At 37.8% G+C, this 144,179-nt stretch overlaps 3 protein-coding genes across 9 annotated transcripts; 1 reads left to right on the top strand and 2 right to left on the bottom strand.

The window, feature by feature from the left end:
• Positions 1–2,039: 2,039 nt before the first annotated feature.
• Positions 2,040–2,537, bottom strand: LOC138894840 (uncharacterized). The gene has a single exon (XM_070179570.1). The coding sequence runs from the start codon at positions 2,535–2,537 to the stop codon at positions 2,040–2,042; it is 498 nt and encodes a 165-aa protein (XP_070035671.1).
• A 39,891-nt stretch (positions 2,538–42,428) lies between these two features.
• LOC104087346 (DExH-box ATP-dependent RNA helicase DExH14) lies at positions 42,429–92,680 on the bottom strand. 4 transcript variants are annotated; one of them, XM_070177890.1, is made up of 50 exons: positions 92,391–92,680; positions 92,241–92,302; positions 91,766–91,934; positions 91,027–91,477; positions 90,844–90,909; positions 90,302–90,406; positions 89,914–90,216; positions 87,298–87,414; positions 87,113–87,172; positions 86,958–87,029; positions 86,771–86,887; positions 86,442–86,603; positions 85,914–85,979; positions 85,613–85,765; positions 85,450–85,533; positions 81,290–81,364; positions 81,065–81,196; positions 80,912–80,977; positions 79,533–79,598; positions 79,305–79,427; positions 78,522–78,671; positions 77,429–77,641; positions 76,227–76,382; positions 75,920–76,144; positions 75,737–75,838; positions 75,580–75,660; positions 75,041–75,121; positions 68,150–68,353; positions 67,923–68,039; positions 67,710–67,832; positions 66,448–66,537; positions 66,241–66,366; positions 66,038–66,100; positions 64,566–64,654; positions 64,303–64,393; positions 64,034–64,183; positions 63,745–63,936; positions 63,585–63,650; positions 62,241–62,396; positions 61,965–62,108; positions 56,196–56,263; positions 55,951–56,116; positions 55,775–55,837; positions 55,379–55,474; positions 55,058–55,225; positions 48,210–48,380; positions 46,265–46,414; positions 46,067–46,198; positions 45,500–45,673; positions 42,429–42,768 (listed from the first exon to the last, which is right to left on the bottom strand). In XM_070177890.1, exons 1-49 carry the CDS (start codon positions 92,495–92,497, stop codon positions 45,599–45,601), a joined length of 6,264 nt encoding a protein of 2,087 aa, XP_070033991.1. In that variant the 5' UTR covers positions 92,498–92,680; the 3' UTR covers positions 42,429–42,768; positions 45,500–45,598. The 4 variants fall into 4 exon arrangements, with proteins under 4 accessions (XP_070033991.1, XP_070033990.1, XP_070033993.1 ...); XM_070177889.1 differs by lacking the exon at positions 42,429–42,768 and adding an exon at positions 44,817–45,025; XM_070177891.1 differs by lacking the exon at positions 42,429–42,768 and adding an exon at positions 45,163–45,385.
• Positions 92,681–115,764: 23,084 nt separating this feature from the next.
• LOC104088599 (phenylalanine--tRNA ligase beta subunit, cytoplasmic-like) lies at positions 115,765–137,672 on the top strand. 4 transcript variants are annotated; one of them, XM_009593302.4, is made up of 20 exons: positions 115,765–116,265; positions 118,731–118,795; positions 118,906–118,961; positions 119,869–119,969; positions 120,236–120,365; positions 120,487–120,602; positions 122,566–122,632; positions 122,800–122,841; positions 122,919–122,960; positions 123,096–123,172; positions 124,171–124,297; positions 124,382–124,549; positions 128,391–128,519; positions 128,616–128,717; positions 130,822–130,953; positions 134,739–134,813; positions 135,196–135,303; positions 136,393–136,488; positions 136,573–136,656; positions 137,384–137,672. In XM_009593302.4, the coding sequence occupies exons 2-20, from the start codon at positions 118,738–118,740 to the stop codon at positions 137,450–137,452; spliced, it is 1,779 nt and encodes a 592-aa protein (XP_009591597.1). In that variant the 5' UTR covers positions 115,765–116,265; positions 118,731–118,737; the 3' UTR covers positions 137,453–137,672. The 4 variants fall into 4 exon arrangements, with proteins under 4 accessions (XP_009591597.1, XP_070033989.1, XP_009591598.1 ...); XM_018768274.3 differs by lacking the exon at positions 115,765–116,265 and having other exon boundaries at positions 118,462–118,795; XM_070177888.1 differs by lacking the exons at positions 136,393–136,488; positions 136,573–136,656; positions 137,384–137,672 and adding an exon at positions 135,528–135,665.
• The last annotated feature ends 6,507 nt before the right edge of the window (positions 137,673–144,179 follow it).

Genomic DNA, 144,179 nt, shown 5'->3' with positions numbered 1-144,179 from the left:
TATTTTGTTTATGACTGATTATTTCTCTGAATGGGTTGAAGCACAGGCTTTCGAGAAAGTCAGAGAAAAGAAGGTGATAGACTTCATTTGGGACCACATCATATGTCGGTTTGGGATGCCGTCCGAGATTGTATGTGACAATGGAAAACAATTCAGCGGAAGCAAAGTAACCAAATTTCTCGAAGACCACAAAATCAAAAGGATCCTATCAACACCTTATCATCCCAGCGGGAATGGACAGGCCGAATCGACCAACAAAACCATCATCCAAAATCTTAAGAAAAGATTAACCAACACTAAAGGAATATGGAGAGAAATACTACCCGAAGTCCTATGGGCATACCGCACAACATCGAAATCGAGTACCGGAGCGACACCATTCTCGTTGGTTTATGGCGCCGAAGCTCTTATCCCGGTTGAGGTCGGAGAACCTAGCATCAGATGTCGATATGCATCAAATGAGTCGAACAACGAGATGATGAACATGAACCTAGAATTATTGGACGAAAAAAGAGAAGCAGCTCTCGTCCGATTAGCCGCTCAAAAACAGCGGATCGAAAGATATTATAATCGAAGAACCAATCTTTGATATTTTAAAATCGGGGATTTAGTGCTATGGAAAGTCACCCTCAACACCCGAAATCCAAATGAAGGGAACCTGAGTCCTAACTGGGAAGGACCGTATCAGGTTCTCGAAATCATTCGTAAAGGATCCTACAAGCTCAGTGAGATAAACGACAAACAACTGCCAAGCAATTGGAATGTGTCGCACCTAAAACGATACTACTGCTAAGATACGACCCTCCTATGTTCATCTATATTTCGAAACTAACCCTTGCAGGAGTTCGACTAGGAACACAAATAGATTATCCAACCCGAAGCCTTTTGGCCTGAAAGCACGCGTTGCACTCTTTTTTCCTTAGACCAGTTTTATCCCAAATGGGTTTTTCAGCAAGGTTTTTAATGAGGCAACCATTGATCGTGCTAACTTAGAACAATTCAACAGTATCCAAGGCCTCTTTACAATCAACCTCGAATACTAGGGGGCATTACCGTCGAATATATCAAGTTCGATCGTCAAGTTTAATGCAAGGAAGTTACTTCATGACAACATGGTTTCAATAGGAAAAATTGTAAGAGCCAAATGGTCAAAACGAACCATGCTCGTGTAGTTTGCTCGATCCCTGGCACAAAACATGAACACATGTATAATGACATAAAGAGAAATTTCTCCTTTACCGATATCTCATATCTCAGAATCCATCTTCTATTCGTGATCTATTATGCAAACAGGCTCAAGGGCCGACCATTACCCCATAAATCGGGGACTGCCAACCGAAAAGCCAACAAGATCAAGCCCCACATAAGCCTACGGGCTACATTACTTCGAGTCCGAGCAAACGCTCACTCGACTACTATGCCTACGGGCTATATTACTTCGAGTCCGAGCAAACGCTCACTTGACTATTAAGTCTACGGGCTACATCACTTCGAGTTCGAGCAATCACTCACTCGACTATTAAGCCTACGGGCTACATCACTTCAAGTTCGAGCAATCACTCACTCGACTACTAAGACTAAGGGCTAATCTTATTTGGAGATTGAATAATCACTCACTCAACCATAAAGCCTACGGGATACAACACTTCGAGTTCGAGCAATCACTCACTCGACTACTAAGCCTAAGGGCTAATCTTATTTCGAGTTCGAACAAACGCTCACTCGACTATTAAGCCTACGGCTACATCACTTTGAGTTCGATCAATCACTCACTCAACTACTAAGCCTAAGGGCTAATCTTATTTCGAGTTCGAGCAAACGCTCACTCGGTTATAAAGGCTACAGGGTCCAACTTCGATCAAATTGCCTAAGGCCTCGCACTTATGAAAACTTTCATAAGGCATGAATGAAACAAAATCTTCATATGGCAGAGAATAAAACAGAGACAAGTCGGGAAAGGAAAAGATTTTTATATATATATAAGAGTATTTACAACGTCCGATTAGGACCCTACACAAAATCTCAAAATGGAAAAAACCCTAAGTTTCCTGGTTTTCTCCGGGGGCAGTCTCTTCTCCATCGGGCTCCTCCCCGCTCTCCGACCCACTCTTGCTCCTATCATCATCATCATTGGAAGCCAAGGCTCCGGCATTGGCTTCAAGCTCTTTAGCCTTTTTTATCTCTTCGGTAAGATCGAAACCTCGAGCATGGATCTCCTCGAGGGTTTCCCTCCGAGATTGGCATTTGGCAAGTTCAGCAACCCAATATACTCGAGTTTGAGCGGTCTCAGCTGCCTTTTTTGCTTGTACTTGAGTGGCTTTAGCATCGGCCCGATAGACGGCCACGAATGCATCCGCCTCGGCCTTTGCTTTTTCGGCTTCCAATTTGGCCTTGGCAAGTTTGGAAGCTAACCAAGCCTCGAGCTCCTCTATTTTTCTTGCTTGAACTGAGATCTTCTCCTTCATTCCTTGAAGTTTACTTTCGGATGATGATAATTGGGCTCGAGCAGTCTCTTTTTCTGCAGCGAGGCGATCCATGCCTTCTTTCTACCCCAAGGTCTCCACCCTTATCGTATCGACCTCCTTACGAAGCAACCCGATTACCTCAAGCTTCTGCTGCAGCTGTGAGATCAAAATATTAGCCACCGTTCCCGAATCGAGCCCATGAGTTTTTAAGATTATCATTACCTGCTCGGTTAGGTCGGTCTGATCTTGGTATGCCTTGACCAACTCGGCTCGGAGATCTTTGATCTCTTCCTCTTTCTGCCCATTAAGAAGTTTGAGGGCATTTCCCTCTTTCGAAATCCCTCGGAAGTCGGCCTCACGTCGGCTCAGTTCCATTCGAGACTTGGAAAACTCCTCTTGATGAAGATCTAAAGCCTATACAAAAAAGAGAAAAAGTTAGGCAGAAAATGGAAAAATATGACATCAACAAAGGGAATCGAGACTTACCTGATTCAGGGTTCGTTGGACCTCGAAGAAAAGACCCAACGCATCACTCGGGTTGGCAGCATCTTCAATACCGGTAAACAAATCGCGAAAGGGGTCCTCTCCCTCATGGTCCCCATCTACTTCGAGGGTCCCCAAAGCTCGGGCTTCCCGAATCGACCCTTCGGAAAAAGCAGGGAGAGTAGGCGAGTCTCCGATTACTATTGCCCCAAGCGAGTCACTTGGGGCGTACTCCTCAGTTCGAAGAGCTTCAGGGCCGGCCCCTTCAAATATTCCCACTATTTGTTGACTTCGGTGGGAGGCATCCTCGATTTCCAACGACTCGGGGACTTTGCCCGAGTCCTTCTCCGACATCCCCTCAGTTCGAGATGGAGCCTCATCAAACGCCATCGACCCCGCTGCCTTTGGGGCATCAATAGTTTTCTTTACTCGGGCCACCAGTATGGACCCGTCATTTTCTTTTTCCTCTTCGTCTTCATCCCTTAGACGCCGAACTGATTCTTTGGTCAAAGGGATGGTGTTCTTCCTCTGCTTACGAGCCGTCTTTGTCTTAAGTGTTGGATCCTCGGAGGTAGAGGCCCTTTTTCTTTTGTTGTCCTTCGCCGGTTATGGAACCGGGGCCAGAGTCTTTTCCTCGCCAGACGGAGGCCTCATAACCGCATCTTTGCCCAGGCCTACACACGAAAAAATTGGTTAAGTATAAGAAAAATATTTTGTTCGAATCATCAAGGACATGGGAAAGAGGCTTACCATGATTTTTGGCCTCCCATCGGCCCTTTGACAAATCGCGCCACGAGCGCTCAACATATATACAGGTCGAATCCAGGTCCCGTACCCAGCTCTTAAGGTTAGGAACTACACCGGGCATCCAAGCAACCGCTGCATCGCAAAAAGGCTATCGGTGAGAAAAAAATGAAGGATCAAAACAATAGGAGCTAACAGTAAAATTATACTTACGCTTCATGTTCCATTCCTTGGGAAATGGCATCTTTTCGGCCGGGATTAGGTCCGAAGTCTTCACTCGAACGAACCTGCCCATCCAGCCTCGGTCCTTGTCCTCGTCTATGCTCGAGAACATCACTTTGGTAGCCCGGCGCTGGAGTTTTATTAACCCACCTCAATAGAGGCGGGGGCTGTACAATCTAATGAGGTGGTCGAGGGTGAAAGGCATCCCCTCGACTTTGTTCACGAAGAATCGGATCAGAATAACGATCCGCCAAAAAGAAGGGTGGATTTGGCCTAGAGTTACTTGGTATTGTCGGCAAAAATCGATGACAACAGGGTCGAGGGGGCCCAACAGGAAAGGGTAAGTGTACACACTTAAAAACCCTTTCACACGAGTAGTAATATCTTCTTCGGGAGCCGGGATTATCACTTCTTTGTCCTCCCATGTCACGACCCAACTGGAGGGTCATGACTAGCACCCGGGCCATACTTGCCGAGCACCAACGTACATTTTATCTAACCTTCCTTATTATCTTTAAGGGCCGACAAGATCAATATAAATGGTAGACATGGATCATGAACATCCAACAATGAAAGATAATGTCATGAACATACATAACATGGGACGACAAGACTGTCAAGAAACTATATATAAGGTACGAGCTACCATGAGTCGACACCTGTCTATGAGCCTCTAAAGGAACATAAGTTCTACAACATTGCCGGAACAGGGCCCCGACATACCCATAATGTCTATAACAAAAATGCATACCAAGACCACGGCAAGTCCGGAGAAGGGATCTCGCCAATAACCGATGAACTGGACAGCCTACTGTGGTGGGGGAACTGTGTCTACCTGTCTATTAGGACCTGCAGCACGACATGCAGCGTCCACAAATAAAAGGGACGTCAGTACGAATAAAGTACTGAGTATGTAAGACAGGAAAGCATAAGTAAGAACAGTAATGTAAACAGGGATAGGGAATATACAACCTATGACATCTGGGTACCTCTGAGGGCTACTGACATGAAACACATGATACATACATATATATACATAAACTTTTAAAACATACGCCTTTGTGGGCATCACCATCATCATATCGTACCCGGCCGTAATAGGCTCGGTAAAACATACCCGGCCATCATAGGGCTCGGTAGAATCGTACCCGGCCACGTGGAGCTCGGTAAAACCCAACTGATCAGTGGTTGCACAATAGGTACCATACCCGGCCGACTATAGCGCGGCTCGGTAGAGTAAAATAGATACATATATATGATGCATGCTGGACTCATTGGAATCACATTTTGAACCTTTCGGAGTGACGTAAGGTCGGTATCCTTCGTACACATTATTAGGATTAACTCTTCATCAAGAATCTTATAAGAATCAGGAACTACCAACAACATTGATAATATAAGAATAAGAGAAGTAACATCAATATCAATCGTTTCATAAGAAGGGAAGCAATGTAAGTACTGCTAGCTTCTAAGAGTAGAGTATCTTTGGGAGCTCGTTCATTACATTATGTACAATCGGAGTCGTGCAAAAGAATGAAGGGGATAGCCTCACATACCTTGTATATACTGCCCAACCTCAAGCTATGCAAATGTCACGACTCCTTAGTCTACAATAAGAGAAATGACACTATCATTATCGTTTAAGCGTCGTAACTATTATGTATCGACCGCAACCTATTTTACGATGAAACGGACAACACCTCCCCTATTTATATGACTTCACACAAGTCAATACAATCACCAAACAGCCCAAACAACATCATTAATAATCATATTGAGCCTCCCAAAACAGTCCACCAACCAACAACATTACTACCAAGCCTTTCGATATATATTTCACAAGTTCTAGCTTCAACGACTTAGCCGCAACTTGGATAATCTTAAATATATATATAGAGTAAGAGGTTCCTTACCTTTAAACAGAAATAACAACTCCAATTTGACCTTAATTTTCCACGAAATATCTCTCCAATTCTGCCACAAGAACAAGGAAGTGAAACTAGCAATCAATTCGGGTTTTTCGGCACTAGAATTACTTTAGAAGACTTGAAATCACCTAGGGTTGATATTAAAAACTTGAAGGAGTATTTACAGAACATAAAACACTTAAAACAACCTCCCACACGAGCTGGAACAACACAAAAATCAGCAACAACAAGAAGAACAAGAAACTTACTAGCGCCACGGGATTCCCGACACTTGATTTGTGTTGTTTGCCCTTTGTTTGGGTCTTGGATCATGAGAGAACCTTGAGAGAGTGTTTTTAGGGTTCTAAGGTCTGAATATACTGAAAAATAATGACTTAAAATGGGGTTGAGGTATCTTATATATATCCATATGTCTTAAACCGCCTATGTGGGCCCCATAGAGAGCTGCTTGGCGCACTCTCACGAAAACGCGAATATCTCTCTATTCCGAGATCGTATCGACGAACGGTTTAATGAGTTGGAAACTAGACTCATAGATCTTCAATTTGATAGGTAAATCACCCCATAATTCTAAGTATATTAGGAGAAAAATGTAGTAACATTTGACCTAAAGTTTTAAGTAAAATTATAAACGTAAGTTGCGACAACTTTTATCGACTTTGTTTCATAACTCGCTTGACTTCAAGACTTATGATATGGATATTATATGATTCAAATACATTAAAACATCACCTCTTGGGACAATTAATCACCTCCAGTGTTACCCGAAAATACGGGTTACAACATCCTTGATTCGTTTAACTTCTAATATTTGTTAACCACTCTTATACACCCTTGTATCGTTTAAGACCAATAGGATTAACTTCTTATCATCTCAAAGATAATATCTTCTTGGATTTACGTCGACTAACTTACGGCATGATCTATGGTATGCGAATTTGGGTTGTAACACCCTCTCCCCCTTAGGAACATTCGTCCTCGAATGTAAGGGTTTATGGGGTGTCTAACTCATCGTGGATTCCGACGGAGATTTCCGGCTGAGTTTTCCCCATAAAATGGACACTAGCCAAACTTGCAAGCAGTTAAACCCAACCTATGGCCTTACAAGACTATACAAAGCATTATGGATATGTACATTATCTGCATATCACCATTTTGTATTAAAAAAAGTGCATTCACAAGCTATTGCTTACCTCATAGAGCCGTTTCACCTTATAATTCGTCCTTCTTTCCCCCGGCATCCTCGTTATCTTCACTCTGGAATAGGTAAGGGTATTTAGACTTCATCTCCTCTTCTGCTTCCCATGTCATTTCTTCTATATTCTTGTTCCTCCATAATACTTTCACGGAAGCTACATCCTTTGTTCTCAGCTTGCGGACTTGTCGATCTAATATAGCCACTGGCACTTCATCATATGATAGATCCTTTGTAACTTGTACATCTTTGATAGGGACGACCCGAGAAGGGTCTCCAATACATTTCCTCAACATAGATACATGGAATACCGGGTGGACAAATTCCAATTCAGATGGCAATTCTAACTCGTAAGCAACCTGTCCAATTCGTTAAAGAATTTTGTACGGCCCAATATACCGCGGACTCAACTTACCCTTCTTCCCAAAACGCATAACACCCTTCATCGGCGAGATCTTTAGGAAAACCCAATCACCAACCTCAAATTCCAGATCACGACGCCAGACATCGGAATAAGACTTTTGCCTGCTTTGTGCCATCCTCAGTCGCTCTTGTATCACTTTCACCTTCTCAATGGCTTGGTGAATCAAATCTGGCCCATATAATTCTGTCTCACCGACTTCGAACCATCCAACTGGTGATCTACATCTCTCCCGTACAGTGCCTCATACGGGGCCATTTTAATACTGGAATAATAGCTATTATTGTAGGCGAATTCTATAAGTGCCAGATGGTCATCCCAATTCCCCTTGAAATCTAGAACATATGCTCGTAGCATATCTTCAAGCATCTGAATGGTACGTTCAGCCTGTCCGTCAGTCTACGGATGGAATGCAGTGCTGAGATTTACTTGTATGCCTAAACCCTTATGAAAAGACCTCCAAAAGTTAGCCGTAAATTGAGCTCCTCGGTCTGATATAATAGATACCGGCACACTATGAAGCCTAACAATCTCCTTGATATACAACTTCGCATAATCTTCAGCCGTGTAAGTTGTCTTAACTGGCAGAAAATGGGCAGATTTTGTAAGTCGATGAACTATCACCCAGATGGAGTCAAACTTATGATAAGAGCGAGGTAATCCAATAATGAAGTCCATATTAATCACCTCCCATTTCCAGGTCGGAATCTCTATATTCTGAATCAATCCACTGGGTTTCTGATGCTCGATCTTTACTTGTTGACAATTAGGACACTGGGCTACAAATTCTGCAATAGACTTCTTCATGTTATCCCACCAATACTGCTCCTTAACGTCATGATACATCTTTGTCGAGCCGGGATGGATAGAATATCGGGACTGATGAATCTCAATCATAATCTTCTCTCGCAACCCTGCCACACTAGGCACACATAATCAGCCCTGGTATCTCAGTGTCCCATCTCCTCCGATCTTGAAAGCTGTAATCTTACACTGCTGAATTCCCTCTCTCAATCTTACTAAGGTAGGATCTTCATATTGCCGTGCTTTTACCTCGGCTACCAAAGATGATTCTGCTGTATTCTGTACAGTAACACCTCCGTCATCAGAGTCCAACAATCTGATTCTCATATTGGCCAGCTGGTGAAGCTCTTTGGTCAACCCTTGTCTACCTGCCTCAATATGTATTAAGCTTCCCATTGACTTACGGCTGAGAGCGTCTGCCACAACATTAGCTTTACCGGGATGGTACAATATCTCGACATCGTAGTCTTTCAGTAATTCAAGCCACCTACGCTGCCTCAAATTCAACTCCTTCTGCTTGAAGATGTATTGTAAACTCTTGTGATCTGTGTAGATGTCAACATGGACGCCGTATAAGTAGTGCCGCCATATCTTCAAAGCATATATTACTGCAGCCAATTCCAAATCATGAGTCGGGTAATTCTTTTCATGCTTCTTCAATTGTCTTGATGCATAAGCAATCACCTTCCCACGTTGCATCAATACGCACCCCAAACCTATACCTGAGGCATCACAATATACCACATAACCTTCTGTTCCTTCTGGGAGAGTGAGCACTGGCGCGGATGTCAATCGATTGTTTAGCTCCTGAAAACTATGTTCACAAGCATCAGACCACTGGAACTTGGTGGTTTTCTGTGTTAACTTAGTCAATGGTGCTGATATAGAGGAAAACCCTTCTACAAACCGCCTATAATATCCTGCTAGCCCCAGGAAGCTGCGGACTTCTGACGGTGTTGTAGGTCTCGGCCAATTCTTTACTACATCGATCTTCTGAGTGTCGACACTAATAACCTCATCAGATATCACATGGCCAAGGAATGCTACTAAGTTCAGCAAGAATTCACATTTAGAGAGCTTAGCATATAACTTATGATCCTGAAGGGTCTGGGCATAAGCCTGAATACGGGAAATATCCATGTCCTCTACCAAGGAGGCTGTTGTGCACTCATTTATCAGATGTGGTCCCAACCCGTTCACGAACAGGTGCAACCTATCACTCATCTCGGCCACCATATGGGGAGTATACCTTGCTAAAGAATCAAACTGTATACTATACTCTCGTACACTCATATTACCCTGTCGAAGGTTCAAGAACTTATCAGCTCTAGCTCGTCGTATCTCAGCTGGCAAGTAGTGACGAAGAAAGGCCTCAGAAAATTCCTTCCACACGGCTGGAGGAGCGTTCAGACACTCATATTACCCCTAGTTGCAATCTTTCCTTAACTGTTCAAGATGGCCCTCGATTATCGAGCACATGTACCTCGATACTGGCTCGCATCGACCAGGAACCGGTGAAGCTTTGTCGATCCTAAAATCGGAGGTAAGAATACACCCCCCGGGAACACACTCCTCAGGTCGTGGCTCCAGCAGTGTTTTGTCGCCAACGGGCCACGAAGACGAAGCTTTTTCTTTCTGAAGAACGATTTTTGACATTTTCGCCATTGGGATTTGAAGATTGAAGATAGAGGAGGATGACAAGATTTGGTGTTCTGAAGAGAGATTTTGCAGTGAAAACCATAAATTTACAGATGAAGAACTCAGAAGATGCGAAAGGGAACTTAGAAGATTTGGAGATGTAAAAGTAAAAAGTGGTAAAAAGAGGGGCTATTTATAGGGTTGACAATGACGGTTCAATACCAACAATGGCCGACCATCGTCTGACACGCATTTAATGCCTTGGTAAACTGAACCGATGGGACATCTATCATGTACGTCATGGTCGGGCTCGATACAAACGTCAGTTTGAATTGAGTCATACCATTGGAAAGTCATGTCGTTTCTCGCCACATTCTTCCCGAGAAACGAGGGGACTATCTGTATACAGACAAAATCGGTTTCGACCTTCGTATGATTAGTCAATATTGGAACATAATGGACCGAAGGTCATCTTCGTAATATCGGGTATGAGATCCGAAGGCAAGTTACCTAGCTCATATTTCTAGGACCGATCAAATACCGAGCTCGAAGTCATTACCGAGCCCGAGTCCAAATCGAACTATGAAGTAAAGCGGCATCGTCGAGCTTAAGAGCTAGAGACCGACCAATATCGAGCCCGATTCGATACTGAGCCCCGAGCCAATATTGAGCTCGAGTCCATATCGAGCTCGAGTTAATATCGAGCTCTAAATCTGAAAATCGACCAATACCGAATCCGACCAAGATCGAGCCAAGAGCCAAGAGCCGTTACAGCCGCATTAAGGGAGAAAATCTCGGCGGAAATTAAGGAAAAACTAATCTAACATGGGATCCCCACTATATATTTTTAATTATATCTAAAGTAGGATTCCTCCACTATAAGAGGGATAACTACTATTTTTGTAAAGGATCCAACATTAAAGGCATTCTTATACTCTCATATTATTCACAGAGAAAACATACTGATATTGATATAGAGATTATCCTTTTTTGGGTTTAGTACATTGATTCATCTTACTTGTTCATAAAATATTTTCCACTCAGTTTGGTTTGTATTTCATTCTTTATACAGTCAATACTCAACATATTTCTAATTATTTTCCAATTTGTACTAAGTGATACCACGTACCCTTAGAACTACGTATAAATTCAACTCTATCCGTTTTTCGGGTAAACAATATGTTGTGTGTTCAAAGACTCTTCGTAAAGTTTAGGCTTTTTTGGAATTTAGCTAATTGCTTTCAACAGTATGCCTTATTGTGATGCAAAATTCAATGACTAAGTGCTTGTGGAAATCGACAACGATATGGTTTCTATTATAAGTTATTAGAAGCAAGGAAACTGCTCACATACTGGTGCTATGCTCGTGTAGTGATTTTGTCACAACCCAAAATCCACCACAGGCGTCGTGATGGCACTTAGTCTCTAAGACTAGGTAAGCCAATTACAATTACAATTCAAGCCATTTTTTAAAAAACATATAATTTAACACACATGTCGAAACCAACATCGGAAATAATTATAACACCTTCCCAAGACTGGTAATACTGAGTCACGAACTCTAACTGAATACATGCAATGAATCTCAAAGATCGAATATACAATACTGTTCGAATAAGAGTTGACAGTACAATAAAATGGAAAGACTCCAAGGGACTGCGACTACCAAGCATCTCTACCTTGAATCCTTGCGATCAACACACTAACTCTGCCCGAGTCCGATATCTCCAATACCTGGTTCTACACAAAAATATGTATAAGTGTAGTATGAGTACACCACAGTCGGTACCCAGTAAGTATCAAGACTAACCTCGGTGGAGTAGTGACGAGGTACAGTCAAGATACTCACTAGTCAAATAACCTGTGCAATATAGCAGTATACAATAGTACTAAAAAATAACTAGCAATGATAACAACAAAATCAACCAGTGATATAACATCAAGGCAACAAGAACATCATAATTATTGCTCAGACGAATAAAGAACCCAAGTACAACCAATTAAACATGTCCTTCAAATATAAATCTTTCACATATAATTCTTTCAAATAAATACCTTCCGAATATAATTCTTTGAAATAATATTTTGAATATAATTCTTTCAAATAAAAGTCACCCCGTGACACCTCATTTTAAAATCATAAACATACGGGTCTCAGCCCACTTCTATATTTTTACGGCACCTCGTGCCCATATTTCTATCACAACTGCACGGACAACTCACGTGCCAATAATATCAATGTAAATAAGATCCACATGATCAATTTATTTTCACTAAAGTGAGTTTACAATTTTTAAATCAAGTATGAAATCAACAAAGAATAGAATTTATTTTAGAAATCATTTAGGTGAAGAAAATTAACATTGCACTTAAATTAAAGCATCAGATAAACTACTGAATTGGATGTAAAACTATTTAATTTAAAACATAATAATAATTTCTTTTATTTAAATCAATTCAATCATCAAAAATCAGTAAGAAAAACCAGAAATATACTTCTTCAGAGTCTCGTGCTAAAAAGCCAAAGCCAACACAATACAACTAGGAGCACAAAACACAAAATAATAAAGTCAACTAGTACATGACGGAAGAAGACAAGAATTTACATATTAAATGAAACAAAATCACCAAAGACAAGAACATAAATAAAGAAATATCAACAGGGCACTCCCGAGGTACCGCATCGTAGTCCCAAATCATAAAAAAATTCACAATATCTCATTTTCTTATATCACCACAGGAGCCTTCACATTTCATTTTTTAAAGAAATCATTTTTTCCGAAATAGCATCCCGCGTTTTAGCCATTCTTATTACACCGCATGACTTCTAGTAGTTCCCCTACTGGCCACGCGTTTCAAGCCACCCTTATCTCACCGTATGCATTTCAACACCCTGACCTTATATCACCGCATGCTTATCAATATCACAATATTTCACAAATCCCACCTCAAGTGCCCAAATATCACAGCATAATACAACCTGCACCTCAAGTGCTCACATATCACAACATATCACAAATTGTACATCAAGTGCTCAAATATTACAAGATATCACAAATTGCACATCAAGTGCTCAAATATTACAATATTTCACAAATCGTACCTCAAGTGCTCAAATATTATAACATATCACAAATTGCACATCAAGTGCTCAAATATTACAACTTTCCACAGAAATCAACAATACATTATTTTTCCACAATAATGAGCCCACGACTCGATCATAATGTGTACAACATCTTAACAAAATGTTCGGGGGTGAACAACTCAACCGAATAATATTTTACAATTTGGCACCTTGCCTCAATATGATTCACGACCTTTACAATTCAATTCTAAATTTTCAACAACGTGAACTGAAAAGTAATTCATCAAGGAACAACACCTTTTTTAAATTACAACTTCAAGAAATAAATAGATTTATTCATCTTATTAACTACATTTTTCCATTTAAATTACCTGCAGGTAAAATCAATAATGAAAGTGTTTTTCATATAAATGGCAACTCAAACAAACACAGAGTTCACATAAAATGCAAGTGGCAATCACACCAAATTATCATATAAAAACAACCTCAGCAAACAAGGAATGAGGCCTAACAAATAAGAGATTTAATAAGTTACAATAATTTTCCAATTTAATACTTAAGGGCGTCTATGAATTTCAACCGATATAATATGCACATATAAACCAAGTACGTACTCGTCACCTCGCATACATGGTTTCAATTACACAAATTTCACATAAGACTCAATGCCTAAGGGGTAATTTCTCCACTCAAGGTTAGGCAAGATACTTATCTTTTTGAAATTAGGCCAATATTTCAAAATCGCCTTCTTGCTTGAATTGACCTCCGGACAGCTCAAATCTAACCAAATTAATTCAATTCAGTGAATACTAATTATAGGAATTAATTCCATAAGAAAATACTAATTTTCCAACAAAATTCAAAATTTAACTCAAAAATGCTCGTAGGGCCCACATCTCGGAATCCGACGAAACTCACAAAATCCAACAACCCATTCAATTATGAGTCCACCCATACCAATTTTATCAAATTCTTGAAAAGTCTTGCAAAAATCTTGATTTTTTCCATTTAAATCCGAAATAAATGATGAATATGACCATGGATTTATGAAATATAATCACTTTTGGATATAGGACACTTACCCAAGTTGAAGTCTTGAAGAAATTCACAAAATCGCCCAAGAACCGTGCTCCAAAAATCCAAAAACAAAATGAAGGAAATGACCATTTTTGGTCCTTAAGTTTCTGCCCAAAAAATTCTATTCTGGTCGCTAAAAGTCCAACCCCATCGCTAAAAGTGTCAAATCTGGTCGCTAAAGGTGCGCACCAGGACTGTTTACACCAGTAGTTTTATTTCACTAAAAAGGCTCTAACTCCATCATACAAACTCGGAATTCGACGATTCTTGTTCCTATGAGTCAAAAATAAAAATACGAACCTACTCATTCAATCGAAACTCAATTCGGAGCTTATTTGCTCAATGCGATACCAATTTCGCTTGTTAAACAATTAACTCATGTTTCGCGCTAAAAACTCAATCGCGACTTGATGAAATTAGACCAAACTTTTCAGATCACTCCTATAATTCATTATCAAAATCTTGAAAGCCTCGAAATCGAATTTCGATCTATAGAACTAAAAATGGACCTTTGGATCATTACATGCTTATGTTGAAAACATCAAACTCTTCCTCGACAGTCTGTAGTGTATCAACCATAACTTTTTGTACTCAACTCCAACTGCCAAACGGTTTAAAGTTCTGCAAACTAGATACAAAGGGATGCAATTTTCATGTTTTTCTCATCGCCCATCTCCTTATAGATTGCGAGATATAAGCTCCCAAAATCAGCCCTGTGCAACAGAAATTTCTGGCGATGCACACTGCTGTAGCCAAAATCTGCGGTACTAGCTTCAGTCAATCGATCATATCTTTTTGTACGAATGTCCGAACGATGAATGGTTTATCATTCTGGAAACTAGAATCAAAGAGATACAACTTTCATTTTTTGAAAATTTTCAGATTCTTTATAGATTTCGAGATATAAGCTTCCAAAGTCAGCTCTGTGATTGCACCAGTTGCTGTCCAAAAACAGCTTCTGTAGCAGAAAAATTCCAGCAGCTCCTTTTGTCCGAAATCCATTCCGTTAACCTTCCGAAATCCACCCGAGGCCCTCGTGACCTTAACCAAACATACCAATATGTCCCAAAATACAATACGAACTTAGTTGATGCTTCAAACCATGCCAAACAACGCCGAAATTACGAATCGCGCATCGAATCGAATTATGAGTTTTCAAATCTTCCAACTTCTATATTTTGCACCAAAACATATCAAAACATTTTCGATTGAACTCAAATTTTGCACACAAGTCATAAATGACATAACAGATCTATGAAAACTTTTAAAACTGGATTCCGACTCCGATATCAAAAAGTCAGCTCCCCGGTCAAACTTTCCAAAAATTCAACTTTCGCCATTTCAAGCAAATTTTTACTACGGACTTCCAAAAAATTTCCCGTACACGCTCCTAAGTCCAAAATCACCATATGGAGCCTTTGGAATCATCAAAACTCCATTTTGGGGTCGTTTACACATAATTCATCATCCGGTCAATTATTTCAACTTAAGCTTCCAAAATAAGAATTGTTCTTTCAATTAAATTCTGAATCATCCAAAAACCAAATTTGACCACCCTCGCAAGTTATAATACACATTTCAAAGCTGCTCGAGACCTTAAGCCACCGAACGAAACGTAAATTCTTAAAATGACAAGTCGGGTCATTACATCCTCCCCCTCTTAAAACATATGTTCGTCCTCGAACGTGCCAAGAATTATTCTGAGGACATTAAATTTCTGAGTGTATTATTACACGTGTACTCGCGGTTGATTCTACATCACCACAATTTAGCATGGGTCCGACAACACCATCTCAGTTGAGATTATTTCTTTTATCCTCATTTATAAACTTTAAAGTCAACTTCTTACACTCCAATTAATTTCAAAAGGCCTTATTATCACATCAACACATGATATTAGTTTCAACAAGCTATAGCAACTCGTGCCTACGCACACATCAATGTATTCCCATAACCACATCTCTAGTCATAATAGCTGTTTATAATTAATTCCAGCATCCTCAATTAATCTCATATTAACTAAAATCTCATTTCAAATTTTCTCAACACTGACAGCAACACGCGAGGCATGAAGACCTCATAATTATTTATCTTAATCAATGAGTCGCATTTAACACCACCTGAGCACTCACCTTATAGGCTAAAATGCAATATTTACAGCACGAATATGGATAAATATGCACAGAAACATATAAAAAAATTTATCAAATAGGCCTAACACGCATGACTCCCCATTAATACTATAGTTCAAATTTAATTTCACAAAGGGAGAATTTAAACTCATAAATTATTCACCACAAGGACCTCGTCCTTATATAACTTCCATCGCGGCTTGTAGCCCAATTTAAATATTTTATATCATATAAAAATGCAAGGATCTCGTCCTCAACTCCGAGTATTTTGCACATTGTGCCAATTGAAATTTTCAATTTCCTTTCTTTCTTCTTTTCAATAAATGTCGTAAATAATTTTCTCAATACATAATGAACCCCTCATTCTAATAGGGCATAAAATTCATAAAATTAAAATCAATTATTCCGAAATTACATCAAAACTCATTGTAGTGAGTAATAAAAATTACTTTTGGACTTATAACCCTCAATGGTGTACAAAAATAAAAATGAAAGACACGGGCTAACATCATCAAATCTCCCAACAGGGATAAACATATAAGTGGATCACAAAGTTACGAAGCTCGCCCATAAGTGGAGCATAATAGGAGGACTCGCCTCAATATTCAAAACCGAATCAAATTAAGGAAAAATATTCTTTTATAACAGATCAGGATCATACCTGTAACGACACCATCTGGTGTAGTGGCTTCAGCCACACCATAGCAAATATATCAACGGGCTGGGCCTCCCCCTCTAGGGCGCCCTTTACCCGCATGTCCTCCACCTCTAACTTGTTGTGCACGTGGAGTATTAACTGGAATAAAGCTTGTAGCTTGAGTGCTCTGATAAAATCCACCCCTCCCAAGTCTGGGACAATTTCTCTCGATGTGTCTAGTATCACCATATTCATAACAACCCCTCTGCGGGTTCGGCTGCTCACACTGAATCTGTGCCGGATAACTGGAATAACCATTATAGGAACCCCGTGTCAGTGGTGCATTAAAAGAACTTACTGGAATACCCTGAGTATTCTGAAATTATTTTTATGACCCCATTGATACTGTAATGTAGAATTATTAAGGACACGGGAATACCGCAAGTCCTAGTATCATCCCATACAAATCTCAGCTCTTAATCATATACAAGTTTCGGAGAACCTTTCAATACCATATAAATACATCTCAGGCCAAAACTCATATAGCACATGATCCCGCAATCTGATCGTTGATAATGGACTCCATTCACTTGGCGCGAAGCCATAGGACAGAGTCCGATGATCCACAATACTAACCTTCACCGCTCGTACGACACCAGTCATAAGACACCTCAAGTCATTTATTTGGTGCATGTCATCCTTGTGACAGTTAAACTCACTTCCTACAGTGCCTTGACTGCTAGTATGTACCCTTCATTAAATGGAAATCCCATACGAACCACATAGTCTCTAATACCACCAACTATCTTCAGAACTACATCCACCTCGTGACCCTACCATGCTTGTGATGATTAGGCAACTAATTAAACCTTCTTAAGATTACTTATCAACCAGATGTCAGAACCTGCTGCACCCCCAAGTACACAACTGAATGATCTCTCAATACTTCCGCATCCTCGATCTGGACGACACGTGGTAACAATGGTTGAGCAACCCTGGCTCCCTTATAACCCCTTTCTAGTATCACAAACCATTGATGCATAGTTGATACCGAGTGCGTAATTTCATGCACGAGTGGATGCAAAAGAACATAAGATATATGCTTCAAGCTGAATAAATACCGCACGATAAGGAATGAAAGAAGTGAAATTTTTTCCTACTAGCTTTGTAGCCTCTCGAAGATAAGTACAAACGTCTCCGTACCGATCCGCAAGACTCTACTAAACTCATTCATGACTTGTCAAACCTAAGAACCTAGAGCTCTGATACCAACTTGTCACGACCCAAAGTCCCACCACAGGCGTCATGATGACACTTAGTCTCTAAGACAAGGTAATCCAATTACAATTACAATTCAAGCCATTTTTTTAAAACATATAATTTAATACACGTACTGAAACCAACATCGAAAATAATTGTAACACCTTCCCAAGACTGGTAATATTGAGTCACGAACTCTAACTGAATACATACAATGAATCTCAAAGATCGAATATATAGTACTGTTCGAATAAGAGTTGACAATATAATAAAATGAAAAGACTCCAAAGGACTGCGACGACCAAACAACTCTACCTTGAATTCTTGCGATCAACACACTAACTCTGCCCGAGTCCGATATCTCCAATACCTGGCTCTGCACAAAAATATGCAGAAGTGTAGTATGAGTACACCACAGTCGGTACCCAGTAAGTATCAAGACTAACCTCGGTGGAGTAGTGATGAGGTACAGTCAAGACACTCACTAGTCAAATAACCTATGCAATATAGCAATATACAATAGTACAAGAAAATAACTAGCAATGATAACAACAAAATCAACCAGTGATATAACAGCAAGGCACAAGAACATCATAATTATTTCTCAGATGAATAAGGAACACAAGTACAACCAATTAAACATGTCCTTCAAATATAAATCTTTCACATATAATTCTTTAGAATAAATACCTTCCGAATATAATTCTTTGAAATAATATTTTGAATATAATTCTTTCAAATAAAAGTCACCTTGTGACACCTCATTTCAAAATCATAAACATACGGGTCTCAGCCCACTTCCATATTTCCATGGCACCTCGTGCCCATATTTCTATCACAACTGCACGGACAACTCACGTGCCAATAATATCAATATATATAAGATCCATATGATCAATTTATTTCCACTAAAGTGAGTTTATAATTTTTAAATCAAGTAAGAAATCAACAAAGAAATAAATTTATTTTAGAAATTATTTGGGTGAAGAAAATAACATTGCACTTAAATTAAAGCATCAGATAAACTACTGACTTGGATGTAAAACTATTTAATTTAAAACATATTAAATTTTTTTTTATTTAAATCAACTCAATCATCGAAAATCAGTAAGAAAAACCAGAAATATACTTCTTCAGAGTCTCGTGCTAAAAAGCCAAAGCCAACATAATACAACTAGGAGCACAAAACACAAAATAATAAAGTCAACTAGTATATCATGGAAGAAGACAAGAATTTACATATTAAATTAAATAAAATCACCCAAGACAAGAATATAAATAAAGAAATATCATCAGGGCACTCCCGAGGTACCGCCTCGTAGTCCCAAATAATAAATAAATTCACAATATCTCATTTTCTTATATCACCACGGGAGCCTTCACTTTTTATTTTTTAAAGAAATCATTTTTCCCGAAATAGCATCCCGCGTTTTAGCCACCCTTATTACACTGCATAACTTCTAGTAGTTTCCCTACTAGCCACGCGTTTCAAGCTACCCTTATCTCACCGCATGCGTTTCAACACCCTGACCTTAGATCACCGCATGCGTATCAATATCACAATATTTCATAAATCGCACCTCAAGTACCCAAATATCACAACATATCACAAATTGCACATCAAGTACTCAAATATTATAACATATCATAAACTGCACATCAAGTGATCAAATATTACAACATATCACAAATTGCACATCAAGTGCTCAAATATTATAACTTTCCACAGAAATCAACAATACATTATTTTTCCACAATAAGGAGCCCACGACTCGATCATAATGTGTACAACATCATATCAAAATGTTCGGGGGTGAACAACTCAACCGAATAATATTTCACAATTTGGCACTTTACTTCAATATGATTCAAGACCTTTATAATTCAATTCTAAATTTTCAACAACGTGAACTGAAAAGTAATTCATCAAGGAACAACACCTATTTTAAATCACAACTTCAAGAAATAAATAGATTTATTCATCTTATTAACTACATCTTTCCATTTAAATTATCTGTAGGTAAAATCAGTAATGAAAGTGTTTTCCATAAAAATGACAACTCAAACAAACACAGAGTTCACATAAAAGTCAAGTGGCAATCACACCAAATTATCATATAAAAACAACCTCAGCAAACAAGGAATGAGGCCTAACAAATAAGAGATTTAATAAGTTACTATAATTTTCCAATTTAATACTTAAGGGCGTCTATGAATTTCAACCGATATAATATGCACATATAAACCAAGTACGTACTCGTCACCTCGCGTACATGATTTCAATTACACAAATTTTACATAAGACTCAATTCCTAAGGGGTAATTCCTCCACTCAAGGTTAGGCAAGATACTTATCTTTTTGAGGTTAGGCCGATATTTCAAAATCGCCTTCTTGCTTGAATTGACCTCCGGACAGCTCAAATCTAACCAAATTAATTCAATTCAGTGAATACTAATTATAGGAATTAAATCCATATGAAAATACTAATTTTCCAACAAAATTCGAAAATTAACTCAAAAATTGCCCGTGGGGCCCACGTATCGGAATCCGACGAAACTCACAAAATCCGACAACCCATTCTATTACGAGTCCACCCATACCAATTTTATCAAATTCTTGAAAAGTCTTGCAAAAATCTTGATTTCTTCCATTTAAATCCAAAATAAATGATGAATATGACCATGGATTTATGAAATATAATCACTTTTGGATATAGGACACTTACCCAAGTTGAAGTCTTGAAGAAATTCACAAAATCTCCCAAGAACCGTGCTCCAAAAATCCAAAACGAAATGAAGGAAATGACCATTTTTGGTCCTTAAGTTTCTGCCCAAAACAATTCTATTCTGGTCGCTAAAAGTCCAATCCCATCGCTAAAAGTGTCAAATCTGGTCGCTAAAGGTGCACACCAGGACTGTTTACACCAGCAGTTTTATTTCACTAAAAAGGCTCTAACTCCATCATACGAACTCGGAATTCGACGATTCTTGTTCCTATGAGTCAAAAATAAAAATACGAACCTACTCGTTCAATCGAAACTCAATTCGGAGCTCATTTGCTCTATGCGATACCAATTTCGCTCGTTGAAAAATTAACTCATGTTTCACGCTAAAACCTGCATCGCGACTTGATGAATTTATACCAAACTTTTCAGATCACTCCTATAATTCATTATCAAAATCTCAAAAGTCTCAAAATCGAATTTCGATCTCTAAAACTAAAAATAGACCTTTGGATCATTACATGCTTATGTTGAAAACATCAAACTCTTCCTCGACAGCCTATAGTATATCAACCATAACTTCTTGTACTCAACTCCAACTGCCAAACGGTTTAAAGTTCTGCAAACTAGATACAAAGGGCTACAACTTTCATGTTTTTCTTATTGCCCAACTCCTTATAGATTGCGAGATATAAGCTCCCAAAGTCAGCCCTGTGCAGCAGAAATTTCTGGCGATGCACACTGCTATAGCCAAAATCTGCAGTACTAGCTTCAGTCAATCAATTATAACTTTTTGTATGAACGTCCGAACAATGAATGGTTTATCATTATGGAAGCTAGAATCAAAGGGCTACAACTTTTATGTTTTGAAAATTTTCAGATTCCTTATAGATTTTGAGATATAAGCTTCCAAATTCAGCTCTGCGATTGCACCAGTTGCTGTCCAAAAACAGCTTCTGCAGCAGAAAAATTCCAGCAGCTCCTTTTGTCCGAAATCCATTCTGTTAACCTTCCGAAATCCACGCGAGGCCCTCGTGACCTTAATCAAATATACCAACATGTCCCAAAATACAATACAAACTTAGTTGAGGCTTCAAACCATGCCAAACAATGCCGAAATTACGAATCGTGCATCAAATCGAATTATGAGTTTTCAAATCATCCAACTTCTATATTTTGTGCCGAAACATATCAAAACATTTCTGATTGACCTCAAACTTTGCACACAAGTTATAAATAACATAACAGATCTATGAAAATATTCAAAACTGGATTCCGACTCCGATATCAAAAAGTCAACTCCCCGGTCAAACTTTCCAAAAATTCAACTTTCGCCATTTCAAGCAAAATTTCACTACGGACTTCCAAAACATTTTTCGTACATGCTCCTAAGTCCAAAATAACCATATGGAGCTATTGGAATCATCAAAACTTCATTTCAGGATCATTTATACATAATTCACCATCCGGTCAATTATTTCAACTTATGCTTTCAAAACAAGAATTGTTCTTTCAATTAAATTCTGAATCATCCGAAAACCAAACTTGACCACCCTCGCTAGTCATAATACATATTTCAAAGATGCTTGAGACCTTAAGCAACCGAACGAAACGTAAATTCTTAAAATAACAAGTCGGGTCGTTACAGATTTCTATTACTGCTCACATTTTGTGGTTGCTATGCTCATTTATCACGTTATTAGAAATTTTTCAATGAATTAGAGTTCAGTAGTTCACCACTGTTTAGTTCACAAAGACTTGGTACGATACCAAAACCATACAGAAATCGTATTGAACCAAACAAGAAGATACCAAATCGTACCAAACTACTTTGGTACGGTATTTGATATGCACAATTAATACGTCAAATGCCGAAGTACAGAACCACAATTTTCAATACCGTACTGAAGTACTAAATGCTCACCCCTAGTCCACGACATCTGCATGTATTCGTGTGACCGCTCCGAATCTCTTAAAATTTTGCGGGCCCATAAAAACTGACCTAATGAACCATAGTCATCGCTTTGCCATGACCATTTCTTATGTTTTAGCATTTTAGGGCCATACAACAAGAATTCAGGACAATTCCTAGATTTTCGTGTGCCATAGTCCACGCCATCTATATGAATTCGGGTGACCGGCTCCAAATCTCCTAAAATTTTGGGGCCCCATATAAAACGACCTAATGAACAATAGCCATCGCTTTGCCATGACCGTTCCTCATTTTTGGCGTATTTGGACCGTAAAACAGGAATTGCGGACGATTATCATATTTTCGTATGCTGTAATCCACGCCATCTGCATAAATACGAGTGATCGACTCTGAATCTCTTAAAATTTTATGGTCCCATAAAAAATAATCTAATGAACAATAGTCATGGATTTCCCATGACTATTCCTTATTATTTGACGTTTTAGGGCCATAAAATAGGAATTCAGGACGATTTTCAGATTTTCGTGAGCTATAGTCCACGCTATCTGCATGAGTTTGGGCGACTGACTCCGAATCTCCTAAAATATTGCGAGCCCATAAAAATGATTTAATAAATAATAGCCATCGCTTCGCCATGACCGTTCATACTTTTTTGGTGTTTTAGGGCAAAAAAATAGGAATTCAAGATGATTGTCACATTTTTCTTATGCTATAGTCCACACCATCAATATGAATTCGGGCGACCGACTCTAAATCTCGTAAAATTTTGCGGACCTAATAAAAAATGACCTAATGAACTATAGTCATCGCTTCGCCATGACTTTTTCTCATTTTTTGGCGTTTTAGGGCCATACAACAGGAACTCAAGACGATTCTCAGATTTCCATGTGCTATAGTCCACGCCATCTTCGTAAATTCGGGTGACCTACTCCGATTCTTTTAAAATTTTGTGGGCCCATAAAAATGACCTACTAAGCAATAGTCATCACTTTGCCATGACCGTTCCTCAGTTTTTGACATTTTAGGGCTATAAAACAAGAATTCAGGAAGACTCATAGATTTTCGTGTGTTATAGTCCACGCCATCTGCATGAATTCATGCGACCAGCTTTGAATCTCTTAAAATTTTGTGAGGACCATAAATAATGACCTAGTGAACAATAGTCATCACTTCGCCACGTCTGTTTGTCATTTTTGGTATTTTAGGGCCATAAAATATGAATTCAGGATGATTCCTAGATTTTCGTGTGCAAAAGTCCACGCCAACTCCATGAATTCGGGCGACCAACTACGAATCTCCTAAAATTTTGCGGGCCTATAAAAAATGACCTAATGAAAAACAGTCATCACTTTGCCATGACCGTTTCTCATTTTTTGGCATTTTAAGACCATAAAATAGGAATTCAGGACAATTCTCAGATTTTTGTGTGCTATAATGCACACCATCTGCATGGATTCGGGCAACCGGCTCTCAATCTTTTAAAAATTTGCGGGCCCATAATAAATGACCTAATGAACAATAGTCATCACTTTGCCATGACCGTTCTTTATTTTTGGCATTTTAGGTCAATAAAATAGAAATTCAGGACAATTCTCAGATTTTCATCTGCTATAATCCACGCCATCTGCATAAATTCGAGAGAGTGGCCCCGAATTTCCTAAACTTTTCCAGGCTCTTAGAAATGACCTAATGAACAATAGTCATCGCTTCACCATGATCGTTCCTCATTTTTTGGCGTTTTAGGCCATAAAATAGGAATTCAGGACGATTTCGAGATTTTCGTGTGCTATAGTCCATGCCATCTCCATGAATTTGGGCGGCCAGAACTGAATCTCCTAAAGTTTTGTGGGCCCATAACAAATGACCTAATGAGAAATAGCCATCGCTTCTCCATAACCGTTCCTTCATTTTTCGTGTTTTAAGGCCATAAAACAGGAATTCAAGACGATCCCTAGATTTTCATGTGCTATAGTCCACTCCATCTACACAAATTCGGGAAACCGGCCCCAAATCCTAATTTTATTGGGCTAATAAAAAACAACCTAATGAATAATAGTCATCACTTCGCCATGGCCGTTCCTCGTTTTTTGGCGTTTTAGGGCCATAAAACAGGAATTCAGGGCGATTCCGAGATTTTTGTGTGCTATAGTCTACGCCATCTGCCTGAATTCGTGGGGCCGATCCCGAATCTCCTAAAATTTTGCAGGCATATAAAAAATGACCTAATGAACAATATTCATCGCTTCGCCATGACCGTTCCTTATTTTTTGGCATTTTAAGGCCATAAAATAAGAATGAAGGACAATCATCGGATATTCGTGTGTTATAGTCCATGCCATCTGCCTGAATTGGGGTGTCCGACCCGAATCTCCTAAACTTTTACGGCCCCATAAAAAATAATCTAATGGACAATAGGCATTGCTTTGTCATGACCATTCCTCGATTTTGGCATTTTAGGGCCTTAAAACAGAAATTCAAGACGATTTCCAGATTTTTATGTGCTATAATACACGCCATCTGCATGAATTTATGTGACAAACTCCGAATCTTCTAAAATTTTGCGAGCCCATAAAAAACTTCTTAATTATAATAATCTTCATTTTTCCATGACTGTTTCTCATTATTTGGCGTTTTAGGGCCATAAAACAGGAATTTATGACGATTCTTAGATTTTCGTGTGCTTTAGTCCACACCATATGCATGTATTCAGGTGATGGACCCCGAGTCTCCTAAAATTTTGCTGGCCCATCAAAAAATACCTAAAGAACAGTAGTCATCGCTTCGCCATGACCTTTCCTCGTTTTTGGTATTTTAGGGAAATAAAAGAGGAATTTAGTACAATTTCCAGATATTTGTGTGCTATAGATCATGCCATCTCCACGAATTCGAAAAATCAGTCCCGAATTTTCTAAAATTTTGCAGTCCATAAAACACGACCTCATGAAAAATATTCATCGCTTCTCCATGATCGTTCCTCATTTTTTTTGCATTATAGGGCCATAAAATAGGAATTGAGGACGATTCTCAGATTTTCGTGTGCGATAGTCCACGCCATCTACATAAATTCGGGCGAGCTGCCCCAAATTTCATAAAATTTCGTTGGCCCATAAAAAATGACCTAGTGAACACTAGTTATTGCTTCGCCATGGCCGTTCCTCATTTTTTGGCATTTTAGGGCCATAAAATAGAAATTCAGTATGATTCCCAGATTTTTGTGTGCTATAGTCCACGTCATCTCCATGAATTCGGGCGACCGTACCTGAATTTCCAATTTTTTTGCGAGCCCATAGAAATCTCCTAATGAACAATAGTCATCGCAAAGCAATGACCGTTCCTCATTTTTGGGCGTTTTAGGGCCATAAAACAGAAATTCAATACGATTCTCAAATTTTCGTGTGTTATAGTCCACGCCATCTGTTTGAATTCGGGCGAATGACCCCGAATCTCCTAAAATATTACGGTCCTATAAACAATGACATAATGAACAATAGTCATCGCTTCATCATGGATGTTTCTCATTTTTTGGCATTTTAGGGCCATAAAATAGGAATTTAAGGCGATTCTCAGATTTTCGTATGCTATGGTCCACGCCATCTGCCTCAATTCAGGGGACCTACCTCGAATCTCCTTATAATTTGCAAGCCCATAAAAATGACCTAATGAAAAATAGTAATCGCTTCGCCATGACAGTTCCTCGTTTTTTGGCATTTTAGGGCCATAAAACAGGAAACGCCATAAAAATGACCTAATGAACAATAGTAAACGCCATCTGCATGAATTCGTGCGATAGGCCCCGAATCTCCTAAAATTTTGCGGACCTATAAAAAATGACCTAATGAACAATAGTCATCACTTCGCCATGACCGTTTCTCATTTTTTGGACTTTTAAGGCGATAAAACAGAAATTTAGGATGATTCCCAGAATTTTATATGCTATAGTACACGCCATCTGCATGAATTCAGGCAACCGGTCCCAAATCGCCTAATATTTTACGAGCCCATCAAATACAACCTTATGACAATAGTCATCATTTCGCCATTTTCGTTCCTCATTTTTGGCGTTTGAGGGCCATAAAATAGGAATTTAGGACGATTCTCAGATTTTCTTGTACGATAGTCCACGCCATCTGCATAAATTCGGGCAAGCGGTCCCAAATTTTCTTTATTTTGCGGGCCCATAAAAAACCTTATAAACAATAGTTATTGCTTCGCCATGATCTTTCCTCATTTTTTGGTGTTTTAGGGCCATAAAATTGAAATTCAGAACGATTCCGTGATTTTTCGTGCACTATAATTCACGCCATCTCCATGAATTCGGCCGACCGGCCCCGAATACCCTAAAATTTTGCGGACCCATAAAAATGACCTAATGAACAATAGCCATCACTTCGCCATGCCCTTTCCTTATTTTTAGCATTTTTGGACAATAAAATAAGAATTCAAGATGATTTTCAGATTTTTGTGTGATATACTTCACTCCATCTCTATGAATAAGGGCGACCGGACTTGAATCTCCTAAAATTTTGCGCTCTCATAAAAAATGACCTAATAAACAATAGTCATTGGTTCGTTGTGACCGTTCCTCGTTTTTGGGCATTTTAGGGCCATAAAACAGGAATTCAAGATGATTCTCAAATTTTCGTGAGCTTTAGCCCACTCCATTTGCATGAATTCGGGTGACTAGTCCCGAATCTCCTAAAATATTTCGGACACATAAAAACCTAATGATTAATAGTCATCATTTCTCCATGAATGTTCCTCTTTTTTTGGAATTTTAGGGACATAAAACAGGAATTTAGGTCGATTCCCTGATTTTCGTGTGCTATAGTCCACGCCATCTGCCTGAATTTGTGGGACCAACCCAAAATCTCCTAACATTTTGCAGGCATATAAAAAATGATCTAATGAAAAATATTCATTACTTCACCATGGCCGTTCCTCGTCTTTTGACATTTTAGGTCTTTAAAATAGGAATGGAGGACGATTGTCAGATTTTCGTGTGTTATAGTCCACGCCATCTCCATAAATTCGGGCGATCGAACCTGAATTTTCTATAATTTTGTCGGCCCATAAAAAATGACCTAATGAACAATACACTTCGCTTCACCATGAACGTTTCTCATTTTTGGGCGTTTTAGCGCCATAAAAAAGGAATTCAAGACAATACCCTGATTTTTGTGTACTATAATCCATGACATCTGCATGAATTCGGGCGACCGGCCCTGAATCTCCTAAAATTTTGCAAGCCCAAAACAAATGACCTGATGAACAATATTCATTGCTTCCCCATGATCGTCCCTCATTGTTTTGGCGTTTTAGGGCCATACAATAGGAATTCAGGACGATTTTCAGATTTTTGTGTGATATAGTCCACACCATCTCTATGAATTCGGGCGGCCGTCGAATCTTCTAAAATTTTGCAAGCCCATAAAAAATGACCTTATGAATAATAGTCATCGCTTCACCATGACCGTTCCTCGTTTTTGGCATTTTAGGGTCATAAAATAGGAATTCGGGACGATTCTTAGATTTTCATGTGCGAAAGTCCACGCCATCTGCAAAAATTCAGGCGAACGGCCCCGAATTTCCTAAAATTTTGCAGGCCCATGAAAAATTGCCTAATGAACACTAGTTATCGTTTTGCCATGATCGTTCCTCATTTTTGGCATTTTAGGGTCATAAAACATGAATTTAGGACCATTCCTATATTTTCGTGTGCTGTAGACCACGAGTACTCCATGAATTCGGGCCACCGAACCTAAATTTTCTAAAATTTTGCGGGGCCGTAAATATTGACCTAATGAACTATAGTCATCGCTTCTCCATGAGCGTTCCTCGTTTTTGGACATTTTAGGGTCATAAAATAGAAATTAAGGCAATTTTCATATTTTTGTGTGCTATGTCCACGTCATATGCTTGAATTCTGGTGACCAACCCCGAGTCTCCTAAAATATTGCAGTCCCATAAAAAAAATATAATGAATAATAATCATCGCTTTGCCATGACCGTTCCTCATTTTTTGGCGTTTTAGGGCCTAAAACAAAAATTTAAGGCAATTTCTAGATTTCCGTGTGCAATAGTCCACGACATCTGCCTGAATTAGGGGGACCGGCCCCGAATCTCCTAAAATTTTGCAGGACCATAAAAATGACCTAATGAACAATAGTCATCGCTTCGCCATAACGGTTCCTCATTTTTTGGCAATTTAGGCCCATGAATAGGAATTCAAGACGATTCTCGAATTTTCATGTGGTATAGTCCATGCCATCTGCTTGAATTCGGGCGACCGGTCCCTAATCTCCTAAAATACTGCAGGCCCATAAAAACGACCTAATGAACAATAGTCATTGCTTCGCCGTAACCGTTCCTCATTTTTTGGCATTTTAGGGCCATAAAACAGGAATGTAGGATGATTCCCAGATTTTTGTGTGCTATAGTCCACGCCATCTGCATGAATTCAAGAGACCGACTTCGAATCTCCTAAAATTTTATGGGCACATAAAAATGTGCTAATGAATGGTTCCTAATTTTTGGCGTTTTAGGGCCATAAAACAGGAATGTAGGACGATTCCCAGATTTTCATATGCTATAGTCCACGCCATTCTGTATGAATTTGGGCGACCAAACCCGAATCTCCTAAAATTTTATGGGCCGATCGAAAAGAACTAATGAATAATAGTCATCGCTTCGCCATGACAGTTCCTCAGTTTTTGGCATTTTAGGGTCATAAATCAGGAATTTAGGACGATTACCAAATTTTCGTGTTCTATAGCCCATGCCATCTGCATGAATTCGGGCGACCAACCCCGAATCTCCTAATAAATTGCAGGCCCATAAACTTTTATGGTAGGCTAGGAACACGTGTTTTAGTCGCATTCTACACTCTAATTACTGCACTTTGAGCGTGTTTGAGCTTAAATAATAGTGATTTGCACTTATTACGTGTTTTATGCTTTGTAGGAGATGATTCCGAGTTAAAAAGATAAATTGAAGCTAAATAGAATTATCTGGAGCTTTGAAGTCTGAGTAAAAGCCAAGGAATTAAACCGGGATCGTGTCCAGGGTTCGTGAACTGGCATTGCATACGAAAGGTCGAAGAAAGCACAAGGGTTATGACATTTCTACTAGTGCTTCGCACCATGCGTAGCACAGTGCGACGCATCAATGCAAATGTGCGTTAGAAATTTGAGAAGTTCAGAGACTTGTTGTTTTTGGGTATGACAGAAAAATACACTAATGCTAGGCATAGTGCATGGCATAATGCGTAGCATCAGAACAAAATTTTGTCAGACAAGCTAAGTTGAGAGAGTTTGCAACCGAGCAAATTGCACTAATGCTACGCACCCTGCGTAGCACTGTGCGACGCATGAAGTGTAAAAAATTTGTAGGTTCTCCCACTTTGGCTCAAAGAGGGTAGCTTCGTCCGGGTTCGTTCCTACATGGTATAAATACACTGAAAACATATTTTTGAAGGGACTTTTGACCTTGGGACCTTTAGGAGAGCATTAGAGGCTACAAGACGCGGGATTCTATCATCTTTCTATCAGTTTAATACGAGAGTTTGGATTGTAAATTTAGATTGATGCTTTCTTATTATTTAATTATAATTGTGTTGACTTCCTCTATGATTATGGAGTAATTTTCCTTAGGGTTTGACGGATATGGTGGTTTGATAAATATTTATAGATTTTAACTCTAGTTCTTGCTTGAATTCGTTTAGGAGTTTTGAATTGTTGCAACTTTATTCATCAGTTTATTTAATCGAAGGAGTAATATGTTGATGATTATATTTGCACTATTTTGTTTGATTTAATTCATTAATTCTCTTAAGTAATCGGAAGAGCTTGTTGAATTGTGATTAAATCAAGTTAGGAGAATATTCGAGAGATATTTTCCTAAGAACCAATCCATCAACGCATGCTTGCATACTTCATAGTGTTTATATTAGTTCATCTCGTAGAGTTAAGATTTAATCGAGAGAGGAGTCTTGACTACACGTTTGAACTAATCATCGAGTGAATTCGTGAGAATCATTAGAACATTAGAGTGAATTAAACTAGAGCTAAATCCCAAATAGTTATCATGCACCTATTGTGTCAGCCTCTTATTCCTCACATTGATTAGAAACCAACTTTGCGATTCTTTAGTTCCTTGCTATCAAGTGTCAATTGCTATATTTTAGTAGTTAAACTTAGTTTATAATTTGTTAACTCAAGTGTTGATCCTCTTGAATAGTAATTAACCCAAAAATTACTCGAACATTGGTTAAAACCAATCCTCATTAAGACGATAATTATACTATACTATCACTGGCTAGCGAGCATCAATTTCGTATTGTGTTTTACGCTCATCAAATTTTGGCGCCGTTGCCGGAGATTGGCAATCAATAGTGTTCAAATTAGGTTTTGGAAGCTAATTGAGGAATTTTTATTTTATTTTATTTTAATTTATTTTATTCTTCACGGGTTTCCTCTTCCGTGTGCAGGCAACAGTTTGACTCCTTTAGTGTATGACTCTATCTTCCTCAAAGGAATTGATTTCATACAATCCAGAGGTGGAACAGAGTATGCGACAGTTGAGGAAAGAGAAAGAACTCACCAGAAACGTTTTTGGGGCAACCTTCAACCCTAGAACACATGGCTAAAAACGGTGAGGACAAAGTAAATTTAGCTGCAAGAGAGGCAGCACAACAGAGACAAGAAGCTACACGGATAGCAGCTGAGGCAGCCCATAGAGTTGTTGATGAGACCGTCGTCAATGATGGGGGTCAAAGATTCAATCTAAATCGATCCTAGGTTGAAGATCAATTTGAGAATGCGGTACCCAGGCCTGGTAGAGCATTGAGTGATTATGCCAGACTAGTCTACAATCAAGGACTGTCCAGTGTCAGACCTCCACCAGTAGAAGCGAATAGTTTCGAGTTGAAGCAAGGCTTGCTTCAAACCATTCATAACAAATGTGTCTTCAGAGGAAGGTGAATGAAGGTCCTAACAATCACTTGATGGATTATGAGGAAATCATGAACACCTTCCGGTATAACGAAGTGTCAAAAGATGCAGTATATTTAAGGGCATTCCCCTTTTCACTGAAGGATGACATGAAGCACTGGCTTCAAAGCTTACCAACGGGGTCGATCCATACATGAAAAGATATGACTAAAAAGTTTCTTGATAAATACTTCTCAGCTGCTAAGACAGTGAAATTCAGAAGGGAAATTCACAACTTCTACCAGACGGACACCGAAATAATTTTTTTGGCCAGGGAAAGATTCAAGGAGATAGTAAGGATGTGTCAGCATAATGGGATTGAATTGCGGATGCAACTCCAAGAGTTTTGGGATGGACTTACACCTTCCTCACGACGAACTTTGTACACTGCAATCGGAGGTCTATTAATGAAGAAGACTCCTGAGGAGATTGTGACAATTCTTGATGAGGTATCTAAAGATGCCAACCAGTGGCCAGCTAAGACTCATGATAGAAGAAGATCAGTTAGGATTCATCAAGTAGATTCTAACACAACAGTGCAAGCCCAACTAGAGGCCATGGTCAAAGAGATAAGAAAGTTGACCTTAGCCAAGGTCCAGAGCCAACCAACACCAGTTTGTGATTTCTGTGGAATGGGTCATCCAACGCACGAGCGTCAGGCCTTAGCTGCAGATGAAGTGGTAAATGCTGTGGGAAGTTTTGATAGAGGCACCCAGGATTTTCTTGGAATTCATCAAATGGTAGCCTGAACTCATGGCAGCAAAATAACTCTAGCCTCATGGACAAGGAGCTCCAGACATTCAAAATCAGCAGAGGCAGTAATATCAGCCTCCACAGTCTAATCAGTCTAGCATGAAAGATCTAATGAAGGTCTTCTCTATCAAGACAGATGAGAGGCTTGACACCTATGGTGCAGCTATAAAAGAACCGGACACATCTTTACAAATCCTGTAAAGACAGGTTGGGTAACTAGCTACTCTATTGTGTGAGAGGGTTCCGGGAACGCTCCCTGCTGATACATAAAGAAATCCAAAATAGACAATCAATGCAGTGTCTTTGAGGAGTGGGCACGAGTTGGAGGATCCCATAGCAAAGCAAAATGATAAGCCGATTAAAAGACATGTGGAGATTGTGGAAGAGCAGAAAAATGATAACATTCAAAAAGGTGTAGGGATGGTAGATGATGGTCTGAAGAAGAAGGGGAAGACTAGATCTCAGAAAAAGAAGAAGGATGATAATGCAACAAATAATGAGATTGAAGAGAGCAAATACATGCCTGCACTACCTTTCCCCTAGAAGCAACGACGGGAGAATTTAGACAAACAATTCGAGTGCTTTATAGAAGTGTTCAAGCAGGTGCATGTGAATATACCTTTCACAGAGGTACTTTCACAAATGCCAGCTTATGCTAAATTCATGAAGGAGATATTATCCAAGAAGCGAAAAGTGGAAGAGACATCAGTTGTCAAGCTGACAGAGCATTATAGTGGCGTCTTGCAAAATAAGCTCCCTAAAAATATGGAGATCCAGAGAGTTTTACTATACATTGCTCTTTAGGAAGTACTAAATTTAAAAAAATCTTTGTGTGATTCAGGTGCTTCCATTAATCTTATGCCTTTGTCTATTTTCAGGAAAATGGAGGGAGAAATTGGAGAGATCAGATTGATACATGTGTCCTTGCAGCTGGCGAATCAGACCACAATCATACCTGAAGGAATAGTGGAAGATGTGCTAGTTCGGGTAGACAAATTTGTTTTCCCGGTGGACTTCATTATGGTAAATATGGAGGAGAATAAGGAGGTCCCACTAATTTTAGGAAGACCTTTCTTGGCTACGGGCAGAGAAATTCTAGATATTTAGGAAAGACAGCTCATGCTTAGAGTGGGGGATGAAAAGCTGATCTTCAAAATGGAAGGAGAAATGGGGGGCCATAAAAGAGTAAATTGGAATGAGTGAAGCTGATAAGTATAAGGTGTACCCGAAGAAAGTGGAAAAGAAATGCTCAGCATGGATGTGTGCACTGGGTCGGGCGTGCAAAGGAGATTCCGACTTTGATTCTGACCCCGGTTAAATGAATCAGGGAAGTTTCCTTTACCCTTAGCTTTTTATTTGTGTTTCATGGGGACATGACATAATTTAAAGTGTGGGGCAGGGAATGTAAATATGTATATGTGTGTTTGTAATTATTTCCTTTGCTTGATTTTTTTTTTTTGAATTTTCCCGACGATGAATTTCCTCGGCTGTATTCTTGAGGGATAAAAATTGAAGAAAATTTTTTTAGCCGTTTATTTTGTTTTGTTTGCTTAGGTAGTGTAACAATTCTCCCTTGGCTTTTCTTCGGGCCGTTCTTTTCCAAGGGTTTTGCTTGAACCGGGTATAGTTAGTTTATTTTTTATTAGGAATAGTGAAGTCTTGTGCAATGTATTAAATGGAGATGACTATCCAAAACTCTGTTGTGCCTTGAGAGCAGTGAGTGCCTTAGTTGTGACACCTAGGCTCAGTCCTTGACTCAGGGGTATGTACCTTTAATTGTTTGATTGTAACTTTGCTTAAATACTTTGACTAGAGAGTCGGGATAGATCCGATCTTAAGTGAGTTATGTGCAAATGTGTGTGAGGTTTTATGATATTCTGTGCATGTCAGTTGATGTCTAGAACTTGTCCCGTGTGTTTGCAAAGTGAAATAGTAGTCTTGTTCACTCTAGGAAGTGATATATGCATTTCTTTGTTGAGCCAATTATATGCTTTTACCCATCTAATTAATGGATACCTTAGTTAGCCCGTTGAGCCTGTATTCCTATTTCTTTGGCAACCACAATACAAGCTTGATTCCTTTGTTTGAATTGTCTATCTATTTGAACCTTTTATCTCTCTTGAACACTTGATTTTGTAATGATCTTGTAAAAGCAAAGTGAGGTACGGTCGGGTTTTAAGTGAAACTATAGAAAAAGGAAAAAGGTGCACTGTTTGAAAAAATTTTGAAAGCCACTTGTAGAGAATTGAAAGAAAAAGTTTGATTGAAAAAAGAGAAAGAAAAAAATCAGAACTTAGAAAAGAAAAAAAATGGATTCCATACTAGTGGTAGTTCTCATCTTGTTTATGCTTTAAAATATTGGGAGCCTGAGACTAGTATGTATGAAGATTGAGGTTTAGTTTAAAATAAGTGTGGGGTTTAAAGTGTTAATGTATATGTATTAAAAAGCTCAGGGGGGTGTGGTCACTATTATCCAAATTGTATCATATATGTCCCGCAGCCTATATTATAACCTATTCAAGTCCTACTTGATCCTTGACTGAATGAGATATATTAGTAGAGTATTACACTACGGACAAGCATATGGTACGTCTTCTGTGTGCTATAAATAGGAATTCAGGACGATTCTTAGATTTTGTGTGCTATAATCCACTCCATCTCCATGAATCCAGGCGACCGTCCTTGAAACTCCTAAAATTTTATGGGCCCATAAAATATGACCTAATGAAATGTAGGCATAGCTTCACCATTACCGTTCCTCATTTTTTGCGTTTTAGGGCCATAAAATATGAATTACAGACGATTCTCAAATTTTCGTGTGCGATAGTCCACGCCATCTGCATAAATTTGGGCGAGCGGCCCTGAATTTCCTAAAAATTTGTAGGCTCATCAAAAACTACCTAATGAACACTAGTATCGCTTCGTCATGACCATTCCTCATTTTTTGATGTTTTAGGGCCTTAAAATAAGAATTCAGAACGATTCTCATATTTTCGTGTGCTATAGTCCATACCATATCCATGAATTCGGGCGACCGAACCTGAATTTCCTAAAATTTTGCGGGCCCATAAAAAATGACCTAATGAATGATGGTCATCGCTTTGCCATGACCGCTCCTCATTTTTAGGGCCGTAAATTAGAAATCCAGGACGATTCCCAAATTTTCATGTACTATAGTCTACGCCATCTGCTTGATTTCAAGCGACCAGCCCCGAATCTCCTACAATAGTGTGGTCCCGTAAAAATGACCTAATGAACAATAGTTACGCTTCGCCATGAATGTTCCTTATTTTTTGTATTTTAGAGCCATAAAACAGGAATTTAGGGCGATTCCTAGATTTTTGTGTGCTATAGTCTACGCCATCTGCCTGAATTTGGGGGACCGACCCGAATCTCCTAAAATTTTGCAGACCCATAAAAAATAACCTAATGAACAATAGTTATCGCTTCACCAGGACCGTTCCTTATTTTTGGGCGTTTAGGGCCATAAATCAGGAATTCAAGACCTAATGAACAATAGTCATCACTTCGCCATGACCATTCCTCATTTTTTGGTGATTTAGGGCCATAAAACAAGAATTTGGGACGATTCCTAAATTTTTATTTACTATAGTACACGCCATCTGCATGAATTCATTCGACTGGTCCCGAATCACCTAAAACTTTACAGGCCCATCAAATACAACCAAATGATCAATAGTCATAGTTTTGCCATAACCGTTCTTTATTTTTGGCATTTTAGGACCATAAAACAGGAATGCAAAGCGATTCCCAAATTTTCGTTTGCTATAGTACATGTCATCTACCTGAATTCGGGCGACCGACGCCGAATCTCCTAAAATTTTACGGGGCCATAAAACATGACCTAATGAACAATAGTAATCGCTTCGCCATGACCGTTCCTCAATTTTTGGCATTTTAGGGCCATAAAACGGGAATTTAAGACGATTCCCAGATTTTTGTGTTCTACAATCCATGCCACCTGCATGAATTCGGGCGACCAATACCAAATCTCCTAAAATTTTGTGGGCCCATAAAAATCGATCTAATGAATAATAGTCATCGCTTTACCATGACTGTTCAATATTTTTTGGCGTTTTAAGGCCATAAACCCATAATTCGGGACGATTCCCAAATTTTTGTGTGCTATAGTACACGCTATCTACATGAATTCGGGCGACCAGCTCCGAATCTCCTAAAATTTTGTGGGCCCATAAAGAAGACCTAATGAACAATAATCATGCGCTTCACCATGATCATTCCTCATTTTTGGAGTTTTAAGGCCATGAAACACAAATTTATGACGATTCCCAAATTTTCGTGTACTAGTCCACACCTTCTGCATGAATTCGAGTGACCGATCCCGAATCTTCTAAAATGTGTGTCCATAAAAAAGGACTTAATGAACAGTAGTCATCGATTTGCCATGGCAGTTCCTCATTTTTGGCGTTTTAGAGCCATAAATAGGAATTTAGGATGATTTTTAGATTTTCGCATGCGATAGTCCATGCCATCTGCATAAATTCGGACGAGCAACCTCGAATTTCCTAAGTGTTTACGGGCCCATAAAAAACGACCTAATGAACTCTAATTATTGCTTCGCAATAACCGTTCCTCGGTTTTTGGCATTTTAGGTCCATAAAATAGTAATTCAGGACGATTTTCATATTTTCGTGTGCTATAGTCCACACCGCGGTGTAGGATAATACTGGGTATGTTGTTGTTATTGTCGTATAGTTTACGCCATCTCCATGAATTCGGGCGATCGAAACTGAATTTCCTAAAATTTTGCAGGCCCATAAAAAATGACCTAATGAACAATACACTTCGCTTCACCATGAACGTTCCTCATTTTTGGGCGTTTTAGCGCCATAAAAAAGGAATTCAAGACGATTCCTAGATTTTCGTGTGCTATAGTCCGCGCCATTTGCATGAATTCGGGCAATCGATCCTAATTCTTCTAAAATTTTATGGGCCCATCAAAAAGGACCTAATGAACAATAGTCATCGCTTCGTCATGACCATTCCTCGTTTTTAATATTTTAGGGCCATAAAACAGAAATTTAGGACGATTCTCACATTTTTGTATGCCATAGTCCACACCATCTGTACGAATTCAGGCGACCGACCTGAATCTGCTAAAATTTTGCGGACCCATAAAAATGACCTAATGAACAATAGTCATCGCTTCTCCATGACCGTTCATTTTTTTTGGCGTTTTAGGGCCATAAAATAGGAATTTATGATGATTTCTATTTTTTGTATGCTATATTCCATGCCATCTCCATGAATTTGGGCAATTGAACAATACTCAGTGCTTCGCTATGACAATTCCATATTTTTAGGTGTTTTAGGGCCCAAAAAAAAAAAGGAATTCAAGACGATTTCTAAATTTTTGTGTGCTTTAGACCACACCATCTGCTTGAATTCGGGTGACCGACCTCGAATCTCGTAAAATATTGCGGTCCCATAAAAAATGACCTAATAAAAAATAGTCAGCATTTTTCCATGATTGTTCCTCATTTTTTGGCGTCTTAGGGCCATAAACCTGGAATTCAGGGTAATTTCAAGATTTTCGTGTGCAATATACAGTCCACGCCATCTGTCTGAATTCGTGGGACTGGCCTTGAATATCCTAAAATTTTGCAGGCCAATAAAAAATGATCTAATGAACAATAGTCATCGTTTTGCTATGACTGTTCCTCATTTTTGGCGTTTTAGGACCCTAAAACATGAATTCAAGACGATTCACATATTTGTGTGATATAGTCCACTACATGTGCCTGAATTCGGGGGACCGTCTCCGATTCTCCTAAAATTTTGTGGGCTTATATAAAATGACATATTGAACAATAGTCATCGCTTCGCCATGACCGTTCCTCGTTTTTTGGCGTTTTAGGGCCATAAAATAGGAATTTAAGACGATTCTCATATTTTTGTGTGCAATAGACAATGTCATCTGTATGAATTCTGTCGAGCGGCTCCGAATCTCCTAATATTTTGCAAGCCCATCAAAAACAACCTAATGGCCAATAGTTATCGCTTTGTCATGATCGTACATCAAATATTTGCGTTTTAGGGCCATAAAATAAGAATTAAAGACGATTCCCAGATTTTTGTGTGCTATGTCCACGTATCTGCATGAATTCAGTCGACAGGCTCCGAATCTTCAAAACTTTTGCTGGCCCTCCAAAAACGACCTGATGAAAAATAGTCATCGCTTTGCCATGATCGTTCCTCATTTTTTTAGCGTTTTAGGGCCATAAAATAGGAATTCAGGACGATTTCCAGATTTTCGTGTGCCATAGTCCCCACTATCGGCTTGAATTCGGGCGACTGATGCCGAATCTCCTAAATATTGCGGTCTCATAAAAAATGATTTAATGAATAATATTCATCGCTTCGCCCTGACCGTTACTCGTTTTTGGTGTTTTATAGCCATAAAACAGGAATGCAAGACGATTCCCGGATTTTCGTGTGCTATAGTCCACACTACCTGGCTGAATTCGGGCAACCGACCCCGAATCTCCTAAAATTATGCGGGCGCATAAAAACGGCCTAATGAACAATAGTCATCGCTTCGCAATGATCGTTCCTCGATTTTTGGCGTTTTAGGGCCATAAAAAAGGAATTCAAGACGATTCCCAGATTTTTGTGTGTTACAGTCCATGCCATCTCCATGAATTTGGATGACCGGCTCTCAATCTCCTTAAACTGTTCGGGTCCATAAAAACGACCTAATGAATAATAGTCATCGCTTCGCCATGACTGTTCCTCGTTTTTTAGCGTTTTAGGGCCATAAAATAGGAATTTAGGACGATTCTCAGATTTTCATGTGCTTAATCCATGCCATCCGCATGAATTTGGGCTACCGGTCCGAATTTGCTAAATTTTTGCGGTATTCAGGATGATTCCCAGATTTTTTTTATGCTATAGTCTACGCCATCTGCATGAATTCGCGCGACCGACTCCAAATCTCCTAAAATTTTGCGGGCACATTAAAATCGACCTAATGAACAGTAATCATCCCTTCGCCATGACTGTTCTACGGTTTTTGGTATTTTAGGGTCATAAAACAGGAATTCACGACGATTCCCAGATTTTCATGTGCTAAAGTCCACGCCATCTCCATGAATTCGGGCGACCGACCCCGAATCTCCTAAAATTTTGCAGGCCTATAGAAAAACGACCTTATTGACAATAGTCATCGTTTTTCCATGACTGTTACTCGTTTTTTGGTTTCTTAGGGCCATAAAACAGAAATTTAGGATAATTCTCAAATTTTCGTGTGCTATAAACCTTCTAGTTCCATTCATGTACTATACGCGCGATCACAGTATGTCATCTGTCCAAAATTCCAAAATCCATCATTAGTCAAGCTTGTTGGATGCCGTGAGAATGTTCTTGCATAATCATAGACATATTGGAATAGTCAATACAAAAGTTGTAACAGACATAAAAATGGCTCGGATGTTGCAAAATCGAAAATTCATTTCCTTATAAATGAAGATTCAAAAAGAAGCAATAATGCAGTGTGTATGTCACGCTTGCTAACCTTTAGGTCTTTTTCTAAGTTATAGTTGTATACTTGTATATGAGAAAAATAAAAGAGAGCTTCAATAAAAAACATTCAAGTGATTTTTCTTTTCTACTTTTATGTTTCATGTCGTGCACTTATTACTATTATTATTATTTCATCTCAAGGAAAAATTCGTAGCATATAAATCGTTTTCACTACTTGACCTTGATACTTGTTGTCAAGAACCTCACTGGTGGATATGAAGGGTTTGGTTGGCACAACGCATAACGAAGTTTTTCGTGATTTATGGAAGGAAAATTAGGTAGTTAAATAAAAAAAACAAATTGCGTTGTCATTTACTTAAATTGGATGATATTTTGTATTGTTATATTAACAAAATGATTATCACGACTTATTCAATTTCAAAAATTAAATAACTGCAAATAAATATTAATCAATTCTTGTATATCAACTCCATTAAAGTCGTGACTCAACCTTGTTTATGAAACGAACTTGGCTTTGTTTTATCTCCCTTATCTTTTGGGGAGGGAGGTGGAATAGTTCTTTCAAATTTATTTCTTTAATTCATAACACCTGCGTACCTTGGCTTCTAGTATATGCATTGGAATTTTACATTTCTTTCTTTTAAGTAAATATTGATAGTTTGATAAACTGTAAAGCTTTATCAGAAAGAATTAAAACTTCAAAATTTACAATCTGACGAAGTAAATTAATACCAAAATAAAGAGCTAGTCCCACACTATCACACAAAAAAGCGTGTGGAGTTTGACATATGTAGTACATGAAGATCAACAATGACTTTCGTGGGTGAGGAAACAACTACCGAGTCTCATTGTTTATATAGAATCCGAGAAAAACTTAACTTTTATAGTGAATGATTATTATATATAGATAATGTTATAGAGATGTCTGACTGTAATATGATATCCGCATGAAATAAAACAGCTTTTATCGAGTCCCGTTGTTTATACACCCCGCATCTCTCCCGTCATTTGTCGATGTAGTATTTGCCTAGTGTTTTATGTACACTCCCCCAAGGCTTCTGTGACCCACTATAGATCTGTTATACAGTAATTGAAACTCGCTCGTGTACTTTGTTGAATAGTAACTATTTATATTATATTAAAAGCACGAACACCCTTAGCGAAATGTTGTTCATATTTTTTACCCTTTAAAATAGAGTATACATTGAACAAATTAGTAATTTTATTATTTTTCCAATATTTAAGATTCTAAAATCCTATAATTTTAGTTATTAAATATTTCATTATTTGAATTAGGCAAAATACATAGTTTACCCATCCACCTTTCACCCAAATCCCTGTTACACACCTGTTGACTTCGAGTTTAATTTTACACACCAAACCTTTCAAATGTGTGTTAATTACACTACTTTTGACCAGCCTAGTTAATATTCAATGTTGTGTATACACGCATATCTCTAAATTAAGAAGCACCCTTTTAATCAACTGACAACCTTACAGAACCGACTCACTCAAATAAAAAAATACCCAACAATCAGTGTACCACCTTCCCCACCACTGCACCACCTTCTCCACCATTGCAACCCCTTCTTCTTTGTAAAGAAAACTCCACTACAATTACCACAAAACTATTAAGTTGCAACACCCAAATAGATGCACACAAACAACATACCCAAAAAATTTCACCGGTCGGAATTTCGCCTGAAACTCCATCTCCGACCCTCCCTTTTTTTTATCATTATTTTTTCCTTTCACAAAGCTCAATAATGATGAGCCAAAAGAAAATAACGGAAAAGGGAAATTTTAGATCTTTTGTTGGCAAAATTAAAAGAACTACAAAGGCCACTTTGTCAACAAAATTCCAAAATAAAAAATTGAAAACTTAAATTCAAACAAAATGGTTGAATTATTTCGGAGAAATTTCAAATCTTGGGCAACCAAAAGAAAAGGCAAAATGGGAGAAGGTTGTCGGGGAAGAAGACGATATAGGGGGAGGGGAGATGAAACCGGGTAGGGGAAGGGGGTTGGGGAAGAAGACGAGAGGGGAAGGGGCATCTAGACAATATAAAGCAGTGGGGGAAGAGTTTTTTGTGTGGAGTTGGGGGGGAGGAGAGGGGGGATGACATAGATTGGGGAAAGGGGTTGGGCCGGGGAAGAAGACAAGAGAGGGAGGGGTTATTTCCCTTTTTATTTATTTGTTAATTGGTGTAAAAAGGAAAAAACTTAAAAATTAGACACGTGGATTCTTTATAAAACTTGTGACATGAAAGTTTTATTATTCACGCGCTTGTTTTATGTGCGTAACACGCTGGTGACACACAGAGGCAGATCTAGAAATTCGGGACGATGGGTGCACCATTACTTTTAAGATTAACATTTAGTTTGATAATATAAAATTTTACAATCACAACAACTTAGCAAGCAAAAAATAATTAGTTTCATTATCACAAAAAAGTATTATCAATTTACAATTGTACTCGATGAGTTTTCATACTTTGAAAATGATCAATAATAGCATCATTACTTACAGTTGCAAATACCTTACGCTTTATTGCAAACTAAACAACCATTCAAAAACTCTTCACTAATACTATTACGTAGATCATTTTTTATGAGCTTCATTGAGGAGAATACCCTTTCCACGCTTGCAGTAGCAACATGTAAAATCAAAGTCAACTTCACAAGTAAATAAATATGACACCAAGTTTGATCCAATTTTGTCTTTACCATCACTATAGCAAGATCCTTCATTCCCTTCAAGTTGATAAATTTACTATCAGGCATTCGAGCATAGATAATAAAACTATCATAATATCATGTTTACCACAGAACGAGTAAACTTCATTCATCAAAAACTCGAATTCACTTTCTCTCATAGTTTGCAATCTTATCTTTGCAAGGTCAAGCAACCTCATAGCATTGACTATGTCTTGATCTTTTTTTTGTAAAGCTTTGTTCAATTCATTTGTTAGAAGCAACATCTTGAACATCAAGTGCAATAAAAACACAAATTTAAATTCTTGAATATTACCCAAAAGATTTTTTGCTGCAAATCTATCAAGAGAAAGAAGACTATCTTATTGCATATCTTTAAGCACATTAACAATAAAAAGGATTAGCTCAAGAAACGTTATCAGAATAAATCTAAATCAGAAAAAATCTCCTTCATTCAATAGTTACAGAAAAAAAACCCAAAATGTGAATAAACCTACAAGAAAACTTATTGACTAGTTTAGAAAAAGATACCTTGGAGGAAAATAGCATTGCACAAGCAGTCACGCAATCAATAGAGACAAGATTAGCATTTAGATTTTAGAACAAGAGACAAGAACAAGTCAAAATAGTAACTAGGGTTTTGCTTTTTTTTACTTTTGACCTCCCAAAATTGGGATTAGGAATTAGGGAATAATATTGATATTTGGAAATTGGGGATCTCCAAGCGTGTGGGTCTGTGTAAAAGTTGGGCACTGATCGATATAATAGAATAGAAGAAAAGCTTAAACATTGTGTTAGAAGAAATAGAAAGAGAAAAAAAAGATTTAAGAAAAAAAAATAAAATAAACAAAAGCCAAGCAGGGATTCGATCCCTTGTCCTTAGGCAGTTAGGCTCCTAGGAATAAGAGGGCAAAATCAGTGCACCACTTCACCTCTTTTGACCATGGGTGCCATCAGATATATATAACCATTTTTTTGCGAATTATGTACATCATATACATATTTTAGCCGAGGGACCATGGGTTTACGTGAACTATATTTTTCACAGTAGATCCGCCCCTGGTGACACATAGCTAAAGTAGTGTGTAATTGACACACATTTGAAAAGTTTGGTGTGTAAAGTTAAACCTGTGGTCAACAAGTGTGTAACAGAGATTTGGGTACAAGGTGGATGGGTAAACTATGTATTTTGCCTTCGAATTAAATAAGAAGTCCTAATATTTAGGACTTTAAAATTAAAAATTAAAAAAGCTATAAAAAAAAATGCTTTGAATTGGGTGTTAAAACTATTCTAAATTTTTGAGGAACTAATATTTAGGGCGTTGAGTTGTATTTTAGAAACGTTACTCATTATATTGTAGCATAAATATATGAGTAGTTCCTCATAACTAAGTACGAGCTTTCAAAGTATTGGAAAATCTTAACCCTTGATTTAAAAAAAGTAAAAAAGCAAGGAAAGAGCTAGCTTTGAAATTTTGAATTGGATATTCCAATAATTCTAAAAAATATTATTTTTTCTTGTACTCTAACATATAAGAGTAGTTCCTACTAACAAATAATGATAGCACCGAATTTACATTGAAATGGAAGATGTTAACGTTTGATCTTAATAAGTGTTAGGATAAAAAATTCACCATAAAAATAATTTGTTTGTTTCAGTAATTTTATTAATAGCAATCAAAAATATTAAAAATGTATTTAATAATTAAGAAAAGAAAAGAGTTAGAACTTTATAAATATATACTCAATACACATACTACAAAAAAATATTAAAAAATAAATTTAGATTTTATAGCAAATCTCTGAAAGATTTTTATTTCAATATGATTTATAAAATATTTTAATATGATTTAATATTATATAAGTTAATTATCTTAAGTAAAAAATTAGAGAAAGACTTTGTGAAAAGTTATATTTGATTCTTAGATTATATAATAGTATGTCCATTACTCTTTAATTAAACACTTCTATATACACAAAAATACAAATACATCAAATTATCTCAATATTCGTAATTATTATACACTTTAACTCAACATTAAATCTAGAAATACACGCGAAATGACACTTAATAATAACACGCCATGTTATGAATAGTTTAATAATATTTGAATAATTTATTGCAGTGTCAAATATTGATATAGTATACATGCGCAAAGCGCGTACGCTAAAGCTAGTTTTAGAAGGAAAAAAAAAGAGGATGTGCTGGAAAAGTTCTTGGAAGCCGGCGAAATATTATGTTGATAAAAATTCATGACTTCCAGCAGTACCCTGATGCATATATATTTAACTGCATCTACATGAAAAGCAAAAATGAAGTAACTGATTAGGAGAATGTTGGCTAGTAGCTGGAACTGGGACGTAGTCTAGTTCCAATCCTGCCTTTTTTCACTTCGACTTTTTGAGCTGTACATAGCTTTTACTTGTTAATGAAAATTTTGGTTACCAAATACAACAACCACCCAGTATAATCTCACTAGTGGGGTCTGGGGAGGGTAGTATGTACGCAGACCTTACCTCTACCCTGGGGTAGAGAAGTTTCCGATAGACCATCGGCTCCCTCCCTCCAAGAACTCCCCACCTTGCTCTTGGGATGACTCGAACTCACAACCTCTTGGTTGAAAGTGGAGGATGCTCACCACTACAGCAACCCACTCTTGTCAAAATAACAAAACAAAAAAAAAAAATGAAAGATGACTATCCACTGATCAAAAGGTATTACAAAGCAATACTCAACAATGTTTCATTTCTAAAGAAGACATTAGCGTACCTGGGAACATTGCATTTCAATCTGGAGTTTCTATACAACAACAGTAGCAACAACAACTATGCCTCGATCCCATATGGAATTGCTATAGTTTGTCCGAAATTATGCCAATCCTTCAATCGAGTATTCTTGCTCAAACCCAAGATAACAATCCGATACTAGAATGAGCTTTATTCCCTGAAATTGAAAATACCCAATATTATGTCTCAACAGACTAAGAATTATATCTATTATTAGCACAGACAGAAAAGGGACATGTTTATTTTTCCCTTTTCTAGGGGTAGGCAGGTGGGAGGATTGTATCTTGACTCCCAAAATAAAGAAGGCAAACAGGTCATCTCAAACTCCTAATAGCTAACCTGCTATCAACTTTTCTTTTTGGTTTGTGTGGGGGATATGGGGCAGGTGTTTAATTTCTCAAAGGCCATTATAACAAGGAAGTGACTGCTAAGCTACTGGGACATCGATTCTACTAGAAGAGGGGGAAGCAACAGCTCACAGGAGTACTGAAAGCTGGCAGGTTTAGTGAATATCAAAACAAGTACGTTTATTATATCAATGGATATGAACCTGGAAATTGGTCAGAACGGATGGCAAATCCATGTTTGTCTGCAAACGACCAGAGAAAGACACTCTCTTCAGAGCATACAGTTCACTTGCCGAAGTATTACAAAGGACTAACCACCAAGCTTCATCTTTTACCTGAAAAGACCAAAATGTTAAGTGTTTGGGAAGCTCCAGGATACAAAGCAAGCAGAAGCTCAATACCTTTGGATATCGTGGGGTAAAAGCTTTTGCTGTTCTTCGCCGAGTGTTCGCATCTTCCAATCTAATGTTCAAGGTAAAAATCTTGCCACCATTAGATTCCTTCTTCTGAATCTTTAGTCGAACTTGAATCCGAGGGAAATGCTGCATATCCTGTCCAAACAGTACAAGTATGTGAATCAGATCTGCAATTAGTATACATGTTACCACAATCATAGATTTTCCGATACTTACCATACACAGTACATGAGCAGTTTATGACAAATAAAACACGCACATTAGGACGCGCAACCATTAGAGTATCAGTACAAAGTCTACTTCATTAGCATAAATCAAGAGATCCTTTGATTTCCTGAGAGGAAACAACAGGAGGGCCCCAAAAAACATGGAAATTATACTCAGGGATTGAGTGAAAGGCAGTAAGGAAATTTTGGAACTCATAATAAGAGGGAAAAACAGAGTCTGTCTAAAGAAACACCCTAAACACGAAAGTGTGCTGTTCCGGCCCCTTCTCCGTGCTGAGTCTCGAGCTCGAGATTTGAATTTCTTCACAGTAGTATCCCCATTGACTTCTGCTTTACTAATGACTGAATTGGCTTCGTTCCAAAATTAAGTCTTTCAGCATCAAGTTGGGACAACAAGTGGAGAATACTACTTCAACAAGGTTCTGCTGAAGACAATCATTTCCATTGAAGACATAACTAAGTAAATAAAAGATTGCTCTCTCTAACCGCTAAAGCTTTAAGAAGAGATAGTCACACAATTCAACATGGTATCAGAGAAGGTAGATGTTCGGGTTCAAATCTCACCGCCATCCATTATCAATAAAGGATTTTCACGTGCTGGACCCATGAAAAAGAATTACACCCGCACATGAGGAGCGCGTTGAAGACATAATTATGTAAATAAAGGTGTACTTCCTCTAATAGTTTAAACTATTAGATGAGATGGTCACATATTCAACAATGTCCTTCCACATGCTTGACAGTGTTCCCCATATATCACTATACAGCTTCATTTACAGAGACGCATATTCACAATGTGATCTATAGCTAAGGACTGACAAAATAGGAAGCTACTGGTACACATTAAGCAATATTTTATAACAGAACTGCTTCATACTAAGCTAAGAAGTAAACCAAGAAGCCTGACAAAGGAAAACTGTAGTTACAAAGAATTAAATGGACATAGCCCCTCTTTCAACTTCGAAAAATTAGTTTACCAGTCAAAATAGATTAAGTGATTTATCAAAAAAAAACCTGGGGGAGGTTAAGGGGTTCAATCAGGATCAGAAATGTTCCCCGACATTTCTGATGATTAAGGATGTATCAGAGTTTGGATCATGATCATGAGATACTGAGTTCCAGTGTTTTTCCAGTTAACCAAATATGTTAATGTTTGCTATGATCAAAATGGATAGGTTAATGACGCTTGAAACCTTTTGCCAGTTTAAAAGTTCAAGCTTCATTATTTTAATTCCGGAAGAAATCACGCGTATGGACTGTCCTGGTACCTCATTTTGGACCAATTTCAGCATGTCTTTTCAACACATACCCCAAACTGTCCTGCTACCTCATTTTGGACCAACTTCAGCATGTCTTTTCAACACATACACAAAACGTAAATCCATAATGTTTAAAACACAAACAGTGAGATTAATTTTTTTTTAAAAAGATCTTTTTCTTTCTAGTTTTCCCCAAGGTTATGCCTATACCTATCAAGCAGCTATGTCTGCAGTCTAAGGCTGAAAAACCATATAAGTAGACGTGTTGAAATTAATTTCTGAAACATGCCTTCTATAACACTCTGCACTAAGTTCTACTCACAGATAATCGATGCATGTTCAAAACAAACATTCTTAGGATACAAGCAAATCAATAATTTTTCAGTGAGAGAGTAGAGATGATTTTTGCAAAACACCACGAACTACTAAAACAAATTAGAGCACCTGATAGAGTCTCGAGGCAGCTGAACTTCCAGTGATAGCTGGCAAAGATTTTGAAGGACAATCCAACAGCTGCTGGATACTAGCAATACCTTTTTTATGCAATAAGCTGACTAGATCATCAGTCATGCACGGTAACATCCAAAAAGGAGAGTCCCTATCAAACCACAATCCCTGCAGATTAAACAAAGACATCAAGGACACAGTACAGTTGCTAATGACCTAGTTTATAATGAAGGGAAAAATTACGCAAGAATACCAAGAACCTGTCTAAAACCACCATTCAGAAGATATTCTAGGCGACCAATCAATCAACTACCCCTTAATCCCAAACTAGTTGGACACTTGGACTGGTTATAAAATCATTTGCAGCTTTTTCATTTCTATTCTGCCCCATTTCGTTCAATACTAAAAGATTGTCTTCTAAAATGGAATAATGATTTTCTAAAATGTTAGTTATGTGTAGTCCCACATTGGAATAGGAGTAATATGTACTTTGTAGACTATAGCTATAAATAGGACCTCTTGTATTATAGTGTGTATCTAATATCAATAACATATTTTCTCCCGTGCCTTCTCACATGGTATCAGAGCTTCAGTGAGAAAAGATCGTTGTGCGTCATTCCAGCAACATCCGGGAAGAAAGAACTCGATCACCGTGCAATTTTCCGGTGATCTAAGAGACTGTTGCGTCAAAGTCACTATTTATAAGTGTTGTGAACAAACCAACACCACCACAAGGTCCGCCGTAGTCCCGCGACCAAACCCCAAAAAACTCCCACCGAAAAACTCAAACCACGCGCCCTCACGCGCCGGACTGAGTTCAAATTTTCCGGCGAGATCTGTGCACGCGTCGAGCGCGTGAGACTCCTTACAGCCAGATTCCGACGATCTTCCTTCCGGAAAGCTTACTCGCACAGAAATTCCGAGTCGACCAGTGCTATCCCCGACAAATTCCGACAACTTTGCAATTTTCCGGCGAGCTACAGTGTTTCCGACGCAGAACAATGTTCTGTTTTCCTGCTGTGAACAGTGTTTTCCCAACGATTTCTTCAGTTTTCCCACAGTAGTTACTGATTTTCACTATTTCAAGTTAACCCTACTTCTATTAATTGTAGCGATATGGGAACCGATACTTTGAATAGTCGGATGGTTTCTTTAGCGGATTATTTTGAGTTCCTTCAGTACAAAGCATGTAAGCAGACATCTTCTGAGATAGCTTCTGTTGTTCAAACACGTAATAGCGTGACTTGTTTCTCCCAATCTTCATCTTCCGAGTCTTGGGTCATTGATTCAGGTGCATCAGATCATATTTCTGGTAACAAATCTCTTTTCACTACTATTTCGTATTCTCAATCTCTTCCAAAAGTCACAATGGCCAATGGGTCTCAAACCATGGCAACTGCAATAGGTCAAGCAAGCCCACTTTCTTCCTTACCTTTAGATTCAGTCCTTTATGTTCCTAATAGTCCTTTTAATCTCATAGTTGTTAGTCGCCTAGCCAAATCACTTAAATGCGTCGTTTATTTCTTGATGATCATGTTTTTATACAGGAACGCAATACATGGCGGATCAAATAGACTTTATTACCTTATCCTAGCTAAATCACATGGACTCACATCTTGTCTTCCTTCAACAACTTGTCATGTTACTGATTCACCAGATTTATTACATAAACGGTTGGAACATCCCAGTTTGTCAAAACCTCAGAAAATGGTACCTGGTTTACCTCACTTGTCAGCTCTAGAGTGTGAGTCCTACCAGCTCGGTAAGCATACTCGCTCTCATTTCTCTCGGCGTATTGATAATCGAGCAGAGTCACATTTACTTTAGTCCATTCAGATGTTTGGGGCCTTAGTCGGGTTAGTTCTACCTTAGGATTCTGCTACTTTGTCAGTTTCATTGATGACTATTCCAGGTGCACTTGGATATTTTTGATTAAAAAATCGATCTGAATTGTTTTCTATTTTCCAGACCTTCCACGCTGAAATTCAAAATCAATTTGGGGTTTCTATTCGCACATTTCGTAGTGATAATGCCCGAGAGTATTTGTCTTCCCCGTTTCAGCAGTTTATGAAATCTCATGGGATTATTCATCAAACATCTTGTCCGTACACATCTCAACAAAATGGGATAGCTGAAAGAAAGAATATACATCTTATTGAAACTGCTCGTACCCTACTCATACAATCTCATGCTCTGTTGTGTATTTGGGGGGCTGAAGTTCTTACATCTTGCTATCTTATTAATCGTATGCCATCTTCAGCTATCCAGAACCAAGTTCCATTCTCAGTCATGTTTCCCCACTTACCTTTGTTCTCTCTTCCACCCCGTGTCTTTGGAAGCACTTGTTTTGTCCATAACCTAACTCCAGGAACAGATAAGTTAGCTCCTCGTGCTCTTAAGTGTGTATTTATGGGTTTCTCGAGAACACAAAAGGGGTATCAATGCTATTCTCCTGACCTCCAGTGGTACCTTATCTCCGTTGATGTACCGTACCTTCTTTGAACCCAATCATACTTCACATGTCCAGGTAATCCCTTAGATATTTCTGAGGTACTACCAGTTTCTTCTTTTGGAGATTCAGTCACTATCTCCCATTCATCTTCCTCTACATCTCCAGCACCACCACCTATAGCTCTGGTTCCACCACCTATAGCTCTGGTTCCACCACCTATAGCTCCAGTTCCTCCACATAATCCAGCGCAACCTTCTGCAGCTCCGCCACTCTTGACTTATCATCGTCGTCCACGTCCAGCATCAGATTCTGCACCTACTGCGGACTTGTTTCCTCTTAGTCAACCAATTGCACTCCGTAAAGGTGTACGATCCACACTTAATCCCAATCCCCACTATGTTGGTTTAAGTTATCATCGTCTGTCGCCACCTCATTATGCTTTTATATCTTCTTTGTCCACTGTTTCTATCCCTAAGTCTACAGGTGAGGCATTATCTCATCCAGGATGGCGACAGGCTATGATTGACGAGATGTCTGCTTTACATGCGAGTGGCACTTGGGAGCTTGTTCCTCTTCCTACAGGTAAGTCTACTGTTGGTTGTCGTTGGGTTTATTCAGTAAAAATCGGCCCAGATGGCCAAGTTGATCGGCTTAAGGCTCGTCTTGTTGCAAAAGGATATACTCAGATTTTTGGGGTAGATTATAGTGATACTTTCTCTCTCGTGGCTAAAGTAGCATATGTTCGTCTCTTTTTGTCCATGGTTGTTGTACGTCATTGGCCTCTTTATCAGTTAGACATTAAGAATGTTTTTCTCCATGGTGATCTTGAGGAGGAAGTTTATATGGAGCAACCACCTGGTTTTGTTGCTCAGGGGGAGTTTAGTGGTTGTGTATGCAGATTGTGCAGGTCACTATATGATTTGAAACAGTCCCCTCGAGCTTGGTTTGGTAAGTTCAGCACAATTATTCAGGAGTTCGGCATGACTCGCAGTGAGGCTAATCACTCTGTGTTTTATCGGCATTCTGCTCCTAATCTGTGTATTTATCTGATGGTTTATGTTGATGATATTGTTATTACTGGCAATGATCAGGATGGTATTACTAATCTGAAGCAGCATCTCTTTCAGCACTTCCAGACTAAGGATCTGGGCAGACTGAAGTATTTTCTAGGTATTGAGGTCGCTCAGTCTAGCTCAGGTATTGTTATTTCATAGCGGAAGTGTGCCTTAGACATTCTTGAGGAGACTGGAATGATGAGTTGCAGACCTATTGACTCTCATATGGATCTGAATGCTAAGCTTCTGCCTGGACAGGGGGAGCCTCTTAGAGACTCTACAAGATATAGGAGGTTGGTTGGAAAATTGAATTACCTCACAGTGACTAGACCTGACATTTCTTTTCCGGTGAGTGTTGTAAGTTAGTTTATGGATTCTCCCTGTGATAGTCACTGGGATGCAGTTGTTCGCATTCTTCAGTATATAAAGTCAGCTCCAGGCAAAGGATTACTATTCGAGGATCGAGGCCACGAGTAGATTGTTGGGCACACAGATGCTGATTGGGCAGGATCACTTTCTGATAGACATTATACGTCTGGATATTGTGTTCTAGTAGGAGATAATTTAGTCTCATGGAAAAGCAAGAAACAGAATGTAGTTGCTCGATCTAGCGCCGAAGCCGAATATCGGGCTATGGCTATGGCAACGTGTGAGTTAGTTTGGGTCAAGCAGTTGCTCAAGGAGTTAAAGTTCGGAGAAATCAGCAAGATGAAACTGGTGTGTGATAACCAAGCTGCTCTTCATATTGCGTCAAATTCGGTGTTCCATGAGAGGACTAAACATATTGAAATCGACTGTCACTTTGTTAGAGAAAAAATACTTTCAGGAGATATTGTTACAAAGTTTGTAAAGTCGAATGATCAATTAGCAGATATTTTCACTAAGTCTCTTACTAGTTCTCGTATTAGTTACATGTGTAACAAGCTCGGTACATATGATGTGTATGCACCGGCTTGAGGGGGAGTGTTAGTTATGTGTAGTCCCACATTGGAATAGGAGTAATATGTACTTTGTAGACTATAGCTATAAATAGGACCTCTTGTATTATAGTGTGTATCTAATATCAATAACATATTTTCTCCCGTGCCTTCTCACATAAAATAAAGATTCTCCAAATCTTGAACTTATTCCTATGTGCAAAAACAAGTCTTTACCCGAACAGAAGACTCCTAGCAAATGCTAGACCAGATCTAAGCGTAACAACAATGAACTTTTAATCCTAACAATTTGGCATCACCTATATGGATCATTTGCTTCCGTCCTATTCACATCTAAGTTTTCAATGGTTTCGAGAGAAAAAATTCTTTTGAGACAACTTTCTATTTATGTAATTTTGATTCTGCCTATCTCATATCCTTTTCACACCATCAATCATCATAATTATGCTATTCTAGAAATTAGTGCATATGGAGGTTTAGCATGACATAGTCAAATCATTTCAGTGTTACTTGGACCATCGGTTCGATTTTATCATTTTCTAATCTTTTCCAGTTTTGTATGACTACATATCCATCTTATTATCCTCATTTCTCTTTCTTTTTGGATGACGGAGTGCCCGAGTCAGCTTGCACGCACCTCTATTGTATCACCGGGTACCTGTTACTTCCTACCAGCATAGGTACTAGGTTACTCTACCCACCAAGGTTTAGGCAAACGCCAAGAAATCACCTAGTATTGTTTTTGCCTTCGATAGGATTTGAACTTGAGACCTCATGGTTTTCCTCCCACTTCATTGACAACTAAATAATATCCGCATCTATGACATTCATCTTTTTGATATTGGACCTAGAGGACTAACATTCACTCCCATGTATCATAATTAGTCTCACAACTGTTTTAGAAATTTACTTTCAAAATGGTTGGAAAGAAAAGAAATACTAGTAAGTTTGTGCACGACCAAATTTTGGTGTGTAATACTGATCACAAACAAATTTCCAATTCAGATACTTCAGTACTTTCACTTGATCTAGATATAAGAATTAGTGATAAGCTGGACATAAACATCTACATAGTGATAAACATATGTTCCGCGTTCAAATAATTTACAGAATGCAATAAAACAGAAACATGCTAGACATCCATAAAGACAACATCAGTAGATAGTAGGATGTTACTCTTATAAGAGTATTTCTTATCAGTAAAACTAAGGAGTCGTTTGGAAAGTCACCTAGAAATTGGATTTGGGTGTAATTGGATGTAATTACAAAGTTTGACATGTTTGTCTGACCAAGTAATTACTTGGGCTGCATGGAATTAGGTGTAATTGGAGAGGTGTAATTATACTCTCCAATTCTCAAGGGGAGGTGAGAATTAGCGGTAATTACTTTGTGTAGTTACAAGGTTACTTTTTAATTTCTTTTCCTTTTGTTTTTATTTTAATTTATTTCTTTATAACTTTTATTTCCATTATTTTAATTTTTTTAAATTTTTTTTACTTTTTAATTTCTGTTTTTAATTTTAAAAAATATTTTTCTTTGTACATTATTTATCTTCTATTTCTCTACATTTACTTCTATTTATCTTTATTTATGGGAATATACTGGGTATGTTGTTGTTGTTGTATTTATCTTCTATTTCTCTACATTTACTTCTTGTAATTCCATGTAATTGCTCGTATATTTTATTTCTTATTGATTTTATTTTCTTCATTTAGCGTAACTGCATTATTATTCTAGTTTTTGAAACTACACCTCCTAATATTAAAAATAATGAGTCATTAACAAACTTGGCATATAATGAATGATGCCATTAAAGTAGAATTTCGTTGTTGAACGAGGTTATAAACTTATTATGTTTCATAATCTTAAGTTGTATTGGAACTTATTTTTATTATGTTAGAATTTGACATATGTTAAACTATTTTATTTTAATTTTTTGGATTTTAAAATTGTGTTATATTTATGATTCCAATTTACTTGTTTTAGTAGTATTGACTTGTTATTTCACATTGCATTTAGTTCATTTTTTAGTTAGAATTGATAGATTAGTTTTGTCAAACATTTGAATAATGTTATGACATTATATTTATAAATATTAATTTATTTTATCAAACATGCATTTTATGATGTTCTTACAAAATGTATGTTTTTAGTTTTTATAATTAATTAAACTAAATATAATTAATTTCGTTTATATATTTCTGTCTCTCTCTATCTCTATCTCTATCTATCTACGATGAGTTTAGAGAGAAGAAGCACAGGAAAAGGGAACTCATAAGATAAAAAGGGAAAAATAGCAGGGAGGCCGATATATATATATATATATATACACACACACACACACACACTATATATATTACAGTTAATAGATAAAGAAAGCTTTGCAAGCAGTAGCAAGACCTGCATGACCATTTGCAACAGATGCATACAGGTAATGGTACTTGAGAGCCATCCACTGTTAGCACAAATATCTATCATGGCCTGAATAATACGTATACTTTGATCCAGCACAGACTTCAAGTCTGTGACATAATCGCTGATTGGTAGCTCTGATTGGGAAAAATGAGCCTGCAAAACAGTGACATGTTTAAGGAAAAAGAACAAGAAATATTACATCACATGGAAATAACACCCCCACCCCAGCGACAAGAGATAGAAGTGAACAGAAAATATCCTGTTGATGTTAAATAGAAACTAGCAGCCAAAAGCCAGAACCCCTACCTGAAAGAGCAAATTTGCTTTCACATGAGGGTCATCTAGGCGACTGTGGTCGACAGCATATGGAACTTTCTCTGATAATTTTTCATTGTAGTTTTCCTGGTATAGAGAAAAATGAGCAGACAATGAGTACAATAGACCAGTAAAGAAGCAGTTGATGCATAGTTTTGAAATTTCAAATCCACAGGCCATTTCTTAACAGAATGTACATATTACTTTTGGTTTGTAGATCAAATAATTTACAAATGTCAGCAACAAACAGGACAAGCAATGTTCTTAGCCTACTTGTCAAAACAAGCAAGTTATATACAAGGCAACAATAAAAGCAATTGAATGAGTTGAAAAGCAACAAATTGTTCAGAAACAACTTCCTTCAAATATACTTGTTCAGAAAATTACCTCATTATGCCTCACGGGGAGCTCATCGTATTCTGAAGCACCAGATAGTATTTGTAGGAAAACCTAAAGTAAAAGATAAACAGGAATACCAAGAAATATATTTAATCTACGTATGCGTAAAATCATTTAAGACAGAGAAATAAGGTTTGAACATCCACGTTAGGTGTTCTACAAACCTCGAGAGATGTATCAGGTCCTATTTTTGAGCCAAACATTGATACAGTGGTGTACTTGAGATAATATTGAGATGCTATTGAGCCCAACATCAGTGGTTCGACACTATCCTCAGTAATCTTGATGCATCCACTATCTTCTAGATCCTCAAATGTGCTTTGCACCAAGCTGCTTAAAAAATAAGGTGAGTACAAACAGAAATATCCTAGAAATTCTATTTCAAGAGTATGTAGTGCTTTCATTTTACCTAGACAAATAAGAATTTAGAATCCCAGGTTCTGCAACCTCTAAGCCATAATAAGCTGGGTTAACCATCTGCCAGAAAAAACTCTGTGATTGGCAAACATAATAACTTGCAGGGAAAGAGTAGTACATCATATTGTTTATAATTCTTCAAACATAGAAGATAGTCTTAAAAACATCAGCGTATTCAAAAAAAAAAAAAGTAACATCATTAATCACTAGTGATGCATTAGTAGATTGAAGTGAAAATGTAATTTCTTCTCATTCATTTTAAGTGTCGTGTCATCTCTCCTTTATCTTTTATTTTATTTTGTTTTGTTTTGTTTTCTGGTAACATCCTTTTTTTACCCCCATTCCCTTCCCAGGGGCCATCGTGCCCTCCTACTGTTCCCTCTTGGTGTCTCGAACCACAAATCTAATGGTGGGAGATAGAGGGGGCCTTCACTAGGGTAAGACTTTGAACCAAATTCCGATTATGCCCCACAGTGACTCCCCACAAATCAAGTAAATTTCTGTTCACTGCAAAGGGCATCTAAACAGGCAGTATACAGAAATGTAACTATTCTCTTGTCCTTTTGCATGAGATGGAACATACTACACATGCAAGATCCAACTGGAGAGGCAGAAGGATGCAATGAGTAGTACTCTAGACCCCACGGTGTGGGATAAGACTGGGTATGTTGTTGTTGTTGTTGTAAAAAACTAATAAAACTTGCCGCAGCCCAAAACACAAGGTCTATATAGTTAAATAATTAATAAACAGATTTGCGGATTAGCTATTACTGTCCCTTAGGAACTGATTAAATTTTGGCACAAGCTGTTTCAACTTGAGCTTTGACAAGACTTGGCTACCTGGAGTAGAACTCAGACGCTCCTTATTTTTAACTCTTCGATGGCACAAGTCTATCAGCAGTGTTAGTTTACAGATATGTATAGTGTAGTCTTGTCCCACATTGGAAGAGGAGTAATATCTCCTTGTAGTGTATAGCTATAAATAAGGACCTCTTGTATTGTATTTATCATCCAATATCAATAATATATTTTCTCCCGTGCTTTCTCACATGGTATCAGAGCATTAGTGAGAAACCCGTCGATGTGCATCATTCCAGCGACTTCCCGGAAGAAAGACCTAGTCGCCGTGCAATTTTCCGGCGACTTAGAAAGCTGTCCGTAAGCAAATCACTTTCTGTTGGTGTTGTGCAAAAACCAACACCACCACAAGACTTCTCAGGCTCCGGCGACCAAACCCCAGTCAACCCCAGCGGAAAACACACGTCCACGCGCCCTCACGCGCCTGGAAAAGAAACTTTTTCCAGCGAGATCTGACCCACGTGCCGGCGCGTGAGCACTGTTCCGGCCAGATTTTGAAAAAGTTTCAGTTGAACAGTAGGATCGCCTGATAATTCCGATCCTACCCTCACTGGTTTTGTTTCATTCCGACCACTTTGAGTTTTTCCGTCAGCTACAGTAGATTCCGACAAGCTACATTGTTTACGGCATGAACAGTGTTTCCAGCATAAACAGTGTTCTGTTTTCCTGCTGTAAACAGTGTTTTTCAAGCTATTTCTTCAGTTTTCTCACAGGATTACTTATTTCCACTATTTCAAGTTAACCCTGCTACTACAAATTGTAGCGACATGGGAACCGATGCTTTGAATAGTCGAATGGTTTCTTTAGCAGATTATATTGAGCTCCTTCAGTACAAAGCATGTAAGCAAACATCTTCTGAGATAGCTTCTGTTGTTCAAACACGTAATAGCGTGACTTGTTTCTCCCAATCTTCATCCTCCGAGTCTTGGGTCATTGATTCGGGTGCATCAGATCATATTTCTGGTAACAAATCTCTTTTCACTACTATTTCGTATTCTCAACCTCTTCCAAAAGTCACAATGGCCAATGGGTCTCAAACCATGGCAACTGCAATAGGTCAAGCAAGCCCACTTCCTTCCTTACCTTTAGATTCTCCTTTATGTTCCCAATAGTCCTTTTAATCTCATAGTTGTTAGTCGCTTAGCCAAATCACTTAAATGCGCTGTTTTATTTCTTGATGACCATGTTTTTATACAGGAACGCAGTACGGGGCGGATCATTGGTACCGGACATGAATCAAACGGACTTTATTACCTTATCCTTGCTAAATCACATGGACTCACATCTTGTCTTCCTTTTACAACTTGTCCTGCTACTGATTCACCAGATTTATTACATAAACGGTTGGGGCATCCCAGTTTGTCAAAACTTCTGAAAATGGTATCTGGTTTATCTCACTTGTCAGCTCTAGAGTGTGAGTCATGTCAGCTCGGTAAGCATACTCGCTCTCATTTCCCTCGGTGTCTTGATAATCGAGCAGAGTTATCTTTTACTTTAGTCTATTCAGATGTTAGGGGTCCTAGTCGGGTCAGTTCCACCTTGGAATTCCGCTACTTTGTCAGTTTCATTGATGATTATTCCAGGTGTACTTGGATATTTTTGATAAAAAATCGATCTGAGCTGTTTTCTATTTTCCAGACCTTCCACGCTGAAATTCAAAATCAATTTGGGGTTTCTATTCGCACATTTCGTAGTGATAATGCTCGAGAGTATTTTCCTTCCCTATTTCAGCTCATGGGATTATTCATCAAACATCTTGTCCGTACACATCTCAACAAAATAGGGTAGCTGAAAGAAAGAATAGACATCTTATTGAAACTACTCGTACCCTACTCATACAATCTCATGCTCCGTTGCGTTTTTGGGGGGATGCAGTTCTTACATCTTGCTATCTTATTAATCGTATGCCATCTTCAGCTATCCAGAACCAAGTTCCATTCTCTGTCATGTTTCCCCACTTACCTTTGTTCTCTCTTCCACCCCGTATCTTTGGAAGCACTTGTTTTGTCCATAACCTTACTCCATGAACAGATAAGTTAGCTCCTCGTGCTCTTAAGTGCGTATTTCTGGGTTTTTCGAGAACACAAAAAGGGTATCGATGCTACTTTCCAGACCTCCAGCGGTACCTTATGTCCGTTGATGTTATCTTCTTTGAAACTCAATCATACTTCACAGGTTCAGGTCATCACTTAGACATTTCTGAGGTACTACTAGTTTCATCTTTTGGAGATTCAGTCACTCCAACTCCACCACCTACAGCTCCAATTGTAGCTCCACCACCTATAGCTCTAGTTCCACCACCTACAGCTCCAGTTGTAGCTCCATCACCTATAGCTCCAGTTCCTCCACATAATCCAGTTCAACCTTCTGCAGCTCCACCACTCTTGACTTATCATCGTCGTCCACATCCAGCATCAGGCCCAGGTGATTCACGCCCCGCATCAAATTCTGCACCTACTGCGGACTTGTCTCCTCTTAGTCAACCAATTGCACTCCGCAAAGGTGTACGATCCACACTTAATCCCAATCCCCACTATGTCGGTTAAAGTTATCAACGTCTGTCGTCACCTCATTGTGCTTTTATATCTTCTTTGTCCACTGTTTCTATCCCTAAGTCTACGGATGAGGCATTATCTCATCCAGAATGGCGACAGGCTATGATTGACGAGATGTCTGCTTTACATGCGAGTGGCACTTGGGAGCTTCTTCCTCTTCCTACAGGTAAGTCTACTGTTGGTTGTCGTTGGGTTTATGCAGTAAAAATCGGCCCAGATGGCCAGGTTGATCGGCTTAAGGCTCGTCTTGTTGCAAAAGGATATACTCAGATTTTTGGGGTAGATTATAGTGATACTTTCTCTCTCGTGGCTAAAGTAGCATATGTTCGTCTCTTTTTGTCCATGGTTGTTGTACGTCATTGGCCTCTTTATCAGTTAGACATTAAGAATGCTTTTCTCCACGGTGATCTTGAGGAGGAAGTTTATATGGAGCAACCACCTGGTTTTGTTGCTCAGGGGAGTTTAGTGGTTGTGTATGCAGATTGCGCAGGTCACTATATGGTTTGAAACAGTCCCCTCGAGCTTGGTTTGGTAAGTTCAGCACAATTATTCAGGAGTTCGGCATGACTCGCAGTGAGGCTAATCAATCTGTGTTTTATCGGCATTCTGCTCCTAATCTGTGTATTTATCCGGTGGTTTATGTTGATGATATTGTTATTACTGGCAATGATCAGGATGGTATTACTAATCTGAAGCAGCATCTCTTTCAGCACTTCCAGACTAAGGATCTAGGCAGACCGAAGTATTTTTTAGGTATTGAGGTCGCTCAGTCTAGCTTAGGTATTGTTATTTCACAGCGGAAGTGTGCCTTAGACATTCTTGAGGAGACTGGAATGATGAGTTGCAGACCTATTGACTCTCATGTGGATCCGAATGCTAAGCTTCTGCCTGGACAGGGGGAGCCTCTTAGAGACTCTACGAGATATAGGAGGTTGGTTGGAAAATTGAATTACCTCACAGTGACTAGACCTGACATTTCTTTTCCGGTGAGTGTTGTAAGTTAGTTTATGGATTCTCCCTGTGATAGTCACTAGGATGCAGTTGTTCGCATTTTTCGGTATATAAAGTCAGCTCCAGGCAAAGGATTACTATTCGAGGATCGAGGCCACGAGCAGATTTTTGAGTACACAGATGCTGATTGGGCAGGATCACCTTCTGATAGATGTTATACGTCTGGATATTGTGTTTTAGTAGGAGGTAACTTGGTCTCGTGGAAGAGCAAGAAACAGAATGTAGTTGCTCGATCTAGTGCCGAAACTGAATATCGGGCCATGGATATGGCAACGTGTGAGTTAGTTTGGGTCAAGCAGTTGCTCAAGAAGTTAAAGTTCGGAGAAATCGGCAAGATGGAACTAGTTGGTGATAACCAAGCTGCTCTTCATATTGCGTCAAATCCGATGTTCCATGAGAGGACTAAACACATTGAGATCGACTGTCACTTTGTCAGAGAAAAAATACTTTCAGGAGATATTGTTACAAAGTTTGTAAAGTCGAATAATCAACTAGCAGATATTGTCTCTTACTGGTTCTCGTATTAGCTACATGTGTAACAAGCTCGGTACATATGATGTGTATGCACCGGCTTGAGGGGAGTGTTAGTTTACAGATATGTATAGTATAGCCTTGTCCCACATTGGAAGAGGAGTAATATCTCCTTGTAGTGTTTAGCTATAAATAGGGACCTCTTGTATTGTATTTATCATCCAATATCAATAATATATTTTCTCCCGTGCTTTCTCACAAGCAGTAAGCGGTAAAGCACATCAAACTGGCAAGTGTTTTTCTTGTGCAACTATAACTGCTGCTTGAATAAGTGTGTTCCCTTTGTCTGCTTGTTGATTACAATAATATAGATCTTAAAGGTCACAACAGTCCGAAATAAATCCTCTTACTAGATCAAATAACAATATGCTTGATACAATTGAAATAAACCCTTTACCCACCACACACTTTTTCCAATTCCAATTGTTACATGTTTGCAATGGTAAGTTAGCAATAACACTTACCTTCCGAAATAGACAACATAAACAACAGATAATGGCAACAGGGTCACTCTTAAAGCTCTTGTATTACTATTAAGTCTACCTCATTTGAAAAGACTCATTTCATTTACTGGACTTCCATTTATATGGCACTTAACTGATGGAGACACAACTTAGTTCATTACATATTTAGAAATTTCATATTAATATGTTACATTAATGAGTAACCCATATCAGATTTGCAATCAAACAACATACTTATGATTACTAGCAGAAAGAAAAACATGCATCAAGCAGATTGGTGCAAGATGGAAAATTTGGAGCAACAAAAGTTAAATTGCCTGCCCTAAGACCACCAAACCATACCAATCTACGGAATAAGTAGGTCCAAGTGAGATAATGCACTGCATCCTCTTTATGACAGATTGTTCCCGTAACGATCTCAGCATTGATGTGGTCATGCAATTGCTCTCTCAGGCTACTTTCAACTGGGAATGGTTCATACAGAAACTGCAAAAAGAGAGCACATTATCTACGTGTTGGGAAGAAAATGCAATATACTAGGCACTTGAATAATTGAAAGAAAGAAAAAGCAACATTATAGTCAAGATAAATTATTCAAAGAAAAGAAATATAGATAACCTTTTTATAGAAGCTCTTCTTGGGTTCATGAACAAGAATAACAGCTTTTCCATGTTGATCATATTGTGGACGACCAGCTCGACCCATCATTTGTAATATATCAGTGATTGGGAAATCAACATATCTTTTTGCCTTCCCATCATAGTACTCTGTTCCCTGCAGAAGGATCTATATATTTTAGACACCAAAGATGGTGTGCATCTTGAGGACGCATGAAAAACTTTGATTGTTTTAGAGGTAATATATTTGTATATTAACAAATAGGCTACACAAAAACTGTGGAGTCACCCATAATTACAATGTGGAATGCAGGAAAACACTCCTAAATCCTTTTCCTTCGCACAAGGATTCTAAAACATCAAACAAAGATTCATGATCTTCTAAATACTTTCCTTTACCCCAAAAATAGAAAAGAACTAAACACTTCATTTGAGAAGAACTAACTTTGACTGTCATTAAAAAACATAAAAACACAGTTATCTGTTAGGATGAGCAGATTATACTCATCGAAGGAAGGCAAGGAGAAGAAATATATGTATCTACTCCCTTTCTTTTAATTTAGATTAAGTAGTTTGACTCGGCACGGAGTTTAAGAAAGAAAAAGAAGACTTTTGAAACTTGTGGTCCTAAAAGCTTAAGGGGTAAAAGCTTTGTGGGGCCATGATATTTGTGTGGCCATAAAAACTTCTCATTAAGGGTAAAATGGATAAAATGAAAAGTTTAAAGTTAAATTGTTTCCAAATAGATAAATGTGTTATTCTTTTTGGAACGGACTTATAGGGAAAGTACCTCATCTAAATTGAAACGGAGGATGCATTTTTTTTAAGAGAGAGAAAGAAGAAAGACTTAAAAATTTGTCTATTGCAACAAGAGGATAAAAAGGAGATGTCCTATTACTTATGATCAAAGTTGAACTTTACAAAAGAAGACCCAAAATATTCCACAGAAAACAGAGTATAAACCACTTATGTTTTACTGAATTCACACTAATAGAGAAGTGCAATAGTGAAGAACATTTGGGGTCAAAATTGATTTTGGAGTATTTTCCCAACAGAAATAAAGGAGAAAAAGAATTCAGGGACTTCAAATAACCTTCAAAATTTTAGTTACATGAAAGGAACTCCATTTATTAGTAAGAAATGGATTAAAGCAAGTTTAAAACCAGTAAAGTGAAATGTGATCCAGTATACAGCATATCTGTAAGAATGCTATGTAACAAATAAAGCTGAAAAAAGATGACAATAAGCCCATGGTATGCGTGCATTGCAAAGGGAGACGATATTATAGCATTCCTGACTTTGACCAAATTATGGAAAGCGGATAAGACTACGTACAGACACGTACCTTAATAATAACCAAATGTGCAGGAAGGTTTACACCCCATGCTAACGTACTTGTACAGACCAACACCTAGAAATTTGCAGCCAAAATGACTCAAATATAAGCTTCAATTTCAGCATATTATTGCTCCTAGAGATCTAAAATTTTCAGATGATATAGTTGCCTGAATCTTGTTGTTTGCAAATAGTTCCTCGACCAATGATCTGTCTTTATCATTCAGTCCAGCATGGTGCAATCCAATTCCAAACTGTAAGGTGTGCTTCAAGTTCTGGTCTGTGATTTGAGAAAGAACCATCTGAAGTGCATCTTCTGGCATGTTTATGAACTGCCTCGGGTGCTCATCTGAAGCTGCAAACTTTGAATTCAGAAAGAAAATGTAACAGATTAGTTACCATTACTACGAGATAGAAATATTCAGATAGACACAGTTCAAACATGATTTGTTATCTCACCTGAATAAGGTCCAGTGCTGTAAGCCTTGTTTGGCGACGAGATGAGACAAAGATTAGAACTGGTTTTGTTGGTGAATGGGTACATATAGCAGCATATGCGGGCTTGTTCATACTATTCATCCTCGGGCAGTAGAACTTCCCAGGATATCCCTGTTAAAGGAAAGGATTCATAAATCACTATTAAAGCATGATAATAGTAGGTAAATATACTTAAGTCTACTTTGATGATGATGGTCCTTGGGCAGCTTATAATCAACAGCTCCACTTGCCTGAATATGAACTTCAAGAGGAACAGGCCTCACACTTGGCTTGAAATTGAAGAGACCATTTTCATCAACACCCAACCAATCAGCCAAATTACTGGGTTTGAAGAAGCATGAAAGAATGTCATTTAAGAGTTAACAAGATAAAAAGTAGTAACCTTGCAATCTATTGCTAAAACGGAACAATCAACAAAGCAAAAACTCCATGAAACCCATTAGCACGTTTGTACATAAAAGAAGAGTAAAAAATATAGCAATAAAGCCCATACTGTGCATTTGCTAATGCTGTCGACAGGCCAACAAACCGAACTGAGCGCTCTGTTTGAGAAGATATGTATCTCATCCTTGAGACAATAACCTAGAACCAGAAATCCAGCATTAGACATGATCAAGAGATTACAATATAGTCAATGAATCAAAGGACCACGCGAGGGCAACAGATCTGACACAACCAAGATCCTGATAAAAATATCCACTGATTTCCAAAAGGTTATTTTCCTTGTTGATAACAAATGGACTTTGAGCCTAACTCAACCCCAAAAGCTTGCTCATGGGGTGAGAATTTCCCAAAACCATATAAGGAGACAACCATTTCCTCCACCAATGTGGGATAATCTAACACCCCCCACGCCAAGGCCTAGTTAACTGGAACGTGGACAATATAACATGAGGGTCCAACATTAGGTAAACCAAGAATAGGAATGGGCCTGGCAGATATATACTATATGTAATAGACCATCCAATTAGTAATATTGTTCGTGTTGGGCCTGGGCATACCACGGCTTTAAAACGCGTCATTAGGGTCTAAGGCTTGCTTTTTTGATATACCTAGCATGCTGATGTAGTATTTGCCCAGTGTGTTATGTACACTCGCCCTTAGGAACTCAACATCCTTATTCCTTGCTAAGGTTTTCCCCCACCATCATCACAAAGATGTGGGATGTAAATTCAGTTGAACACTGAGGCTTGGCCGACCATCGCCCAAAGCTACATGCGAAGTGTCACTGTTACCATGATAAGAAATGGACCTTGGGCCTAACTCAACCCCAAAAGTTAGCTGATGAGGCGAGAATTGCCCAACATCATATAAGGAGATAACAACCATCTCTCCACCAATGTGGAACAAAACTAACATTACATCCTTCCAGCCAATTCACACCTCAATGGAGTTGCTTAATAGCACCCATTATTAACTCATTCAGGGTAAAACATGGTATCATGGATATTGATAGCAAAGGTTAAAAGTACACTTCAACGAGGTCTAGGGAGCCTCCTTATTCAAAACAATTCGAACAAATGGATGCGTGGGAGTGAATTGGTAAATGCTAATCATTTGTTCTTGCAAAAACAAGAGATGACGTGCATGTTTTTTAATCTTTTTTGGGTTATGGGTGATGCCTTTATGTAGATGGAAAGTCTGGGCTACATAGAGAGAGGGAATTTATGCTCTGAAGGAAGTAAAAGACCTAATATAGTTAGATTTAAATCTTGTGCATGATATAGATGACTTGATGGAGTTTGTTAGCTCCCTACCTATATAAAAAGGGAACCATCCTTTTCTATATTTTGAACACAGCACTCACTTAGTGCTCGAATATGAATAACTATAACTGGCTAATCACAGAAGAAGATAAAGATGAAGACGCAGAAGAAGAAAAAAGAAAAAGAAAAAAAAAGAATGACAAGTCAAAGCACTTGCAATACAAGTGTGAGAGACATTCAGTGATAATCAGCTGTGTACCTCAAGTATGGGTCCTCGATCAGCTCCAAGTAAATGAATCTCATCCAAAATCATAAGCCCGACCTATTGATGTAGGTTTGAACATTTGATTATGTTCAAGAGAGCATTCATGAAGAGAATGTTGATGTTATAATTTTGATATTACGTACAAATAGCTTAACAAACAAACAATCAAAGGTATAAAAACGAATGAGATATTGCACCTTAGTGACATAGCTTCGACTGTGCCAATTGCGACTAATACCATCCCACTTTTCAGGAGTGGAGATAATGATGTCTGCTGACAAGAGAGCCATTAGATCCGGGGTGTAGTCACCAGTCATTTCAACCTGCTTAAAATATTTGAGTTGCAGTGATAGTACATCTATGAGTCATAAAAATAATGCCCAAACAAAAGAAACTTCACGCACCATCTTCTTTCCAAGTTGGGAAACAAGACGCTTTCTCCAGTCCGTCATTCTCTCACGAACAATAGCCTTTAAAGGTGCTATATAGATAACCTGCAGGTAGAAAATCACTAAAAGACCATAGGCAATGATGAAGTTGAAGAGTTGAGATACACGTATAATGATGGGAAATCTTAATTAGACAAAATTAAATACGTAATTTTCCAACAACCTGAATCAGCATGTAATAGTGTCTTCTTTTTATTTTTTTAAGATTCAACAGAAAGATATAGCCATTAACTGATCAGAATCGGGAAACTTAATCCCAACTGCTCCCAAGGGGCTAATAATTACCTAGTCTCCTCTATGGGATCAATTTGGGATCTGTACATCCTAACCAAGGAGCATAAGGTTGTCCCACACTTTATGTTGCAATTACTGATGCAAGAGAGAGAAATCTCTCTGGAATTACTTAAGAAATTCAAGCAGTTAAACAAGCTCTAGCTGAACAGGTCACTTAATTATCATCAACCACTAACATCCACAAAAATTTGTAAAAGACCATAGCATCCACTAAAATAACAATTAGACATAGGTGGAGAAATATCCTTCTCTTTTCTGTATTTACAGCTCACTTAACCACTACAGTATGGGGCAGTATAGGCTCGCAACTCAAGTTCTTACGATTAATAAATGTAAGATTTTTCTTACTCTTAGACCCCTGAACGGGTTTTCCCAGAACTATCTCAACTCTGATTGCTTAATTAACAAGAAAAACTCATCTAAGAGCTGATGTGATTTAACACTTGGCATTAAAACATGCCAAGAGCCGATCTGCAAAGTAGATCACAGTAAAAGCATAGTGAAACGAGATAAGATACTGACATCAAATTTGCACAGACAAAGTACACCTAAAATCCAGCTCCGATGCCATGTTCAGGAGTCCAGCTCTCATCCACATCAAATTGAATTCACGAGCATATGCCATAGCACGTGGGGGATCATTTTGAAGGTCTGATAGTAAGTATTAAATCCCTCCCACCAATAAATTTAGCTTTAAAATGAGCTGGAGGAACTAAAACATCGTCACACAATTTGATAAGTGTCATTGCTTCTTACAAGTCCTTGTTGAAAATGACAAGGACTATTCAAGGTCGGTTGGAAAGTGAAATCTATATCACTGAGGAGAATTTCACACAGAAAAATGTATATTAACAAAAAGAAACTGATAAAACCACCGACTACTCACATGAAAGTATCTAGCAAAACAAGTTGCAAAAAAATACCTTCATATCAGGCTGTGTATTGAATAAATGGAGCATAGCAAGCTCAGCTGATATAGTCTTCCCACTTCCAGTCGGAGCTCCTAAGAGGATATTTTTGTCGGTGTGATACAGCACATGAAAAGCCTGCCAAGATTGTTTTAAGCTACTGCTGATATTGACTAATGAACCAGACATTTATTGCAATTTAAGGAAATGAAAAAACTAGATATCCACCTGTGTTTGTATAGGATTGAAGTGAGAAAATTTATACAAGGCCTCAAAAGTTCCATTGCCAAGTGCAGTCACAGGAAGGGGTTTTAAATCTAGAAGTTCAGTGTGGGATGTTTGGACCTGAAGAAACATAAATTCAAGTCAGACAAAACCAACATCCAACATTCAAAATTTGGGAAGTATTGCAGATATTCAACAATATAAAGATGAGTTTAAGTTGATAAAACAACCTCCGGAAGAGCAAGTTTGTGGAGATTTATGATGTACAAAGCGTCTGCATGTAGCCATGAGTCAGAAACAGCACGAATGTAGTACTGCGGAGGATGTGGCTCAAAGATTGGCACAGTAAAAGATAGTTTATGTGGTTCCGCTCTGGCCATCTTCTTTGTGAGGGTGAAGAGCTCGGAATGGTAAATGTGGTCATTCTCAGAATCCTAAGGCAGTTATAGACAAATATGTTATTAAGATAAACTAGCAAAATATCAACAATAAATTCCTAGCTAAGTCATAAGATGAAAATTGCTCAAATTGAAACTTCCTTCTTCCATGCAAAATGAATCTTAAGTTCCAATTGGAATATTTGACGTATATTCAAGAAAAAAACAAGACTTACACGGGCCAACTAGATGTGATGCAAACAGTAATCATGAAGGTTTGAAAAAATATTAGAAGTGGAGGGCAAAATTCAATGGCAGCCACTGTCATCCCTTGAAGTTTTTAGTTTATTTTTTAGATGAATCACTAGATGGGCGGTAAAATATAGTTGAATGGACAGCAAGCAATCTTGAAAGTCACCCACGATATCTTGAATACAGCCCCTAAAATTGTCAGTGAGATACTGTTTCCAACATGGCGTCATTTAAAATTTCCCCTATATCATATGTATCCTTTGTTTTTCCCCTTGTTGATCAATAGATCATAAGTATCCTTCTGCGACTTTAGAAACCATGTATCCTCCTGTGTTTAAGCAGACAACTATTATACATAATAAATTTTATATGATTCTTCACTCTTATGTTTCTTCTACGTTCCTCTTCTTCCTCCATTTCTTACCCTTTTTTATAAGGATACTTCCATGTCTTACTTTTTATCTCTGCACTCTGTCTAGCACCAGAATAGTCTTAAAAGTTAAAATATCATCATTTCCTTTATTCAGCCCCTTATCAACCCATTCACTAATCTCTTTCATGTGTTCCAATTTTTCCCGAGAAGAAGATATTCTGTAAGCTAATGTCCATTTTGTTAGAGGTTTTGGTCCTGAAGCGAATATCCGTCATCACAATGAACACAGAACTACTATTCATAGAACAATCTTCCCAAGTTCCTGACATATTAAATGTTTTACCCAATCACATATTGTAATGTAAAAAACTAAGCACCTTAATAAGCAACAACTAGGCAGTGGAACAAAGCGTAATTCCTCTGTTTCTACCGTTGTCTTCTCTTCCTTACACATAAGCTACTTTGCAAATAACTTCGACCACAATAATCTCCTCATGGCTCATGCCATGGCATCCATTTACCACCAGAAAGTTTATATTTACTTCACCGCTGAAACGATAAACTATTAAGACACTGGCCCTTGCCTCAGCATGGCTATTGACATCCTATTACCCTACCTCCGCCAAGCTTCTGACTTTCTTCTTATCCAACCTACTTTCAACACCTTACTGCCAAAGAGAAACATAGGTAACTCAAATGCAAATACAATATCATCTCGCCACAGCATAATCACTTATCATCTCCCTTCTGGACTACCCAAACAACAGCACCTTCGTGCTCTGCTTGAGGCTATATGTGTTAGTGTCAAACCGGTACGGAGAAACAATAGAACTAAGAAGAAAGCTCAACATACTAGACAAGTCAAACCAAAAGAACAAAAAAGGAAAACAAGAAAAGAAACCTCGTGAATGAGGATAGGCCCAATTCCACATACACAATATGATGCTTGATTTTTTTATAATGCAAGTGTTAATTTACAGCATGTATATAGTGTAGTATTGTCCCATATTGGTAGAGGAGTAGTATGTCCTTGTATAGTATAGCTATAAATAAGGACCTCTTGTGTAGTATTATTCATTCATCCAATATCAATAACATATTTTCTCCCGTGCCTTCTCACATGGTATTAGAGCAATTGTGAGAGACTTATCGCTGTGCATAAATTTCAGCGATTCCGAGAAAGAGAAATCAGTATTTTTTAAGGTTGTTTTCTATCTGCTTCATTTCTGTCAGTGTTGTGCAAAATCCAACACTACCACAAGAGTCGTCACTGTCCGGCGACCAAACCCCAGTGAACAACTCCGGCAGAAGCAGCCTCACGCGCCACCAGAAGCTCACGCGCGTGAGCTCACGCGCCGGCGCGTACGACCACTTTCCGGCCATTTTTTGAAAATCTTCCTTCAGAACAGTTGGGTCGCCTGGTAATTCCGATCCTACCCCTACTGTTTTCATTTCATTCCGACAACTTTGAGTTTTTTCCGGTAGCTACAGTACTATTCCGACAGCTACGGTAGATTCCGGCAGCTACAGTGTTCCAGTATTCTGTTTCTGTGTTTCCGTACACTGTTTCAGTGGATTAAAGTTGATTCTTTCTCCTATTTGGTAATAATTTGCAACAATGTCTTTGGGATTTGATGCTTTTGGGTCTAGAAACATGAGTTCTGGAAACTCTAGTGCTATTATTACCTCGGAACCTTTAATGGGAGGTTCAAACTACTTAGCTTGGGCTTCATCTGTCGAGTTATGGTGTAGAGGTCAAGGTGTTCAAGATCATCTAATCAAACAGTCTAGCGATGGAGATGAAAAGGCAATAGCACTTTGGGCAAAAATCGATGCTCAGTTATGTAGCATCTTGTGGCGATCTATTGATTCCAAGTTGATGCCCTTGTTTCGTCCATTCCAGACATGTTATTTGGTTTGGGCAAAGGCACGCACCTTATACACTAATGACATATCTCGCTTCTATGATGTGATATCACGGATGACAAACTTAAAGAAGCAGGAATTGGATATGTCTACTTACTTGGGTCAAGTACAGGCAGTCATGGAGGAATTTGAGAAGTTGATGCCAGTTTCGGCTAGTGTGAAAAAACAACAAGAGCAGCGACAGAAGATGTTTCTCGTTCTTACCCTCGCTGGACTTCCTAATGATCTTGATTCAGTACGCGACCAGATTTTGGCTAGTCCGTCTGTCCCGACAGTTGATGAATTATTCTCTCGATTACTCCGCCTTGCTGCAGCACCAAGTCCACCAGTGAGCTCATCACAGATACTTGATTCCTCTGTTCTTGCATCCCAGACAATGGATGTTCGGGCATCTCAAACTATGGAGCATAGACGAGGAGGAGGTCGTTTTGGAAGATCTAGACCCAAGTGTTCTTATTGTCACAAACTTGGACACACTCGTGAAATGTGTTATTCCTTACATGGTCGTCCACCCAAAAATACTTACATTGCTCAGACCCGAGACTCCAGGTAACCAAGGATTTTCTTTAGGTAAAGAAGAATATAATGAGCTCCTTCAGTATCGAGCAAGTAAGCAGACATCTCCACAAGTAGCCTCAGTTGCTCAGACTGATACTTCTGTTTCTGGTAATTCTTTTGCTTGTGTTTCCCAGTCTAGCACTCTTGGCCCATGGGTCATGGACTCCGGCGCTTCTGATCACATCTCTGGTAATATATCACTTTTGTCAAATATTGTATATTCACAGTCTCTTCCCACTGTTACTTTAGCCAATGGATGTCAAACTAAGGCAAAAGGAGTTGGACAAGCTAATCCCTTGTCTTCTATCACCCTAGATTCCGTTCTTTATGTCCCTGGCTGTCCTTTTAGTCTTGCCTCTGTTAGTCGTTTGACTCGTGCCCTCCATTGTGGTATATACTTTATTGACGATTCTTTTATTATGCAGGACCGCAGTACGGGACAGACAATTGGTACAGGACGTGAATCAGAAGGCCTTTACTACCTTAACTCACTCAGTCCTTCCACAACATGTCTAGTTACAGATCCTCCAGATCTAATCCACAGACGTTTAGGACATCCGAGTTTATCCAAACTTCAGAAGATGGTGCCTAGTTTATCTAGTTTGTCTACATTAGATTGTGAGTCGTGTCAACTTGGGAAACATACCCGAGCCTCCTTTTCGCGTAGTGTTGAGAGTCATGCAGAGTCTGTCTTCTCCTTAGTTCATTCTGATATATGGGGTCCTAGTAGAGTCAGTTCATCCTTGGGATTTCGTTACTTTGTCAGTTTCATTGATGATTATTCAAGATGTACTTGGCTTTTCTTAATGAAAGATCGTTCTGAGTTATTTTCTATATTCCAGAGTTTCTGTGCTGAAATCAAAAACCAATTTGGTGTTTCTATTCGCATTTTTCGCAGTGATAATGTCTTAGAATATTTATCTTCTCAATTTCAGCAATCTATGACTTCTCAGGGAATTATTCATCAGACATCTTGTCCTTATACCCCTCAGCAAAATGGGGTTGCTGAGAGAAAGAATAGGCACCTTATTGAGACTGCTCGCACACTTCTAATTGAATCTCGTGTTCCGTTGCGTTTTTGGGGCGATGCAGTTCTCACAGCTTGTTATTTGATTAATCGGATGCCTTCATCTCCCATCAAGAATCAGATTCCGCATTCAGTATTGTTTCCCCAGTCACCCTTATACTCTCTTCCACCTCGTGTTTTTGGGAGCACGTGTTTTGTTCATAACTTAGCCCCTGGGAAAGATAAGTTAGCTCCCCGTGCTCTCAAGTGTGTCTTCCTTGGTTATTCTCGTGTTCAGAAGGGATATCGTTGTTATTCTCCAGATCTTCGAAGGTACCTTATGTCAGCTGACGTCACATTTTTTGAGTCTAAACCTTTCTTTACCTCTGCTGACCACCATGATATATCTGAGGTCTTACCTATACCGACCTTTGAGGAGTTTACTATAGCTCTTCCTCCACCTTCGACCACAGAGTTTTCATCCATACCAACCGTTGAGGAGTCTAGTGTTGTTCCCCCTAGTTCCCCGGCCACAGGAACACCACTCTTGACTTATCATCGTCGTTTGCGTCCTCCATCAGGCCCAACTGGTTCTCGTCCTGCACTTGACCCTGCTCCTGCTGCGAACCCTGCTCCTAGTATACCGATTGCACTTCGGAAAGGTATAAGGACCACACTTAACCCTAATCCTCATTATGTCGGTTTGAGCTATCATCGTCTGTCATCTCCCCATTATGCTTTTATATCTTCTTTGTTCTCAGTTTCCATACCTAAGTCTACAGGTGAAGCGTTGTCTCATCCAGCATGGCGCCAGACTATGAGTGACGAGATGTCTGCTTTACATACAAGTGGTACTTGGGAGCTTGTTCCTCTTCCCTCAGGTAAATCTACTGTTGGTTGTCGTTGGGTTTATGCAGTCAAAGTTGGTCTCGATGGACAGATTGATCGACTTAAGGCCCGTCTTGTTGCCAAAGGATATACTCAGAAATTTGGGCTCGATTACAGTGATACCTTCTCTCCCGTGGCTAAAATGGCTTCAGTCCGCCTTTTTCTATCCATGGTTGCGGTTCGTCATTGGCCCCTCTATCAGCTGGACATTAAAAATGCCTTTCTTCACGGTGATCTTGAGGATGAGGTTTATATGGAGCAACCACCTGGTTTTGTTGCTCAGGGGGAGTCTCGTGGCCTTGTATGTCGCTTGCGTCGGTCACTTTATGGTCTAAAGCAGTCTCCTCGAGCCTGGTTTGGTAAGTTCAGCACGGTTATCCAGGAGTTTGGCATGATTCGTAGTGAAGCTGATCACTCTGTGTTTTATCGGCACTCTGCTTCAAGTCTCTGTATTTATCTGGTAGTCTATGTTGATGATATTGTTATTACTGGCAATGATCAGGATGGTATTACCAACCTGAAACAGCATCTCTTCCAGCACTTCCAAACTAAGGATCTAGGCAGATTGAAGTACTTTCTGGGTATTGAGGTTGCCCAGTCTAGCTCAGGTATTGTTATTTCTCAAAGAAAATATGCTTTAGACATTCTTGAGGAGACGGGGATGATAGGTTGCAGACCTGTTGACACTCCGATGGATCCGAATTCTAAACTTATGCCAGGACAGGGGGAGCCGCTTAGCGATCCTGCAAGCTATAGGCGGCTGGTTGGAAAATTAAATTATCTCACAGTGACTAGACCCGACATTTCCTATCCTGTGAGTGTGGTAAGTCAGTTTATGAATTCTCCCTGTGATAGTCATTGGGATGCAGTTGTCCGCATTATTCGATATATAAAATCGGCTCCAGGCAAAGGGTTACTCTTTGAGGATCGAGATCATGAGCAGATCATTGGATACTCAGATGCTGATTGGGCAGGATCACCTTCTGATAGACGTTCTACGTCTGGATATTGTGTTTTAGTAGGAGGAAATTTGGTGTCCTGGAAGAGCAAGAAACAGAATGTAGTTGCTCGGTCTAGTGCAGAAGCAGAATATCGAGCAATGGCTATGGCAACATGTGAGCTAGTCTGGACCAAACAATTGCTCAAGGAGTTGAAATTTGGTGAAATCAGTCGGATGGAACTTGTGTGCGATAATCAAGCTGCCCTTCATATTGCATCAAATCCGGTGTTCCATGAGAGAACTAAACACATTGAGATTGATTGTCACTTCGTCAGAGAAAAGATACTTTCAGGAGAGATTGCTACAAAGTTTGTGAGGTCAAATGATCAACTTGCAGATATCTTCACCAAGTCTCTCACTGGTCCTCGTATTAGTTATATATGTAACAAGCTCGGTACATATGATTTGTATGCACCGGCTTGAGGGGGAGTGTTAATTTACAGCATGTATATAGTGTAGTATTGTCCCACCTTTGTAGAGGAGTAGTATGTCCTTGTATAGTATAGCTATAAATAAGGACCTCTTGTGTAGTATTATTCATTCATCCAATATCAATAACATATTTTCTCCCGTGCCTTCTCACAGCAAGAAACAAGCATGTTCGAAACTACAGAATAAAAATCTACAATGTTAGGTTTTGATTACCACATAAATTCTAAGGCAAAATTCTTTACAGAATTCAGAAATCAATTGATAAAGACCTATATCCATCAAAACAAAGATAAATCAACAAGTGGGTACCTCAACCAAAATCCACCAGCGCAGTGCAGTGCCATGAAATCGATCCTTCCAAACAAACTGTGGAGCTACAACCAAATCCACCTAATAAAGGAGCTTCATGACAATCTTTCTCTTTGCATTTGATAAAAATAGAAGAAATAGATAAACGCTTCCTCCATCTCATTCTGAGTTTTTTCTTCTTTGACCAGCCGGTGGCCGGGCGTTAATTGTATAGTTGCATAAGAAGAAGTGACCCCACAGGTAAAGGCAGTTATTAAACAACAACAACAACAACAACAACAACAACAACAACAACCCAGTAAAGGCAGTTATTAACTAATGATTAATTTGCTTTTTAGATATGTAGGCTGATACCATGTTACCCTACTGCTCATATGCTATTGATAAGTACTAAAATGTGGCAGGAAAATGATTGTTTTAGTAAAGTGGACACATTTTTTTCGATTATCCGGGAAGGAAATTGGACAGTTAAATTGGGACAAAGGGAGTAAAATTCAGCAAGAACAATAGAACAAAAGCAAGTGCAGAAATGTAGTCACCTTCAGAACTGTTCTAGTGATTGGACTGACTGTAGCAGACAACTGGACTAATGGGAAATATCCCAGAAATTGCTTAACAACCTGGAATTGTGAAAACACTCTTTTAACTGAAGGTCATAGGGTATGCCTCAAACCAAACCTGTAAAAGATGATTTACCTTTCCTCCAGGTGCATAACGAATCAAAGCTCCAATATCTTTCTCTTGCATCTCTTGTAAACGATCCAAATCAGCTTCCCTTTCTTCAAGCTTCCTCAATATCTGACACACCAGTTCTTAATTAAAACATATCGAAACTAATTGAAATTTTATTTAGCAGAAAATTATTTAGAGATAACAAACTTCTGATGAAATATCTCTGTCAAACTGTCTAAGAGGATGTAGATGGGGCCATATTTGGCGATCCACAGCCTTGCAGTAGTCTAACATGAGAGCAGACATCTCACACCATCCTCTACGCAGACAAATCTCAAAAAGAGCCCGCATGATACGAGCCAAGCTTGCACTTATATAAGCCGCATCAGAGATTAGTGAAAACGTGTCAATTGATCCTCGAGAGATGTACAGCTGCAAAATACGATCGACATAATTAAAACACTATATGCTGAGAGGCGACACAGTTTTTAATGGACAAAGAGCAAACCAAGACCTGAATAAGAATTGAAACTTTTCCATATTTGTTAGATGGACCACCCTTGACTTCCAATTGACAATATGTGCGAGCCAACATCTCAAGCTCATTTTGTTCCTCATCTCGGACCACAATATTTTCAAATTCCGAAGAACGAGCTACCATACTTATCAACTAACAAGCCAGTGAGAACATAGATGTCAGAGGAAACACAATAAAAAACAACGGATAGCAAAACCTAGCGCATGGAATTCGTCACTGTTAAATGAAATTATTTTGTGAAGCACACAATTAAGAAACATAACAAAGAGGGCCATATAAAACTTGAACAGTTAGCAACTTACCTAGATAAATGCTATACACATACAATTGTAGTAATACTTTAGCTAGAGAAAAATGAATGCTCACTTCCTTCCTATTTTACAGGACACGGGTTAGTGTTTAGTTTATACTAAGAAGAAACTTCACTAACTTTTAAGGTCAATTGCTGCTAGAACAGAAATTCTTCTACTTGTTCAAGTTCACTATGAATTTTCTTCCATAAATAACAGCATCACATGTGATACTGCATAAGAATTTAAGCTGGACATTGTGCTGATGCATGGGTCACACAAGTAAAAAGAATGTGCCAAATAATGTGAAACCACCAAAAAAAGGAAAAGCATGTCATACAGAACGAAACAGAGGATCATTTATATCTCACAAGCAGCAAAGTTCTGTATCTTTTTGAACAATAATTTCCTAAAATATGTCCGACCTTTATCATATCTGTTTGGGAATGACCTTTATCATATCCGTTTGGGAATGATTTTCATTATCACTTCCAAAATAGCACTGCCTGCACATCAAATTACTCCGATATCCCTAGGAAAATATCAATTAAAAAAGACAGTTTCAATGGCAATTATTATGTTCAGGTTTCGCATTCGACTCCTTTTCTATCTTAAAGACCATTATTCCAATTTTGGAGCACATTTAGTACAGTAGATACAAGGAATCAACTATATGTAGATGTAACACTTCTCAAGTAATAAGAACGTGTTGCCCAAACAAATAGTAAGCAGTGGCCTTAAGAACAAGCTGTAGATAGTAGTTTTCCCCGCAGACAACTCCATTCTCACCAGCAAAGGGCCATAAACTAAAAATGGCAAAATCATAACTGAAAAAAAGCAAATTTCATGATCCATCAAGTGAATGAGATGGCAAATGAAACAAAGTACCTCGCTTTCATTCATATGGCGTGTCAACATTTCATTGTAAGTTTCAACACTAGTATACTGGATATAAAAGTGGCTTGCAATACGACCAAGCTCAGTGCAATAAAAGTTCCCACTTTTCTCATCAAAACGCATCATTTTTGCTTTGTCAAGAGCACGAGCAGCATCACTTATAAAATCTCTTTGCTTTAAGCTTAATGATGGATCTGCCATGACCTGCCAAAGAGAAAAGACAGCTTCAGCTAAAAATAGTGATAGCAACATCATTTTAACTGCTTCCCCAAACCTCTTGCAAAAACAAGTACCTCAAATTGGTTTTATCTTCAAATACAAACAACATTTCGTTTACACATTTATAAATGCCATTTAGTGACAATTGAAGCTGTATTCAAGAAAAGCCAACGTGAAAAAACCTCTGGAGTAGTCTTGGCATCCAACTATGCATCACCAAATATATGGCTTCAGAGTCAATACATTTCAATGCTGCTGGAGATGTATTATTGAACCAGCTTCTGACTACTAAATGAGTCACAGGGTGCAGTTGGGAAAAGCCTTCTACTAAAGAGCTAAAGAGCCTAGGGGGCCAAGCAAGACTTGTTCATCTGAAGTATTTCTTCAATCTAAAAGATCAAATTAGTGTGCTCCCATTTAATCACAATTACTAATGCACATGTCTAATAACCCATCAATTCCTTTATATTTCTACGGTACATTAAATTCGCCTACACGGACATTTAATTTCACAAGCATTCAACACTTCAATCACCCTCCATCTCAAAAAGAAAAGGAAGTATTAAAAAAAAAGAGAAATTTCACACTATTCTATGTTCACAAAAATAAGATGAATGTAGTGAAACGTCCTGCACCTGGACAACGCATGACTTTGTGTACAACTATTGTACTAGACTCCAAAATGATTTCCAAAAGTACATGACAACTTTGAAGACATGGTAGCTTATCATATTCTTGTGGGCTTTTGTACTTTTTTAACTTTGGAATAGATGAATACATGGGTAAAAATGCCCTGATAATATGTAAATAAATCAAAAGTATGTGTCTACGATGATTTACAAACCAAAATAAATGAAAAAAATACCTCATCCCATCCAATGCCATAGGCCAAAGGATTCATCTTCATCCTAATGAAAAGATAAGTGTAACCAAGCCAAGCACAAGCTTCCTTAACATTTGTTACAGTACCCAGTACCACCTCAGCATTTAGATTATCTTTCAAGGAATTGATAAACTGCAAGATAAGAAGTTCAGAAAAAGAGTCAATCAACCGAATCTTTAAAGAATGTCACATAAACAATGCTTGCCTGAGATGAATTTTAATGGGAGAAACATGGTTAGTAAGGATTCATATAGCTGACACCAACTTGTTTGGGACTGAGGCATGGTTTTTGGTGTTGTATACGAAGATAAGAAATTGCAAAGAATTGGGAATCTCCAGTACCCACTTTTTTCAAGTGAAGCTAATCTCTTAAAATATTGTCCAAAAGGACTTGGATATTTTAGACCTATCATTCAAACTGACATCTACTTACAAAAGACGGAAATGAATAACATGACAGCTATCTACAAAAGGCGGAAATGAATAACATGACAGCTACCTACAAAAGACGGAAATGAATAGCATGATAATTATTTTGACTATTTTGCTGGAAAAGTAAAAGGAGCAACATCTACTATGGTATATGAGAGCTTTAAGGAAATCTTGAGGATGATACAAAAGCTTCAACTTTTTACATAACCATGTTATTGTCTATAACAGTTAAAGGAGGGAATTATTCAGAGAATTATTCAAATATCTGCAGCTTGCACATAGGAAACAAATAAACAACAAAGGTCTAGAATTGGTATAGAATAAGAAGTTTACCTGACTTTCTATAGGAAGTTGACTTGTCAATAGACGTAAATAATAGGCCAACTTGTCATGTGAAGTGATTATAATGCCTTCACCACTTTTATCAAATTGAGGTCTTCCAGCACGTCCGAAGATCTACCAGGGATGAACATTAAACAATAACACAATAAATGAGAGCCGATCAACATTACTAACGAATAATATATAGCAACACAAAGAAGAAGAAGATTTAAGTCTCACTTGCATAACATCTAGCATACCCAGATCTCGCCATCCACCAGCCTTTGGATCATATATTTGAGTTCCCTGGAGAGATGAAATGCTAAAGTATTTACTCACCACGTCACAAGGTTTATCACGCAAAAGAATATGTCAACTGAAAAAAGCTGCAAAACTAACTTACAAACAATATGAAAAGCTTCAATTAATACAGTTGACTCAACGAAGTTTACTACATGATTTACATATATTGTACATGTTTCAGATGAAACTAGGGACCAAGCACCATGAATTTTGTTAGCAAGAGATTTTATGTGAAATTTAAGACAATTAGCGACCAAAACATAATGGAACATTTGGTCTAACGGAGAACACTCTCAATGGAGTGCATAGTTAATCCAGGATATTGCATTGCGCTTCTTCCATGAGCTGAGTTCTAATCAGATGCAAAGTCCAAGACATTATAACAAATGATTCAAATGGAAACATTAACATTATGGTTGAGCTCAGTTAGCATAATACCAATATCATATTATAATCATCAACATATGAACACAGCCATAACTTTCAATTGATCAGTTGAAAAACTGTTTAGAAAAAATACGCCATCAAAAGAATAGGAATTCATTTGATGGTTAAGATAGGAAATCAGATGAAGGTGGTCTTTTCAACATACAAGATCCAACTAATTTTAGTGAACCATGCAATGAAGTAAGGACAAACACATGGGAGGTTAACGATGCAATCCAATCAAGTCAAGCATATATCTGCTAGTTTCAAATTAAACTGGCAAGGCCTTGATGTTTGAACAAAAAAATCTGAACAAGTTCTCAAGCCTAAGCTCAACCGTGATCAAAAGCACAAAAACATACACAAAGAGAAAATGAAAACAAAACAGAAAACCAGACAAGGGACCAAAAGATCTTAATGGACATAGAATTCTAAGTTTCAAATTATGACAACAAAGTCAAGCAAGTTGGTTTTTGTTCTCCTATTTAGCTGCACATTTATTTTAGCATTTATGGTTAAAAATTTGCTTTTTCATAGTGCTAGATATTAGAAGCTCAGCTTAAACAGTCTTCCTATATTGATGGAATTGGAATAAAGATACAAATGATTCTTCATACTTGAGCTAACTAATTTTACAGCAAACTTTAATGCAGAATGATCCAGTTGAGCTCAATCTAAATCAAACCCAAATCAGGTACCAAATTCAAGCTCAAAATATTCATCTAAGGCTGGATAGATAGCAGTCAAGTCAAAATAAAAAAGTAATGCAGAGCATGCATTAAAACTGGAATGCAAGCATCCTCTAAGTTTATTCTTAATATGCTTCATCAAATTACACCCAAAACCTCTTAAAAGGATACAGATATGTCAGGAACAAGCATTTCACAAACCTTAATCACAACTGTGTGAGCAGGCAAATTGACTCCCCATGCCAAAGTTGCTGTGCAAACAAGGACCTAAGAACGACCAGGGTTTTTAAAGATAAAAAGAAACCCAAAAAGATTGAAAAATGTAAGTGAATAAGTGGAAAACGAACAATATACCTTCAAAAGTCCCTGAGAGAAAAGTCTTTCTGTTAGGTTTCTGTCAGCACGTAACATTCCAGCGTGATGAATACCAATCCCATGTTCAAACAGTTGAACAACCTCCTTATTTCTGGACTTGAAAACTTCCCTCTGAAATGAATAAATTAATAACCAAATAAAAAGATGCCACGAATAAGGATGTCAAGAGAAAATTAAATTAAAAGACAAATAGAGGTTGCTTGCCTTTAAAATCTCATATTGAGGATGCTCGTCATTTGTGAACAGCTCAGACTCTGCACTTTTACCAGCCAACTCAACCTGTTCATGTGAGCATTAAATGTTTGAAAAATGGAGGCAATATTAAGGGAATGTATTAACTTTATAATTTAGTATATACTTCTACCTGCATTTCCAAGTCAGCTTGATATATATAAATATACACATACATAGAGAGAGAAGGTTTCTGTTAAATCATATTATGAGAAGTTGCTGATAAGGAAGAAGGTTGCCTTCCCACGTAGATCAATTTGGATCCATAGGCTCAAAACAAGAGGGATAATCTTGACGAGCGAAAATCTTTGGAAGAGCAAGCTCAATATGTCAGTTGGTGCTTCGTGGGTAAGGACTCGGGTGAAACATGTAGACAATCTCCTTCGACAATATCCGGGTAGCTCCGAGGTTATGGTGGGAAACTCGGGGATGGTTAGGGGCCCTTTGGGTGATGCCAAGCACTATGAAAGAGATAATGTTCCGTCGGGCTGGACTATGGTTCCACTAGCATTTATGTGGGTTGTTTGGGGAGAAAGAAATAGGAGAGCTATTGAAGGGATAGAGATGAATTTTGTCTAATTAAAGAGTAGCCTCTTATCCCTTATTTCTTTTCTGGTGCACCCATGAGATCCCTTTATGTATAGAAGATTGGGTATCATTTTGTAGAAAATCATATTTTTTTGTAGGTTTTCTACATTTTGGTTTTACTTCTTGTGTGCGGGAGTTTTTGCTCAAACATTAATAAACTTTTATTACTTGATAAAAAAATATAGAGAGAGATACATAAAGCTTGAGCTACAACCCTCTACTTCTAAGTTGCTCCAACAAGGCAGTTTAGGTGCCGCATTCGTGTCGACACGATACTAGTATGGGTGTGGGTATGGGATCCGTACCGGATTTGGTCAAATAATTTTGGGTACTTTAACCACGATGGACGGAAAAATTCGAGACGAGATACGATTTGATTTCCGAAATTAGAGCCAAAACTAGGGTAAATTTGAAGAAATAGCACACTTTATCTAGAAAATCAATCATTTACTTATCTACAACTTACAACAACAACAACCCAGTAAAATCCCACTAATGGGGTCTGGGGAGGGTAGTGTGTACGCAGACCTTACCCCTATCCCAAAAAAGTAGAGAGGTTGTTTCCGAAAGACCCTCGGCTCAAGAAAACAAAAAGACAAAAGGACAAAAGGAGACAATATTAGTATCACCACAACAATCATAGAAAAAATAGGAACACCATGAAATGCAGAAGAAAGATGCAAAGCAAAAGCGATAGCTAGTAAATAGGACATGCACTGAAAAGCGAAGTAGTAAAACACAACATTGTCACTAGCTATCTTAGACAAAAACCCTACCTAGCTAGTCCCACAATGGTACGAAGTAAGTCAAGACTCAACTACATCCTAACCTACAACTCTAATATTCGACCTCCACATCTTCCTATCAAATGTCATGTCCTCGGAAATCTGGAGTCTCGCCATATCCTGTTTGATCACCTCTCCCCAATACTTCTTAGGCCGCCCTCTACCTCTTCTCGTGCCCTCCACAACCAGCCGCTCACACCTCCGTACCGGAGCATCTTATCTACAACTTGTGAATAAAAAAAAGAAATCTATACTTTACAAGCTATACGTAAGTATTCCACAAAATGTCTCATAATTTAGAGATATTTTTATATTTTTATTTTTTTGAATTATTTTTAGCCGGATCCCCGCACCTGTATCCGTACTAGGATCTGTATCCCCGAATCTTAGAATTTACCTCTCGAAGGATCTGACATCTAGATCTGCACCCGTGTCCGGGCAATTTAGCTCTACTCAATGCAATGACAAAAGAGCCCCAAACGTGTTAATTATTGTTTACAAGGATTACAAACAAAATAAAAGATGGACAGGTTGTTAAGAAAATATTAAGACCAGTGCAATGAAATAGCCTCTCTACCTTCACTAGGTAGAGGTAAGGTATGCGTACACACTACCCTCCCCAAACTACACCTGTGGGAATATACTAGGTTTGTTGTTGTTGTTGTAAGACCGGTGCGATCAGCTTCCTTTGATGAAAAAGGGGATTGTTTTTGTCTTTTTTTCTAGGCCAAGTGACCCATGTTGGAAGGAGTTATTGACCTGGGTGGTTTTCTTCTATGTTACTCGGACTCTTCAAAAATGTTGTTGGTGCGTGTCGGATCCTCCAAATTTAGTGTATTTGTGGAGGATCCGATACGGGTGCGGCAGCAGTTTTGGAGAGTCCGAGCAACATAGGTTTTCTTTAGGCTACATGCGCTCAAGACAAACTACCTACCTTGCAGTTTCCCAAGCCCTTCCATCTCCCAACCAATCCTCTGATAATGAGATTGGGAGGCGCCTCAGCTACCTAAGGCACAAAGAATTCATGTCAGACACCACCACCCCACCCCACCCCCGCAAGGATCAATCTGCTCAACGTCTACCTATGGATATAAAGAACATGGTTTTTATTAATATGACAAGAGCCATTCCTTATATGCAGGAAAGGTTAAGAATCCCTATAATAGTGTAAATTGGAAAATGAATTACTTTTTTTTCCTTTTTAGAATCACTTCGATACTTTTTTTCCCTTTTCCTTTTCATGATTACTTGTAAACACTAAACACTATGTAAACCCCAACATGCTTGAAGGAATAATCAAGCAATCCATTCACAACATCTCTTCTTTTATCACTCTTGATAGTTTCTAACTACCGATCCCACCACTCTCCCAGTTGCCAACATGTTATAGTTACTAAAGTCTCTCAACAGCGCATCCTGCCTGGTTAGTCATCCATAGAACTTTAAAAAAAAATTAAGCCATTCCCAGGGTCTCCTTAATGGACCCACCCATGTATTGCATACTCATTCTTCAATAGGCAGGCAGTTTCAACTTTCAAGTGCGAGCTTAGCCCCACATTCATCACCTATCTCAAGCACAGAACCACAGAAAGGATTTCTCAGAACATCCCTGAAATTTTAAGACATGGAATCGATCAACTCAAAATCTGGGTTGGCTCGGCAAAAATCTAAAAAGGCCTCGTGGCAGTTGTATGCTGTAGTGCAAAGATCATTACTTTGACAAGAATAATATTGCTTTGAACTAGGCGAAGATGCTGCTAGCATCCATAAAGAGATTTTTCCAACTTTTTTTGTAATTCCCCAGTATCAGCTTGTATCAGCTTGATACTGTTTTTAATAAAATCTTACCTTATCAAAAGAAAAAAAGAGACTTTTCCAACTTCTATCAAGTCTTAGAGACTAGTGGTCTCCTCGCTGAGGATAACCCATTTAAATAGACCCTTAAACTCGTTGCAATTTTATTGTCTTTATTTGACTGGTGATGCAGGACGAATCTAATTTATGAGAGGGAGAGACAGTGAGAGAGAGAGAGAGAGAGAGAGTGAGTGAGTGAGTGAGGTGTCCTTCACGAAGTTACAGTTATGCAAGTTACAGTTCACAATACAGAAAGTCATAGTAGCACTTGAATGCGGAATCTCCATGTTCCTTGTGGAATCATCCTACATAACCTTCACTATCATAAAAGATATATTGAGCATATATTACAGAAGTTATTAACCGAATTAATCTTCTCTAATACCTCTTTTAGAAAAAATCTCTAAACCTAAAAACCAGAAAGTAACACATCGTTCCTATGTGTTCCTCGCTCAGAAGTAAATGTTACCATCTTTTCAAGTTTTTTCTTAATAAGAAACAAGAAAAGTGACAGATATGGATGGAGTTGTAAGTTAAATAAAAATAGGCGTGAAATCAAAAATATGGGTTGGTTTTAGAGAAGGTTGAGGTTCTATATGGATTTAAATGAGTCTAATATAGATTTTATAAGCAATAAATAGTGAAGAAAATTTATATAGATAGTGAGTTAGGGTAGGGGTAAGGTCTGCGTACAAACTACCCTCCCCAGACCCCAATAGTGGGATTATACTGGGTTGTTGTTGTTGTTGAGTTAAACAATGTTCAGAGAAATGAATGCTGAAGAAAAGGATTTCAGTAAATTGAAGTGATAAGGAGAGCAAGATAAACAAAATGCGACAAAGAGAGCGGAAATATTGAGTAAAATGGTTAACTGTGTGTAAAATCATATCCAGATAGAAAACCTACCAACTTATCAGCCGTTTTCACTGTGTCCTTACGTGAATGGACAAATACCATAGCCTGATGCCCTTGTTTTAAGGAATCAACAACCTGCGTAAGTGAAGAGTCAGGCCAGAAATTTATTGGGAGTGTGCAACATAGCAAGGAAAAAGGTCTTGGAGAAAGATACCTTATTGTAGCATATCTCATTAAGAAGTTCATTGCGGGCTAAAAAATTATGCTCACTAATACCAATATACTGCTGTGCAAGAGGTACCGGACGGTAGCTCGAATCAAAGAAAAATAAACCTGTATCCGAATTCACCCTTAGAAACTGTGCAACCTGGATTTCACAAAAGGAATAGCCATGAACAAAAAGACGAACCACAAAGATGTAACAAATTTTGGAGCTCCATCATTCTGTATAGACCAAATGTCCAACATGGAGGTAAAGACTTCAAACACAAAAAAAAAATCACTCGAGAACCAACCTCCAAATAGTTGGGTAAAGTGGCTGAAAGGCCCACTATCCTTATCATAGACTGTGTAGACTCCACCTGTCAAAGCACCAGAATAAAAATTTAAGCCTAATCATGCGCACATGAAAATGGAGTCACCTCCACCTTAGCACTAGAGGAGATGATATCACAATCAAGTTCATAACCTAAATCTTCATAGTAAGCCAATAGTTCTTACTGCCAAGTATACATTTCCATGTTACACTAGGTTCATGACTTTAACCTCTGTCTCACAGCATTTTCATAACCTTCTAAATGCATCTCATATTCCTTTGGTTCTAAAAATGAAAAGCTATAAAATGTCTTCTTCCAACATTGTATTGTTCTGTTCTAAATGCCAATAACATGCTTCATCTTTCACTTAAAGGCCTTTATTGGAGAAGTGGAACAGTAGTAGAGAATTGCAGCAGTGTTAAGCGCATAGAGGCAACATCATCATATATAAAAAATACTGAAACTTCTACAGCAGACACTAGATTAAGTAAAACAGCTTTTGCTAACCTGACGAAGTGTACGGGCTACTAATGCTTCTATTACAGGGCCTCTATCATCATTTAGCAAATGGACTTCATCAATGATAAGTAGCTTCACCAGCATTGAGAGTGACATGTCACTGCTTTTACGAGTAATAACATCCCACTTTTCAGGCGTTGTCACTATCATCTGATGAAATATGATGAAAGAGAAAACTTAAGCAAGGCTTCAGAATGAAACAACAGCATCAGAATTAAGCCAATCAATCAACCACTCAACTAGACCACAATCCAAAATAGAATAAAGCCAATAAGTAAACAATCAACAATATTACAAGAACTGAAGTTTGACAGAACCTGTGTTTCCTCAAGCTCATTCTTAGAAAGCTGCATGTCTCCAGTAAGTTCTCTCACAGTTACATTAAGTGGAGACAACCGGTGACTGAAAGTTGATGTGACTTCTGCAGCTAATGCCTAGAGAAAAAATCACCTTATATTACAAATTATCTGAATGAAATTGAAGGACACAATTCTCAAGCTATACCTTCATAGGAGCAACATAGACTATCTTGAATTCATCCTTATGCAAGTAACCATCTCTAAAGTGATTTTTAATCTGCACAAGAGAAGGTTATATAACTTCATCAAAGTGCCAGTAGACCCATCACGGAAGAAACTCTAAAGAAAGTCCAAGCAGACCTCATGTAGAATAGCAATCATAGCTATGTTTGTTTTCCCAGCCCCAGTGGGAGCACATACCTGGTAATAAAAGAAAGCTATCAAAGACAGATCAAAAATTTTATCACCACAGGCGAAACAGCATACATTTTAACTATTAAAAAAAAGAGTATTAACATACACTATCAAAGGAGAAAATTACTCACTAGTATGTTTTCGTTGCTATTATAAGTAGTATGGTAAATTCTGCTCTGAATACGGTTGAGACTCTTGTAGCCATGGAAAGCTGTTTGTGCAAAGTCGTCTAGCTCCTTTATCTCAATCTGATAAGAAAAACAATCCAGCAAAACCATCAGTTGAATTAAGCAACTTTTGGGGAAACCAATGAGGATCTACCAGAAAAGTATATCTTCAACTTTCATAACATTTCTGAATACATTATTTTAAACAGTGGTACAGCCACGCCACCTCATAGGCCCCTCGTCTAATCCGCCGGGAGCCTGCTACCTCATAACAACATAGATATTGGGTAAAACTCAATCAACCAATGCTTAATAGCTAAATAGAAGGAAAGAAATCATCTAGCCATTTTCTATCTCCGCTGAGATCAAACCCTGGTCTCCCCTAGTCTATTCCAATTTGTTGATTGTTAGGCTATATAACTGGGTGTAGCATCAAATAAAATACCTTTAGTATTTCCTCACTTTACTAAATTTCAAATATATATATATATATATATATATATATATATATACATACACACACACACACATATATATATACACATATGTACATATAAAAGGCATAAGTATCCCCTGAACTTGTCTCGAATTACCAGTTACACAGTTGTACTTTGCGGGCAAGGGGTGGGGGGTTGACCTATTACACCCTACTTTTCAGACCCTTTAAAATCTCTGTTGCATCTATGTCGTTCCGACATGATCAGGGTGGAGATGTGGGATCCACACCGGATTTGGTTAACTTACCTTGGGTGCTTTGACTACATCTATGAACAAGAAGTATATATTAATTGGGTATTTAGTTTGATTTTTGGGTTTATGTCATATACATATAAAGTTATATAAAGTATGAGAACGCTTTGCTCACACAAGACATTTTATGAATAAAATATTAGGTGTTTATAATGAATAAATATTTATTAGTTTCAATAACTTTAATTAATCTCGCGTGTCTGTATGTATATAAACATATATATATAACATACATACATACATATATATATACACACATTTTATGAATATATATATATATATATATATATATATACACACACACACACACACACACACACACACATATACATACATACATACATACATACATACATACACACACACATTTTATGAATAAATATTAATGAACAAATATTTATTAGTTTTAGTTCAATAACTTTGGAAGGGGAGCCTTGGCGTAACTGGTAAAGTTGCCGCCATGTGACCAGGAGGTCACGGGTTCGAGCCGTGGAAACAGCCTCTTGCAGAAATGCAGGGTAAGGCTGCGTACGACAGACCCTTGTGGTCCGGCCCTTCCCCGGACCCCGCGCATAGCTCTATATATATATATATATATATATACACACACACAGAGAGACATATACATACATACATACATTTATTGGCCGTATCCCAACACCTGTATTCGCACTCGGATCCTTACCCCCGATTCCTAAAATTTATGTGATGAAGAATCCAACCTCCAGATCCGCACCCGTATTTGGATACACACAACCAAGTCCGAGCAGCATAGCATTTCAGTACAAGACTAAATACCCACAAAAGACTAACAAAGAGAAACCACCTCTCCAAAAGCCCACATCCCAAACATGTGCCCAATATGAGAATTCAATGTCCAAGCACCACAGTTGAACATCCAGATGAGAAGCAACCCCCAGAACTCAAAGCACAAGCCCATATAGCCAATGCCTACCAACCCCGAATATATGCAATCACGGAATGACAGAGAAACTATTGTGCCTAACTTTATAGGATGGATACTCATGGGACATCCCGGAATATATGCTAGAACATCGACTCAAATTGGAAATGGAGGAACTGAAGCTTTTCTCCAGAGAAACAGCTACATATAATCCCACAAAAAGCGCAGATAGGAAGATCTAAAGTGTCTGCTGCAAAATCTTTCTTGACTAGATCACACTGCGCACACATCCTCCATAGAAATGAACCAATTCTCTATGCAAGACAATTTACACTATCAGGGTATTGAAGAAGATGGCTTTTCACATCACATGCAGCCGGAAATTCAGTCCTAACATCACAGAGTGGAGAAAATGAATTGCCTAAAACAATAGTGGATATTGCGGACGGAGAAAGAGGAAGAACGAAGATAGGAGGAAAGTTGAGAGATCAACAATTTTTAATATTTTTTTTATAAGTAAAAGATCATCAAATGTTAGGAGCCATTTTCTGTTTTATTTTACTTTTGGTCGTAAAGAAAAGATGCATTATCGTATAAATGCCGAACAGTGACAAGATAAATTGCTGGATAAGTTGATTTACAGATACACCCTCCATTGGAGAACATATTCAAGCATCAAGTATTGAATGCATAGAAAAGGTTGAAGCATTCTGAAAATTACTATTTTTTCTTTTCCTTTAAAAAAGATTTAATACAACAACATACATACATACATATGTGTGTGTGTGTGTGTGTGTAGGGCTAGAAAAGAGAAGTACCAGACAACAGCACTAACAAGCGTTTCCACAAATCAAGCCAAAGTAGATAAGTAGTTGGAAGAGCAGCAATAAACTAAGAAAACCCATAGTGGCAGCAGAGGGAAATACCAGTCTCTCCCCAGGTTTCATAGATGCAGTTGGTGTTGGAGGGATAATGACTTCTTCATATCCTTTGTAGTGCTTTCTGATAGTTCCTTGAGGAAGGGCTGTAGGACCTAAGGTGTTTGGCCCTTCACCATGACCAATGAGGTCCTCAAATATGTTTTTCTTCTCACTTGCATGAAGTAAAGAACTAAAACTCACGGCAGACAAATCATCCTCAACCCCATTATTTGTTCCTCGTCTATGCTTTCTTTCTTCCTTGCGACGAAGTTTGTCAATTTGCCGTTCAGACTCAGTTTGAACAGTTACCTGTACAATTAGTAACAAGTAAATTCAAATGCTAAGTATGCATTGCATGTATGTGACATTATCATAGTAGTATAGCTATTATTACCTGAACAGCATAACTAGGTGTGCGTGATTGCCCCCCTGGAGACATCTTGTCAGCTTTTAGTGCATGTAGTCCATGATGGACTGCATCAACAATTTCCTTTCTGTGCTGAGATACGAGGAACAAAATTTCAGGGGAAAAGCAGAAAAGAAGAAAAAATTAAATTTAAAAAACACCATATTGCACATGAATGATTCTCTACCTAATAGCTTACTGCTCCTATTGACCATAAATTTAGCACTTTGGAGAACTCAACTCATGAATAGTATGGGGCCTACATTCGCATTTATAATCTCTAAGCAATCCTACAACATAACATCAGACACGACTACTTCACACCCTAGGTAAGGCACATACTTTTTACTTCAATGCATCGTAAAGTTTAAAGAACAATATGATGATATATCCTATGGAGATCCATAATAATTAGAGCACCAGTTCAGGCACATACTTTTTACTTCAATGCATCGTAAAGTTTAAAGAACAAAATGATGATATATCCTATGGAGATCCATAATAATTAGAGCACCAGTTCAAATTTCTACCATGATAAGATCCTGAACTGTTTCAAATGCACCATCACCAACAAGGTCAAGCAAATCGCCAGCTATCTACACAAAACAAAATTAAAAACAATTGTACATATTAGATGCTTACAAAACTGATGCGCCAGAAATGTGGCTAAAGTATACAGCAGAAATTATGAAGTGAGAGTGACTTATTGTTACCTCATCACCTGGTTTCTCAGAATCAAGTACGCGGCATATGGCCATTGCCAGCTCATCTCGAGGAAGCTGTGAAGTACTACCTCTAACTATCTTATCACAGGCATCTCTTAACCAGCTTAAATCAAAATTTACACCAGATACAGATTCTCTAAAATTTGAGGAGCCATGGTCGTACTGTGATTCATGACTTGAAGAAGGTGCATTATCCTGCTCAACAAGCAAATCAGAATCTTCCAAAGAAACATCAATTAAGAATCGCGCGGGAGGTCTAAAGACAAGGTCCGAGCCAAATTCCACTTCATCAGTGGTTCCATTAGACATTTCTTGTAAAGAGACTGTTTCATTTCCAGGGTGATAATTCTGCAATTCATACAATCTTTGTGCTAAGGAGGCAACTCTCGATAGTAATGAGTCCGAAACTGCGTAGCCCACGAGCTTTTGCAAATCTAGCCTGTATTTAGATAACAAGATTGAGTTTGCAGAGTAGCAGTTCATGGAAAATTTCTCAGCATACAGACATTCACGAAGTATTCATAGGAAAGAAAAAATTCATAGATATTCGCCTTTTATTTCCTGATTAGTGTTAACAGCATGTCAGCACGACACATTGGTTCACCCCTTCCACCCCAGCTGATCCTCAGTCTAAAGATCAGACAAATACCATAAATACACACAGAGACAAAATAAAGAGCTACTAAATGTCATCTTCAAGCAATACATTTAGTAACTATCTGCTTACTTCTTCTCAGCAATACTCCTGTGTTCCTCACCCTCCACCACTGTCCAGCTGAAAAGCCTATAAACACTGAATGCCACCTCCCTAAACTCCTCTGACACAACCTCACCCTTCATCAACTCAACCACTGCCCCAACAAACTGCTTGTACACTTGCCGCAACTCAGGAGAAGCTGCACCAATTATTAGAACACTTCATTAAGTGTTGGAGAAGAAAAGGGAGCATACAAGAATTTCAACATATTTCTGTTATGACAACCCTTCTTATGCCTTGTTTAACCCAGGAGAACCATATCTTTTTGGCAAACTTCTTGCACAGGCTGATTAGGAATCAATCATTCACTAATTAGGATCGACTATAAAGAACAAAATCATCATAATTTGATTACTTTTACTCTGGCATGAATCTTCTAAAAGAATTCAAACTTACTTCCATGTATTTCACAACAAGAACGTTATTATTGAAAGTTTGATATTACCTTGGTCCCATTGATATACAATCTTTCGAGCAAGTTCTGATTCTTCAAGTGAAGTTGCAGTACTGAAAAACAAGAAAAACTCATATTCTTAAGCACCTAAACACTTGGAAGATTTGATAATGAAGAACGAAAAAAATGGGATTTTGGTACCTGCGAGAGTTCAGATTTTGGAGAATGGATTTGCGGTGAAGGTAAGCTTGATCGGCGTCGAATGGTTCTCTGAGAGCATTGGTAAGGCGAGGCAGTTGAAACAACATTCTTAATGTTTCGCCGAATTGATCGATTGATTTGACTGATGTTCTTCTCCGATGTTTTTACGTGGATGGTCTGAATTCTGCAGTGGTTTTTATATGTGCTCGGAACAACCGGTTCTTGGTTTCTTGCGCAAGGTGTAATCAGGGAACCGGACAATTTTTATACCGAGTTAATTGAGTACAACTAATTGGTTCCTATGTGATAGGATTTAAAATGGGAAAGGTTGGAGCTACTGGCGGAGATTGTTCAATGGGCTTGTTAGGTTGTACGGTGAAGTTGGAGAGAGGGGTCGGCTGATCAGTTAACAACTTTTGTTTCTTGCATTTAAGTTCATTTTATTTAGTTTACCTTATTATTTAATTATTATTATAAGTTTTCCTTATTATAGTTTAGTCCCTAGCCCCTAATTCACTATATGTACTAAGTTTTACCCTTTCATAGGCTTATGAATGAAAAACCTTTATCTTTGTTTACTCTTAAAATCGGATAATAATTAAATTTGTGAGTGGTTTTAAGGATATGTGATTCCACTTGATACAAACTAAGAAATATAAGAATTGAAGTTAGAAATTAACTGTAAAATAAAATAAACCAATGTAACGCGCAACTTCAGCCCTCGAGTTAGGTCGCCCTCGAACCAACTAAGTATATTATTGAAAAGTAAGAACTGAACAACTGAATAAAAGAGCTTAAGAGAGAAAACTTAATATATTCCTTTGTTATCAGTGTCCTTCCAAAATGATTGAAAACCTCTTTATATAGTAAAGGAGTTCTACATATGGTATAATTCTAAATACAGAAGGAAATCTTCTGATTGGCTAATCAACCGGTCTTGACTTGATATATGGAGAGATCTCCGCCATGATCTTCGTCCGGTCACGGATTCCTCGGCTTTCTGTTATTCGACCTAGCAGGCTTCCTTCGATCTCGCTAAATCTCTATCCTTCTCGGTCTCGACCTTAGCTGGTCTCGATCTCGATCGGTCCCTGAATCACGAGCTAGGCAATATTTATTCATGTAACGATCCAATATAACTTGGGATTGAACCTCGGTCTGTCACCCCGGTCTCGATTAACCATACAAAATCGGGCAAGCACGATTTTGACCGTATACATATAGTCCCCTAACTTTTTAGAGAGTAGTGACAAAAAACGATTTGAGCCTTCGATCATGACATAATCGTCGTGACATAAGCAGTAGAAGTGACAGAAACGTCTCTTCGGTACAGTTTCCTAGGTATTTAATGCGCGTCAGCCGACGGTCGGCCACTACCAGTTTTAAATCGTCGTTGTGAAAATGATAAATAGCCCCTTTCTTCATCATTCCAAACTTTTATTTACGAAACTTTTCCATTCCTATCTTCATAGTTTTTCGCCTTCTCCAAAGCTCCTTATTTCCAGGTTTTCAAATTTTGTTGCTTGTTCTTCTTAAAACACCAAATACTTCAATCTCCATTCTCCTTCGTTCACAAAAACTAAATGGCAAAAACATCTAAAACAATTCTGCAAAAAGAGGTTGCTTCCTCATCTCGCCCCGCCGGCGAGAAAACCAGTGGTGGAGCCACGCCTTGAGGAACTTATTCCTGGGGGTGTGTTATTGATTTCGATTTTAAAGTCGAGAAAACTTCATCGGTTCCTAGTCGATGTGAGCCGGTATCGATATATATATATATATATATATATATATATATATATATATATATATATATATATATATATGCTCGATACCCAAAAGCCTTCTTGATCTGGTGAAGAAACATTGCAATTGGGAAAACAAAAAAGTTGTGATACCGGCACCGGAGGAAGCGATCACCACCCACGTGGAAGGGTATCTGAGTGTTTACACTTATCCTTTCACGTTAGGTCCCCTCGATCCGGTCATTGTTGATTTTTGCAAGAAATACCAGGTGACCCTCGGCCAAATTCACCATTCATTTTGGAGGATCATGATACTGCTCTGTTTCTTTGTGAGTAAAATCGACGGGCTTCCCTTCACCCTCGACCACCTCGTAAGATTATATAGCCCTCGACTCTACCGAAGTGGGCTGGTAAAGCTTCAACGCCGGGCCACCAAGGCATTTACATCGAGTATAGATGAAGACAAAGATCGGTATTGAATGGGCCGGTTTGTTCGGGTGAAGACCTTGAACCTAATCCCGTCTGAGAATATGTCATTTCCTGAGAAATGGAATATGAAACGTAAGTATGATCCCATTCTTAGTTTTTGTTGTTTTTACTTCTCCATCTTTTCTTATCAGTATTTTTCTCGACGCATCCGTTGCTTGGATGTCGGGTGCGGCTCCCCACCTCGAGAACTGGGTAAGGAGCCTGGTTTCGACATCAACATACATCGAGTGCGCGTGGCACGATTTGTCAAAGGGTCAGTGGGAAGCTCGTACTCATAGTAAGCCTTCTTCTTAGCTTGTCGTTCAAGTATATTTTCAAACATGAGTTTACTTACTTTCTCCTTTTACAAGTCTCGGAAAGGATGCGGCTATGAGACCCCCGTCTTGTGACGGAGAAGCCTTTCCACCTATCTCAAAACTGACGAAGGTGATAAAAAGAAAAAGGGCCTTGAACTCTGAGGGTCAAAAACCCAAGAAAAGAACGGGTCGTAAACCCAAGGGGGAACGTAATCCCACTGACTATAGAGTCGGTCCAAAGACTAAGGGAGGAAGAAGAAGAAAAAGAAAAAAAAAAAAAGAAGAAGAAGAAGAAGAAGAAGAAGAAGAAGAATGTGATTCTGGGCTGGTGGCCCGTGCTCGAGCTAGCACCGATACTCAGAAGACTTTGAAACCGGTGGAAGTCGATATTGGTCTGTCTAGGTTTGACGAGATCAAAAGGGAGACTCCGGCCCAAGTTCCCAAACCGAGGGGAACCGAAGATACTTTACCTCGGGGTGAAGAGACCATTGAAGAAGCGGTGGACGCCGATACAGAAACTGGGCTTGAGGTTCGTCGAGAGGGAGGCGGTGCCCCAAAAAAACTACTCGGGGTAATAGAGATCGGGGATTCGCCCTCGTTTCCTTCATTTTCCCAATCGATGATACGTGACGCTCAGGTCGTGGAGATTTGTCACGGGAAGGGGGCCTACGGGGAGGAAGATCCTTTCCGTGGTTATTTTGCTGGGTTATAAGATGTCATCGGTCTGAGTGACTTGGAGGCCCCGAAGAAGAGCTCGGGCGAGGTGGGAGTTTCTTGTCTTTTCAACGAAGCTCGACAGGCCCTGAATCGGGTAAATTCATTTTCTCTTTGTTAATTTTTATATTTGTATTTTTCTTTCCTTGTATAATTCCTTCTTTCTATTTTTGTAGGCCTCCGTGCTTTATTACGAGGTATTTCTCCGATCCCGATGGGAGCTGAGCCAGTACGAAGCCGAAATCTGAGGGCTTACTGAGGAGAGGGATGCCTTCAAGATTCTCAGTGAGCAGAGAGAAGGAGAAGCAAAAGGACTTCGAGCTGAGCTAGAAGCAGCTCGGAGAGAACAAGTCGATTTGTCCGAGCAGGTAAAAAGAATCTTTGAAGTTAATGACACTACCTCGGGCGTGATGGCTAACAGTTTGGCCCCACAAGTCCAGTAAAAGCTCGATGTGATCAGACAGCTTCGTGTTGAAGTGGACGTCGTGAAAGCGGAGGCCGAGGAATGGAAAAAGAACATGGACCGCCTTGCCTCAGAAAAGGAAGCTGCCCGAACTCAACTGGCCTCGACCGAGAACTAACTCCTAAGCTTGAAAGAGAAAGCCTTGGTGCAAGCCAAGAAAATAGAGGAATTCCAGTCTCGGTTAGGCTCAGCAACTTCTGATCGAGAGAGACTGGCTACAGAACTTGCAACGGCCAAATCGGAAGTCGAAATAGCCACGGTTAATGCTGATGCGATGGTGGCCGTCTACCGGTCCGATGCTGGGGCTGCTCAGGTTCGAGCAAAGAAGGTTGTCGGGGCTGCTCAGGCTCGAGCAAACTGGGTTTTCGAGCATGCTACATGGCAATCTCGGAGGGAGACTCTCGAGGAGATCCATGCTCGTGGCTTCGATCTTACAGTCGAGATAGAGAATGATAAGGAACTTAAAGCCGAAGCCAGAATGTTGGCCTTTCTTGATGATGATGATACCGGGAGTATGAGTAGGTCTGAAAGTGAAAGAGGCCTCGAGGGCGGAGATGCTGCTCCCGGAGAGGACTAAGTCCTTTAGTATTTTTTGTGTTTCTTTTAAGACCGTTTCGATCTTTTGTAGAGAAATTAGATCGGGCCATGTTGCCTTTATAAATGATTTTTGACGTGTATATATAAAAACTTTCTTACTTTCTGCCTTAAAAAATTATGAAGTTGTATTCTAAGGTCCGAGGTTTAGACAGTTTGATTGAAACCGAACTAGTATAGCCCTTAGACTTTACGATCGAGTGAGTACTTGCTCGAACTCGAAGTAATGTAACCTTTAGGTTTTTTTTTATTTGAGCGAGGATGGTCTCTCGAACTCAAAGCAAAAACAACACTTAGGCTTTTGTATTAGGATGATATAGCCTTTGTAAAAAGATTATTTATGGCTTTCTCCCCTTTTCGGCTTGAAAACATTTTTTATCATTTGTATTTGCAAAACTTGTAATGCCTTAGCATGTAATAAGAAAATATTCGGGAGTTCGAATAATTTTGTACTCATTAGAGTTTTCGAGACTTAATATTATCGAAGCCTTTTATGATTTTGCCGGGGGTAGCCCTTTTAACCGGTTTATGAGAGAATTCGAAGGCTTATTTTGTTACGGAATTCGGACGTCTCCGAACCATGTTAATTCGGCCATAGCCTTTTTAGTTCGAGATTTGCCCATTGGGCTTATTTTCCCGTTTTACTTCGAGCTTGCCCGAAGTGTCTGTCCCCGAGTGGGGTGGCCTTGGCCTATAAAAACCGAGGGTTACCTAAAAGGTCTTATGATCTCGGAGTTTTAATAATTCGATCTCGTTTATTTTTTGGACGGCAGTCCCCGAGCGTAGGGGTAATTATCCGAACTCTGGTCATGGTCGGCCCTTAAGCCTGTTTACATAATAGATCGAGAGTATGAAATTGTAAAGTAGAAAAACATTTCTAAGGCATGCGATATTGGCAAAGAAAAATACTTCTCTTTATAAATGATTATACATGCGTACATGTTATGTGTCAAGGCTCGAGCAAACTATGCGAGCACGGTTCGTTTGACCGTTTGGCCCTTACAAATTTTTCCTATCGAGACCCTATTATCATGAAGTAATTTCTTCGCATCAAAGTTGACATTCGAGGGCAATGCCCCTAAGTATTCGAAGTTGATTGTAAAGAAACCTTGGATACTGTTGAATTGTTCTAAGTTACCACAATCAATGGTTGCCTCATTAAAAACCTCACCAGAAAACCCATTTGGGACAAAACCGGTGTAAGGTAAAGAGTGCAACGCGTGCTTTCAGACCTAAAGGCTTCGTGTAGAAGAATCCATCATTGTTTCTGGTCGAACACCTGCAAGTGTTAGTTTAAAATATAAATGAAAATGGAAGGGGTCGTACCTTAGCAGTAGTATCGTTTTAGGTGCGATACATTCCAATTGCTCGGTAGTTATTCGCCATTCATTGTGCCCAACTTGTACGATCCTTTTCCGATAATTTCGAGAACCTGGTACGGTCCTTCCCAGTTCGGACCCAGTTTCCCTTTATTCGAATTTCGGGTGTTGAGGGTAACTTTTCTTAGCACCAAGTCCCCAGTATTAAAATGTCGTAGATTGAATCTTCGATTGTAGTACCTTTCGATCCGCTGTTTTGAGCGGCCAATCGGACGAGAGCGGCTTCGCGTCTTTCATCCAACAATTCTAGGCTTGTATTCATGGTCTCGTTATTCGACTCCTCTGTTGCATATCTAAACCTGATGCTAGGTTCTCCGACCTCGATCGGGATCAGAGCTTCAGCGCCATAAACTAACGAGAGTGGTGTTGCTCCGGTGCTGGATTTTAATATTGTGCGGTATGCCCATAGAACCTCGGGTAGTATTTCTCTCCATTTTCCTTTGGCGTCGGTCAATCTCTTCTTAAGATTTTGGATGGTGGCTTTGTTGGTCGATTCGGGTTGTCCGTTCCCGTCGGGATGATAAGGTGTTGATAGGATCCTTTTGATCTTGTGATCCTCGAGAAATTTAGTTACTTTGCTATCGATGAATTATTTTCCATTATCACATACAATTTCGGAGGGAATCCCGAATCGACATATGATGTGGTCCCAAATGAAGTTTATGACTTCCTTTTCTCTGACTTTCTCAAAAGCCTGTGCTTCAACCCATTTAGAAAAATAATCAGTCATAGACAAAATAAACTGAACTTTACCTAGGGCCGACGGGAGAGGGCCAACGATGTCCATTCCCCAATTCATGAAGGGCCATGGGGACAGGACATAGTGGAGTAGTTCCCCGGGCTGATAAATCATGGGCGCATGCCTTTGGCATTTGTCGCATTTTTGAACGAACTCCCTTGCATCCTTCCCCATATCGGTCCAATAGTACCCTGCTCTGATTACTTTGTGGACCAGTGATTCGGCACCGGAATGATTTCCACAAATGCCCTCGTGAACTTTCCGTAAGAGGTAATCGGTATCTCCCGGTCCCAAACATATTTCCAACGGTCCATCGAACGTCTTTCTAAACAACGTTCCGTCTTCGGACAAAGTGAATTGTGTTGCCTTTGTGCGTAGAGCTCTCGAATCCTTTGGATATGATGGAAGCTTCCCGTTCTTTAAGTACTCTATGTAATTGCTTCTCAAATCCCATGTTAAACTTGTGGAGTTTATATCGACATGACCTTTTTCGATTACTGATTTCATGAGTTATACGACAGCCCCCGAGTTCGGTTCGTCATCTTCGATCGATGAACCTAAGTCTGCAAGAGCGTCGACCTCGTTGTTCTGTTCTAGAGGTACAAGTTGCAAGGCCCATTCCCTAAACCAATGTAGAGTCACTTGTAGTATATCCAATTAGTTATGCATTCGGTCTTCTCGGACTTCAAAAGTCTCGTTCACTTAGTTTACCATGATGAGGGAATCACACTTAGCCTATATGACCTTCGCCCCCAAGCTTCTAGCTAGTTCGAGACCTGCAATCATGGCCTCATACTCGACCTAATTAGTAGTCAATTTTGTAGTTCTGATGGACTGTCTAACTACATTACCTGTGGGTGATTTTAGTACGATGCCTAATCCGGACCCCTTAGCGTTCGAAGCACCGTCCGTAAAGAGGGTCCAGACTCCTGAAGATGTACCCGATTTTATTAGTAGTTCTTTTTCAACCTCGGGTACGAGGGCCGACGTAAAGTCAGCCACGAAGTCCGCCAAGATTTGAGATTTGATGGCGGTTCGGGGTCGATACTCAATATCGTACCCACTGATTTCTACAGCCCATTTGGCCAATCGACCCGAAAGCTCGAGTTTGTGCAAAATATTTTGAAGGGGATAGGTTATTACAACATATATTGGATGACATTGGAAATATAGTTTTAGTTTCCTAGAGGCGCTTATTAAAGCAAGCGCTAATTTTTCTAAGTGTGGATATCTAGTTTCGGCCTCACCTAAGGTCTGATTAACATAATAGACAGGGAATTGCATACCTTATTCTTCTCGGACCAGGACTCCGCTTACTGCTATCTCCAAGACTGCCAAGTACAGGTAAAGTTGTTCATCCACTTTCGGGGTGTGAAGCAGCGGCAGGCTCGTTAAATACCGCTTTAGTTCCTCCAAGGCCTGCTGGCATTCTAGAGTCCATGCAAAATTGCTCTTCTTCTTACGCAGCGAGAAGAATCGGTGGCTCCTATTTGAGGATCCTGAAATGAATCGTCCTAGGGCGGCTACCCGCCCCGTTAGCCTCTGCACGACCTTTATATTATCCACTACCGTGATATCCTCGATAACTTTAATTTTATCGGGGTTGATCTCGATTCCCCTATTGCATACCATGAAACCAAGAAACTTGCCCGAGCCAACCCCGAGTGCACACTTTTCTAGGTTGAACTTCATATTATACTTCCTCAGTATATCGAAAGTCTCCTGCAAATGCATTAAATGGTCCTCTGCTCGCAGGTACTTAACTAACATGTCATCAATATAAACTTCCATTGATCTTCATATTTGTTCTTCAAACATTCGATTTACTAGGCGTTGATAAGTTGCACTAGCATTTTTTAGACCGAATGGCATTACATTATAACATTAGGTACCGTATTTAGTGATAAACGAGGTCTTTTCCTGATCCTCCGGGTTCATCTGTATCTGGTTGTACCCGGAGTAGGCATCGAAAAAACTGAGAGTCTCGTGACTGGACGTGGCATCTATCAAACGATCGATATTAGGCAAAGGAAACTAATCCTTGGGGCATGCTTTATTCAGGTCTTTATAATCTATACACATTCTAAGTGTGTTTCCCTTCTTAGGGACTACCACTACGTTTGCTAACCATTCGGGATACTACTTTACTTCCCGAATGGATCCTATTTTGAAAAGTTTGGTTACCTCTACCTCGATGAAGGCATGTTTGACCTCGGATTGGGCCTTTTTTTTTTTTGCTTCACCGGGCAGAATTTAGGGTCTAGGTTTAGTTTGTGAGTGGTAATTTCTGGTGGGATCCCTGTCATATCGAGGTGGGACCAAGCAAAGCAATCCTTGTTAGCTTTAAGGAAATGAATAAGTTTTCTCCTGAGCTTTGGGGTTAGTCCCGTGCCCAGGTATACCTTTCGTTCGGGCTTATGCTTGGCCAGTGTGACTTGTTCCAGCTCTTCGACTGTCGATTTGGTGGTGTCGGAGTCATCGGGAATTATGAAGGATTGAGGGATCCAGTAGTCGTCATCCTCGTCGATCCCTTGCTTCTGTAATTGGGTCGAGGCCGGTGTTTGTGGTTGCTATTTGGACTTCTGCTTTCCCTTTGAATTTGATCTCTTCATTGATGAGAGCATCTATGCTGGTATCACTTCATCGACTGTAAACATCTCCTTGGCAGCATGGTGTTCTCCGTACACTGTTTTGACTCCCTCCGATGTTAGGAACTTCAGAACTTGATGAAGGGTCGAGGGTACTGCCCTCATGTTATGGATCCACGGCCTTCCGAGCAGGGCGTTGTACCTCATATCACTCTCGATCACATGGAACTTTGTTTCTTGGATGGTCCCGGCCACGTTCACTGGCAAAGTAACTTCACCTTTGGTGGTTTTGCTTGCCATGTTGTAGCCGTTAAGTACTCGGGATGCGGGCACAATTTGATCTTGTAGGCCGATCTGTTCTATGACCCTCGATCGAATAATGTTGGCCGAGCTACCTCGATCAATCAAAACACTTTTAACTTGAATTTTATTCATAAGGACAGATATTACCAGTGCCCCTGAGGAGTATCGAACCCTCCAACAATCATGTGGATCATGTGTTGCGGCTCTTCTTGCTCATTCTGTCTATTTGAATCTCTGTTCTTTAAATGGTTTTTAGCCCGATCGCTTAAGAATTCTCGAAGATGCCCTTCGTTGAACAAACGGGCTACCTCCTCCCTCAGTTGTCTACAATCTTCTATTTTATGACCATGGGTGCCATGATATTTGCACATTTGATTAGGATTTCTTTGGGCCAGATCGGTCTGTAGAGGTCGGGACCACCTTCTGTCTTTAATGCGCCCAATGGACGATACAATAGCTAATGCATCAATGTTGAAGTTGTATACCGATAGTCGTGGTGCTTCTTTGGGTTCAACATTTCTGTCGAAACTTCTTTTACTCATGAGCCCTCGATAGCTCTGTCCTCGATCATTTCTTCTATCAATTCTACCGGGGGTGCGTCCAGGCCCGCTATTTCTCCGATATCCAACGTATGGCTGATATCGATCTCTGTTTGACCATGGTTCCCGGTCAATATCCCTTTTTAACTCTGTCGATGGTCCTGTCTGGATAAGCGGACCTGGAAGGAATCCCCAACTGGTCATCCTCGACCATAATCTTTGACTGGTATCGATTATGTACGTCGACCCAGGTTACAACTCGATATTCGATTAAGTTTTGCTTCAACTGTTGCGAGGTTACCGAACTTCATATGTTTAGGCCTTGAGTGAAAGCCTGAACAACCTAATCGTCGGCGACCGGGGGCAAATCCATGCGTTCCATTTGGAACCGAGATACGAACTTTCTGATCATCTCGTTGTCTTTCTGTTTTACTTTGAAGAGGTCCGATTTTCTAGTCTCGACCTTTATCGCTCCAGCGTGTGCTTTGATGAAGGAATCAGCGAGCATGTCAAAAGAATCAATAGAGTTAGGTGGCAAATTATGGTACCATGTCATCGCCCCCTCCCCCTCCCCCATAAAATTTCTCCGAATTTCTTCAGTAGTACGAACTCAATCTCATCATCTTCTAGATCGTTTCCCTTTATTGCGCATGTGTAAGAAGTGACATGCTCGTTGCGGTAGTTCCATTATACTTGGGAATTTCTGGCATGCGGAATTTCTTTAGAATGGGCTTAGGAGCCGCGCTCGGGGGGAAGGGCTTTTGTACGAACTTCTTTGAATCCAAACCCTTCAAAATTGGTGGTGTCCCCGAAATTTGATCAACTCAGGAGTTATATGTTTCCTTTTTTTGTCATTCGCTTCAATCTTCTTCTCCCCCGATTCAATTCGCTTTGTTAGCTCCTCGAACATTTTCAAGATAGCGGGGTCGGTCCATGACTCATTCACATTTTACCTCCCCGACACTAGTTCGACCCTGTGAACAACTTCTTGTGATGGCTCGGGTTCGACCCTACTCGGTGCGTGGTTCTGATTTTGAAGTTGTGTTATTGCAACTTGTTGAGCCTGCAACATTTAGAATATTCTTCGAAGGCTGATTCCGCCTTCTTCGCCGCCATGTGCATTCTGACCGGTTGATCGAACATCTTTGCGGATGCTATTTTCGGGGTCGACGCCCAGATTTGCATTTAAGGCAACATGGGAACTGACATCGATGGGGTCTGCAACTGGTACTCCCTCGATGTCAACTGGAAGCACTTCATTTCCTGGGGCGGCTACGTTGTCGTTTTCGCCATGAAAACCAAGACCATTATCGATGTGTGTGGGTACTGCTTGAGAGTTTGACATGCTGATCCTGGAATCATAAATGCTTACAATAACAAGTGTAAAGACCGAACCGTGAATTTCCGTTGTTCGATTTCGGTTTAATCGGTTATTCGGTCAGTGTGCGGTTTACAAATTATTAAATTTTGGTGTTCGGTGTGGTTTACGGTTTTGGTGCCTCCGTTGTTCGGATAAACGAAAAACCGATCAATTCTATATTGAACATGCTAGTAGTATTTACTAGGGGTGGCTGGAACATATGGACTATGGAGGACTTTTGAAAGCCCAATTTGGAGTTTGGACCTAGTGGCCCTATTATCAATTATCATTAACAAATAAAATAAAAAGTAAATAAGTAAATAGTCTTTACTCTTTAATATTATCGAAGACCAACAGTCCAACACCCCTAATTTCATCAAATTTTTCATTCTAGAATTTAGGGTTCACTTCACTTCACTATTCTGCGACTTGCGACTACTGTTGCTCATCCGAGTGACGGAGTCCGACTGCCGCCGCTCTTATTCTCTTCCGAATTCTGATTGTCGCTGATCCGCCGGCCTTCACTGTTACTCTGCTGGCCACTGCCTAGTTTGCTCTTCGCTAATCCCCCCATTTCTTCTTCTTCAGGTATTCTTTTTTTTGCTTTTTGGCTTTTTGCTTTCTCTATAGTACGATACTTTTTGGGGTTTTTGCTTACTACTTACTAGTGTTGTTAGGAAATTGCAGTTCCACTGAATGAGTGAAAGTGCACATCCTTAATGTTTCAGTTCACTAAAGGTGCATGTCCTTAACAAAAATAGTGCAGCCCGTCCTTTTAATTTTTTCTTGACTGAAGCTTTTTTATTTCAGAATCAACTACATTGGAATTTTTTTTTTGTTAAGCTAGTTTCAATCCAAAATAACCTTGTAAAAAGGTTTGTTGGGTCAAAAAATACAAGGTTAGCTGCAGTGGCGGGAGTCAATTTTTTTACAAAGGTGATTTAAATTTCAAAATATAAAGAAGATTGCCTATGACATATTGTAATTAATCTATGCTTAGTGTTGATAAACTAGGACAAAAATCGACTGAACAAAAACTGAAGACCAACCGAACTGTAGTTTCAAACAACGAACCAACCGAAGTTATGTTGGTTCGATTGTCGGTGCACCAAATCAATAACCGAACACCGAACAAATCGAACCAAACTTCGTGCAAACCGCACTGCACCGACCGACGCCCACCCCTAAGACGTGGGGTGAGAAAGAAGGAGAAAGAAGAGGGGCCCACTTTTTTTAAAAAAATTCTACGCGCTTTTATTTTATTTAATTTTTTTTGCCACACCAGCTGTTAAGGAGGAAAATAATGCATTCTAAATATGTTGTAAAAAAATCAGTTTAGTTTAAGTGTTCAATAATATGAGGTCTTTATATATTTTGCCTAAATAAAAAAAAACAATAATATTTGCTACTCCTATTTTGTTTTGGAGTTAGCTTAAAAAATAAGAATCGCCAAGTATTCACCCCCAATACCCTTTCCCTCTTTTCATCACTATCTGATTTTAGGCCGCTGCCATTGTTCAGTGCCACCATGCCAACGGTTAGCGTTGGAAGAGACCGTACGTTCGAAGCTTTAGGTTGTACTTATAGTGAGTTTTCTCTTTCTCTCTCTCACACTTTTGCCCTTTCGCACACTATCAAAATTGTGGCGTTCAAGTATCATCTAATTGAACTCGTTTTTTTATGTGAATTTTGCAGCTTATGAAGATTTCGACGAATTGTGCTTTAAGCTCGGTATTGAGCTCGAGGAGGCTAAGCACCACCGAATTCCACTTATTATCATACTTGTTATTTTTATATTTGAAAATCTAACTGAATTATCATACTTGTTCCTTTTTGATGAACCCCCATGTCTTGTTTGACAACTACATTACTATTTGGGAATCAAACTATTCAATCTTAGAATGTTTTTTTTAAAATATTTTAACAATTTTAGAAAAACTAGTTACTATGTACGTGCGTTGCACGTAAATCTTTAGTCATAACTTTTATGTGAAAGAACAACTAACTAAATTTAGTAACAAATTACTTACAAGATGAAATGATCATTATAAAATAATTAACATGATAAAATATAACAATAATTTAAATGCTAAAAATTAATGTTATAACATTAACAGAATACTTGAATTCAAAATGATATCGGCTTAACCTACAAAGATGATCAATTTAGTTAAGTTAGAAAGTATCTTATTTATAATATATAAATATTCAGTGAGGTAGAATCATATCTTATACTTCTTTATAGATGACGTTTTTGGTATATGTTTCCTTCTATAACTTTGGCTTAAAGTGAAACATATAGTTGTCCCTCTTTGAATCACCTCCAAAAGGTATTACGTTTTCACTATTGTACTTCGATATATTTGTGAGGGTTGTCTAAATTATTTATAAGTTATGTCGAATTTAAATTATGTGGTATATAACCTAAATAAAATTATTACCGCTTTATAGTATTCAAAGCAATCAAATATTAATCATACACATGTTATGATAATCAAGTACATGATTGAAGATTTTAGAGAAATATTTATTTTAACCATTCTAAAAAATAATAGAAGATAAATATTTTTTTGTATATATGTATATTATATATATAGTATACCTATTTATTTACTTTTTGGCTAGCTAATATAATTATTTTTGGTAAAGTGATAAATTTTGTATTTTGCCGTGGATTCATTATATATTCCATGGTTATTTAATAAATTGCAAAGACATTTTTCACTCGAAATGATCATCCTGCTCCTCAAATATAACAAAAATAATAGTCACAACCATGCAAGAAAAATAATTACATGTGGTACCTATTAAGATGATTTTTTTAACATATAGCATTACATTGTTGAGAAGTTTTTTCACAAATTTTTCAATATATGTAAGATAATAAAATATATGGTAATCATATGGATCACATAATTGCGTCGAGTTCACACCTTTTACTTGAAAATATTATCAAAAATTACGAAGAAGTATAGGATAATTTTGAAATTCATTCCACGTCGTTTGAGTTAAAATGATTTTAAAACTTTTGAATAAATCTCCACTATTTAAATATATACTATCGAGAATAATCAAGAATTATGCGGACATAAAGAATAAATACATTTAAAAGATTTATATTACTCCAATGCTCTAAAAATAACATATGTACTCTTCAGCAAATGAGTACCTTAAACAATACAAATATTTATTTTGTTAAAAAATAAATATTTATTATCTAGAATAAGGTAAATATGAAAAATATAGATAGTTTGAAAAACAAAACTTAAATTCATAAACCCAATATCTTCTAACAATACACAAAGGTAAAATCAATACCTTATATTATGCAAGCATCCTATTTGTTTGGAAAGTTCTAGTTGATTTTCACATTCCATATGAACATATTTTTGCTTCTGTCACAGAGCCGATCCAATCGTTGTGTTCCAGTTACTTTAAATTATTTTTAAACCAGTCATCATGCATACTACATTAAAAATAACATTCTAAAGTATTTTGCTTTTTAGTTATATATATATATATATATATATATAAAAAAAAAAATTGATGTAAATCTTGAATTGGAGACAATTCATGGCACATGAGTGTGAATACCTATTTTTACACTATTTTAATTCCTCCTAAAGTCATTAGTATTTTGTTACTTTAATTATTTTTCCTAATTTTTGTGTCTTTGATTGCATATTTCCTATCATAAAATACCAAAAAATAGTTCTTTCTTTATTTGTGCATTTTAGGAATTAACTAACTATTTCAATTGGTGAATTAATCTAGTTAATTGATCATTTGAATAAGTTACTTAATTAATTTATTTATTTGTATAAATTTAGTTTAATAAGTAGGATTAAAGAAGAATTTGGGCCAAATTTGAAAGAGAAAGTGGCTAAAAGTGCAAGATAATGGGCTGCCCTGGAAAGGGTCTAAAACGACGTAATTTTGCCTCAAAACTACGTCGTTTCATTAAGTGACCCAAGATCAAATCTCACCCATTGGCCACCCTTTAATCTAATGGTCCATATTTGATCTCTCAAGAGATATTTAAAGCCTAAAAAATCTGGAAAAATTCCCTCATTTCCCCATAACTATTTCTCTCTTCTCTCTCTATCTTCTCTCTCTTCTCTCCGCCGCCGCCACCACTGCCAGAAATTGCCCACCGGCGGCGGCCAACCTCCAAACACCCCCAGATTCACACCATGTAATCTCCACAGCCTACTCTTTCCATATCTCCAAACCAAATCTTTCAAAAACCCCTCAAACTCCTTGAATTTTAGATATAAAAAATTTTAGCCGTCACTTTTTTGCCCAAAATCTTGAAGTTCCGGCCACTACAACCACCACAATACCTACATCAACGGATAGAGCTCATCAAGACCTACCTATTGATGTCAATTCCATCCCGAAAATCCGGCAAATAAAAATCCGGCCAAATTTCGGCGACCACCCCGAATGCCCTCGTTTGGTATACCTCTATTCTTGTTTCCTTTGTCTATTTTTTCTAATTGTATTGTATTTAGTTTATATCTAGCATAATTTGTGATTTTTTTAATTATTATTTTTATTTTTATTATTAGTTGTATTTAATCAAGGTTAACTTAGTCGTTCATAGTTATTAATCACTAATAATTAGTTATTCATTAGTTTTGAAATAGCTATTCGACTAGTCATGATAGTTTATGATAAAAGTTTCAAGTGCTTAGTGAATTTGTTTTTATTGGATTTGAGTATTTGAATTTTGTGTTGATAAAAGCTGAAATTAAAGAAGGAATAGTACAAGTTTGGTTGTTTTTACTATGCAAAGACTTTGGAGTGCAAAACTCAAAAGTCATTGTGTGGTGACAAATACAATACTTTTTGACAACTTCTGAACAGTGTTTAGCACCAAAGTCAGTCTTTTGGACAGACTTTTGGTGAACCAAAATCTGTCCAAAAAATTTTATTTATTTTCCTATTTAAAGGGCTATCCTTACTCACTGAAGAGGGCACACACTCTATCTTACACTTCGACATCTTGGAGAGTTGTTGTAACGATCCGGACGGTCGTTTCGAGAGTTGTAACCCTGTTTTCCCCATTCCTACTTCTTTTTATGTTATTCAACTATATTATGTTATATCGAGTTAGTTGGTTCGAGTCCGGAAGGAACTCGGAGTGAAATGAGACGCTTAGTCTCATAATTAAAAATTTTAAGTTAGAAAGTGGACCGGATATGGACCTATATGTAAACGACCTCGAATTTGAATTTTGATGATTTCAATAGCTCTGTAGGGTGATTTTGGGTTTAGGAGCGTGTCCGAAATATTATTTGGAAGTCCGTAGAGGAATTAGGCTTGAAATGCCGAAAGTTTTATTTTTGAGAAGTTTGACCGGGGGGTTGACTTTTTGATATCAGGGTCGAAATCGGATTGTAAAAATTGAAATACCTCTGTTATGTCATTTAGGACTTGTGTGCAAAATTTGAGGTCAATCGGACGTGATTTGATAGGTTCCAGAGTTGTTTGTAGAAATTAGAAATTTCAAAGTTCATTGGGCTTGAATTGGGGTGTAATTCATGATTTTAGCATTGTTTTAGGTGATTTGAGGATGCGACTAAGTTCGTATGATATTTTAGGACTTGTTGGTATATTTGGTTGAAATTCCGAGGGCCTCGGTGAGTTTCGGATGGTTAACGGATCAAAAATTGAACTAGAACAGCTGCTGCAATTTCCTTCTGTTGGAAATTGCTTCTGCCCAGAAATAGAGCCCATATCGAGCTCAGGGTCGTGTGCCACGATCGAAGCCCAGATCGAGCTCATTGTCGAGGGGCATGATCGAGCTCATGGTCGAGGGGCATGATCGAGCCTAGGACCGAGAACCAGGATCGAGGGGCAGGACCGAGGACCAGGATCGAGGACCTCGATCAAAGGCCAAGATCGAAGGCCATGATCGAGGCAGAACCGAGGATGTCTGGGCAGAATTATAAAAACAGGGACTTCGTCCCATTTGTCATTTTTGACAAATTGGAGCTTGAATTATCATCGAGTAATCCGACTATATTACATGATTTTGAGGTGTAAATCAGAGATTGAAACTTAGAAATTTGGAAATTAGATTTGTATATTTGAGGGTCGAGTTGAGGTCGGATTTTGGTAAAATTGGTATGGGTAGACTCGTGGTTGAATGGGCTTTCAGGTTTTGTAACTTTTGTCGGGTTCCGAGACATGGGTCCCACAGGCGAATTTTGAGCCAATTTCGGATTTTGGTCTAATTTTGAAGCTTTTCTTGTGGAATTCATTCCACTATCGTATATTGATGGTATTATACTGATTGTGAATAGATTTGGAGCATTTAGAGGCAGAATCGAGAGGCAAAAGCATTGCGGGGTAGAGATTTGACCGGTTTGAGGTAAGTAACAATTGTAAATCTAGTCCTGAGGGTATAAAACCCCGGATTTTGTATCGTTCTACTATTTTTAGTGACGCACATGCTAGGTGACGGGCGTGTAGGCGTGCACTGTTGAGGATTTATGACTTGGTCTGCCCCGTAGCAACTGTAAAGTTGCATACTTTGTTGAAACCATTGATACTTATATGATTTAGAAAGATTTTATGTAAATTGGGTTGAATGCCATGTTTGGGCCTTGCGCCAATGCTGTTTGGACCCTCAGGGGCTGTTTCGTATCATCCTCTCATTGTTTTAGATTGAAAAATCAATGCTCAGTCATGTTTATACTTGTTTACTGCATAACTCAGTCTTGTGACTCTATTTGATGCATATAAATATTTTGGGCCGAATGCCCTGTTTTACTGAAATGCCCGAGTGACTTGATTTGTGAGGATGAGTGTGGATCGGGGCTGCCCGCCTGCAATATACTTGTGACTGAGTAAGGTCGAGGGCCTGATTGGTGAGGATGAGTGTGGATCGGGGCTGCCCGCCTGCAGCATACTTTATTATTATCGCACGTGAGTTGTTCGTGCAGATTATAGCGCTTGGGCTGAAGGAGCCCCTTCCGGAGTCTGTACACGCCCCAGTGAGCGCAGGTACCTACTGAGTGCGAGTGCCGAGTGCTGAGTGACTGGGAGGCAAGAGTGATTGTGAGGTATGTCCGAGTGGCACGAGTGACTGTGAGGTTTGCCCGAGTGGTTGTTTATGATTTTATCATTTTTGCTCACCTTTGCATTGAGCCTTTGTTTGAAAAACTATTGAAAAAAAAATGTCTTTAAAATAATTTTTATTGGAACTAGGTTTAAACGAGATGTTTGATTCAAATCCTGATTTTTAAGAGCATGTGGTATTTTACTGAGATTTCCTGATATGAATGTTATATGCTTTATTGCTCGTCACTACTGCTCAGTCTTTATTTATTGTTGTTACTTACTGAGTTGGCATACTCACGTTACTCCCTGCACCTTGTGTGCAAATCCAGGTGTGGCTAGACACGGTAGCGATTATTGAGTGTTCTGGTTGCAGATTTTCTTGGAGATAGCAAGGTAGCTGTTTGGCGATCGCGGCCCCTACTCTTCTCCCTCTTATCTTCCTCTGGTAGTATTTAGCTATTTTTCCAGGTTGAGTTAGCCTTGATATTGTTAGACAGATTATAGTAGATGCTCATGACTAGTGACACCCCGATGTCGGGCTTTCTTTTCCGCACTTCTGTTTTTCTTTGATTTGAACTCTTTAAATGAAGGTTTTTATGTTAAATAACCTTGAAATTATCTTTGAAATGAAAATATCATTTTGTTCTGGAAATGAGTCGGCTTGCCTAGTTCTACGATAGGCGCCATCACGACAGGGGGTTAGATTTGGGTCGTGACAGTTGCTTAAAGACATATATTTTTGAGAAAAATCAGCAGCTTAATACATATAGCAAGCTGAAATTTAAGAGATTTGTGAGGATTATCTGAGTGCAAAAACTTTGAGAAAAATAGAAAGATCCCTTAGGCAATTTGTGAAGTTGATAGCTACTAGTTTCAAGCATCTTTGTTGAGATTTCTGGGTTGTCTTAATACTTGAGTTGCTGTTGTTTCTACTGTATTTGCTGCTGGATTTTTTGTTGCTGTACTGTTGTATTTTATTATTCTACAAATCAGGTAACTTTTAAATTCTTATATTGCAGATTCTTGATGATAATAAGAAGGACTTGATCCCGGTTTGATTGATGGAACATGTTAGATCTGATTTTGTTTCAAGATGAATGTTATATTAGTGCTATCATCATGTAAATCTGTTAAAAATAGTTAAATTATCGTTTTCCTCTTTATATATGTGATTGAAATTGCATTTTGTTAAGACTACTTAGTTTAATGAAAAGATAAAGACCCCACTTTTAACCATGTTTGTTTAGTTTGGGATTTTTTCCGTGAGTTACTTTCATGGTTCATGTATAATTATCTAAGAAAGACTTCTAGCTTCAAATGTTTTGATGCTTTGAATTATAGTCAACATAATGTTATAATATATTTCTTCTCTTTAGCATTAAAGTATTACTATTTTTTGTAGTTTTTATATTTAGTCGTGGTTTTTATGTTGCTAATGGGTGTAGTTTGATTAGTGCCATGTTGGTGTAGATGAGTAGAAATATTATGTTAGTCCTTAAGAAATAGCTGGTTAAGAAGATAAAATATAATAATTAGCATGTAAGTTTCTTTTATAAAAAAATAATTTTTAGTTTGGACATCAATGTAAGAAGCAATTTGGGCTTAGAAGAATACTTGTTATTTTGTGTTGTCTTGGTCATCAGGCTCTTAAGCAACATGGGCCAAACAAGCTAAAATCTGTAGGCCTAATGACAATAGAAAGTAAGATGGGCATTTTCTTTAAAATCAATAAATTGTCTTTTGTTAAATAAAATAAGTGGCCTAATACCATGAAAGTTTAACATAAGCTTATTCGGATTTAATGTCTTGCATTAGTTAGAAAATTAATTTTAATAATAATATCATTTTTTTTGCGGTTGAACAAGTAATAAATAAAAAGAAGCGCTTTTTAATTAATTTAGACGCTAGGCAATTAGTAGGCGTGCTTTAACTTCATGGAATCGCTTGTGTAACATGATGTTTAACATTCAATAATTTAATTCAATAATGTCATACTGTACTCGTTAGTTTTAGTTAATTTTTAATTTAATAAATCCATTGCTAAACTCGCGGATTCGTTTACGTAGCGCGATATTTAACTTTTAATAAATTTCAAAATTATTTTCTTCGAATGTAGTAATTTTCTCAAAAAGTAATAACGTACTAATAATCCTCGTCATGACTGCGGATTCGCTTGCGTAGTGCGGTTATGACAAAATTAATAAAATTTATCTTAGTCACACATTCGTTTGCCTGGTGCGGTTAGGATATTTTTATTCAAATCTTTTCTTTAATAATTTTAATAATTAAAAGTGGATAGGTAAAACATGAAAATCCAAATAAAACACATTTTATCCAAAATAAATTCAAGCCAAATTTAAGTCAATAAAGCGACCGTTCTAGAACCACGGGACTCGGAGAATGCCTTACACCTTCTCCTCGGTCAACAGAATTCCTTACTCGGACTTTGTTTTCGCAGACCAATTAATAATAGAGTCAAACCTTCCTTTGATTATGGATTAAGATAAAAGGTGACTTGGAACACCGAAAAATCAATTCCAAGCGGCGACTCTGTAAATAAAATAATCCCTATTCAAATTTGTCACTTCAATTGAAAAAACTTTTTAACCCACAATCCATATAATAACACACTAATATATCTTTTTGGGGGTAAAAAAACGGGTGTGACAATGAGCATCTAATGAAAATAAACCGATCAACAAAAATTTTTGTTAGTCTTCAATATATAGGGAACTTGGACATAGTTATTCTAGAAAAACTAATGTAACATCCGTCGTTTTTTTTGAGAAATTTGTAAAGGAATTAATTACTCATATTGAAGTAAAAATAAATAACAAGTTAAAGAGCACAATCTCATATGTAATTAGAACCACTTTATTATTGTGTAAAAGAAAAATATTCATATAAACTTGCGCCTATATTTTTTTATCCTTTAAAATTAGATTTTATATTTTAAAATTGTTATTATATAATATTTATTTTATATTTTAAAATTTTACTCAAAGTATTTGAATTATGTAGTAACTCGTAATATTTAGGAACACAAAATATATCATAAAAGACACTAACTTAATTTAGTTTTAGCTTTATATGAACTAATACAAAGAATTTCCACTTTGTTCAAAATGTTATAAATGTTTTTAGAGCGTAGTACTAAATTTTTCCTTTAGTACGTGCCTTGTTATAGGGAATTGTAATTAGGAACAACAATTCTTTTTGAATGAAAATTATGGACGTACTTTTCTAGCTCAAGCATGATTAATGTTGTAGGGTTGGGCATATGTGTAGTTTAAATCGAAAAAGAATTTCATTATATTAATTATTTATCATTAGATCCTTAAATTATACAAATATTTAAGGGCATAAAAGACGATCAATATTTCAAGGATATTTTAGTCGTTCAACATTTAGAATAAATTATTCGTACTTTTTATAATAACTAGTCTCTACGTTCGTGTGATGCACGAATATCATTTGTCAAATATTATAACGCGTACCAAAAAAAAAAAAAAATTTTAATTGCATATATACTATAAAATTAATCATGGATATGAACGAATTTTAATAACCACTTCCTTAATTTATTTATTTTTACAAAATATAACATATAGTCTAATAAACTCATTAACCGTATAAAAAAAAGTTTATTAAACTCATCAATAAAGTTTTGACGCAATCACAGGACAAAACGAAACTATTTGGAATCACATAGTTAGAGATTAAGGTTGTAAAATCACGTTAAGAATATAACAATACCTTCTTCTTTTTTTAAGCAAAAAATTACTTTAGTTCAACCTTAATGATTCATGTTATGGAAGTTATTGTTCTTATTTTAAGATTCATTAATGACAATGTCTAGATTGATTAATTGTAGTACGTCTCTAATATTAAAATTGATTTACTATTTAGAAACAAATCTCATTAACAACTACCTTAAAAAAAGTAGTTTAATGCAATCTAACTTATTTATTGTACCACATCGGTTTCCGAAAGTAGTTCTTATTTGAACTTTTTTTCTTCGCTTGTTTGAAACTGTAAGATATGGGAATTGATTAAGACTTAAGAGTCTATTTGGAATTTCCTTCAATAAAAGAACTTTAAACCCGAAAAGAATTGAAATTCTTAGTCAATTCGTTCAAAGTTATGTGCTTTCCATCTTTGAAAGGTTAGAAAGATGAGAATACATATTTTTTTTTCTGGTCCAAGAGAATATATATGTTCCAATATAATAAGGAAAGGACAAAGTTTATTAAGGGTAAAATATATGGCAAAACTTAGAAGATTCCGGTATTGTTATATATTCAACATAGCAATTTTATTTAGTATAAAATTCCTTCGGTATTAGACAATCAATTTTGTAGGCTACGTTCAAGATGTACCAAAAGTATTTGACCCAAAATAGGCTTGGCGTATATGTAGTTTAATTTAAATCGAAAAAGAGTTTCAACCTTAGGTGATTTACGATTATATCCTTAAATTATACAAATATTTAAGGGTATAAAAGTCAATCAATATTTGAGGGATATGTTAGTCGTTCAACATTTAGTATAAATTATTCGTGCTTTTATAATAATATATATATATATAGATTGTTATTTAGTAGTAATATTTTTTATAGTTCCCAAATATGTTTTTTTATAACCAAGAAATCTCCGGGGGCAAAATGGGTCAAGGTTAGTGCCACACGGTTCTATACTCAATAGATAATGAGCCAACCCCTCTACCCTTGTCCACTTAAATTAACATCCCAAACAAACTTGATCAAAAATATTTTTGATCTTTACATTTTTTATTTTTAGATTTTAATTGCATTTGTAAAAATATTAAAATACCAAAAATACATTAGGCACTTTACATGCATTATTAGTTAAATAAATTAGTTAATTATTAGAAAAATAGTTAAATGGGTTAATTTTGCAAATAAGTTTTAAATTAGGTGTTGTTAAGAAATTGGTCAATTTTGAAAAAAAGGGGGTCTGCTAACTTGGGCCAATTTCCGCAGCCCAATCCCTATGTCTGCCCGGTCCATATCCTCTGACCCGCCTGGCCCAATGCCCTTTCCCCCTCGTTTAAACCAAACTATTTCCCCTACACCAAGGAGGACCGGATCCCCTCCCTAAAAAAAACCGTAGTAGCCTTCCCCTCTCCTTCTTCACCTCTCACTCAGCCGCCACCACTCTCTTTCTTTTCTCTCACCTCACTCAACTCTCACGTAACGACAAGCTCCACCTCCACACACACACAGAGAACGCGGAGAAATTGCTTACCTTCCTCTCACACGACTCTCACCGGCATTCACTAACCTCCCAAAAATTCATCTCACTCACATACTTCACGGGCACACACACGAAACAGCTGACAACCAATTTTTGAATTTTACAAAATCAGATCCGAAGAAAAGAAGCAAAGAAAAATAAAAAAAAATTAGGATGAAACCGTGATTTCTGCAATTGTTGAACTGCTGTTTATTGTTATGGGTTTCCAAATCTGTTTGATTTGAGGAATTGCTTCGTTTTCTGCTGTTCTCTTCTTGCTGCAGCTACGTCTAAGAATTCCAGGCCTGTATTTGGTTGTCTACTATTATTTTCCAGCTAATAGGTATGTTAAATTTTATTCGTACTCCTTTTGAGCTTGAATCTGATTCACTTTGTTGGCATCCGAGAATTCGATTTCTTGTTTTAATTCTGAATTGATATGGATATCCTTGTATGCGGCAATCTGTTGTTTAGTTTGAAATATGGACATCTTTGGATTTTTAAGTCATTGAAGACTCTGCGTATTTGCTTAAGAATGGTTTAAATGTTTAGGACTTGAATTCCTCCCTTTTATTTGGCGGTTGAACTGTAAAGATACATTGTAGTGGCTGAAGGATACATGTGGAATGATACATGGCTTTTAAAATGATGTTATTCTGCTCATAAGTGTCATTAGTGCACCTAAATGTTTACTCATGTTTAATTAAGGGAAGGATATATGCTATTTCTAGTTAATACTTTGGATCTAATTATTCATGCCTTAATTAGTACTATAGAGATATTAATCCCAAGTCAATTGAGTTGTTATAGAATTAGTTGAAGCAGATCGTGGAATTTTGGTTGTTAACGTGATGCTAATAGGAATTGATTTTGGGTTTTGTACCATTGTTTGTCGATTCCCGGAAGACGTAGAGGCTGCTTTAAATTTTGGAAGAAAACATGTCTAGGTGTAGGTAACAAAATTGGGCCAACTTTACGACCCCTTTAATGTTGGCTCGTTGATTACTTGTACTCTGCATAATCGTGTCAATTGCAACAATAGTTAAGTGATAATACTCCCCCACAATAACTCCATAACTTATAACATTCACAATTAAATCTCAAAGTTAGCATTTGAACAATTCACTCATTAGATATGCTTTTAGACGCAATTAATAAATCATCGTGACTATGAGTACGGTTCTCGTGGCATAGTCATGATACGTAAATCCCAATTCGAGTGTGCGTTTCACGTGATTCGACTATAACTTCAAATAATAATAAAATAAACATGTTGTAAATTGCGGGTGCGTTTCACGTGACGTGATTCGCAATGTATACAAAAACAATAAGTGCGCGACATCGCGACTTATTTAAATAAATTCCATAAATATGAAAAGCGGTTAAAAGTTAAAAATGCACATAAGTCTTAAACATGTAATAAATCAGATAATTAGGGCAAGTATTAATTGTTAAGCGAACGTGCTAAAACCACGTAACTCGGGAGTGCCTCACACCTTCTCCCGGGTTAACATAATTCCTTATCCGGTCTTCTGTTCTGTGTTCGCGGACCATAAATAGAGTCAATTTACTCGATTTGGAATTTTAAAATAAACTGGTGACTTGAGACACCATGATAATTATTCCAAGTGACGACTTTGAATTATATACATAATCCCATTTCGAATAATGTCACTTTAATTGGAAAAACTCTCTTATCTTCGGAAAAAGGACGAGTGACCGAGTCCGACTGCCGCCGCTCTTATTCTCTTCCGAGTTTCGGTCACTCGGATGAGCATCATTAGTCGTCAGTCGTAGAAGAGTGAAGTGAAGTGAACCCTAAATTCTAAAATGAAAAATCTGATGAAATTAGGGGTGTTGGACTGTTGGTCTTCGATAATATTAAAGAGTAAAGACTATTTACTTATTTACTTTTTATTTTATTTGTTAATGATAATTGATAATAGGGCCACTGGGTCCAAAGTCCAAATTGGACTTTCAAAAGTCCTCTATAGCCCATATGTTCCAGGCCATCCCTAGTAAATACTATGTTCCATATAGAATTGTTCGGTTTTTTGGTTAACCGAACAACCGAGGCATCAAAACCGTAAACCGTACCGAACATCGAAATTTAATAATTTGTAAACCACACACTGACTGAATAACCGATTAAACCGAAACCGAATAACCGGAATTTACGGTTCGGCCGGTTTTTTCGGTTCGACCGGTATTATGCCCACCCCTAATTTAAATTTCAAAATATAAAGAAGATTGCCCATGACATATGGTAATTAATCTATGCTTAATGTTGATAAACTAGGACAATAATCGACCGAACAAAAACCGAAGACCAACCGAACTGTAGTTTCAAACACCGAACCAACCGAAGTTATATTGGTTCGGTTGTTGGTGCACCAAATCAATAACCGAACACCGAACAAACCGAACCGAACTTCTTGCAAATCGCACCGCACTGACTGACGCCCACCCTTAAGACGTGGGGTGAGGAAGAAGTAGAAAGAAGAGGGGGCCCACTTTTTTATTTTTATTTTCTACGCGCTTTTATTTTTTATTTTTTTTTGCCACATCAGCTATTAAGTAGGAAAATAGTGCATTCTAAATATGTTGTAAAAAAAACCCATTTAGTTTAAGTGTTCAATAATATGGTGTCTTTATGTATTTTGCCTAAATTAAAAAAAAACAATAATATTTGCTACTCCTATTTTGTTTTGGAGTTAGCTTAAAAAATAAGAATCGCCAAGTTTTCACCCCCAATACCCTTCCCCTCTTTCCATCGCTCTCTGATTTCCGGCCGCCGCCATTGTTCAGTGCCACCATGCCAACCGTCAGCGTTGGAAGAGACCGTCTGTTCGAAGCCCTTGGCTGTAGTTATAGTGAGTTTTCTCTTTCTCTCTCTCTCCCACTTTTGCCCTTTCGCACACTATCAAAATTGTGGCGTTCAAGTACCATCTAATTGAACTCGTTTTTTATGTGAATTTTGCAGCCTATGAAGAATTCGACGAATTGTGCTTTAAGTTCGGTATTGAGCTTGAGGAGGCTGTAAGCACCACCAAATCCCGCTTATTATCATACTTGTTATTTTTATATTTGAAAATCTAACTGAATTATCATACTTGTTCCTTTTTGATGAACTCCCCCTGTCATGTTTGATAACTACATTACTATTTGGGAATCAAACTGTTCAATCTTAGAATGTTTTTTTCAAAATATTATATAAATATTTTAACAATTTTAGAGAAATTGTTATTTAGTAGTAAGATTTTTTATAGTTCTCAAATTTGTTTTTTTTTGATAACCAAGAAATCTCCGGGGGCAAAATCGCTCCAGGTTAGTGCCACACGGTTCTATACTCAATAGATAATGGGCCAACCCCTCTACCCTTCTTCACTTAAATTAACATCCCAAACAAACTTGATCAAAAAATAATATCCCAAACAAACTTACTCTATCAAAAAATAATATCCCAAACAAACTTACTCTATCAAAATATAATATCCCAAATATGTTGATTTTTGTCTTCAAAAAGTTGTGAATTGAGCATTTTTTATGCTTTTTTACTCTGGGTCAGTAACGTTTATGGGGATGGTGGAGTAATTTATATAATTGTTCCTTTCGTTCCGGCCTTCTGATTATAATACTCAGTTTTAGTTTTGTATCTTTGTATTTTTGCGTCGGTTTTCTAATTGGTGTGCTTGCTGCTGCCCTTCCTTTTATCTTTTCCCAAGCCGAGGGTCTTCCGGAAACGGTCTTTCTGCCTTCTTGAAGGTAGGGGTAAGGTCTGCGTACATACTACCCTCCCCAGACCTCACTTGTGGGATTACACTGGGTCTGTTGTTATTGTTGTTGTTGTTGTTGTTGTTGTATGTGTTCTTCTCTTCAGCAAGTTTATTTCATCCAAGCATTGGTTGTTAGTACTGAGTTTATGCATTTGTGAAAAAAAATGTAGACAACAGAAAAAGCAATGCAAAGAAAAGAGAAGCATCTGGAGGAAGAGGCGATGGAAGATGATGGAGAGATTATATACAAAATTGAAGTTCCAGCAAACAGGTGGTCCTTTGTGCTTTTTATAATTAGATTGCTGAATGGATTTTCCTGAATTGGTAGAAAATCTTGGGGTTTTTGATTATGCTTTGAATATTTGGAAATAAGTATAACTGATTTTCACTTGTGGCTTACTAGCATTTTGCGCTTAATTCTGTTTAGTGGTGTGGGATTGTTAGAAATTTTAATTATTCATTATTTGAAGCATAACAGCGGTGCTGTTAATTCGGCACTGGCAGTGTAATATGTTTTCATTCAAATTGGTATTGCAGATATGATTTGCTTTGTCTTGAAGGGCTAGCTCAAGCTCTCCGAATATTTGGTGGGCTTGATCCGATCCCTACATATAAGGTGGCAAATATTGGTAAAGAATCTATGCTTGAAATGCATGTCGGAAAAGAGGTACGACTTGATAAAGCTATTTTTTGTTAAGTTTTTGTCCACCACTAAATGTGTGGTAAAGAAACTAAAATGGCTATAAAGAATTTTCTTATTGCATTAACCACTGTCCTTTCCTGTTTAGACATCCAAGATCCGCCCATATGTTGTGTGTGCTGTCTTAAGAGGTGTAACATTTGATGAGGCTAGGTACAATAGCTTCATTGATCTACAAGATAAGCTGCATCAGAACATTTGCAGGTATTACTATACTATAAAGAGCAGTTTGAAATTCCTATTTACCTTTTCTTTTCAGCTGAAATTCCTATTTACCTCTTTTAGTTGTTTTGGTTTCCGTGATGTTAAATTTTCCTTGGTGACATTTTGAAGTAGTGGTCGATTACTTGGGGGTGGAATTAATTCTTATACTTTTTATCTTTTTATTTCTCGGCTGTAAAAATACCGTAAAAAATTGTAGTTATGTTGTTAGCTCTCATAAGGAAATCACTGAGTAGGTAACTTGCACTGGTTTTCCTGAACTTACCATGCGTGTATGATGCTTCTGTACATGGGTTGGATACCCTTCAGTTCTTTTTCCCCCTTTAAAGGAAATTTGACTTGGAAAGAAATTATTTAGAAACCTTAGCTTGTTCAGTAAATGAGACCGGAAGTTTATAGATAAATTATGATATGAAAGGGTTACTCTAATTATGCGCATTAGCTTATTTGTCGCAAAAAAATAAATGGGGTTATATTCTCAAGGTCTTTTAGAGCTTATGAGGGATAAGAAATACAACATATTTCACCTCGATGAGAGCATAAGACTTTTCCCGGGATAGGCATAAAGCACGTGTCTTCTCTTGTACTAACAATGCACCATTTATTTTCTAACATTTTGGAGACCAATTTTACGTGCCAACATGACTCAGGATGTACCCATTAATGAGAACTTCTTGGTGGTAGAGAAGGGTACGTTTTGATACTGCCCTCTCTATGCTATATCAATGCACAACAATTAGAAGCTTTTATTGTTTCTTGAAGTAAGAAAGAGCTCACAGTTTTTTTGTTGTTGGTTAAACTGTAAAATAAGGAAGAATTCACAGCTATACTAGCATAAGAGCAGTTATAATAGCACAAGACGTACTTTAAAAAAACTCTGTCGCAAGCAAATAGTCTGGTATTCATTGTAGAAAGTTATTGTATCACAAAGTTCTGAGCGTCTGTTAAAGGTGGAAGGGTAAGGTGACATTTGAAATGTTTGCAAGTTTGGGTAAAACTTGTCTTCAGATCTATTTGTAAAATATGTAAAGATAGAAAGCAGGGGGTATCTTTTAATTCTTGAATTTTGGGGAAACTTGTGTGTCGATGGATGCAATGGCTTACATGCTGAGGAGAGAGTGTGCAAATAGTGTAAAAAGTAGCTGGATTCTATTTAATTGCTTAAAGAGGTATCCAGAGAACAGAAATTATTCTCTATTTCTTTCCTTTTCATTTCTACTTTTGGGGTGGAGTTGTATTTTTTGTTTCACTTCCGTTAGATGTAGAGGATCATTGACCTTAACTATCCCTTCATTTTTTTATCTCAACTCGTATACTGTGTATCTTTCCTACTAACCACCTCCAAGTTCTCATACTGACGTGATCTTTAGTAGAAGTGCCATGAATCGTGACTTTTGCTTTTTATTCCTTCTCTATTTGGGTATGAATAAAGATAAGATTTTAGAAGAATTCTCTATCACATAATGTATTATTATTTTGATTAAGATGGTGTTTGGGTCAGCTTGCGTGCACATTGACTAGTGCATGCTATCTCCCACTAGATATTGAGCTTTCACCAGATAACTCTACCTAAACAAAGTACAGGTAGACGTGAAAGACATCAGCTAGTATTTTGTGTCTATGCTGGGATTGAACCATGGCCTCCCATGTTTTAATCCACTTCATTGACCACTAGGCCACACCCTAGGGTGGTGATGGTGCTTATTATTATTATTGACCACCAGACCACACCCTTATGGGTTGCCAATTTTGAACTTTGGCCAACCTGTATGGGTTGTCAATATTGAACTTTTTCCCTGAGCAGTATCCATACTAAACTATTATGAATCATTCCTGAATTATATTGTGGGGAATCACATCGTTATTATCTTTAAAAATCCTGCATATGTTTTCTCCTGCTCACGCTTAGGTCCTTGTTGTTTATTCTCTTTTTTGCTTTTCCTAGGCGAAGAACCTTGGTGGCAATTGGTACCCATGACCTAGATACAATTGAAGGACCTTTCACATATGAGGTATACGGCAGTTGGTATACTTAACTCAAAGTTTTCCATGTATTACTAGTTCTAAAATTAGAGTGACAGCCTGATTTTTCCGTGTAAATCTGATTTTCGTGTACTGCATTCTTTTCCCTAAATAGTTTCTGATTGGATACTGAAACCTTTTGCCCCTCTAATTTCAGGCTTTGCCTCCTTCGGAAATTAATTTTGTGCCATTAAAGCAGGTAAGTGGTTTTATTTTGGCAGTTGGCCTAGGTTATGTTGGTGTTAATGCTGATATTGAAATTGGTTGTTTTTTCAGACCAGAAACTTCAGAGCTGATGAGCTGATGGAATTTTACAAAGTGAGTTGCAACTTAAGCTTTTATTCTTAGTCTGATTATTATTGTTTCTTGTTTAGGTGTTATGTTGAAGATTTACTGAAGTTAATTTTATGCTTTAAACAACATCTCTAACACATTGCCGCCCTGAATTTTTAGTCGGATTTGAAGTTGAAGAAGTTTCTGCACATAATCGAGAATTCACCAGTGTACCCTGTTATATATGATTGTAAAAGGTATCCAGTTTACAAATGAGCCTTCTGGTCTGGAGCTATCTTACTGCATTTATTTACTTCGCTGCATGCCAGTTGACCTCTTTGCTTACAGTTCATGATAAGAATTTATGGCTTGAAAATAGTAATAGTAATTAACTTTTTTGTGGGTCTTGAGAATTCTTTACTCCAATAGTTATATAGTTTCTGGTGTACTCCCTCCGTTTCAATTTATGTGACGTAGTTTGACTCAGCACGGAGGTTAAGAAAAAAAGAAAGACTTTTTAAACTCGTGGTTTTAAAAGCTTAAAGGGTAAAAGCTTTTGTGGGGCCTTCAATTTGTGTGGCCCTAAAAGCTTCTCATTAAGGGTAAAATAGGTAAAATGAAAAGTTTTGTTTTTCAAATATAGAAATGTTTCATTTGAGCTGTCAGATTCTTCTCTCTTTTAATCTTTGCATCTTCTGGATGTTTATATTTCACTTCATTAAATTTTTTTAATTAGAAATGTGTCATTCTTTTTGAAACGGACTAATAAGGAAAGTTTGTCACATAAATTGAAACGGAGGGAGTACTACTCTATTTTGCTTGCACATTCTGAATGGGATAGCTATTGACAAACTGTTCAATAAAACTCGAGAAACTATTAGGCAAATTGTATGGAGCCTGTCAGCACTCATTTTTTAGTTGGATATATCCTAGGCAGATTATTTTGTCTGGGACAGCTATTAATAGCTGTTTGGAATCTAATAAAATTGTCTATTGGAAACAACCTCTCTACCTGTATTAGGTAGGGGTAAGGTCTGCGTACAGACTACCCTCCCCAGACCCCACCTGTTTGGAATATACTGAGTCTGTTGTTGTTGTTGTTGTTAATCTAATAAAATCGATATGTTTACTTATCAAAGAAAGAAATACTTGAGATGCTTAGCTGTTATGAGAAGTGCTCTATACCTGAATGCATGTGAAGGAACCACTATCTTTCTGCAACTCATTAATCTCTCTCTCTCTGTCTGTTCTGCAGGACTGTTTTGTCTTTGCCCCCCATTATCAACGGTGCACATTCAGCCATTACATTGAAAACAAAGAACGTGTTTATAGAATGTACAGCCACAGATTTGACGAAGGCCAATGTTGTTTTGAACACAATGGTAGGAATAGAAGAAGCTGAGGGGCTCTTTTTCTTTTCCTCCTTCAGTTTGCTGGGTGTTTGAATAATTAAATATTGTCTGCAGGTAACTATGTTTTCAGTGTACTGTGAGCGGAAGTTTGAAGTTGAACCAGTTAAAGTAACATATCCTGATGGAAAATCGTTTGTTTATCCTGATCTCTCAATCTACAATATGAATGTGCCTTTGTCCTACATCACTGGCATCATTGGAGTTCAATTGCCAGAGAATGAGGTATTATAGAGTTTTGCCTTCCATTTTTTCTTCTTATCTCATATACACAAGTTTCTGTCATTTTATCTTCTTATCTTCATGAGAATCATGACAATTATGATATTGGTCACAAATGTTCTGCAATTTCCAATATATGAGACGTTCAGAATATAGCTGACAGAAACCTGTGTGCTATGGTGAATATACCAACTCCACATGGTTGCATAGACATTAGTGTGAGTGGTGGATATCGTTACAGTGTCTGGGGATTTTGATTGGTCTATAGTATAACTTATGCCTTATAGGAAAATAGGGCATCCCTAAAATGCATCATATACAATGATAATTCATTTTTTTTAGTACTTCCATGTTTGTCTTGAAGCACCGAGTGTCTACTCCCTTCCATCAGATTGATGGAAACTAAGATACCACTCACTGTACTAGGACATCTTTCTATTAGGCTATTAGCTGCCACTAGATGCGATTTTTTGAAAAATTCTGTAGCTTGGCTTATTTGGAAGGGAATTGTGAATAACTATATGTACATTTGGATGAAACTGATTTGAAGTTGATTCATTTGCAGACAAATTTTGCTTGGCACAAGTGTTTGATTTAAAGAATATATAGTTTTGGAGAACCACTAATTTGCTTTAACAGTCAAATTGTTTAGTATTGGGGTGAAATAGGTCCAAATAGAAGGATGGATATAGGGGATTCATATAGCCAACCCAACTAGTTTTGGGTTGAGGCGTTCTCCCCTTGGACCGACTACAACAAGCTCGCGACCGCAGGAACTGCATATAAGTTGACACGAGTTGTAGCTCCTCTTGCTAACATTTAAACATATTCTTGGTCGTCCTTAATGGAATTGAGATTCCACAATTTGATTGTCTTTTAAAAATTGAGCCAGATAACCAGAATATATGGAGTTACCTTTTTTTACTAGTTAATGTACATGTGAACATTGGAGTCATCAATCTATGAGCTTGTCCTCCCCAAAGTTTGGAATAAATAAATCCAAATTCTACCTGAAATATTTTGGTAGTTGTATAGGTTAAGAGGGATTAGGGTGGAGAATAATGATTGGATTCATGTTTGGCACCAAGGGGGGAGCACTCCAAAAGTTTATATGGACTCCAAAACTTTATGATATCTGAAGAGGATGCCAAAAACAACTCGGAAACTATCCGAGTTACTCTCAAATCCCTACAGATAACTACAAAAACTTCACTGTTTTTGAAAGGCATAAGAATGCCATTAAAGCTGGACTCAGGAGAAAAATTCATCAACATGAGGATATGCAAAACATAGCATTCAAGTTTCAAAAAGAAGAGAAGAAATGAAAAACAAATTGAGGAGCTGAGTCGCCAAGCCTAATCAAGAAAGCTTTTTTAAGTTTGTTGTTTTTTTTGAATTACTTTTCCATGTCTTAAATTTGCTTCAGAAAGTATCATCAAACGTGAGGCTGCGGTGTGATTCTGATCCGCTGGTTTAGTGTTCGGAAATCACATGTACTCATGGTACATTTATTGACTTTTATAACATGTCCTTTCTGGGTTTTCCTGCTATATACCTTGAATGAGAAGACCATTTCAGAATTACCAGTACATTGTTTAACTGCTCTTCAGAAATTTGTGGCAGTAGTTGTTTGTCCCTTTTTGCTTTGATGTGAAAGCATTATTACAACTTGGACTAGTGTTGACTTTTCTGTTTTACTAGTTTCTCGGCACGTGCGTTGTACGTGTATATCGAGTCTTGTGGTACTTGATTTTGTATATTAATATCATCATTATTTTTAAAATAAAGCTTTTGAGTATATAATTATACATGAAAGAATAAAGTGTATATGTGAATGATCAAATTAGAATGGTTATTTGTTTGTCGAGGACAAAATAATTGAATCGTCTAAACCTACTAAGATGAACAATCAACAAGCATACCTATATTTTACAAGTTGCATAAATTACATTATATTTCATCTATATAGGACATAAAATAAACACTTGCATGCACTTATGTTCTAATAACTTAATCTTTTATTTGTAACTATTATCTCTCTTATTCTACTTCGTCCTTTTACAATATATGGTTTTACTGTTACTAAAATACAAACTACATCTGAAAAGTATGAGATTAAAATAAGTGCGTAAACATGTACAAATATAATTCATACATTCCTATATAAAATAAATTACCAAAGATAGTGCCGACACATAAATTTCTGCAAATGATAAATGTGGATCATCATATAGTGACTTGTTTGTTGATGTCAAGATGATTTGATATCATCTAAACATAAGGTGAGACAATCAAAGTTTAATTGGATAAATCTGACTTCTTACTTATTTTTATTTTATGAGGTACAAACTGCAGTGAAGCGTATCTTAACTAATACTTCTTTATAGATTATATTCTTAACTAATACTTCTTTATAAATTATATTCTTGGCATATGTTTATTTCATCTATTTTGATTGCTCTATCAATGACCCGGACTCTTTGTTGACATTGATATCCTCTTAAGTGCAACGTAAAATTGGCCACGTGAGAAAACATATTGTGGTAGATACGTTAGAAATTGTTTGACCATATATTTTATTTATCATCATTGCAAAATATAAACGTACAATGAATTATTTTTGAACGAATTTAAAAGATATCCTTCATTTGGGGGGGGGGGGTGAGAGGGAGACCTTTGAATTTTTAGGATAAAAGTATACTTGGTAGCAGATTGACCCGCTATAATTTTTGCATGTATGACATTGGCCGGTTTAACATCATTAATCTTTTCAAAAGCTCGCAATCTTTTCGGCAAAATTTCACATGATAAAGTAACATTTATATTGATTACATCAATATTTTAAGATTACAAATTGCATAAATATCATTAACTTATCCTAGTAGGTCAATGATTATTTTTTATTAAAATTTGTTTGATTTTAACTTACCTTTCATTTGTAACTATTATCTCTATTATCTTGCTTCGTTCTTCTCAAATAAGTGGTTTCGCTGTTACTAACATGCAAACTGCATGACACACACATTATGTTGTATTACTTTGCTAACATAAACTCAAGAATTGAAAAATGGTATTGCTATCATTAAACAAATAATGACAATTGTTAAGCCAACTCTCGGGGATAATTTCAAAATTTTATAAAGTTTCTCCATTTTTTTCAAGGAATATAAAAAGGAGAAAAATGTCCATGAAAACCTACCTTGCAAGAAGGTTTCATATCAAAAAGAGATATGAACCAAAATCATGGACTTTTTTATTTTAAATTTCAGTAACCTCTCATTTTAGGCTGTCTGTTATTTTCTTATTTTATATTTTAATTGATATGCCTGCACAAAAATGAAACGTTCGCCGTTAGACTTCAAGGTTTTAAAGAGTCGCTAGCTTCACTAATATGAAGGATCACATCTTTTCAAATAAATTTAGTGTCTTATTTAAAATTTGATGTTTTATTTAAATTCTTGGTATAAGTTGGGTATTTAGGTTATTTAAAAGGGTATTTAAGTAATTCAACTTTTTAGTTAAGAGCTTCCCACTTTTATAATAATATACTCCCTCATTTTCAATTTATGTGAACCTATTTCCTTTTTAGTCCGTGCCAAAAAGAATGATCCCTTTTCCTATTTGGAAACAATTTACCTTTATGCAATGATTTATAGCCACACAAAATATATGTGCCTCATTTTACACCACAAATTCAAAAGTCTTCTCTCTTTTCTTAAACTCGGTGCCCAGTCAAATGGATTCACATAAATTGAAATAGAGGGAGTAGATAGATTATCCTATGGGTAGGAAATAGAAGATTGAATTTTTTCGTTAGACTCTAAACAGCCAAACAACATTTCAGGTGGCTAGTTTGTTGCATAAAATGCAATTGCGTGCAGTGGAATCTGTCTCAGAAAATGCAGAAGTCAAGTTTGTCGTATCGGTACCTCCCACAAGAAGTGATGTCCTTCATCCTTGTGATGTAGCAGAGGTATTTGCTTTGATGCATTACTGCTTATAGTTACTATCCCACCATAGCTTTGCTGTCGTTCTTATATGGCTTCAAACTCTGTATTCTTTTCAAAAGGATGTTGCAATTGCTTATGGCTACAATGAGATCCCGAAGAGAAGACCTGCATCATTGAAGCCTTTACCTCTCAGTCAATTTAGTGATCTAATTCGGTCGGAGGTAATGTGTTTATACACCTCTGTGTTTGAGAGTTCATATTGTAGACTCAGACTTCAAGCTGTCATGGGCATTTATTTGTTTTGCAGAAGGTAGCATCATTCTATTGTGTTTCTGTATAGTCTCTGTTAGATGTGATCTTTCATAAAATTATTTCTTCTCTTGATATTGCCTCTTACTTGAAGGTGATAATATATTTTTGGGACTTTTAGAGTTTGTTAAACAAACTTTAACCTTTTATCAAGTTCTAGCCAGGAAGGGGTGGGGAGGGAGTTTCAAAGTCTCAATTTTAGTTCCAATGTTTTTTGTATTCTAGCTGGATTATTACCCCTTCCTGTGCTGCCTTCTTCGTTTATTTTCTTTTGATCAGGTACTTCCCTCTTCATTTGTTCTTTTCACAATTTGGTCTTCAATTAATTGCAGTCGTTTCATTTACATTTCTTCATGGTATGCTGTTGTAGATAATTAATGCTTATCGGATAAGGGTCTGATTTGCCCCTCTACTATCATAAATAGGCCTTATTTACCCTCCGTTTATAATTTCTATTAAAAATATCTCTACAGTTATACATTAGGTTCATATTTACCCCTTACACGTTAAATGGGTTACATTTGCCCTTCGTTATACTTTAGGATCATATTTACCCCTCTACTCTTCAAAAAGGGTTACATTTGTCCTTCGTTATACTTTCTTGATATATTTATCCTTACAATTATACCCTACATTTACCCTCATCCAGTAGATCGCCATGTCCCACCTTTGTTTTCCTACATGGCGCCTATGTGGATTTCTTTTTCTTCCAATTTAAATATGGTCACCTATTTAAGATAATTTAACCCGCCCACCCAATTTAAATAAGACTTCATTAACTCCATTGTTGTGCAACTTTTTGTAATTTACTTTGGTTACTGCAATAATTGTGAGATGTATTGGATTAGTGATTTTGAGTTCAAAGTTATTATTTGCCAATATGTTGTCGCTGCGATAACTATTGTATTTCGCACAATCTTCATAAATGCCGTATCAGGAAATTGCTTTTCGTGAATCAATCATGATCAATTGACCTAGTTTAGACTTTACAGAGTTGTATCTCTACAAACACTTCAAAACATCATTGAGTGATTCATGTCTCCTAACTCCTAAGTATTAAAGGGAAACAAATTAACATAGACAAAGGTGAAATAATTAAATAAATCAATTAGAGATAACACTATAGTTTCGTTCACTCATTGTCCAAAATTTTCTCGCTCTCCGAAAAACATGGAGCTGACCCGGAGAAGAGAGATGGACAAGTGGGTGGGGGTGGGGGGATTGGGAATTATGATTTCCATTTATTTTAGTTAGTGTGTCTTATTTAAATTGGGTGGGCGGGTTAAATTATCTTAAATAGGTGACCATATTTAAATTGGAAGAAAAAGAAATCCACATAGGCGCCATGTAGGAAAACAAAGGTGGGACATGGCGATCTACTGGATGAGGGTAAATGTAGGGTATAATTGTAAGGATAAATATGTCAAGAAAGTATAACGAAGGGCAAATGTAACCCTTTTTGAAGAGTAGAGGGGTAAATATGATCCTAAAATATAACGAAGGGCAAATGTAACCATTTTAACGTGTAAGGGGTAAATATGAACCTAATGTATAACGGTAAGGATATTTTTGATAGAAAAATTAAACGGAGGGTAAATAAGGTCTATTTATGATAGTAGAGGGGCAAATCAGACCCTTATCCGAATGCTTATTGGTGTTATGCATTTTGTTTATGCATTTCAAGATATAAATTTTGGTTTCCAGTACAAACTCTGTGCTGATGATTTGATTAATATATTGGATATGTCACCTTCCCAAAAATAATGCTTATTGTTATTGGTGTTATCTGATTAGACTATATGATATTGGTGTTATCTGATTAAACTATATGAATAGTTCTTTAAATGCAGCTTCGTACTTTAGTATTCTGTGCGAGTCACATAATTTCTCTAAAAAACACTAACTTGTTTTTTTCCCTCATGTTGTCCTGTGTATACGTATTCGATTGCATCCTTGATTCACAAGTTATTGTTGATAACTTGCTTTTCATCTAACTTAATGTCTTTTCAATTTTAGATTGCAATGGCTGGTTACATTGAGGTCCTAACATGGATCTTGTGTTCCAAGAAAGAAATTTCTTCCATGTTGAACTGTGAAGAGGATAAGTCTGCTGTAATCATTGCTGATTCTCGTACATCTGAATTTGAGGTGAGTCTGCTCTGTCCCGAAAAGAGTTTAAGCTATCAATCGACTCTTTGGTCCTCTGCCAGAAACCCCCTTATGGCATGGTTTAGTCAGTTATATTAGGAAGAAGAAGATTTAGCATTTTCACTTTGAATATTCTTCTTGATTAAAAAATAGTATTTTATTTCGAATCTTGTGCATGTGCAGTGAGATAAACACAAGATGTATTGAAAAGAGGCTGATTAAAACACATAAGTTTATGCCAGTTGTTCTATGCGGTGTCTTGGTGGGCTAAGATAGCCTTCCCTCCCTCCAAATTGTGATTTAGCTTTGGCGTAGTTTTTTTTTAAATTTTCTTTTTTATGAAGAGGTATTATAAATGGCATCAAGTAGATGCATAATAACGCAAGTACAAAAGTGAGAGTTTGTTAGCTCTATTACAATGAGGCCTATGCTAAGGATAAAGAGCTAACAGAGTCCAAAAGTTTGGCATGATAGTCTGCAGGGGACAAACTATCTCAGCTACATAAATTTTAAAGACAAGTAGCCTTAAGGTCGTGGTTTGGAGTTGATATTCCATCAAAACATCTTCTATTCCTCTCATTCCAAACACACCAAAAATACAAGTAGGATGTAGGCATCCTTGAGACTGTTAGGCACGACCCATCTTAAACCAAAACTGTGATAAACATGTTCCAAATATCAGCAGCTACCTTTCGCTGATTTATTGGAAGTTCTTGGTGCTGCATTGCACATATACTCTGCTTTTCCCCCTTAAAAGGCCCACATTAGCACTACAAAAGCTTTTTATAAGTTTACAGGTCTAGTGATCTCAAAAGATCCACTTAATCACGTGCCATTTACATGAACTGACCGCTTAAAAGATATAAAGTTGTAAGGCAATTATCTTTTGGTAGTCTTGAATAAAGTTGTAAGCCTCTCTACCCCCCACAAGGTAGGGGTAAGGTCTACGTACCCCCAGACTCCATTCGGTGGGAATATACTGGGTATGTTGTTGGTGTTGTTGTCTTGAATAAAGTTGTAAGACAATTATACTTAAAACTATGCATCAGATGTGCCACTCCCTCATATGTATTATTCCTTCCTTTCCATATTTGCCACATAATGCTTAAAAGGGTTGTGCCTCAGAAGTTGAAACATCCTAACTACCTTTGGGACTGGGCATCCTCCCCAACTAACGAGGCATTGGCTATTTTTTTTCAGCGCCTTCTGTACTATCCCAAAAATGAAAGAAACATGTTCCACAGCTCCCATGTCAACTCTCAATGTTCATAGTTTCTGGGACCTCTCCGGCATCTATAGCACTGCATTTTTCCTCTTTCTTGGAGATGGTCTTGCATGAGTATTGCCACACACGTGGCTTCCCCTGTTAAAAAGAGAGAAAAAAAGATATACCTTTAGTGAACCCTTTGTATTTCAAATTGCACTCCTTCAACCCTTTGTATTTCAAATTGCACTCCATGGAAGGCTTTAAAAAATAAGGGATAGGGAGAGTGAGGCTCTTGAAACTAAATTAGACTAGAAAAAAACACGGGAATTAGCACCACAAACATGAGTGATTTTACCTCGAAGAGACAACAAAGCAGAAGGACAGCACTGTCTATATATCAATCTCATTCCCATGTTCTTGTAGAGGATGTTGTAGAGTTGACTGTGAACTTTTCATGCTTTTCTCTCCTTCCTTGATCACCTGATGAGGGTGTACGGTATAGTCTTGATAATAGATGTTTTTCCGCTTCCCATCCCAGTATTTGTATCTCATGAATTTAAAGTCCCAACATTACCCCTTGATGTCATGACTAGCAATAGAAAGGTGTGGAGGTCGAGGATTAAGGTGGTGGGTTGATAGGTAGTAGTGAGTTTCTCCTAGGTTTACCAGTAGTACTACTAATATTCTTATTGTGGGTTGAAAGTTACTTCCTTCTAGTTTGTTATTGTATCTGATACTTAGCAACCGTGTCCTTTGTTTTTTGAAAATTGCTACTGGGATTGTTGCTCCATGATTATTACTATTTAACAACAACAACAACAACCACCCAGTATAATCCCACTAGTGGGGTCTGGGGAGGGTAGTGTGTACGCAGACCTTACCCCTACCATGAGGTAGAGAGGCTGTTTCCAATAGACCCTCGGCATCCTTCCCTCCAAGAACTCCCCACCTTGCTCTTGGGGTGACTCGAACTCTCAACCTCTTGGTTGGGAGTGGAGGTTGCTATTTGATGCTACTTTTTCTCCCCCTTTACTGGATATTGTTGCTTCCTGATGGTTACTATTTGATGCTACTTTTTCTCCTCTTTGCTTATCGTCTTTTGCCTCCCTCTTCCTTCTTTCTCTCCCCTCTTTCTTCTTCTTCTCCCCTATTCTTCCTTTCCACCTTTTCTTGAGCCGAGGATCTATCGAAAACAGACTCTGTACACACTACCCTCCCCAGACCCCACCCATGGGATTATACTGGGTATGTTGTTGTTGTTGTTGTTGTTTGTCTTGACTGTTGTGAAACTAGTCTTTTCAAGTATTTTCTATTGCTCCAGCTTTTGCCTTGTGACTTAATCTCATACAAAGTCCAAGGTATGTTGGGAGGAGGGAGAAGATCCAATGCCATAACCTGACATTCTTGGAAGCTCTAAATATCATTAACCCATAGAGACAGATCTTTGCCAAGATTAATGTGCATTGCTTTACATGCTGTGCCTTGTAGGACCTCTCTGAATCTGAGTTGTTCTCCTGCCTTACAAAAAAATGATGGAATCCACTGAATGCATGTGTAGAAGGTATTATAGGATAGCCAGATTAGTCCGAACTGGAAAACCTCTTAGCCAATAATTTTCCACAACTTCCATCAACTTTTTGCTTAGCACCCATAACTAGGATGGATAAGAACGTATTCTCCTTTCTGATGTCTAGCTTACACAATAATCCTTTATTGCCGTCCTTCAATCTGAAATCTATGCATCCATTTGCTTGATTTGCGTATATCATTTGTCTGCCATCCAAAACCAAATTTTGTGCATCCAGTCCAATATGCGCCTATGATTTCTTTCAACCTGAAAATACAGCTTATGCATGTTCTTATATATGCCGACAATTAAGCTGATAAGCCAGATAAATTTTCCAACAGTCCAACCATACTCTTCTTACTGTATAAAATGGCCCTTTAAGCTTTTCTAGGTTAATCCTGATTTGCCAGATCCTAGATTCTCATTACAGGCCAACGAATACCAAGTAGAATGTCAATCTATTGAATATCCTACTGATCCACAGAATGTTGTCGCCTCAAATGGCTTCAAGCCCAGGTAGCACTTTTTCATCGCCTACTGCCACACAAAACACGATGCACATGCAGATATGTGCAATTTCTAAGTGGCATGTAGAAGAAAGAATCATGATAAGGTTTTCATGCAACCCAAAATAAGAAGTTTGTATTTGATATTTTTCATTTATGCTCTTTGCTTCTTTTAGGAAATTGTTGTATGTCAAAATTAGATATCTTGAATTCAAACTTAAACATGTCTCTTCCCTAGTAAAGGGAGAGAGGACGCTGCGGAGGTAGTTAACGTAGATGAGGAAAAAGTCGTTTTTATTTTATCCCCTTGGTCCAGTCTAGTGAAAAAGATTGTTTACCTACTTAAAGGAGATGCTGCTTTGTGTAATTATTCTGTTCTTGATTTAGATTTAGTTCAATGCAAACTACACACTTTTTTTAAAAAAATTGTACAAAGTTGCAGGTTTCTTCTATTTGCATAATTATGTACTAAATGCTGGTAACTGAAACAGCTCTTGCTTTGCAGGTTGTGCGGACTAATCTCATGCCTGGATTATTGAGAACCGTTGGACATAACAAGGACCATCCAAAGCCTATGAAGGTAAATGAATATAACTAACTTCTGCATGGTTTCCTGCCATTACTCCGCCACTGGCATTATTGCTTAAATGTGTGAAGTAAGCTCAGGATTGCAATTAATGAGAGTTTTAAGTAAATAGCAGTACACAACAAGTCGTCTAATAGAATTGAATATTTTCTGGCCAACCTTGTGAGTTATACGGTTGAATCTTTTCGAGAAGGAAGTAGGCTATAGAAGTTTAATCATGTGCGAGATGTTTTTTATAACAACCAGTGAAGGGATTTTATGCTTAATTAAAAGTTATGTGACCATCTTGTTACTGTCATGCATATCTCCTTTGCCATTTCTTTTGAGAGTAGCTTCTGCATGTTAGATTCAATGTTTTTATCTCATTTTGGTTTAGATTTTTGAAGTTGGTGATGTAGTCCTGTTAGATGGCACAAAGGATGTTGGTGCAGTAAACCGTCGCCACCTTGCTGCTCTGTATTGCGGCGCTAACTCAGGATTTGAGGTACAGATATACCCCATTTGTAGCTCATATATCGGTAGTTTATCTGTTCTGCAAAATCTTCTTGGCGATCGCCGTGGATGTGAACGTGCTATTTGAAATGCATAGAGACTTTCTGTAGCATCTGCTGCACATTACAAGCTCCAGTTGTTGGAATATGAATTGTAATTTGGGTGAATATTTTACTTGTAAAGGAAGCTCAGTTAGGTCTATACTTTTTTTTTCAGGGAGATTTGGTTACCACTTGCCAGTGAAAATTTAAATGGAAAGGCTGCTGGGCATATGAAAATAGTTCTATTGCCTCAGTCATGAATGTTATTTCATAATGGAGAGCTGGACCTAATTATGAATTCACCTTTGCCATCCAGTCCCTGCAGATTCTCTTTTCGTCTTCCTCTCAGAGTGACCCGTTTCCATTTTCTCCCTCTGTTGCAATAAGATTGACCTACTTCCTTTTATGATCTACCCTAATTAGCTTGGCCTCTCTTTAAAGGGCAAAATTTTCTCCCTCCATGTTATTTCAAATTGGATGTGACATCTTTCAGTTGAGTTCTCCACTTTTACATTTGGAACGATTGTTAAAACACTTATCTACCAAATTTAATATAATAATCAATTCAAACATTTTGCTCTTAAATCTTGTGCCAGTTAGAATAGGTTGCTATATTTGATTTGAGGGAGTATCTTCTTTGACATGGATCATTGCAAGTACCATTCTCCTTTTTGCAAGAACTACTTGTATGCACAGAGAGTTCTGGAAAAGTCCATCATTAGCTTAGGTGGTAGAGAATATTTTGTAATCCTTCTTCAACATCAGTTGTGCTGTGATGATTTCTGCAAATCCTGAACTTCTTAGCCAGGACCAAATTTAGAAGGTTCTTGAATAAAATATATTTCGCCATTTTGCTTGAAGTTCTACTCTAAAAATATCTTGAGTGTAACTTCCTTAAATATAAGTTATTCTGTCTTCCAAGCAGTGGTTTGATTGCTTCATTCTGTTATCGGAGTCATATGTATAATTATAATGGTCCTGTAGGTTGTGCACTAGCTTCTAGACACTCAAAGGCTTGACTGTCTTGACATTTTTTCCAGCTAATACATGGTCTAGTCGACAGAATCATGGAAGCAACTGGAACTTCTTTTGTATCACCTGGGGACTGTGAAGGCTACTACATAGAAAGATCAGAGGTACTGTTTGCATTTTTCCAATTCTCTCTTTCAAGCATTATGAGTATTGCTGTCTGTGCTTATTTCTGTCTTATTGTGTCATAGGAGCCTGCATTTCTTCAAGGAAGACAAGCTAAAATTGTTTACAAAGGAAATCAAATTGGAACATTCGGAATTGTGCACCCTAAGGTATAACTATTAGTGTTTAGGTTATATATGGCATCAACGTAAAGATTTTTTTATTATCAGGTCACTTAAAGAATATCTACAGGTAAGCCTCCTTAAAATGTGGGATTTGTTAAGACAGATTACCTACTACAGTACTACTCTTGTTGGGCTATAGGCAATTGGTTTCTACTTATTTTCATTTGGATGCTTGGTGCAGCCACTTCTCACTCACTCTTGAAATTTCAATTAAGATGTACCGTTGCCTTGATATTATAGATCATTACAGTGACCACCTCAAATATTTGTCTTTGGAGAGTTAAGCTGACACTAAATTCATGATAAAGAATTCTGAGCATGCCATAACAGCCTTAAATTCGCCTAATATTTTCGTCTCTAGACAGTATAACTTTCTACAGTTGACAAGGATGGAGGCCACCCCTGTTAACCTGAAAAAGAAAACTTACCAGTGTCATGAACTGCTTAGTTTTGGATATTTTTCATCTTTTGCAGTTTGATTACCTGTCAATACTTTTAACAAATGAAGTAGCAGATTAAGACACTTTTAGATTGTTCCAAAAAAATTGTGTACTGATTCATAATAGAGCATGTCTTTCGAACAATTGAAAATAACAGGCAAAGGTTCCCGGTTGTGCATTGAATTTAGACCTTATGGTATGTGTGGGCTGTTTTCAAGTGCAAATTATCATTCCCGATTCAGGAGTTTTATGTTTTGGCTATTTGGTTTCAGGTCCTCAAGGAATTTGACATCCCAGATCCATGCTCCTTTGTGGAGCTGGACATGCAGAGTTTCTTGTAATGTGGTGACAATTTTGACAGATGTCTCTCTGTACTGATTGATACTCTATAATTGAGGTAGAATTTAGAAAGATGATCCACATACATTTTGGTTCGATTATTGTATGAGAGGAAACCCTCCTCTTAAGCATCATTGAGATAATCATTGGTTGTTAGCCTGGTTAATTATCTTCCTTTGAGCAACATAACTTTTGTTATAAGAAGCTGTTCTCTTGTTTTCCCTTCCTTGTATCTTAATGCGTGAAAACAGCCTAACCACTTTGCTATTGTCCATGCTCCACGTTAGAAAGCTAAACCCTAAACTCAAAACCAATGTTGATGAAACATAAAGAAGCTAGAGTTTTACTAAGGTCTTGACGTAAGGTTTTACTCTTGATACATACAAGTACTTGGTCTGCAATGAGTATGATGGTGCACAATTTTACATTATGTTTACTTCGAGTGGGGTTTTGATTCATCTTCAGTGGTAATTTGCTGCCCATGTAGGAGGCTTATAGGTTTTTCTTAAAGATTTAACAAAAGTTTAACCTTAATAGCTAGTTAAGTTTAGTAAATTAATAGGATTTTCTTGTAATTATAGTGTTTAAGAAAAAAATAATTTAACAGTTGAATCATTAGAGACAATTAGTATCATGACGGGAGGAAGGAGTCTTACATATCAGGCTTTTACGTTTCATCAACTTGCAGTTTGGAGCATTAAAACAAGCGTACAACTTTAATTTAGACTTTGATCTGCATATTTTTTGGCAAGTAATATTCATATTATTTAGCTAATATGATATTTAGAACAATTCAGTTCTAAACCATGTAGTTCTAGGTGACATATTTTGTTAGTTTAAATAAAATATTTTTTTCACTAATAAAACTTATCGGGTGAGGGGTAACTTTTATCTGTAAAGAAGTTATCGAGTTTTATGGCTTTGCTGCAAATGCAATAATCAGTAAATTCAGGGCTCACGACATGGCACAACCACCTTTGACATTTTTAGCTACTTTTAAGCATGTTATTTAAAATGTATTCACAATTTATAATATATTTAAAGATTAGTCAATTCACTCAATATTCACGACTAAATATGCTGAATTTTTGTATCCCGAATCTCTGAGCCGCTAATTTGGAATTCAGGACTTAGTGTCCTAAATTTTTGAGCTGCTAATTCCGATATTTTTAAATGTTTAAGTTATTTTTAAGTGGAAAAATGTGACTTTGGTACAATAAACTGAAAGTTTGAAGACAAAAATCCATAAAATTAATGAAAGAAACTAAAATTGTACTACAGTGTAAAATATCACTAAAGTTGTCAATCTAAGATATCAGTTACTAATACTGAAACTTAACACCCCTTTGTATCCTTTTTCTGGAAGAGCACAACAATCAATCCACTTGCCTACGTAGCCAAATGACAATTGCCAATTCTATCGAATATAAAATTTCAGCCTAAGATAAGGTGCAAAAACAGTGGAAAAGAAGATCAGAACAGTTGATTAAACCAGTAGTTTTGTTCTCATCTTGAATACTTCAATTTCTCTGCTTTAGATCAACTATCCAATTTTTCTTTACTATCCTTGTCATCCATCTGATCAATTAGAAGCAATTCCTTGTCCAAAATATTTTCTGATTTTTATCCCTATACAGGAAGATTAATCAACGACAATAGTTGGTTCAATCAATTGCAATGACGATGGATGTTTATTTATGGAAGCTTTTGGACATAACTACAACCTCAAAGACATTTTCTCAAATTCTGAAACAAACATATTTCTTCTAGCAAAACTAGTGACAATCCTGAAAAGAGGAGGTTTATTAGAATTTCGTAATAATGGTATAAAAAGTTTAACTTGGGACGTGGCTTTGGAGCCTATACTTGAGAATTGGAAGATGTCTGGAGATATTTTAATGATATAAAAAAATTGTATCATTTTTCTAGTTGATGTGGTGCATGAAGCAGATTTTGGATGGGGGAAACCAAAATGGATGAGTATTATGGAACCTCACTACAAGAATACAATTGTGCTAATGGATGGTGGAATAGAAGCCTGGATTTGCTGATGGGTAAAAAACCATATGGTTGGCGGAAGGATTTGGATGATTTCGAGTTGGATTAAAGCTTCAATAGTATAACTGCACTATATCTGAAGAATACGTGGGGTGAGGAAGAAGGAGAAAGAAGAGGGGGCTCACTTTTTTATTTTTATTTTCTACGTGCTTTTATTTTTTTTTATTTTTTTTCCACATCAACTGTTAAGGAGGAAAATAATGCATTCTAAATATGTTTAGGGGGATAAAAATATACCTATTTAGTTTAAGTGTTCAAACTTATTTTTTGGACAAGTTTAATTTTTGGACAAGTTTAACGAGGTCTTTATGTATTTTGCCTAAATAAATAAATAAAAAAAAAATTTGCTACTCCAATTTTGTTTTGGAGTTGGCTTAAAAAATAGGAATCGCCAAGTCTTCACCCCAATACCCTTCCCCTCTTTCTATTGCTCTCTGATTTTCGGCCGCCGCCATTGTTTCAGTGCCACCAAGCCAACCTTCAACGTTGGAAGAGACCGTCTGTTCGAAGCCCTAGGCTATACTTATAGTGAGTTCTCTCTCTCTCTCTCTCTCTCTCTCTCTCTCTCTCTCTCCCACTTTTGCCCTTTCGCATACTATCAAAATTATGGTGTTCAAGTACCATCTAATTGAACTCGTTTTTATGTGAATTTTGCAGCCTATGAAGAATTCGACAAATTGTGCTTTAAGTTCGGTATTGGGCTTGAGAAGGCTATAAGCACCACCGGATTCTGCTTATTATCATACATATTATTTTTATATTTGAAAATCTAACTGAATTATCATACTTCTAGTTTGTCATTGACCAAATGCGTGTGAGACTATCCCATTGGAAATCTAATTTCCTCAATATAGCGGGTAGAACCACTTTAGCCACTTCCACTTTGAGTTCAATACCCACTCACCTAATGCAATATATACTATGCTGCCTACTAAAATCCTAAACCAAATTGATAAAATTCAAAGGGACTTTATATGGGGTACTACTAATTCCAGAAAAAAATTACATCTTGTTAATTGGAAGACTGTGACCCATGACAAAATGGAAGGTGGACTAGGTATTCGTTCAGCCTACAAAAAATGTAATGATGCTTACAAATCTGGCCTGGAGACTTCTTAATTTTCCTTCGAACTCTTGGGCACAACTAATTACCTGGAAGTACGCCCAGAAAAAATCTATTATTAACACTTCCTTTATTTGGTCTCCTCTCGTTAAAGGTTGGAACGCTTTTAACCAAAGTATTATGTGTCACCCTAGCAAGAACTCAAAAATTAATATTTGGAATTCTAGATGGATCCACAACAACCCTAACCTTAGAAGCAGTATTGAAGGACCATTGCATCTAATAGACTACAACCTCTCCTTACAAGACCTAATGAACGAAGATAGATGGGATACCTCCAAAATTTCGCTTGTTCTGCCAAGCTCTATCATTAATAATATTAAAGCTACCCCAATTCCTAGTAAGCACTTTGATAGAGACTTTATGACTTGGGCTCCCCGCAGTAGTGGAGATTTTACTACTAAATCTTGTTACACACTCCTTGACAATAATTCTATCCCTAAACTAAACCCAAAGCTGGATTTCACTTGGATATAGAAACTTCAATGTCCCAATAAAATATTTTTTTTTTTGGCAATGCCTACATAACCGTATACCATATAGGGATTTCCTACACCATATTGGCATCAACATTGATGCCAATTGCCCCGTTTGTAAACATTTAATGATCCAGCCGATCGTTTTGAGAGTATTTGCCCTGATCCCGTATTTACTGCTTCCCGCGTATCTTTTTTCTACTTATGTGACTTTTCGGGAGGTTTTGTTCGTGGTTTCGGAGTGATTTGGGATACTTAGTCCCTAAAACGGAAGTTTAAGTTCTAGAATTTTGACCGTAGTTGAAACTGTGTGAAGACGACTCCGGAATAGAGTTTTGTCAGTTCCGTTAGCTCCATTGGGTAATTTTGAACTTAGGAGTATGTCCGAATTGTGAATTGGAGGTCTGTAGCTGAGTTAGGCTTGAAATGACAAAAGTTGAATTTTTGGGAAGTTTGACCGGAAGTGGACTTTTTGATATAGGAGTTGGATTCCAATTTCGGAAGTTGGAGTAGGTCCGTAATGTCAATTATGACTTGTGTGCAAAATTTGGGGTCAATCAGACGTGATTTGATAGGTTTCGGCATCAGTTGTAGAAGTTTGATGTTTCAAAGTTCATTAAGTTTGGATTGGAGGGTGATTCGTATTTTTGTTGTTGTTTGATGTCTTTTGAGGGTTCGACTAAGTTTGTATGATATTTTAGGACTTGTTGGTATGTATGGTTGAGGTCCCGGGGGCCTCGGGTGGATTCCGGGTGGTTAACGGACTAGTTTTGGACTTGAAAAATTTTAGAAATTTCTGGTCTTTAGTTACTGGTTTCCTCTTATGCGGTCTCGTAGAAGGAGACGCGATCGCGAAGCCTTGAATTAGGCAGTCACCTTTTTGTTCTATGTGATCACAAGAGCTCGTCAGCGATCCTGAAGTTTGCGTAGCCATTGATACGCGAACGCATAGCCCTTTCCGCGTTCGCAGTGAAGAAGAGAGGACCTAGGCAGTGGGAGGATTTACTCTATGCGGTTGCGTGGAGTGTTACACGATCGCGTAGGTCATCTTGGCAGTGGTACGCATTAGCGAACATATATCCGTGTTCGCGTTGAGTATTTTTAGACGGTTGGAATTTTGTTCTACGCGATCACATGAGATGTTCTGTGATCGCGTAGTGTGAGCACCTGGGCAAAATATAACATTTCAAAATCGAGGGTTTAGCCATTTTTAACATAATTTGAGATATAGAGCTCTGATTTGGATGAAATTTGAGGGATTTTCAGAGGCATCGATTGGGTAATGGTTCTTCACTTGTTTTTGGTTATATCCCACCAATCTATCATTAATTTCATCATTTAATTTTGGATTTGGGTTGAGAAAATTGGGAAAAGTTCTTCAACCAAATTTTTGGGTTTTGATTGAGATTTTGACATCGGATTTGAGTAATTTTGGTATGAGTGAACTTGTGGTTGAATGGGTGTTCGTATTTCGTGACTTCTACTCAATTTCGAGACGTGGGCCCGAGTCGACTTTTTGGGGCAAAATTTTAATTTCTTGCTAAAGTCTTGATTTCATTAATTAGATTAGTTCTTATAGTTATATTTATGGTATGTAATTGCTTTTGGATAGATTTGGGCCATTCGGAGTCGTAAAATCGTGGAAAAAACATTCTTACTGATTGATTGAGCTTGGTTCGAGGCAAGTGACTTGCCTAACCTTGTGTGGGAAAAATCACCTTAGGATTTGGTATTGTTGTGATACTTATGTGATATGTGAGCGCTGTGTACGCGAGGTGACGAGTGCGTACACGGGCTAATTGTTGAAAAATCCATTTTTTACTGAGTAGTATCTTGTTTCATTTTAATTGAGTTATACGAGTATGTTTGTCATCCTGCTTAGTCTAATATCGCATGTCTACATGTCTTAAATGTTTATTTGAACTCTGTGCAGCATGCTTAGTTGATTTCCTGTTTTTCCTTGATCTGTATCAGTCTTAACTGTATAATTCTTGCTGTTAATTATTGTATTCATCGGTTTCAAGCTGTGTGTTTACTTTTGGGACAACGAGGTAGTACCTCGGGGAGATCCCCCTGCATATTTACTTTTGGGACTACGAGGCGGTATTTCGGTAGATCCCCCTGCACATTTACTTTTGGGACTACGAGGCGGTACCTCGGGAGATACCCCTGCACATTTACTTTTGGGACTACGAGGCGGTACCTCGGGGGATCCCCCTATACATTTACTTTTGAGACTATGAGGCGGTACCTCAGGAGATATCCTTGCGTATTTACTTTTGGGACTACGAGACAGTATCTCGGGAGATCCCTCTACTGTTTGGGACTACTAGAACTAGGGTTTCGGCGAGCTACAATAACTTTTCTGACGCGTGTGAGCCATTCTGGCCACTTTTAACAAAACTTCTTCAGAACAACTTACTCGTCCAGTGATTCCGAGCCTACCCAATCAACTCTATGCAAGTACTCTCTTTTATTCTCTTATACTTTAAAATAGTATCAGGGCCTCTACAATTCTGAGAGAGACTTAAGCTGTTCTGCCTACCCTGCCAATAAATTCCCAACCGCTCCACAAATTTAGTTAGTCTCACCTCAATTTTATGACCATTTGAGTGACACTACTCTTCTTACCAATGATAACTCTAGCATCCCCATCACTGTTCTGGTGTTCTCTAGCCACTATGCCGTCCTAAATTTATGGCAGCGTATTGCAAATATGTCTAGGGTTGATTTATCCATCAATGTCAGTTAACCTATCAAGTAACACCCAACAGCTAACCTGTCAAGACAAGTTAGTTGTTTGAATCCGTTAACCTATTAAGTTGATTAATCCATATTTGTTTAGTCAAGATCAGAACCAAAATGTAGTTCTTTTGAACTCAAAGAACCAAAATGCGTGGAAAAAAAAACTGGTGACCATACTATATATAACGCCCTTTTAAATGACGTTATACCTTAATGACCGTCTGTCCAGTTAAGTATAACGCCCCTTTTAAGGCGCTATATATATAACGCCCTAACTTACCGCGCTATATGTATTATGTGGCTCACCAATGATTCTTCTGGGCTTAA

This window comes from Nicotiana tomentosiformis, chromosome 6 (assembly GCF_000390325.3).
Source record: "Nicotiana tomentosiformis chromosome 6, ASM39032v3, whole genome shotgun sequence".
Taxonomy (NCBI): domain Eukaryota; kingdom Viridiplantae; phylum Streptophyta; class Magnoliopsida; order Solanales; family Solanaceae; genus Nicotiana; species Nicotiana tomentosiformis.
This window is presented reverse-complemented; position numbering and strand designations above follow the sequence as displayed.

Bases quoted from the DNA above. Each gene is read 5' to 3' on its own strand.
- LOC138894840 (XM_070179570.1), bottom strand. From the start codon at position 2,537: ATGGATCGCCTCGCTGCAGAAAAAGAGACTGCTCGAGCCCAATTATCA.
- LOC104087346 (XM_070177890.1), bottom strand. From the start codon at position 92,497: ATGTTGTTTCAACTGCCTCGCCTTACCAATGCTCTCAGAGAACCATTC. The intron at 80,978-81,064 runs GTATATTGTTCG...GGTCGTTCTTAG, and splicing joins TCTCTCAGGGACTTTTGAAG to GTCCTTGTTTGCACAGCAAC. The intron at 79,428-79,532 runs GTGAGACTTAAA...CATCCCTGGTAG, and splicing joins GTATGCTAGATGTTATGCAA to ATCTTCGGACGTGCTGGAAG.
- LOC104088599 (XM_009593302.4), top strand. From the start codon at position 118,738: ATGCCAACCGTCAGCGTTGGAAGAGACCGTCTGTTCGAAGCCCTTGGC. The intron at 130,954-134,738 runs GTGAGTCTGCTC...CTTGCTTTGCAG, and splicing joins CTCGTACATCTGAATTTGAG to GTTGTGCGGACTAATCTCAT. The intron at 136,489-136,572 runs GTACTGTTTGCA...ATTGTGTCATAG, and splicing joins ACTACATAGAAAGATCAGAG to GAGCCTGCATTTCTTCAAGG.